The 110,251-nt window shown below is 38.9% G+C and overlaps 2 protein-coding genes across 3 annotated transcripts; both read left to right on the top strand.

The window, feature by feature from the left end:
- Window positions 1-30,584: 30,584 nt before the first annotated feature.
- Window positions 30,585-84,737, top strand: map2k5 (mitogen-activated protein kinase kinase 5). Of its 2 annotated transcripts, XM_061739863.1 has the most exons (22): window positions 30,585-30,991; window positions 31,089-31,137; window positions 34,251-34,318; window positions 39,616-39,685; window positions 40,339-40,379; window positions 41,729-41,796; window positions 42,349-42,397; window positions 44,145-44,209; window positions 48,996-49,035; window positions 49,159-49,227; window positions 50,801-50,882; window positions 51,731-51,792; window positions 54,393-54,441; window positions 54,570-54,643; window positions 55,659-55,709; window positions 55,827-55,898; window positions 57,258-57,287; window positions 63,287-63,313; window positions 66,075-66,107; window positions 70,990-71,051; window positions 71,891-71,936; window positions 83,770-84,737. In XM_061739863.1, exons 1-22 carry the CDS (start codon window positions 30,869-30,871, stop codon window positions 83,869-83,871), a joined length of 1,332 nt encoding a protein of 443 aa, XP_061595847.1. In that variant the 5' UTR covers window positions 30,585-30,868; the 3' UTR covers window positions 83,872-84,737. The 2 variants fall into 2 exon arrangements, with proteins under 2 accessions (XP_061595847.1, XP_061595855.1); XM_061739871.1 differs by lacking the exon at window positions 63,287-63,313.
- A 13,511-nt stretch (window positions 84,738-98,248) lies between these two features.
- Window positions 98,249-109,006, top strand: skor1a (SKI family transcriptional corepressor 1a). Its single transcript, XM_061734819.1, has 8 exons — window positions 98,249-98,457; window positions 99,652-101,422; window positions 101,870-101,909; window positions 102,003-102,074; window positions 102,228-102,290; window positions 103,448-103,522; window positions 103,699-103,773; window positions 107,810-109,006. Exons 2-8 carry the CDS (start codon window positions 99,662-99,664, stop codon window positions 107,905-107,907), a joined length of 2,184 nt encoding a protein of 727 aa, XP_061590803.1. The 5' UTR covers window positions 98,249-98,457; window positions 99,652-99,661; the 3' UTR covers window positions 107,908-109,006.
- The last annotated feature ends 1,245 nt before the right edge of the window (window positions 109,007-110,251 follow it).

Raw genomic sequence — 110,251 nt, 5'->3', positions numbered from 1 at the left:
CAAAGAGGCTTCACCTTGTTCAGGGGCAGCGTCGACATCTCTGAACTCGAAGGCATCTGAGACCGAGCAGAAAAAATGCACCATGTGATCAGAGGCGATTCTAGGGTCTGTTGGGGCCCTAGGCAAAATTTCTAGGGGGCCCCTCAAACCAGCGTTCATCGCCGTTATGTTATAATAAACTGACACCAACGAAAACTATGACATTTTGACCAGGATTCATTGCGAACAGAGCATGCGCAGAAAACAAAGTTTTCTTCTTTGCGTTTTTTGGCGGATTGCATACCGCCACCTACTGAACCGGAGTATGTAGGACAGGATCTAGTTTTCTATAGCTTTACATTAAATCATCTAATATAATAATACTAATGAAAAGAGAAAAACTCGAACAAACAAATAAAACAAATACACCAAACAAGACTGCTATATACTCACTATATCCTGTAAAATAGAAAACAAATTAATGTTCCGTTTGATGGGGATATTCCGTTTGGCGTTTACATGACTGATAGCTTTTCATAGCTTAACATTAAAAGTGCGTTTCCATTACACAGAACAGCTCTACTCTACTCTGCTCTACTTACCAAAAACGTCAATAAACTTAACACTGGTCTGACGCTAGTTTTGCTGTTTAACGGTAGTTATCTGCTCCACTTACCACTGTCTTGCTTTCTTCTGTCTTTGTCCTCCTTTTTTTTCTTCCTCTTTTCACTGTCGGACAGATAACTACTTCTCTTCATTTTTCTTCACCTTCGGCTGAGCCGAATCGGCTCCATTTAAAACTTCCTAAATGAACGTTAAATTCTGTGCACACGACACTGTGTGTAGTTTTTTATTTTTTTATTTTGAGACTGCGTACAGGTGGATGATCCGTGATCTTGGGAATGACAACATGGGGCCCCTTAAGGGAGGTTTCTTACTGGCTACTGAGATGTCATTGATAATTGCCTTATGTTTGTTTAAGGAGGGAGGTGTGGTCATTACGGTTACCACATTTTGAGATCTGTAGAGTAAAAACAGCCTTCAATACTTTTTTAGTCCTCAATACCCCTGTCAGGAAACACCTTTGTTTATACTAAAAAAAAAAAAACACCCCGAACAACTCTGGGCCCCAAGCAGTTGCCTGCCTTGCCTGTTCACAAGCTGCGCCCCTGCATGTGATATAAGATGAGGAAGTAGCCACAAGTAACAGTTTAAAGCTTGAAGACATGACTGCAGCTGACAGTCTACTATATCTAAAACTGAGGGGGAACAACACAGAGAGAGCAACTACTCTGCAGTGGATAAAATAAAATGATGTAGCAGGTGTTCAGAGCGCCTTGAGAAGCTGCACCACTAAAGGAAATCATCCCAATGGAGAAGTACGGCAGAGGAAGCATCATGGTTTGGGCTTGCTTTGCTGCCTCCGGGCCTGGACCGCCTGCATTACAAAGAGGAACATTCATTCCTGAAGCTGACCAAAATATCCTGGAGAAAAATATCAGGCTGGCTGTCCAGCAGCTGAAACTTAGTAGAAGAAACGCAGTAGGACAATGGCTGAGCATCAAGGTAGATGACCCACACGATGATTTGAGAAAAAGAAAACCCACCTTTTTGGAGTGGCTCAGTCAGAGTGCAGGCCCGGACTTCATAGAGATGCTTTAAAATCACCTCAAGAAAGCTGTTCATTCTCGACACCCCATATAAGCATCTGAGCTGAAGCAGCTCTGTGAAGAAGTACGGTCAGAGATTCCTCTCCAGCGTTGAATCGGTCTGATCCAGACCTGCTCATTCAGTGTCAGCGTCCCAAAGAAGGTTCAACTAGCTTTTCTCCTTTTTTTTTTTTTTTTTTTTCAAAAATCAGACTTTGATTGGAGAGATGAGAGCTGTCAGCTCCCTTTTCCGTGTGAATGTCACTCTGGACCAGTAGGTTTTGACAGAGAGGACATTTGTGAGTAGACAAATCCATCTTTGCAAAGGGCAACATTTGTTTCTCTCTCAGTTTTTACTCACTCCGCCATCTTTCTTGTTCTCTGTTTACATCTTTGGCACTTCCCTTAGAAGCGCCTCACTGTTGTCTCCCAGGCAGAGAACGGCGCAGGCTGCGGCGTGATCAGCATTCAGTAGCTACCAAGCTGATTGCATGGCCGCGGGTGGCTACGTTACAGCTGTCTCTGGACAGCAGCGGCTCCACAAACTCGCATGCCAACCAAGATGGGCACAAACTTTCTCCAACTGGCTTGCTGTTGGCCCTCTGCCTGCACGCTGCCCTCTCACATGCAAAGCATCTTCTGTGCTAGCCAGCTCCCATCCACCCGTCAGCTGCACCAACCATGCACGAGAGGAAAAGTCACAGATGTTTCCTTGTGGTAGATGCTTTTTTTTTTTCAATATGTTAATAAAAACAAGCATTGCAGTCCAAATTGTCTGTCCCTCTCTATCTTCTATGCCTTTACTGTTGATTGTTTTGCATTATTGAATGAAGATCATAGAGTAGGTCAACAGTATACCTCCAAGAACAGAGGGACAGAACCATAATGGAAGTGGGGAAAAAAGCCAGTGAGGGAAACATATTTACTGACATCCATGGGCTGTCACCACTCTGATTAATGGCTGCTGGAATCCCTGCGTGGTGAAAAGGTGTTGTTGGGGTGTAGAGAAAGCCCAGGCACCGACCCAGAACTAATAGCATTCGACTTGAACAAGCTGTCCAACCTGAGAGGGGGAGTCTGTGATGCTGCCAGTGCTGGACCGGGCTGGAGAGAAGGCAAGATATGAAAAGTTAAGGACAGAAAACCAGGATCAAACTGCAATCTTTGAGCGTTCCGGTGGCTGCGTCAATAGCAGAATGTGTTAAATGTGGGAATAAGGCGAGCAATAAATTACCATCAGGTGATGAGAAGCAAAGACACATGAGGCCTGTTGCATTTTTTTAACAAGTTGCATGTATAAAAACTTAATTAAAGTTGTCTTTTAGTCTTTGGTAACATATTTAGTTCATCGTCTTCAAAGTCTCAGACCTTCAGTCAGTCAGTGGTTATTATGAGGCCACAACAATCTTACATTCTGGCATGTATGTGTTCACTGTGGGAATATTCCCCCCCCCCCTATAATAACCAGTAAGGGTCTGCATCAGCTATTGCTTCCCTTTTCCAACAAAACAAAAAAAGAAAAAAAAAAGGTTTTGCTTCAAATCATCTGTAGCGTGCTTTGCCAGGAACATCATCCTGCCGAAGTTGTTTTTGCTGAGGGCAACAGAAAGCCCAACAGCTGGGACATAATGAAGCTTTCAGGCACTCGTTCTCCCATCATGTAGCGCCAGCCCCTGTCTGCTTCCACCAGATGTTCCATGTGTTGCCTCCAAAACGGTGACGGCAGCGAGCAATGCGGGAACCAGCAAACTCCACGGTGGATTCATGATTGTAGGGTGATAGCCGGGTTAATTGCTTGCTTCATGTTTAGTGGGCGTGGCCTTGTCATATTTTTGGTTGTCATATTTGTGTCGTCGGAAGTCGGATGGACACAAACATGGTCTGAGGTAATGCAGCTGCACGAACAGGAGCTTATTGATTTATTTCTAAAGGTCACGTGTCTTCCACGTTATACCCTGAATCTGGACGTCTACTCATGTTATTTTGAACGTTTGGTCCATTCGCTGAACTCAGGCCCAATGTTTAAACTTGAACTCCGTCCTTAACACCTTTCTGTAGTCTTTAAAAGTGACCAATTTATCAGACATTTTAATATTACTGCAGTATCACTACTGGGGTCATTTACTGTGCCCGTTCCTGCTTATTATGTCCGTTCTTGTAAAGTACTTAACTAAAATTAAATTAAAATTCTTTTAGAAGTAAAAATGGTTTATTATTATCATTGTTATACCACATTAGGCAACACGCAGTTATATTAGTCAGGCCTAAACCTTTGACCTTAACCTCTCCAGACAGCAAACACAGTTAAGTGTTTGTCTCCTTTGCGTCGTTTGAGTTGCACATTGAGCCTTTGAGATGTGCCGCAATGTTTGCTTGGTTTTATCTTTCAAGCCTGTTCCCTTTTCAGCATGATTTCCTCATTTTCAAGCCACGTGAACTATAACTTTTTTCTGTTTTTTTACTGTTAAATGCCAAGTCAAAGTCATTGGCAGGACAGCTGTAGCTAAGAATATTATATCAGCCAACTATTGATTGGAAAATTACTGGTTTTATTCCCAAGTCCTCAAGTCTGAATGTTAAAGTATCCATGAGCCAAATACTGGACTCCACCTTGCTCCCTTCCCCGTTCCTGTCTCGTAAGTTGTTTCAGACAGAAAGAGTCTGGTGAATTCATTTAAATGTGATGGAATAATTCACAATAAAAGCCCAAGGTTTAAACTCTTCACTGGCTTTTTTTCATACGGTTAACTCCTTCAGATGCTTATAAATAAATGTCTCAAGGTGAATAGTGACGTTTTACAGAAACAATTCAGGCTATTGAGTATTTTCAAACAAAGTAATGGGTCTGAATGTTAAAAAATACGTAAAATGTTGTAGCGAAAGAGAAAAAATGTTTTATTGTCAGTCCTCAGGAGAAGAAAACCCTAAAAATCACATCAGCATGTAGAACAAGTCCCCTTTTCAGGAGGTTCTAAGTTTAATCAGTTTCAAAATCAGTTTTCTACCATTTCTCACTTTATGCATTCTATATATCTAAATTTTAGTAGCTGATGTTGAATCTGTGCCAGGACAGATAATTTCCATGAAGATATTTTCAATCCATTTGTCAAAGCTGTTTTCTTGAGAAAAAAAAAGAAAAGGGATGAGGACCAATCAACACTGATGCAAACATGAACGCATGGCTTGTATCAGGAGGAAACATGTATATGATCCTGTCTACAGTATAAACTTAGATTTCCTTTTCTTGCCCACTGTGGATTATTTGTATCTCATTCAGTTGATCGCATTGATAGTTTAAACTAAATTATTTGGCTCTAATGTTGCAGGAATAGTGAAAAAACAGTTCAGCAGCTCTCTGTCAGCCGCATGTTGTAAAGCGTGAGAAAAATATTGTGAGACTAAGAAAAACTATACAAATAAATAAAGAATAAAAAATAAAATGCTGTGGGATGAAAAAGGGAGGTGAGTGACTGAGCCACATTTAAACTGGAAGCCAATAACAAAGGTTTTTAGAGGCTGTAATAAAAATAAATAAATGAATAAACAAAATAAAACAGTAGATCTTTTCTGATGGAGATTTTATTCTTTCCTTTTAAAATTTTTATTTTCTTCACACCTTATGCTTGCCTAGGATGAGGGGTTCACTAAAGTGGATAAATAATTACAACCCACAAGGTTTCTCAGCTGGGCTGTTTTCTGATGAATCGGCTTCATATACATTTAGAGTTGGGATTTAGTTGGAGTTAATCGAATCATGCCTAATTTACGATGAACTGAACTGAATTGAATTTGCCCGTGTTGTCATGTCTTTGAAATGTTTGCTTTTTGTGTGGATGCATTTGTTGTGATTTGGTAAAATACAAGTAAGGTAGAGTAATGAAGTCATCATGTGACGTTTAGGACTTGTATCCAAAGTAACAAATCTGGGAATACATTCAATCTGTAGTATGAAAAGAGACCTCGTAGCAGATGTGGATTCCCAAGACAACAGAAGGGAGTAGTGAGGGAGAAAATAAAGTGAAACGTAATAAGGTGAAGGTGAGGGATGTCCGTGAGTTAGACGAGAGGAGAGGGGCTCACCAACTCTTCAGGCCTTTGGTAATACTAATAATAATAATAATGGATTAGATTTATATCGCTGGTATTCTGCCATTGCAGAACCGCCAGAACTGAGGAACACAGGAATCGATTAGGAGCCATTAAGTTTTAGTTCAAGTAGATACAAGCAGGACTGGAAAACATTGTTCTCTTCACTTCCTCTTTCCTTTCAGTTTCTCTTCTTGGCATCAGAGCAACTTGCTAATGTGCGGGGAAATGACATGGTTTAGTTTACAAACATACCCTTTCACAGTTTCAGTCCTGTGCATTTGACATCATGTCATAAACACAGTCTCACTGCTTATGCATCACGTAAAAAAACGGACTCTAAACTCCTTCTGAACTGATCTGCAGGGTCATGAAAAAATGTGAGACTGTGACACCACTGGAGTGAGACTGGAGCTTCAGAGCAGACTTCCAAACAGACGAGGGTGGGGATGCTGCCGGCCTCAGGCGGAGGGGCCAAGCAGAGTATTGTGTGTCTAACTATTAGCGTGTTCATGTTACTGTCACCGTGTGTGTGTGCGTGCATGCGCTATGTTGTGATGAATTTTCTGTTAATTACATCCTCTAATCTGCCCCTTGCCTGTGGAATCATGTTGCAGGCTAACTGAATTAATAGAGATGAGATGTTTTTACATGTAATTAATTAACATCATATCATTTATGCTTCGCTCACTTCCCACTAAACTGGTAGAAGTTGAACCTCGCTTTCTGTGGGGCAAATGAAGAAAATCTCGATGGGCCAGCCTGTCACTGATCAATGCACTTTTAGGTGTTTAACATCTGGCATGCCACTGGAAATTGGCTTCTATAGCAACGCTGCGTTGCCATCGTCCTCCCATCATTAGTTTTCACCGTTGCCCCAGGGTTCATAATGTCGTTAGCTTACGCAGAGATGCTGTAAAGTGGTGTTACATGACGTTTCTTAGCTCCTTTTATTGAAGTAGCCTGCTATGCAGCCTGCTCATCCTATTTCATGGACACCACAGGGATATGAGACATGATGAGAACACACGCTTGATGACAGGAGCTTCAGAAATTCTTGCCTTGAAGATAATTTAATTAAGAAACTTTGCTAATGAAAAGCATCATACAATCTTTACAATGGGCTATAAAAGATTTGATGCTGTCCAAATAGACCTAAGCATTTATCCTTTTTTTCTATAATAATCAGTACTAACACCCATTTTTGGCACAAAAGGTTTAACAGAATTTCTACCATCACTCCACAAGTTTTAATCAGATACGCACTCAAAATGATAAGCCGCAATGACTGAAATTATTTAGTTGTAATTACAAACAGATGGGGGGCTTTATTCGCACTTAAGGCGATGGTGCGCATGGGAAATGCAGTGTGAACAAGAATAATTAAGAAGTTAAAGTCCTGTTTTTTTTTCCAAGTGCTGTTTAAATAATCAAAACTGGGATGTGCATTAGTTTCAAATTAACAATTCTTTCACAAGAGCAGTGACGATGTCCAAGTCCTGAATTTTACTTTGTCAATGAACATAGAGGTTGTGGCTGGTTTTCTAGAGGGAAGCAGTATGAAAGCTGCAGCACCTCATGCTGAGAGCTTTCATAATACCCCAGGGCACATTTGGGGAGGCTGTAAATCATCAAATGCTGTCTGTTTCAGTGCAGCTTTCTTTTTAGTATACATACAGGAAAAAAACACATCCTTTATCTAACTACCTGTTATTAATAAATGTGCAAAGTTTAATCCTTATTTTGCTCATTTCTGCAATATTACATTTCTTCTGTACTCCTTGGCTTTCTCCCTGCTTAAAAGATCTGACAGTAGTTCGTTTGTTGTCCAGTCGTTTGATAAGACGTAGAGGATAGTACGACCTCGAGGGGAAGCTACAAACTTCCAACTGGAGTCTTCATCTTGTTAAGAAAAATGTATTTTCATGCATTTTCAAAAAACTAAAAATAAGCAAAGACTTTAATTTTTGATGCTCCATACATGTGAAGTGGGGATCAGAAGCTGGTATTTTTAGCTGGTATTTTTTGGAGAAACGTTGAGTGACATGCATGTCCAGCAAGGGCGTAGGTTTGCATAGGGACGGTAGGGACATAACACTACCAACTTTTCAGGAGGCTCAAATTGTCCCCACCAACTTTTAAGCAACCTTATTTGAAACTTATTTGAGTTCAGATATATAGATCATTTAGATTGTCTTCCCAAATGTTGTAAGGATAAAATTGACCCTACAGTTATTAAGTTAACTATTTTAAAGCAATGTATGTGGTGAAGGACAATGTAAGCCAACATGTAGTTCCATATATAGGTTAAGTAGTAGTTAAGAGATTATTAATAAATTTGTATTTATTGTGTATGTTAAAATAATTTAAGTTATGTTCAAATATTGCAATTTAAATTGCATCCTGGAATATTCTGGAAGTTTTCAAAATGTTTCTTTAGTAGTTTTTGAAAACAAAGGTTTGAATGGAACCGTGTATCAGGTGAACCAATACACATGAAAGTTAATATAAGTCAATACAGATTTATTTTGCATTGATCATTTAGCCTATCAATTAATTAGGTTCATATTTGTGACAAATGTAGCCCCGACCCCTGTTCACCCAATCTGTTTGGTCTTATTAATGTCCCGTCCCCAGCAAAAAGTACATGCAGGTTATGCTGGTATATCGTCCCTACCAATGTTGAGACCAAACCTACGCCCTTGATGTCCAGTAATATTCAGAATACTCTTTTGAGCCTGCAGCTTCCCACCTCGGAGTTCCCGTCATTCCTGGACCGCTTGCAGTTCCCTCGGTGTCCGACAGAGGTCACTAGAAGTCGCTCTTTCGCGAAGGTGACGCTCCCTCTCCATCAGAGCTGATGCCTCCCGTTGAGTTTCCAAAATAAGCTCCAGTTGTGAAAGTCTTTCTTTAAGCATCCGTTAACAAACAATTTATGTCTTATTTCTACCCCCTGTCTTGAGTCAGCACACCTGGATATTGTGGAGCTTTATTTATGCTGCTGGGATTTTACACATGACAGTTTTGCTGAGGGGAAAAACATTTTCTCCTTCCATGTTTCCCCTATTGATTCTGGCACAGCTTTGATGTGAATCTGCACCCGCAGTGTCACTTAGATAAATCACAGTTAGTCGGAGCTGGTGCAGCTCAGCGCCGGTGACAGAAGGCAGAATTCCACACGGATCAAATAAATACAGATGTGAAGTAATTAGTTGCATTCCCAAGGAAGCTATTCCGGACATGTTAAAGATGCTGGGGATCAGTTGGCTTTCCCACAAGCAGCTTTTTTTCCCCAAAAAATTCTTTATCAGTTTTAACGGAAACAAAAGCCAAGTGGGTTACAGCCCGGGTGGCCTTTGGTGAGCCATGTGTCCAAGATCTTAGGCACGCTGAGTTAACTGCTGTTTGAACAACTACAGGCATTTTGTGATTAACAAAAGACTGACAGTGTTGTAAGTTTTCCACGAAGCGTTTACTGAGGATCTTAAAAAGTGAAGCATCAATAGCAACTATTAAACAGGCTTCATAAGGCAAGGCTTGCTCCGTCGCTCTCTCGTTTTCTCTTCCATCATGTCTTTTTTGAGTCTCTTAGTCACCTCTGCTTTGATGTCCACTGTAACAGCTGGAACTTCTGGATGGAAGGTGAAACATCTTAAGGAGCCAAGAAAAGGGAGCTGCCATCACAGAAGTGTGAATGACCTCAGCAAAGGACCCTGGCACGACCCCATGCCATCACTGGCCTCTGCACTTGATGCTGTCAACAGTCTGGATGGATGGATATTTTCATCCTTTCATCAGTAGTCATTCCTCCCAAAAAGGGTCTGAAATGCTGATTTGTAAGACAGCGGATATTTCCACTTTGTAATAGTCCATCCTGCTTGGTCTGAGGTCAGGAGGTTTCTTTTTTCTTTTCAGTAACATTTGAAGTAAATCTGTGAACTGCTGTATAGTAAAGTACTTTTTTAAAGGTCTCCAACAACCCTGCATCAGCTCATAATGGATGACAGTTCTTGATGAAGTCAAATCCCTTCCCTATTTTCTTTGAGGAACATTGTTTTTACACATTTAAATTGACTTTCTCACACATCTGTTGACAAAGTAGAGATCATATTTGCTCCTGAAGGACTTTGACTTTTCATGGATACTTCTTTTGTACAAAATAATCGTCACGTCAAATAGAGGTCACTCGTTTGAAATAAAATAGATTTTTTCCTTTCACCTTGTTACTAACGCTCAAATGATCCAATGGCATATGTAATTGGAAAAAAATAAAGAAAAAAAAACATGATACAGAGTGGAAAAAGAAATAAAAGTTAAAAGGTAATTTAAGAATTGCAGTATTGTTTTTTTTATTTTTTTTATTTTGCATTGTTCACATCATCCTTGCTTTGCCTGATTTGTGCTGTACACACCACAATTAGCATGCTGCGAAAACCTCCCTCTGAAATGTATTAAGGTACTTTGAAAGTTGTGCTGAGTGTAATTTGAATTTTGCACAATTTATGAAATCTGCACAAAATAAAAAGGTCTTCATTTGGTGCTTATTTCACAATTTACCATGAGGCCATGCTGTGTAAAACTGACTTTGATCATCACTCCAGAATTGCATTTGAGAAAATCCCAGCTTATAAGTGCATCATCATATAACAAAAGAAGCCTATACTCGGCTCATAAATGCTGCCATTACGATTAATGCCACTTCATTGTGATACTGAAACCACTTTTTTGCTCCTGCAATTATAGGCCCCTTCAGCAGGGATGCATTTATGTCCAGCAGTTAGCAATGCATTGATTTAATATGTCTCTAATCAGGACGTACAGCTTCAGGGCCTGAAATGTTAATTTTTCCTGCTGCTTACAAAGTAGCCTTTGATTTTCTGTCATGGCACTAATTACAGTGTTTGCCACTAGATAGGCAGAGAGCTTTGTCTTGTCTAATTATGAGGAAATCATTGCCGAAGAGCTGGCATGTTGTCCTCACCTTTTTGTTAATACCATTTAGATTTTATTTCCACGGATTTTGGCTATTACCTTTTCTTCCAGCTCCCGCTGTGACACACTTAACGCTGCATGCGTGCGAGTCTCTTCTGCGTGTTTCTGGAGGGTTGCAGCCTGGTGACTGTAATTGTTGTGGTATGGGGGCTGTTAATTACTGGAGTAAATGGCTGAATTGCGGCCAGGGCCTTTTGTGGTTTTCACAGTGGCAGGCAGCAGAGGAGGACTGCAAATTGTTTGTTTTGTTGTTTGTTTTTTTCCTTCCTTTTTTTTTTTAACCGTCTGGGGGCCTTGAGAGAGAAAAGGGGAGGCAGAAAGGAGAAAGGGGGAACAGCAGCAGACAGAAAAGCCCAATTGGTGCTTGGAGCCTGAGGGTTCTGGGGTCCATATGGAAGGCAACACTTTACCTTGAGCTTTATTGCACACCTTGCTGTTTTAATCAATGGCAAGCCTGTTCACAGAGTGCAGAGCAGCAGTGGTTGTCTCTCATCATCTCGCTGCTACTTCAACGTTTGCTGCTCCACTACACTTCGGCACTTCTTACCAAATCTCTGAAGAGCTGCGCTGCACTTTCAGGTCTCTCTGGAAGCCATGGAAATGTTTGCTCCGTGGTAAAAGCTCCTCTTTTGGTCCTGATGACTTGATGCGCTTTTGGTTCCTGCCTGTGCTTTTTCTAATTTCGCAGCAAAGCAGGATGAGTGTCGACACCTGCTGTGTTTGAAGTCGTCTCTTAAAAATGGAGGACGCCATTCCATTCAGCCTGAATTCCATTTGAGTGCTGAAAGCAGGGAATTCAGGCGACAAAAGGCACGGGTGACAGTGGGACATGTGTTAATAACACCGTAAAAGTGAAAGTCAGCAGTGGTCTTTCTCCCTTGTAACCCCATCCTGGTTTGGAGGCAGTTCTGGTAATCACCCCCCTCAGATGCAGCACATGTTGAGGAGTGAGGGATGAAAAGCCTCGTCTTAGTTGGAGGCTGAGTGTTTCATTTTGTCTTGCAACTTGTGCAGCGACATCAATGTTTTATTAGATAAGATCCATTTTTATAAGGCGTACACTAAACGGGTAAAAAAGGAAAACATTTTGTTTGAAATAAAGCACTTGCTGTAAATGCAGGTGGAAAGACTGGAGTGTGTCTTCATGATGACTTCTTGATATTTAAAGTTCAAAGCTGAACTAATATCAGACAACAAAATCCAAGCATCTTCAACTGATCAGTAACTTTATCTAGCAAAAAATATTAACAAAAAAACCCACATTTACACGAAAAACGGATGTTTGATACCTCTGAAGGATCAACTCACAGAAATCCCTCTTCTCTTTAGATCGGGTTTTAAACTCGTTAACATTTCTACTATACTTAATATTTAAGGATCAATCAGAAGAATGACCTGCAGTTTGTAACATTACTTTGTTTCGTTTTTGTTTTGTTTCCTTTTTGTTTTTACATCATATTCTACATGTTTCACCTTTTTTTAAAAAAAGAAAAAAGTCTGTATTCTTTTGCTTTTGAAGCATTAACATCGACAGATCAAAATATAGTTCTAAAATGAATGAATTTCCTACACCTGCTCCACATCCTGGTCTGAGTCTTTGGAAAGCTGGAATTTATCCCTGCTATGATGAGTCAGGAGGAGAGGTAGACCCAGGTCACCAGTCCATCACTGTCTTAGTTACTAAGACAGATAAATCATGCATGCTCTAATTCACTACAGTTAGTTTAGAATCGCAGAACAGCCTAACATGCATGTTTTTGAACCGTGTGAGTATCTGCAGACCATGCAAACTCCAGACAGACAAGGGTGAAGCAGGCCTTCTACACATCAGAACAGACCAAAATAACCCTCATCAATCATTAAAACACTGAATGCTATGCAACTACATGTCCGCCTGATATCTGCATGAGTAAATAAGCAACCTGCTCCACAGAAACAGTATCATGCGTTATATCTTCTCTCCAGAGGTCAAACTGCAACTGCGGCTGCATTGTCTCCCCTCCACAAAAGACTGACCATGGCTGACTTCGTTTGTTACATCCTCTGCCAAAGATTCGATTTGTGTTTAAATTTACCAAAACGCTGCAGATAGCCGAATTGTCTCGCAACTCTCAATTACTGTCTAGGGATGGTACCTGGGAAAGCTTAACACAGCAATTAACAACTTAATTAAGTGCCACAGCCATCGTGCCATTTCAGGGCCGAGCAACGAGGGCTGCATTGATTGTAAGGGATTGCCAGTGGGTCCCCGATTGATCGAGCAATTGATTGGCTTGGATAGGCATTCCTCGATGACTCAGGGAAGGAGTTGGTGTGTGTTGTGTGTTTAGTCTCAGAGGAAGTAGCCGTCATGCCACTGTGTGACACACTGATAATGACCTGCCAGACTGGCTGCGTGGTCTCTAGCGATCCCCCACGGGTGTGACGAACGTGTCTGCTGTCAATCACTCACTTACTCACTCAATGTCTCTCTTTGTCACACTGAAACAGGTACACACACAAACTGAAGCCCCGGGACTCGGGTTGAATCCTAAGCAGCATCTGGAGTTTAATGACTCTGAATGCACACAGTTATGAGGAATATAATAAATACACTATAAGTACTTGCTACACAGGTATCACCTGATACTTGAATAAAAAACAAACATGCAATCCACTTAAATTTCAATTAGATCACTTTTAACGTGGATTCTTTATTCGGGATATGATTACTAGCATTTATATAAAGGGGTAAATTGGTTATAGACAGTCACATGGGGGAAAATAAACCTACAGATATATACACGCAAGAAAAAAAACAAGGATACCCTAAGCTGCCTCCACACATACACACACACACTGATCTAGTGCTCCCTGGGGAGCAGTTAGGATGCAGGGCAGGTCTGGATATAGGAGTGGAGCAAAGTGGTGGTAAGATGTCAAATAAAATGTCATCTCTTATTGTGTCAATGAAGTAATTCCCTTTTAAAGGCTTGACCCTTCACCCTGGACGAGCTCGGCCAATTGCACAGTGCAGCCATGAGGTGATAACAAATGACTTGAACGATGGGGCGGTCGGGGATGGGGGTGGGGGCGTGGATGCTGTTCTGGACTTACGCTGGATCAGTTACTCCAGGTTAAAGATGTGTTCAAATCAATAACACATAGCCCACACTCAGAATCAATGACTTCAGGGCAAAATTTTACTTACAATATAACTTGAATTATTTATTTGTGGTCTAAATAATACATCATTCATAAACATTATTTTTATGACTTTAACGTGAAATCCTAATAAACAATATACTGAAGCTTGTTCTATCATCTGCTTTAGTTTCTCCTTTTACCACCATGGGGCAGTATTACGTATATGAACAGGCTTTAAAGTGGCTTTAAAGAGGCTCTGGGGCTTTTCTGCCAACTAAAAATCGGTGCTGGTGCTAGTCAGGTGCTAGAGCCAGTTCCAAACAGGTTCTACAAAGAACACAAAAGCTAAAACTTCCAAATATCACAAAAACCCTATTTATGCTTTCGTGAGATGGTGTTATGCCTATAGACATGTTGATTATCCAGTTCAGCATAAACGTGTAATGGAAACATAATTTCCACAGTTGCATGTCAGCGCTGGATGTGACATAGCTAGTCTAAAGTAATCCTTGTCAGTAACATTGCAGATTGGCTGCACTCAGCTTTAGATGCAGTGGCTCCTTTGATAAAGAGGGTCTCTAACCACAGGAGCTTAACTCCCTGGTATAATTCAGATATCTGTATGCTGAGACAAAAAGCGTGTAAAATGGAAAGGAAGCGGTACTCTTGTAAGTCTGTAAACTCTTATCATGAATGGAAAGATAGTCTAATAGTATATGAAAAAGCCATTCACAAATCTAGAACAGCTTATTATTCGTCCTTGATAGAGGATAATAAAAATAACCCGTTTTCTGTTCAGCACTGTAGCCAGGCTGACAAAGAGTCACAACTCTATTGAGCTGTGCATTCCTGCAGCTCTCAGTAGTGAAAACTTTATGAGCTTCTTTGACAGTAAAATCATCAGAAGTAGAGGAGAAATCAACCAGGCCCCTCCGGCGGCTGTGGACATTTCTTCAGCTTTAGCGACTTCCTTAGGCTCTGACTTGACTCTAGCTTATTTCGATCCTGTAGACCTCCCCGAGCTGACGTCACTCGTCAATACAGCTAAATCATCCATGTGACTGTTAGACCCCACCGCGACTTGGCTACTCAAAAAAAAAAAAAATCTGTTATTGGTACAACAATACTGGACCAGATCAACTTATCCCTAAACTTAGGATATGTCCCACAGGTTTTTAAAGATGCATTAATTAAACCTTTATTTAAAAAACTTTCTTCCGACTGGGACATTTTAGCTAATTGTAGAACAATTTCCAACCTTTCATTTGTATCTAAAATTCTGGAAAAGGTAGTTGCAAGCCAGTTGTGACCATTTGTATAGAAATGATCTATTTGAAGACTTTCAGTCAGGGTTCAGAACTTATCATAGCACAGAGACAGCACTGGTTCGAGTCACGAATGACCTTCTTATGGCCTCAGATAAGGGATTAGTGTCCATACTGGTTCTACTGGACCTCAGTGCTGCTTTTGACACTGTAGATCAGCATTTTACTGCACAGGTTAGAGCATGTTATTGGGATTAAAAGGACAGCTCTACGTTGGTTTAAATCATATCTATCTGACAGGTTCCAGTTTGTGCGCCTGCTATGGTGTTCCGCAGAGTTCAGTGCTAGGCCCAATCTTGTTCAGTTTATACATGCAGCCCTTGGAAAGTATAATCCAGAATCACCGGATGAATTTTCATCTCTATGCTGATGATATGAAGCCAGATGAAACAGAACCGTTAGCTAAACTTCAGGCATGTCTTAGAGACATCAAGGACTGGATGTCCGCATTTTTTTGCTTCTAAATTCTGATAAAACAGAGGTTATTATTTTTGGTACAAAGCATTTTGGGAAGGGATTAGATGGTGTTGTGATGGCGTCCAGTGCTACTGTGCAAAACCTTGATGAGTTTTTTTTCAATCAGGATTTATTGTTTAAACAGCATATTAATCAGGTTTGTAAAACAGCCTTTTCCCATATATCGCAAAGATTGGGAACATCCTCTCCCAGAGTGAAAAACTAATTGACTTGTTTGTATCTTCTAGACTAGATTATTGTAATGTATTATTTGCAGGATGTACAAGTAATTCCCTGAATATGCTCCAGCTGATCAAAATGCAGCAGTGCTAACAGGAATCAACAAGAGAGACCATGTCTCTCCCTGTAAAATTAAGAATCCAATTCATAAATCCAAAATGCCCCTCATGTTCCTAATAGAGCTCTCCGTTTTCAGGGTGCAGGTTTACTCGTAGTTCCTAGAGTATTCAAATGTAGATTTGCAGGGCGGGCGTTCTGCTATCAGGCACCATTACTATGGAACCAACTTCCAATCTGGGTTAGGGAGGCTGACACCACCTCCACCTTTAAAACTAAACTTACAACATTTGTGTTTAGTAAAGGCTAAAGTCAGTGTAAACTATAGTGTGTTAGAGTCAGTAGTCATAGCTGCAGCTATAGAACAAGATTATAATAGTTTGTTTCAAACCAGCTTTGTTGTATATATGCTGCTGTAGACCTACGCTGCAGGGGGGCACCAACATGATCCACTGAGCGGTGCCCATCACCCTTCTTCTCTTTCCTTTCTTCAGATCCACCCTCAGTTATAAATTGGAGGTATCTCATAACCATAATTGTTCTCCATTGTTCTTGTTGGTGGTTTGTTGTGCTGGTCCGCCCCCTTCTTTACTATTCTGTGCATGTTTGCAGGCCAGAGCTTCAGGAGCTGCATGCTGCCCTGCAGTTCCGACCTCTGATCATCCCACTGCTTGCTTCCACCTGTCTTTATGGATGTCTGTTGGATGCCTGTTGATATACTGGACTGTGGTCCCGCCTCCAACCACCTCCGTTTCTGCTCTCTACATCTGTTTATATAGTCACCCCTGTAGTGCACCAGTTAGCCATTGTGTCTGTGTCTCTCTTTTCTCTGTTTTTCACTCTCTCTGTCTTTTCTCTCTTTTCCTGCTCGGCCCAGCTTCCCTTCGACAGGAGGGTCCCCCCTTATGATCCAGGTCCTGTTCAAGGTTTCTTATCTCCTAAAGGGGAGGTTTTTCTTTGCCATGGTTTTGCTTAAGGTTTTTCTCCCACAAGGGAATTTTTACCTGCCATTGTTCATGTTTATGTTTATGTTTATATTTATGTATTAATTGCTCGAGGCTCATGTTCTGGGTCTCTGAAAAGTGCCTAGATACAACTTCTGTTGTAAAAGACGCTATATAAATAAAATGTAATTGAATTGAATGACTAAAAATGACGTTTCTAGCTGTTCTTTGCCTCATTAAAAACATGAAGTTGTACTATAACAATGCTTAATCATTATGCATTACTGCATTACATAAGGACAGATGATCATCTGCTGCCCTCATCTTTGATTGACTATTTTTGCGACAGCATAGCAGCAATCACAATAATTTGTCAAAGACTAAAGATGTTTTTGTACATCATCTTCAAAGTCAAGATCATCTTTTTCGTGGTTGCTTTATTTCGCTTTTCTTTTGTAAAAAAGTGTAATGGAAACGCAGCTAACTAATGTTGATTCTGGCCCGAAAAATCTAATTTGGAGTCGAAACTGATTTCATGCAAGTTACCTCCATCATCATCGACGGCGTTTACACTTCAGGACAAAAGATGTTCGCACATGTTTGCTGTATAGTATTTTTGATTGCATGATTGATGATCAGTAAGAATGCATCCAGAATTTCCCAGTATGATATCTGAATTAAACTCAAAAAGGCTTTCTGCTATGGCGGTTGAATAGATTGGGTTGGTTACAATCATCACGGTCTCTGCTGTGACGTTACACAACTGTCAGCCATCTAATTTCCGGGCTTCATGCAAATTAAGATTTGTTGCAGTTCACCGACTGCCTGCTAGAGGCTGGCTGCAAAAGCGACCACCAAATTAAAATGTCCACATTTAGAGCAGAAATAAAAATATTTACAGCCTGGTTAAAAAAAATAAATAATTTTTTACTTTGATTTCACATCCATGACAACCATAAGGGGGATTCTTTTGTACCACGCCAGGATAGTTTATATCAAGCAATACATTTATTTCTAATATGATTGATTACAGTTATCACTTCCTTAACATCATGCTAACATGCTTAGCGAAGCAACTGACCGTACACAACGGTAACCAGACCAGCGCGTGGAAGGATCACGTTATTCCGGCCAGATTCTCCCCACCCCATCTGGCGCCCCGGTTGGGGATAGCTACCACAGGGAACACGCAAACTCCACGCAAACTCCACGCAAAAAACCCCACCCAGGGTGTGGGTGCTGAAGTCGTTAACACGCACCCACAGCCACCCCAGCGAGAATTGAACCCAGGACCCTCTAGCTGTGAGGAGGCTGCACTACCAACTGCGCTACCCTGCCCCCCACAATGGTAATATTTGATTTCACCATCTAGTCAACATCCTAAACGGCATATCCCACTGTAAATGTCTGACAGCAAATATGCAGATATTTAGTCGGGGTTCAGCTGAAGGAACTGGAAGCAAAGCCAACTTTGATTGGCATGTGGCTGGCGTGTTCCCATCGACTTGGTGAGCAACATGGCTGCACCCCACACAAAGAAAAATAGGCCTCAAAACCAGTCTTCAGAAACCAATGGGTCACGTGACCCAATGCTTCGTCCATTGTCTTATACAGTCTATGATCTGGCACCATGGCACCACAAGGTTTTGGGGCCAGCGAAGGACCAGTTTTCTTGGCACCAAGTCGGCACGTAGTGGTTGAAAGGCAAATAACTGGTGCTACGTCTGGAACTAGCACTGAATTAAGACTGGGACCGCTTTGGTGGAAAAGCCCTAGTTGAAACAGTGTTATTAAATCACTTTATTATTAAATAACAATCAAATGTGCCTTTAGGTAAAAGATTTACAACTTTGTAACTGGCCATACAGTGAAGAGAGTAATTATCCACCAAAATTAGGCAAAAAAGAATATGATGTACTGTATATGTGTTTATGTGGACATGTAAGTGTGCAACTCAGAGTGTTTGACAGCTCCGCTCTCCTCCAGCCTGCTGTGGTTCTGAGGTGCTCAGCTTATGACCTGTAATTACATTGCTGCTTTGCTCTCAAATCTCACCAGAGCAGGTTGGTCACAAGCATTTCAATTACTTCACCTCAGTTACCTCTGCTGCTCTCACATGCCAAGCAAAAACCATAGTCATAACTGGGGAGTACTGTTTCACAGCTGTGCATTTCAGGAAAAAGAAGTGTTCACTAAACAGCAAGATCATATAACTCTAGTATGCAAAGTACGCATTATTCATGTACAAATTTTCATACTCTTTATGAGTCAAAGAAAAATAAAATAATAAATGAAAAAAAAAATTACTTGAACCATCGCAAAACCCAATTAGACATACTTATAAACTCTTGTACCTTCTAGTACGCAGAAATTTCAAGACTTAAACAAGGGGGTTCTTGTGAAAGCAGCACAAGGCCAACAACAAAGCCCGGCACAAATTCGTTAGAAATGGTCTGCATTAATTTGCATTCAGACTAGTTGTAAAATAGAGAGGAGTAAAAGATCTATCTATTGGGGCATTTTTGAAGGTTGGCTCCAGGTCGCATATGTTTGCCCTTGTATAGTTCTGTCACATTGTGGTGTAACAGAGCCACAGCTGCAGGACGGCAGTTTTTAATGAAAAAATGGGGGCCGCCGCATCCAGGTAAGACCCCTAGAGGTTGTGTTTCTAGGGCATTGTTATATCCCACAATGAGGCAGTGAGGACGTGCATGCATAAGCACACACACACACACACACACACACACACACACACACACACGCACACACACACACACACACACACACACACACACTCTTAACTCCTCAATCATCGCTACTGCAGTAGCTGATAAACACTTGTGATTTTCCTTGTTGGGAACGATTTTTGTATATAAATATATAAATCCTTGATAAGCTGAAAGACTCTTAATTATGTGATGAGATATCTAAGGTTATCCTGTTTTTGTAATTTTTTCTTAACATGGAAGAAAATTTGAGTTCATTTGGAACAATATAAAGTATTCGGACATTCTACGGTTCTTTGTGTCTCTGTTGCCGATCAGGCCAGACCAATTATTGCTGTTGGAAAAATGTCTTAAAACCTTGTAAAATGTTAGTTATTTATGTTTTAGCATTGCATATAATCAAACAATAAAATGCTCAATTTATTGATAGCAAATTTCATTTATATCTCTGAATTTTTATTTTTGTCAGCAACAATGAATGGTTTTATCATACAGAACATGAAAAAGACACCATTAAATAAACATTTAATAAGAAGCACCTTTGAATTTTCAGGGCACTCGTTAATAAATGAGCCCATACAAATGTTTGTTAAGCAGTTACCGGTAAGTATTTTTTTGCCTCATATACTGTACAAATTAAATGAATAACTGATGACTTCAAACAATGCTTAGAAAGTCCAAATCTGCAATTTATCACCATATGTAGTTTTGTGTTTGTCATGAAACTCAGATCTGTTCTCACATCTCGAGACCAGCTGCCAGCAGAAAACTCAAGCAGCATTTTTCAAAGCTATAAACGGAATTTTCTTCGCCTTAAAAGAAATGAGAATGTACCCTCGCACCAGGACTGGACAAAGCAAACTAGCACAACATTTTGTGGCATGGTCTTGATTTTGACACTTGATTAATGCTGGACAGATTATCTCTGACTGTTTTATCAAAGCTCTAAAACAACTCAACCCCCCAGATATCACAGATTTGGATACAGTTCAGAGAGAAATTAGGAGTTGATGAGGCTGAGAAAGCTTGTGTGAGTGAAGCCTAAACATAATAAATTCATAGTTTATTGAAGTAGTTTGAAGATTTGGTAGTTGCATTAACTCAATAGAAGACTTTATAACTTTGCATGAAAAACTTTATTATTGTGTGGCCATAACCTCAAAACTTGTTTCCCTCTCTTAACTTGCAACCATGGCTTGTTGAAAGTTATGCCTGCAAGTGCTAACTGGCTAACTGGTTAATAAATTCATACATAACATAATTAAGCAAATAACTAAATAAATGAAGGCAACAAAAATCTAAATACAGTAGATGTTGCACCGACCAACAACTTTACCTCTCTCTCTCTCTCTCTCTCTCTCTCTCTCTCTCTCTCTCTCTCTCTCTCTCGAATATTGATTATAGATTGCTGGACTGAAACCTGTAATATTCTAGACTTTGAAAAATGAGAAGCAACAGATTTGTTCTTCCACCATGCACTTCACCATATAGTGAACTTCAGTCCAACAGCATTTCACTGCAGCTGCATCTATTCTAGAGCACATTTGGTGTAAAACACACTCTCAGACTAAAACCCATCAGGACTAGTGTTTAAGCTCCATGCTGGAAAAGAGCTCCCTGCCACATTACACCACCAGATCACACAGATATCCATGCCCACTGACCCACGAGTGAAAACACATGTTGTTGTTTACAAAGTTGTTAAGGTGCATTTGTGATATCTTCGTCTTTGCTTTAATTAGCGAGTAACAACCTGCTGAATGGTGCAAGCTGCCAGCTGCAGGATTGTGTGTTAGCTTCCCCTGAAGGCTCACGTAAATCAATAACACAACTTGGGAGAGCAAGTTATGAGGCAAATTGTTGCAATCGGATCGTTTTGTGTCCAAATGTTTGCTTTTTTTTACATTCACATAACACTGCAACAGTTGCATTTGCAAACTTGAACGGGGTCTGCAGCAGACTAAAATTTGCTGCATAACTAAACTAAGTAATAAAGCAAACAAACAAACAAACAAACAAGAATGTGTTATTTGAAATGAAAATGTATTAATGTGGCTGTAGTCTATAACGACTGAATAGGGACTCTGCAGTATGAATGGTTGCTGGAATTCAATTGGTTAAAATACAACATCACGACTACATTATGGTACAATGACTTGTATTATCTGCTCTTAGTTTAGTGTCAAAGATACAGCAAAAAAACAAGTCGGCAAACTCAAGTTTGACTCTCGCTGGCCCATTTATAATAAGCAGAAAGCTACCATTCTGTCTTCAGAAAATGCTAATAGCAAAATTCAACACAGTCTGCTTCCATACAAAGGGGGAACTGCAATTCCTGAAGCTCTAGGAAGATAACGCTTTAACAAAAGAACGGAGTAAAGTTGAAGGATTCTGCTGTCAATTTACAATTTGTCACTGTTACTGTTAAAATGGGAGAAATGTGCATAATTGTGTTGTTGATCAAATCAAGGTGTTCATTTTTTTAGTTGAGCCTTTAAGAAATTTCATTTTAGTTCATATTGTGCTTCTAGTAAAAAAAAAAATAGAAAACTCTGTTGAGCTCTGTACAGTGGGTAAAAGTTTGATGAGGTTTGTTATTTGTGCATCTCTTTGTTAACAAGTTTACTCTAAATGTCACAGACAAATCTTCCCGAGATGGAACGGGGTGCATTTACATGTGGAAGTGTAACACTTCAAAACACTTTGCATAACTCATAAATATTACAACAGGATGTGAATTTTTAAGTCTAAAATAATAGGTTCATCACTTGGTGTTAATTGGGAAAAAAAAAAAGAGGAATTATTTGTTGTACCTCAGCAGTTTTTTGAATGAGGAGCAATGCTTCCCGGTCACCACTGATTGTTGTTAACAGGTAGAAGGCTAAACAGTTTAAAAGTCTTAGCTGGCAGGAGAGATCAGCACACACCAGCCCCACCACAACTTTCCACTGACTCATCATAGTATTGGGTACATTGTGTGCCATAAAATTAAAAGCTAAGCGCACATGCGTAATAATGGCCTACTTCATGAACCAGGAAATGCAAGTAACCTGACCTCCACAACAGACTCATTACAATGCCATCATTTTGTTCTGTACCGGTTCAGGTCTCCTCTCAGCTGCAGTTCAGTGTCAAATTGCAATGATTTAATACATTCCAACAGCCTGGAAACACTGATACACTCAAAGCAACGGTACCATAAATATGTTGTTGAATCTAGATACTAACTTACATTCATTCATTTATTGATTCAGTCCAGACATGTGAAAACCATTGTATATAGCATAACAACATTAACCCTTATAAATCTTTACCCAATGTGCACACATCTATATACATGCCTATACACATGCACACGCATAACAATAAACATTACATATACATCCTGTTTGACATGTCTGAAAAGGGGTAGGAAGAAGTAAAACTTATTTAATCCCACCCCTTCTCCAGTAGTCCATAATTACACTTTACATTCATCTGGTATTCTGAGTCTTGGGAATTTATGAAAAAAAAAAACCCAAACAAACATATATACATATAAAGTAATCCAGAGAGTAAATCTAATACTAGATTATATATATATAGACTTTCACTGTCTGGTCTATTATTGCTGTCCAATATAACATATATACATCACAAAACGAATTACCTTATCCTGTATCAATAATTGAAATGCTGATGCCAGCTGAAAAGCAAGGCAGACTTTTGGCTGATGTGTTTGATGAATATTTCAGCTGACAAACAGGCCACTCATGCATGCATGACTGTGCACACTTACAGTATGGTTGTTTCTGTGCTTTTCTAATTGCTTCTACTCACTGTACTTTCCCTGTGAGCCATGTGTCCTGTTTGTTTTAATGTATTCTTATATCTACTCTGCTCATTTAGAAGGGATGAGTTGTACCTCGGTAATGAGTATAATACTTTTTTCTGGTAATGTTTTGAGGTGTGGAGGACCTAAACACAGGAGATGATGGGGACAGGAGTAATTTAAAAGTACTTTAATTTTAAATCAAAAGGTGCAGCTCTCCAGGAAATCCAAAAGAGAAAACATCCATAAGGGCACGCACTACTGAATAGAACTAAAACAACTAAAACCATTTATTTGCATTTTGTGTGTGATCAGAATTGAAACAATGTGAGTCAGTTACACCGTTATTTCCATTTATTTGTATAAGTTTGTGCATGAAAGGGTTAGTGTAACTGTGTTTTGATCCAGCTCCTCCTCATCTGTCCTCTGACATTAAAGAAAACACAAAACTATAAATGTTGAAGTGGTAGCACCAGCCATAAACCATGTTTGGAACATCGTTAGTGATGGTCTATTTTCTTTTTCACTTCGTATTTTCGTCAATCGTCTGTTCTCACCTTCTATAAATGTTTTACTCTCACTGTCAACAAATAAAAATCACTTTGCTACTACAGATCATCTTCCTGCAGATCGGAGTTTCTGCTGCTGCTCCCTGTCTCCCCTTTGTTTCTATTTACCAGGATGAGTTACATACATGATTTATACTGATTATCGGTGTCTTATATTTCTATCTGAATCCTGCAATTTGGCAAAAAAATTGAAATATCTACAGTAGGTCACATAAAGCTATTGAAAAAAATACTGATAATCAGTAACAAACATCTTTTACCCATTTAGAAAAAAATTGAAAAGAGTCCTCAAATACAATACAAAAAGTCTTTTTTTGATTAATTTAATACAGCAGCTCAGCACATAAAACCATAAAACTAACTTCACCGCAGTATTAACCGAGTAGTTTCAAACACGTCTACCAAAATTTTAGACCGAGCCCCTAAAAAGAATAAGCAAGAACTGTCCTGTATCTTGCCAGTGATTATGAAAATCTTGGCATTGCTGTGGGCTATGTCAGCAGACTCAGCAGCAGAAACTAAGACCTACTGTAGGCTCAGGTGCCAGAGTCTCAAGTGATGAAGGCATGGGTTTAGATACCTGAGATGACATGCACTTGGCAGAGGCTCCGACGAAGACCTGAGCTAGGTTTCAAGTTCATTGCAGCGTTGGCCGCGAAGACAACAGCAGTGACATGGACCTTGGTAGAGGTCGCGGCAAGGACCTGTATTTGGCTTAGGTATAGGTGGTGGTTGGTGCACATGAGGACGACCTCCTTGGATACATAGTGAGGAGTTCCCCAGACCCCGGAAAGACACGATAAGTTGGCTAGGGGACGACTGGAGTCACCACCAGGACAGGCTGCGTGGACACTGAGGAATGTCACATGGACACGTGGAGAATCAAACAGTACGGACCAGCAAGGGAAAGACAAGAAAAGATATACACAGAAGGGTTGACAAGACACCAGTGCAGATGGGAACAAGGGAAGTCAAGTTTCAAAATAAAACAGGAACTAAATAACAAAACTGTGACAAAGACAATAGCTGTGTCCCAATTCAGGGGCTGCATCCTTCGAGGGCTGGATTTGAAGGCCGATTACGTCACAGCGGCGCGCCGAAGGCTGTCCCATTTCGAAGGCTCCTTCAAATGCAGCCCACAAATGCAGCCTTCTTTTCCCGCTGTTTGAAGGATCCATCGGTTGTATCCTCCGCGGCCCACCATATCCCAAGATTCATTGCGCACAGTCAGAAAAATATTTATTTCCAGAAAAATATTTTCAGATTCAAATTTTTTCAGAAAAATATATTATTTCCGCCGGCGCCGGCGGACACGCCTCTCTTCCTCCTCCAACAAAATGAAAAACAAAAAAAACAAAAACAAAACTTCTGGCTCCATTTCTTTTTTCTTTTTTGGTTCTTTCTTTCTTTCTTTTCTATCGTGTTTTCTTTCTTTCTGTCTATCTTGCTGTCTGTCTATCTTTCTTTCTTTCTACTTTGTTTAGTGACGTAGGACAAGGGCGGGAACAGCTGGTGACGCAACCAGGAAATCCCCCACAGGCTAGACCGTCTCATTTCACTAGCGTCCGTCCAGCCTTCGGTATGGCCTTCGCGGTCTTCGAAGGCGTGGCCTACGAAGACCGCGTCCTCAGAAGGACGCAGCCCCTGAATTGGGACACAGCTAATATGTACTCCCAGAGGTTGTTGAGACACAGGTGTGAACAATCAAGAAAGATGGGAACCGGGAAAGTTAAACCAGAACTAACCACACAAAGAAAAAGACTTTCAAAATCAAACAAAACGTAGCTCTAAACACAAAGCAGGAGTCAAACCATCAAAGGAGCACAAGTAAACCACAGCTGAAACTTACACTAAACAACACTAAGACGAGATTCAAATATAAAAACCAAGACCACGACAGAGAAAGATAATTTAGAAATAAAAACTAACACAAAGTCACAAGACTTTTTCTTTTGCGTCTTCACACTTGCAGATTTCAGTGCCCGCCATGGCAAGAATATGCCTTGATTTCTCAGTAAATAAAATAACTTGGTTGTGAGTGTAAGCGCAAAGCCCAGTGAAAGAATCTGCCAGATTAATTTAAATGAGTCCTCTCATGAAAATGTTGACTTTTCTTTAAATACCTTCAATGATAACAGCGCCAAGATATGTGTGTTTTTCTCTGACAGATGGGAACAATGACAGTGACACAACAGCCATTTGATGGTCAGTAGTCAATCAGGATAGGTCCGCAGCGCTGCTGATTCTAAATTCCACTGCAGGCCGTAAAATCCCAAAAACGTGAAAGAAGATACGCGAAGATGTCAAGACAATTCCACGCGAAGTGATTGAACAATAATCACATGCCGAAGCGACTGTTTTTTATGGCTTTGAATATATTCAATAGATTAGATTAGATTAGATGGTCCTTTATTCATCCCTCAGTGGGGAAATTCACTTTGTGCAGCAGCAGTACACACAACACACACACATGCAGCGAAAGAAGGATGAAAAAAGGAATAAATATATAATTACAAAATATAAACAGCATAAACAGTGGAATAAAAATAAAAGTAAGAAAGAAAGAAAGAAAGAAAGAAAGAAAGAAAGAAAGAAAGAAAGAAAGAAAGAAAGAAAGAAAGAAAGAAAGAAAGAAAGAAAGAAAGAAAGAAAGAAAGAAAGAAAGAAAGAAAGAAAGAAAGAAAGAAAGGTAACTGTTAAATCTCACATTTAAGAAGTCACTTGACCAAAGCATGAGAGCAATAGAGGTCAGGTGATCTAGTGATGTGATATTTATGACGGGCTTTGTTCAAAAGCAGCCTGTGTGGAGGGGACATACCTCATAAATTTTTCTATGGTCCCTATGAGCGGGTCAGAAAGGCACCAATATTTCCTCTTTATTGGAACCAACATGCACTCATAAAGGGGACCTCTGAGGTGAATTTGAAACGCTGGAAACGAGAGGGAAAGGCTGCTGCTCACAGAGCTGAGAGTTAGTCACACAATCCATTTCTTACCAACCAACTCATCCGTAAATTGCTACATTTATTCATAACTCTCACGTCAGCGACTCACAAACTCTTCGTGCTTTATCACAGGTCAACTTTGAGATGAACTTAGAAGGAGGATATATAACAAATTATTGTGGCTTCTCGAGCAATTCATGTCTGCTGAAGTGCCATAACCCTCTACACATCCTGACCTCTATTTAGAGCCTGTGTGTTGAAGGTCCATCTGAGGGAGATGGTATCGATCTGAGCTGGGACTCTGGCAGCACCAATAAACAACGGGCTTCAGGCTTCAAGGCTGATGAGGCATGTCTCTATTTCAGCTGGAGGGTTTGCATCTGGAAACATGAGTTGAGACATGGCTCCGGACAGATGGTGGGACACTTTTCTTTTCCTTTTCTTTTTTTTCTGAACTCACTACAGTCACTAACCAAGCTGTGAGACCATATCACTGATATTTGTGCTACATTAAAAAATGAAAACCTCAATGGCATACTTGGAAACTGACAAAAGAAATAAATAATAGCTTACTGAACATTAAAAAATGAAAATCAGACGTTGCTTTTGAATAGTGGTTCAACATTTGAAAATAAATAATAACTATAATAATATGCATGCATGCAATAATAATAACTAATAATAATTAAACTGGTATGAAAAAAAGACAGCTACACAACTTAATATTTTATTGTGCAACCTTTTGAGGTAATCACTGTAAGCAAGTAATTTCTGTAACTCTCAATGAAACTTCTGCACCTGTGGACGGGTATTTTGGTCCACTTCATGAACAATTTGCTCCGGATGTTTTAAGTGTGACGGGTTTCTTTTCCAGAGTGGATGTTCCAGCTTAAATTGGCAGACTGACTGACCAAAGCTTGGAGTACCAAAAAATGTGTCCGTATGTGTGTGTCCCGAAAGTAAAGCTCATCTTAAATATTTACCATTATTGTTAAAGAGAATAGTAAATACTAAGTAGCGATTGTCATGTGCGGAAGATGAGGAACATGATGAAGGGTGAGAAAGAGGAAGAAAAGTGAACTCAGCCACATTTGTTAAACGTTAACAGCCAAAAGTAAAAATAAAAGGGAAGCAAAAGTGACAATCGTTCTGGACAAAATTATTGCTGTCTTTTTCACTCGCTTCTCCCTCTTTGCTGAGAAAGTTAAATAAGTGTGCCTCATATATTTAGAGTCAAACTGAGCTCGCTTTGTGCTAAGCAGCTTGTCAATAACAAGAAAAAAGGTATGGAGCAAGAGAGGAGGTCTGATAAAATGGCTCTTAATTACCAGACAGTGAAACCCGGCCTTCCTTTTCTACTTTCTTCCCCCAGCTAAGTCAGGAGTTTGATTTCTGATACTGTGGATTGCTGACTGGGCTGCAACCTGCTTGCCCCTAAAGCAGAATGACCTAACATCAAGTCCTGGGAGAGTATGTTTGACAAAGTGCCATATAGATTCCCTGCTTTTCATCAGAGGCCAGTGCTGGTGGAGGCATTAATCAGACCGCTTGGTCACCCTGTTTTGTTTCCCCTTTACTCTCCTGTAACAATTAGGAAAAGTAATAATTTCAGGCATTACATGGAAATCAATGGGTCTTTAACCTATCTGTTGGTATAGGTGCAAGCGTTTGAATCACTTCTAAAAGGGTCGATGCAATGAACTTGTAATCTTTGTGCGTGTCTGTTTAAAACTGACGGGTACATAGTTCATTTAAATTCCTCTTTTTAAATGTCTCCCTTGCTGCCAAAATTAGATGGAAACAACTCAGAAAAGTTCATCCTCAGGTCAACCAGGGGTGGAAATGATTGTTTTGCAAGCCACTGAAACCGAGTCGACTGCAGTGACGAGCCGGATCAGCACACACACTACGGATATTAATTTCAGGTTCAATGTGTCTCCCTGATCTGAGTCATTGCAAATGAAGCAAACTTTAACAAGTCCTTATCCTTGCACATCACTCTGGTTAACAGAATGTATGCTATAAACTAACTGGTAGGAGGCTTCACTTTGCCTGGAAATCAATGCCTTGTACTTAGAAGTGCAATTAGAGCTGTGTAGGGCAGAGAGACTGACGTGGCTCCTCAATCATAAGGCCGTAATCAACAACAGTTTTAAGTGCTCCTTTGTTTTACACTCAATTATACACTAGTGACTAAGGCCAGGTGGAAACCTTTAAATACTAATGCTGTGTTAATGTCAGGTGAAAGGGATCGAAAGCTTTTTGAAACACTGTAATAGTGTTTTTATTTAACAGCTTTTTGTTTTGATGAGAATGCAGACTATTCCTACGCCATCTAAATTTTGATCTTTCATTACATTAGGTTTCTAAGCTAATCCTGTTAAAACAATATTTACTGTTTAATTCCTCGTTCACTATACTCTTAGAAAGATTACATTTTTTTTCAATGTTATTTCATTCAGTTTATCAGACTTAAGATATCTGATGTTGTACAATAGAAGTCATGCAGTCGTCCCGCTTCAGCACACAAATCTTTTCACCCAGTGTTTTGTTTTCATGCTTTGTCCATCCCGCATCATTTGCTTAAACCACAATAAAAGTTATTTAAGTGTAACTCAAAAAATTTTAAATATAAAGTTTTCATTTTTGTCTCAACAAAATAATTTATTCCTATAGGGGAGAATAATGTTTTTGTAGAGTTGGTTGTCTTCCAATGGGAAGGCTGCTGGAGCAATTTCCACATTCTTTTCTCCTTTTTTTCCTTTTTGTTTTACAGGATTGTCTTTTAATTCACGCATTGCAGGCTTATAATGTTGCCTTTATTCACCCCTGTAGTATTTTCATGTCAGGATTATCATTGCGTCCTCTCCTACAGCAACAAACTGAGGATGGATTGATATGGAGGTAGATTTGTGTCTTAATTATTCAATCAAAAAAAAAGATTACTTCAATAAAAAAAAAAAGATTTCAATAAAAGAAAAAAAGTGTAAAAGTGTAAAAAATATTTGAGACTCAAAAAAATGCATTTGAACACTGTTTTTCTTTGATTGGAAATGTTCTCTTGATAGAAGTGAAGTTTTTTTTGTTTGAAGCAACTTTTTTGATTCAAGTAGTGTTTTTTTGTGTTTGGGCTATATTATGGGTAGGACATTTGTATCTTTATCATTTAATCAAAAAAGAAGTTGCTTCAAAAAGAAAAAAATATTTTCAATAAAAAAAATCACTTTTCACAAAAACGTTTTCAATCAAAGAAAAAAAGTGTTTGAATGCAAAAAAATATTTGAGAGCCAAAAAATTGCATTTGAACACTTTTTTTTTGATTGAAAGTGGTGAATATTTTTTCACTACTTTTTTCACTACTAAAGATTACACTACTTCAATCAAAAAAGTTGCTTCATACAAAAAAACTTATACTTATACTTATATAAGTATATAATACTATACTATACTACTATATAACTTATACTATATAATATATATATATATTGTTATAATATTATTTATTTCTATTTATTTCTATTTTTTTTTTCTATTTTTTTTAATTTATTTCTATTCCAATTTCCAGAAATTGGAATTCGATGGAATTAGATGAATAGGAAGATGACGCTGAAGCATTTTGGCTTTCAGAGAAAGTATTTTATTTTGAAATTCCTAAAGCGGATGTTGATGATTCCTTGTAGTTTCCATATAACCAGCTATATGGCTACATTTCTTCTATTTGAAGCAGCTTAAACTTTGTTTCGTCGACAATACGAAAGCACATTTATGGTTGAGTCTCGAGTATTCAGTTGATTATGGCGTGACATCCCAGACGGCGGTGTCTGCAGTCAGTATTTGAGGTTTTTCCATGTTCGCATCACTTAGATGAGAGTCTGAGCTGAGCAGCATGCTAGCATGCTCCGTTAGCACAACATCACAGGAAATTAGCCTTCCCACTAGTATGAGGCGAACGTTTCCTTATTTATGCTTATTATAAACATAGTTGAAATGGACTCGGAGGCGATAGTGATCCGAATCAAGACGCCGTCGGGAGACATGGACTCGTCCGTGGACTACCCGTCCCTGCTGAACTTCAGTGACCTGCTGGTGAGGTGGACCGCTACAGCTGCACTTACACCACAAATACTGTTTAAAACATACACATCTGCAGCATGGTTGTGATTAAATCTGTCAAACATCTCAGGTTGCAATCAGAGATGTGATGCCCGAAGCCACTGTGACAGCCTTTGAATGTAAGTTTACACTTGATGAGCAGTCTGTTTGTTATTGTTGGGAACAACTGGTTTTTAACATAGTGGACAACTATTAAAACATCAGTCCGACTTATTACAACTTATTTACTACAACAAATTATTCCTTTCTGCACTTAAAGAGCCTCTGAGTTACTGTTTCATAAGTTTCACCCTTACTGAAGATATAGATTAATGTAAAGAAGGGAGTGGATCACGTGTCATTTGGCAACATTAAAGGAGACCTATTATGAAAAACACGTTTCTTCTTGCTTTAACAAATATAAAGTGGTCTCCCCTCAGCCTGCCAACTCAGAGAAGGAGGAAAGTAACCAAATTCTACAGTGTCTGTACAGCCGCCCGGATGAGCCATCCAGTCTGATGTAGCTTCTACGAGCTGTTCAGATTATGTTCATTTTCGTTACGTAACCAAAATGCAAACCACGCTCACAACTATAAAATCGTGTAACTGCATGCGAGCGTCCGACTATCGCATCGCACTGCGTGACATTGGACGCTCTCTGTCCATCTCCCTCCAGCAGCTGCCACTTTATTGAGGTTTTTGTAGTGAAATGAGGAGGAATCATAGAGATAACTTCTCATTTCAACTAACTGGATCAGCCGTTCCTTATCCATGACCGTTTCCTACAGCGCTTTCAACCGGCTTTCAACGCGAGCGACAGGAAGAAAATAGAAGCAGGGCGTCCGACAAATGTTCAGCTGAAAACGGCGCGGCACAGCGCTGCGTCACTGCAGCGCTACGTCGCTGCGGCCAGTTAGGACAGTCCAATAGAAAATAAAGCAAATGGATGGATGGAATTGATTTTGTCACTGACGCTTGCTCGCATCGCATGCAGTTATGACACGGTGTAAAGGCTGATTTATGGTTCCGCGTTACACCAACACCAACGTGTACCCTACGGCGTAGGCTCTGCGTCGATTTAACGCGGAACCATAATTTAGGCTTTACTCCGCCAGGCGGAGCTTCCGCCATTTTTTTCATACCGGTGTATCGCGTCATTCAGGCAGCCAATCAGCACAGTGCCTCATTATCATAGCCTCCCCGCCCAGAATCCAGCATAGATAATGAGGTTAGAGAATGGGAAGATAAAGACATGGTTTAGAGGCTGAATTTCTAATTTATGTAGCGAAAACAATCAAAAGCTTGTTTTTAAGACATTCAAGGCCTGTTTAAAATAGGGATTAGACGCCATGATAGGTCCCCTTTGCAGTTTTTTTATTTGCAGAATGTACAATGTTTATTTATAGGTGGCACCAAGGCTAAATATTGTTTAATGATACTGATGATCATTCATGTCATGAAAAATATGTTGTCTGATTTTTTTGTTTTTTAAACAACCCCTCTAAAAACCCTAGTAATTTTGATGTTTTGTTTTTTTAAGTATTATCTTACTGTATTTTTTTTAATTTTTTTTATCAATCGTCATATACCTATTCATATAAACACACTCACACTACAGTGCCTCTGTTAAATATACACTCAGTCTGTAGCAGCGTAATGTTTCAGTCATAGACCGATGAGCATATCATGCCCCCAGGACACCTACACACTTGGTGGGGCTGGGAATTGAACCACCAGCATTCAGGTTGAAGGATGACCTATCCACTGTCCCACAGCTGGTTTATTTTTTTTAAGCAACCCTAGTTGTTCAAACTTGCTTCTGAAGCCACGTCTACAAAGTGTTCAATGCCTGTTCTCTTTAAAAAAAAAAGAGATTTTGACAGACATGTAAACAGTTAAGTGTCTTTGCTTGGATCACAGGAAATGATTGAATGATGTTCTTTCACTTTCACGGGTTGTATAATAAGGGCCAGTCCCAATACACCCCCTAGCCCTACTTTTCAGCACTACCTCTAAATTTTGCGCATTCCCGTGAGGTGGTAGTAGTAGTGGTGTCCCAATTCCTCTTTGCATGTAGGGGTAGTGTACATAATGATGGGTAGGGGGTATGAATCTAGCCCTACAGAGTGAGGGTTTTCAGATGCACACTAGCTGACCGAGGGCTAGGAAAATTTCCCAGAATGCTTTACGTCATCATTTGCAGACTGAATCAAACAAAAAAACATGGCAGACATTTTCTCATTTTTAGTGAATAAAATCAATATTTTGAGTTAGTTTCTGCATAAAAATGCGTTTTGATTACATTTCTAGCGAGAAATATATATTTTACTTTCATAATATTTACTCAGTGAATGTACATAATCACGACTCGCTTTCTCGTTGTTGCATTGTATCTTCAGATCTCGCCAGAATAAAGGCTGATTTATGGTTCCGTGTTACACCAATGCAGAGCCTACGGCGTAGGTTACGCGGCGACGCGTGCCGTACGGTGCGCGTCGCCGCGTAACCTACGCCGTAGGCTCTGCGTCAATTTAACGCGGAACGATAAATCGCTGGCAGCTCTTCTCATCCCCGAAAACATCGGAGCAAATTTCTTAACAGGCGTTATTTGGATAAACTGAGCCCAGGTTGGGAATTTTAACGGTTACTTTTACGCCTGAAAAAATATTAAAACTTAATAAAGTGGCATATTAACAGCGCTACAGCGGAAATTAAAACAGCTTTTAGCTCTCGGCTTCCTGATATGGTGTGACATGTGCAAACGTAACTACGCAGTCGCTTACGTACCCGAACGTAAACCACGCAGTGACGCAAGTGGTGTCCCAATCCTTAGGGAAGATTACAAGGGCCCTACCACTTGTGGCTTAATTTTTAGGGTGAAGTGGTAGTGGGTGAGGGCTATTGGTAGAAAGTAGGGTGAACATTGGGATTGGCCCTAATTTGTTTTGCTGTGAGAGCATTTAATTAATATTTTGCCTTTTATTTGTGAAGAGACAACATTGCTTCTCTTACCTTACCTTTAATGTGGACTGAGATGGTTTGGCAAAAGTTTGTTTTTGTTTCATTAATTACAGAAATTATTAATTTACCTCCAAGTGTAATATGATATAGTGATACATTCATTTGATCTTTGTATTTCTGTTTATGTATCTGTAAAAGAGAAATGTATTTGACCTTTTCTGTGATTGTTTTACTGCTTTACAAATCACACTTTTATGACTTTTCTATGCTTTGCTTTTATTTATTTTTCAAGATGAAGATGAAGTGGGAGATAGAATCACTGTAAGAAGTGATGATGAACTGAAAGCCATGTTGTCCTATGTGAGTACATGAATTAATAATATATATGTATATAAATATATATGTTGTATTTCTGCCATAATTGTAAATTAAATCTATGTTAAAACATATTTTTTTGTTAATATTCTGCAGAACACATTTCCATACACACAAAAACATGTACTGTATACAGTTCCCATTACTGCTTCAACTCCACCACTGAGTGCAGTGTGTCTTCATATTCTACCGTAGTTACTGATCATACCATGGACAGTAAGAGTAATGACGTGTAATGAGTTTCTGTATGAGGTACACTGAAAGCTAAATGAACTGTCAATTTTTATTATTTATTATTCAGTACTTAAAGTTTTGCCTCATTAAAGAACAGCCCCCCTGGGCTGCAGAATTGTTCAAAATCTACTTTCATCTGTGGATGTCTTTTACCCCCCATCAGCTCACAATGATGCTACTAGTGCCACAGGCATAATTTACACTCTCTCTTTTTGTCCATTTTTATCACTTGTGGTTGCTTTTTAATCATTAAGTAGAAGAGGGTAGCAGGGTGATTAAGCAAAATGGGGCATATGTTGTGCTGAAGAGTGTTGTGAATCGGAGATGGAAAAATCATTGACCTCGGTCACTTTTTAGTTTTCATTGATGCATCCTGCATATATTGGGTTATTTGTCATTTTGCCTTGCTATGCAGTTTATTCTATTTAAATGGGAGTATCTTATGTACCTGCAGCTACAAAAATGTCCTGTCCATCATGTCATAGTATAATAATTTTTGAACAGCTTTCCAGGCAAACATATCCCTATTATTGTTGAGTTTATAATCACATGAAACATTTAAATACACAGGTCAGAAAAACATTTTTTAGTCCTGTTTGCAGTCAATTATTATCCAATTTCCATCCAGGTCTCATAAAGTACTTGCTTAAAATGACAATAATTATAATAACTTGTCTTTATTCAGTACACGCAAGACACCTAATCATTCACATTGCTGGAAGCAAAAGTAAGGGAGACCTTGGAGTTAATAGGTGATTAAAATGTCTGTGTCTTCAAGCAAGTGTTTTCAGTAGCGCTGGTTCAGATCTACACAACGTTCCAGAGGAATTTCTGATAAATCCTTGTTACACCTCATCTTCAACTCATGCACATTTGTAAAATGTCTGGTGTGAGCATCTCATCTCCATGAGGTGAAGGTATGACCTGGGCTGGTCCCGACTGGGCTGCTCCATAAGGTGGAGTTCCTTTTTTTGGAGGCTATTTTGTAGTGGGGTTTACTTCATCAAACTTCTAACTTCTCTCTGTACCAAGCTTCAGCGAGTATGCAGCCACTCTGACACTACCCTGTAGGAGTGGACTAAATTTGAACCGGATTGTTCCTATACCATTGTGGAGAGCAGCCACTTCATCTGTGCTGCTTCACCACGGACACTGTGGTCTGATGGATGCCTGAGCACTTGGAGATGACCTTGTATCCATCTCCAGGCTCTTCATCGTATGTCCTCAGATATTTTCTCTTTACAAGCTGTTTTCACGTCAGCAAATTATCGTTTTTAATTTAGAAAAATAATTAAAATATACCAGTGTCTTTTATTGGTCAAAGTAGTTCTTGAAAGCTACTTTGCTCTTCGCACTTTGCTTCGCTCTGTATGTACATGGTGATTAGGGGTGGGTATTGGGAAGGACCTCACGATACGCATCACGATACTTGAGCCACGATACGATACAATATGCGATATCCCGATTATGCGATATATCACGATATTCTACATAGTTCACGGAAAAATTTAAAAATGCATTACACATCTTAAAATCCAAGTTGTATATATGTACATCAGATGATAGTGATAATTCATTGGACAGACTGAGTCAAAACAATGTAATTCAAACTTTCCATTTTAATATGCAACATATTTGCATGAAAAAACACACTGAAACACAATAAAACGTGCAGTGTGCATTATTCTTAGATACAAAATACTCAAAATAAAATACAGTGTCTCACCCACACTGAAATTGAAATCACAAAAATACAATACAGCTAGGGGTGGGCAAACATATTAATACGGCAATATATCGCGATACATACATTGAATATCGATATCGTATCGGGAGACTATGTATCGCGATATATTGCCGTATCAATATTTTTGCCCACCCCTAATGGTGATGTTTCGAGAGGTTGGGAGCTTTTCCGCTGGTTGGTTGGAGGTGTGAGTGCAGGGTAAGAAGACCAAGACGGGGTTTGCTTTATTCAACTTAAATTGTATTCAGTCTTTACAAAAACAGGTCAACGTCGGTTGACTTCTTTCTCGCCTCCCCAAACTCTCTCTGCTCTCTTCTGCTGTCTGCACTCACAGCATCAGCTCAGTGCCCTGCCTGCCCTGCTGCCTAGGGGTTGTGTAGTCTTTGCCACAGCATATATATATATATACATATATTTAGGTACATTTAATTTGTCTATTGTGATTTAGATGAGGCCTTATAGTGAATTAATCCAAAGGGGGGTAAAAAAGTTGGGTGCATGACTTGTGCTGCATTGAAATAAGAAAGCAGAGGATTTGGTGGCTAAAAGTAAGTTTCTGGATGACATATCCAGGATGAATTAGACTCATTCTGCTATTGTGTTTAGAGTCCTTTACAAATCTACACGTCCTTTTACCCAAGACTGCTGAATGTACAGGCTTTGGCTCCAATGAAGTCTCACCTGCATTCTTGGTAATACAATGTACCGATACTTAAAGTGGTTTAATAAGAGTCCCCTTTTTTATACTTTTTTTTTCTTTCTTTTTTGACATTATCGTATGGTTTTTCAGTCTACTCAGTATTGTAAATGATTGCCAACAGGCCTCAAGGGCAAAGTGATAGCTTTTATTTCCCAGATACATCAGCACAGTTACAGGAATATCTTATTCATGGCTATATGGTATAACCATTTTTTGTCTACTTTGTATTTAATTGACGTTGAAATATTAAACAGCCTCATACGGTTGCAAGCTAATGTGTATCAGCTGATGTCGCAGTGCTGCTTCAGCTTTGGCCTTTCACCCTGTCAGGAAAGGTATAAATATACAACATAAAGTGGCTTACGGGTTTTTAAAGACAACTAAAGGAAAAGATTTATCATTAAGATGTAAACTTTGCTCAACACTGTGAGACAGTACTTGTACTTTTAGTAGCTGGAGCTGCTGGTGGCCCTCTTCTTATCTATTTAAATACATTGATGATGCTGCTTTTTTAAAGAACTGTGTAGTTCAAAAATACCCCAACACTTTTTTTTTGTTTTGTTTCTTTTTTTTTCTAGGTGATGTGACATGTATAAGGTGCATATTCAATTCTGACCCTGACATGCACTGCTTTGAGCCCAACACAAATGTCTAGTATCCACACTGCACTTATTTGCTCACAGTTTTATAAAGCCATTTGTTCTTAAATTGTGGGCAAATAAATCCTTGAGTGCTGTAATGGCTTTCTACTCATGGGACAGCCAAGAGTACAAAAAGCTGCTGATCACCTGGAAAATACTGAAGTCGCTGGAATATAATTTAAACTAGTGCTCTAGACTATTTTAAATGCATTCCTTTTTTTCCCGTATGTGGTTGTTTGCTGTAGTTGTCATTCGGCCTCCATAGAGACCCCAGTGGGTTTTGGCTTCAGTGTTATAAATTCCAGGTGAGCGGACAGCCATTATGTGAAATTAATAGGAATTAAGGGAAACATCATGTTAGGTGAAAGGTGGGTTAATTCATTTAATCTGTCACTTTGTGTGCACTGGGGTTTCTTTGTGCGCATGTGTTTGTTTCTGGTAACAAATTTATAATCATGCTGGCGCTATATATAAATTTGCTGTCAGTACTTGGACTTTTCTTTTTCAATATTTTTGCTTTAACATTTCCTAGCCGGAGAAGAAAAAACACACTTCCAATTGTTGGACAAAATTAATGCTCGACTGCAACACTTAATTAACATTGGTGTGCTGAAGGCATTTTTTGTAAATGTCTTCCCATCACTGAGAACATTGATTGCTTCTTGCTGCTGTGAGACCCGCTAGACTTCCATCTCTAATCATTGTTCGCCACCTTGAAAGACAGACGCCCCTGTTTAAAGTTAAAGACCACTCCATGTCAGGTGCTTAAAAAAACATGTGACCTCATCCGTTCCTCACCCGGCTCCCCCTGGAGGTAGCTGCTCTGATTCCAACATTCCTACTCCCATTTCCCCTTAGTCTGCTAATAATGATTAGACCCATGCTCTCTTCTCCCGTACGTCCCTTAAGGCTGAGCGATGCTATTTGGGATCGGACACTGTTTAGTTATTGGCCAACAATGGAAAATGTCTTTTAATAACACACCTACTACAGATTAGGTGGTAATTGTGGCAGTAATCAATAAGCCAGTTGAGCGGAAAATTAAAGGTACGCGAAGCCCAAAACCATTCGCAACCTCAACAGGCAGAGCATGTTTTTTTGTGATTTTTTTTTTTTTTTTTTTTTTTTTTTGGTATTAGGCCCATTGTTCAGATGTGGCCTAGTGAAAGTGCCGGAGGGTAAAAACACAAGCCTGGGAGCGAGAAGGGGATCTGACAGTGATAAATAGGCCTTTTAATAACAGCTGTGCCACTTGGGTAGCCATTCTGATCAATTCCCGTCCAAGTCTGTTCCATTGTCCTCCCTCCCTCCTCCACAGCAGAGTACATTTACATAATGCTGTGATGACTGTGTAGTTCACACTAGATAGTAAATTAATTGCAATCAACTAATTTAAGTGCGCACTATGTAAAGTTATCATCTGGAAGACCTTTTTATTAGTTTTTTTGTAAATCCTTCAGAAGTAGAGGGTGTTTAAAAACACACACACTCAAACATACGCATGCATCCTCACAGATGGCTTGGTTAACGGAAACATCAATTATTGCATTGCCTTGGCAAGCAGCGGAGAGGCTCCAGACTGTGTTTATACCCGTGTTAGTCCTGTAGGATACGAGTGTTTGGTGAGCTGTTGACCTGGGGGAGAAAAGGGTTAATGCTACAGTCCCTGAGAACAAACCCACAGGGCATTTGCTCTCATCAGCAACAGATTTCAGCACAGCAGGCTCATATTTTTCTGAATGCCACAAATTTATACTGACTTTAATAAAATCAACATTTTTGCTTGTGATGAAAATATGCTAATTGCAAAATCTACCAAGGCCTTTTTTTTCATGTGTCATATCTTAAATAAAGATTATTGCACTTGTTTTTTATATGTGAAACAGTTTGCATCGTTTTCTTTAAGTGTGTTTAAATTCCAGATTGAGTACTTACCGTTTCTACTTGTTTTTCTCTTTAGTACTGCAACACACTGAATGAACAGCGCATGAATGGACTGCTGCCAGACCCTCTGCAGATTTTTCCAAGAGGTACAGAGTTTCACTTTACAAATTACCATGGATTACTTGTGTTTTATAATCCCAGGAAAGATTTAAATATATAAAAAATATTCCTACTCTTGTAAATTAATCTGGAGCATGATATTCAGTGGCCTCTTCTATTAGTGTTTGGTGACATTAACAAATCTACATTTCTTTTGCACTGTGGATATTAAAAGTGCGCGCTTGCGCTCAGGCTAAGTCTTGCGTTGTGTAGTTAAAGTGGTTTAATATGAGTGCTTTTTTCAATACATACTTTTTTTTAATGCCCTCTTATGGTTTCCAGTCCTCTCAATGTTGGACATGATTGCTTGCAGGCCTCAAGGGCAAAGTGATCAAATATAATTTATTTCCCTTTTACTCTTTTTGAGTTTGTTGTTCTTTTATACTTCCATATCCTTTACTTTTTACAAACTTTGACTGAATTTTTTTTTTCTCTCTCTCCTGTCCACCTATCACTAACTGTCTCAAGAGCCCAACATCTCAATCACTTTCATGTCCACAACTAATTTCTGAGTAACCCTCATTTCATCTCATCTTTTTTTTCATATTTATTTATTTATTTATAAAGAACTGATTCCTTTCCACTGCATTTGTAAATGGTTCAGTGATGTGTTCTACAATCTAGTCAATTACTGTTTCAGCGGGCAAGACTCCAGGGATCCGGAACATACATGGCCTGAAGGTAACTATCTCAATAATTGTTTCAGCTGCCTTACGCAGAGAGTGAAGGGAGGGGACGGTGGGAAGTTGAGTCAAATGGATTGGCAACGCTGTGTTCCACTTATTGAAATGTCAATTGAAGTCAAAGCTCTCCTTTTCTTTCACTCATTCTCTTGTTCCCTGCGTTCATGATTATGTATGGGGGGAGGATGTGTGTGTGTGTGTGTGTGTGTGTGGGTGGCTGGCTGGCTGTGTCTGTCGCAGGGCTTGTCTCTCTCCTTCTCAGTCTCCTTGTGTTGGTTTTCATGCTAGGATAGTTGTTTTAGTTGACGACATTTGCGTGAAGCCCTGATTCCCCTCCAGAGTGTTCGGATTCTCTCATTTCCTGCGTTAGAATGTCAGAAATTTGGTTATAGCAAACATGTGCAATAAGAGGATGTCATTGCTCAACCATGAAATTGTCATTACAAGCTCCCAAATGGCCTTTCCACAGAACCTTCCCACTTTATGTTAGGCATATGTTGCTATTGAAAGTCGTTGCTAATTATGATGGGTTAAATGATTTGACACCTCTTCCATCTCTCCTGATGATCTATAGCCATCTTCATTTCAATAACAAAGTCAACCCCCACAAAGATACAGAAAGTGCTTTATTTAAAGTATCCTCAGAGGAACCTTTGGTTACAGCTACTCAACCATCATCCCGTTCCTTTTTATATATATATATATATATATATATATATATATATATATATATATATATATATATATATATGTATATATTTTTTTTTCCATTTATTTTCATGATAAAGGCTCTGTTTTGGGAAGATGGTGTTCTTCAAAAAACTTTAGTCCTTTGGTAATTTTCCCCTCCTTTCTGCTGGCTTAATGTAAAAGTAATTGGCCGAGGAGAGCCTTGTGTGCCATTTAAATGAGGTTTTACTGGGCACTAATTAAAGACAGCATTCCTGTGCTTTTTTGGACACTACACATCATCCTTTTGCCTTTATTTAGTTATTTTTAGTATCTTCTTTACAGGGTCTAATGTTTTTATTTGTGTCAAACATTTGGTATGAGTTTAAACTTCAGAATGAAATAATTATAGAAAATAAACAGTTTATAAAGGACAACAAAGACACTTGTGTTGCTTCAAATTTTCATCTTTAACTTATAGCTCCTGTGAAACTTTAGCTGCTGTAATTTTGTGCAAATAACATCCTTTCTCTCCTTCATTTCCTGGCCTGCCATCTAATGGATGCCAGTTAACTTCAAGCTTTATGGAGATTTGGGGTTTTGTTGTTTTTTGTCAGGGGATCCGTCTTGCTGTCTTTTGGCCGTGACCACTGTGCATTTGTGTTTTCTCACCTTCAGGTTAATACAAGACCTAATCCAGCCAATGACTGCACTCACGCTGCCACAGAGTCAATAGCCAACAACAGGTGAGTGTGTTGGCACGCAAGGATCGCATTATAGAGCATAACTAAACTGTGGTTGGGACAACGATCAATTTGTGATATATGGGTTGAAACATATGCGGTTTGCTGAGTTTTTTGTTGTTGTTGTTTGTTTGTTTTTAAGGGGTGGAAATCAAGTGTTATCACAATTACATTGATTGACTAGATAACCATAAAATGATTGTCAATATCACAGGTTCTGCTATGATGCTATTTGCAGTCGATATGATTCAGGTGCTAGCGATCAATAGGAGACCGTGTCGCATCTCAATGAAACAATCATTTCCATTCATTTCAAAGCGTAGCACCAGAATAGGATTTCAGAATTGTATTTCTAGATAGTTAAATAACAAACGATCTGTTCCGTTAATGAAATGCAACACTTGGACTACAAAAGGCCGAGTGGTAACGTATTGATGATGATTACATGTATCGATATTTTCATGTTGCATCAATGCCATCGGATTGTTCTTCATTACAGGCCTGGCCTTTATCAGTGTAACTTTATTGTGTTTTTTTTTTTCTTCTTTTTTACAGTCTTAAAAAATCATCAGCTGAGCTCAAGAAGATTTTAACAAATGGGCAGGTGAGTTTGGTTGTTTTGAGTCCTCACTGTAGCACATTCACAGCAGCCGAGCTGTTTAGTTTCCAGGGAAATAAAAACACACACACACACACACACACACACACACACACACACACACACACACACACACACACACACACACACACACACACACACACAGTGGCCAGGATGACAATTAAGCCAGCAGTCCGTCAGGTTTCTATTGTAACACAGTGAACAAAGGGAGTTGTTCTCTTTTCATTTCCATTCTCTTTACCTCCTTTCCCTCAAATGACTTAAATCCTTAAATCTGGAGGAAAGCGCTGCACATGTACATCAAAGATGCTTAAAACTATACTGTGAAACCTAACTTTTCTGTTTGTATACGATTTAAACTTCAGCCTTGACAGCCCTAGATTGATATCGCCTCAAAACTTCACTGGAGATTTTCCAAATAAACTTGCTTTTGATAACTGTTCACTTGCAGCCACAAATGGGCTGCAATCCATCATGAACTTTTACAGTGAAATGTTTTTTTTTGTCCTCTGTAGTCATGTATAAAAGGGGATACATTTGAAAAGAATTGTGGTTTGTACTTTCCTGCTTTTAAATTCAAGATCATTACAAAAAGCACATATTTATATACAGCAATTATAAGACATTAATGAGTAATTGCCCTTCAGTAGATAATCAAAACATAACAATGAAATAGCAGAACAACTTCAAAGCTCAAACACTCGTAAAAACAATTTGCTGTCGATGAAGACTTTGAAGACAGAGTTCTCTCACCCAGAAAAAATGACAATTTTTGTCTGCTCAACAATATTTCTAAACATGACAGATGAACCCAGGCGTGACAGAACCTGGCTCGGTGCAAACTGACACAGAATTCAGCCAGCGTGGGAAGCTCCAGTAGCTAGAGTGGTGAATTCTGCCGTGATGTCTTGCATATAAAGATTTTTATATATTTTTATTTATATATGTATTATATATATTTTTTTTATATTTCTCCCCAACTCCATGACAGTGAGGCGTTTTTTGATCTACATTCTGTCTCATTATAAATCAAAGGTGTATTAAAAAAAAAAAATAAATAAATAAAAAAAAAAAAAAAATATATATATATATATATATATATATATATATATATATTCTCTAAATGCTGTGTTTTCCACAATTAATTAATTAAAATTATAAGATTAAGAACACATTACCAGCTCTATTTCTAGGACTTTTTACCACTTTAATACCATATTTAAGATCTGTTCACACGTGTTCTGATTAAACCAGAACCCAATGAATCAGTAAGTTATTTTATCAGCCTGTGTAGAGGTTTTACTTTTACTGGAAGATACATTTTTACCAGTAATTTCAAAATGGGCAAAAAAGACAGTTAATCCAGTCTATATTATATTGTGACAGCTTTTTTTTTCTTTATCAATACAGGATGTAATGATGACAAACCAATCACCTTTAAACTCTTCATCAATCATTGCCCCACTCACCTAAACGCATCCTTTTATAAATTGAATACCAAGATTTGTATTGATCCCCATCTTCTGCTCTTTTATTTTTTTTCCGTCTCCATGCCGCTGAACTTGGGGTGACCTGATGCCTGGCTTGTTTATTGCTTTCCATAACAGTGCACCCCTTTTCTCATACATGTGCATTCTCTTTTAACTGTTTAGCTACACATATAATCCAGTGGTTGCATGATTTAGTGTGTTATGATGTCTCTGACTCATCATTGTATGTGTGTGTCCTGTAGATAAATGCTCAAGATATCTACTATCAAGAGCAACTTGGCCATGGAAATGGAGGAACTGTTTACAAGTAAGTTTGTTTGATCTCATAGTCAGGCTCCAAAATCACAAGACCTGATGTGATGCTGCTTAATACTGTGACAAAGCTGAAGTGATATATTCAATTTGGTCAAGCAAGTGAAATTATCAAATGATCTTCGCCGGACCTCCACTGTTCCTTTGTCTGTTCATTCATCTCTCAATGTTTGGTATGACATCTATCAGGCAGGTTTCTGTCTGTACCTACATTTATTTATTCTCGTTTGAAGGTTGCAGACATATATGATATTGATTTGGGGCTGTAAGGTGTGACGCCCATTAACTTAATCGGTCTGTAGTGCAGCAGTTTACCTGCCACCATGAAGCGCTCCATCCTCTAGACAAATGTATTACTGACCTGCTAACGTTATGACAAGGTTGGCATTTGTGTTGCTCCTTCTATCTTTCTTTCCCCACCTTGTGTTTCCCTTTCCATCAATTCCCAGCTATTGAGCTGTTTTATTGAGACAGAGGTATTGATCACTGCTCAGACTAACCTTGACTTGACAGAATGGTTTGCCTCAGACAAACCCCAGTAAAACTATTAAATGTCTTATCTAGCAAATCCACTAGACTATATTTTATTTTTATTTCCACCCCTTTCTCTTTCCACCTTACTGTTTTATGATTTGGGGATTGTTACATTAAGCGCCAGTCTTTCATTGCAGTACAAGCTGCTATATCCTGCACGTATTAGGAGAGTGAGAGGCAGCAGAAATGGTTACACTGCACTGAAGAAAACCGATATTGCAAGTTCAACAACTTTTCAGTCAATTTCTCCCAGCAAAAAAAACAATCAATATGCATCAGTGTTAAAAATTTAATGGTCGAAAAGTTAAAGAAAAGCAAATAAGAAGAGTCATAAGACTAAAAAAAAAGGGTCTGTTTAATGCTGTTTGTTTTAGTCAAGAATATTTTATGTCCATTGTTTCTAACTAAGTCTTATTTACCTTTTTACGTTGTATACAGGAAAAGAAAGGGTACTTTTAAGTACCGGTAAGTGCATCTCAGAAAGTCAGTAGTTTGCATCATTAAGGCTGTCAATCATGAACAAATCCCCCAGATACTTAAACTCTACTTGAGGCAGCGATTCCCCTCAGAGAAGACATTCCACCTTTTTAGATTTTTCTTTTTAAAGTAAAGGTGTGTTATCTTTATCAGAAATATTTATATTTTAGCAATTATGCTCAATGTGCTGATGTGGGAAAAGCTTTTTTGAGAAAAAGATCTTTTAAAGATCTTTTTAAATTTGATGTGACCGTTTCTCTTCACCAAGCCAGCCAACTGTCAATTTTTGTCTGCAGGATACTAACCGCTGTCGATCAGTATTGATGATGGTGGCCAATTCTTGCTGATACTTAGTTTTGTAGACTTTATAATCTTATTTTTATTTAGTTTTGGAGGGAGGCGGGCAGTATGTTTAAAGAGTAGAATACTGAGACTTTTTCCAGAAGAAAGCACGGTAACACAGCCACTGGAGAGCGTGCTGTGGACATTTCTTTGCTGCGAGTCCAGGATAACAAAATAATTGATACAGACTGTAACACAACATTTGAAACAGCATCCCCCTGCTGCATAAACAGCAAGAGAGTAAAAACAAAGCTCACTGGGCCGACAGCCTGCAGTCTGTTGTCTTTCATTGTTGATAAAGTTGGTATTTGCAGTTGAGTCTCGCTATAAGAAGAACAATTGAAATCAGACAAAATCGGCTTTTGGCAGGTCAGATCGTGAAGATCGGACAAAGAAAATAGCAGTTGGTGCATTTCTACATAAAACTATATGTATGTAACACTTTGACAATGACTGAGTATAACTGTCATTATGTAATGAAACACAATGCTAATGTCTCCCCCAAATGTACAACACCTTGAATAGCACATCTTGGTTATTAGAGTAATAGAGAATAATGAAACATCTCACAGGATCTCTCCCAGACGGCAGTTGAGTAGATCAGAGTGAGCTGTAATATTGGCCTCTATCACAAGGGAGCTGCTCTAAAACGCTAAGTCCGCAGAAGGATTAAGCAAAATCACCCTCCCCATGTCTTTCTGTGTAAAATGTGGTGGATAATTGTCTCTGAACATCTGTTATGACCAATTGTGAAAGTATCAGGTGAGAGCGTCAGGGAGAGGGAAAGGCAACATATCATACATGTATATCGATGCTAGCCCTGATCCAGGAGGCCGGTTTCTGTAACCTACAGCCCTGACCAGACATTGAGAGAGCCTCTATGAATACTGCATGATGGAGCTTTTATTACAGAGCGAGCTGGAGTGTAAATAAGATCCAGGCAATGGGGCACGTTTACTGGGGTCAGGTCAGGGGGAAGTGGCGGGTGGGGAGGCTATGTAACCTTGTCCCCAAGTTTCCCGCTGTCACAAGCCTGTCACCGTAACTCATACAGGGATGGTCAGGCCGGAGGTGGTCAAGGACAGGCGGAGAATAAGGCTTTAACTAGCCAGTCGTCATACCTCACTTCTAACCATAAAACGCTCCCTCAAAGGCTTCAGTTCAAACTATGTTTTATATTAAATTTGTATTTATATATAATTTGTTTCTGATATAATTAACATTGGAGAATGAAGAGTACCTAACACGGCTATCCTTTTAGATTTTTCATTAGTTTACATCCTTGTCTTAATTAAGACGTTGATTGTAGCTTACAGGAAAGACTGAGGCATCAACAGGAAAAGGAGACCATGGGCCTTATGGGAAAAACTTCAAGACAGTTGACCCAGTTACAAGTACATGGCTTATAGTAATGATTTAAAAGTATACCTTTTTGTTTAGCTTTTGTGTTCTTTTGGTCAGAGCTACCTGATGGTAACCAACCAAATTTCTGTCATTTGTTTTAGGAGTCAATAGCCAGACTCTTCTCAAAGATGTAATGATACTGTCAAACAGTGTTTGTGCTAGGAGTGTAAGTACCTAACACGGTCCAAAAAGGTGTCTTTTAGTTAAAGGCTTGGCCCAGTTTAGATTCAGCTGACTGAAGAGCAATTTGATACAGCAAAGTAAGACACATTAAACACACTTTGCATTGTGTATCGCATTCTCTTTCTCTGGATGACCTCAGGACAAATGAGTCAGGTATCACATCTACTAATCCTGCTTGGGAGCTAATTACCGGCCTGTGTGACGTACGCTGAACCCACCTCATCCCAATCACCTGGCAGCTGTTGGACAGTATTCGTCCTTGAGGATATGTATGTTAGGAGGACTTGGCGTATTGTCACCGCTACCGTGAACTAACCTTCCAGGATGGTAACTAAAGCCAACGCATGGCATTAGGGCTAATTAAATCATTATGGGGCCGCTAGGTGACTCCTACTTTACCTGCAACTTTAAACTCAGTCTGGAACAACATGAGATGGAGCTGACTGCGTCAGGTTTTTGGTCATGATCTAAACTCTCCGAATATGAGCTTTCACTGGGGCTGGGGGTATGAGTTTCAATTGGAGTTAGGCACATTCTTCAGGGATTTCAACGTCATTTAAGCACGGGTAACTTTTCAAAGAATCCAAGTAGGGACAAAAGAGACAACTTGAACATATCTGCAGAGAAAAGTGCTTTGAATGTCCCACATAAACATTAAACACAATCTTATCTGATTGTGAAAAGGGATCACAAGTTTGCGAAAAGCAAGGTTTCAAATTACTGATTTTCTTTCCAAAGTTATCTTTTCTTGGAGTCCATATATCCAACTTCACTGACAGCTTCTGATTGGATCTCCCCATCACCTCCTCTAAATTACAGCCCTTTGAAACTGGAACAACAAAGACGACATCAATAAATGTATTGATGTCCTGTAAAATCACAAATATATCATTACTAAGTATATTGCTATTCAGACATGGGCATGCCCTATGAACATGCTCAGATTCAGATTAAAGGCACACAAACTGAAGCTTGTAATCCATGCACAGATTTTATTCTGAAACACTCTCTGGAAAGAAGGCTGAAAAATGTCACGGTAAACAGCAGAAGAAGTGAACATTGTGAAAATTGCTCGGGTCTTTGGCCAAATCAAAATTAAATTAAAATTATGGTTTTGATACTATTTGACATGAAGGATATATGTATGATTTACAGGGTATTCCAACAGCCTTAGCTTATTTTTTGTTTACATCAGCAAAGCTGCAACATACAGCTCAACAAAGTTTAGATATTGATATATTCCCTTTTTAATATAAAATAAACATTGCAACATTCTAATTTAACATTGATTCCCTTTGGTTAAGCCTCACATTCACCAACTAAGCTACGTTATAGACTAAATACTGAAATGATGTGATTAAAATAACATTGTTATTCAGTTGAACTCGATAATTAAAATCCCCATTAAAGTACCTTGGCCAACTTTTAAGATGATGACTGACTTGTGGATTTTTCTGACAGTTGTGTGACAAACTTATCTTTATTCTACATACTGTAAGTCAAGCTTTTTATTTGATTACAGTGTCAGTGTAAATGGATTTATTTTACATAGATTCACTTCTGCCTGAATATATTTACGGGTTGCTTCAATCTCATGTGGTTATCTGGGATATCGCTGAGAAAGCTTTTTACTGGCTGTTTGCTCCACAACCTCAGCGTAAATGTGCTGGAGTTGGTTATTTTTAAACTTTGATACTATTTGTTACCAGGTTGAGAAAAGAGCTGTTAAACCATTCATCTAGCTCGGAGGAGAAATATGCACGGCTTCGTTTCACTGATGACATTCGCGTTCACATTGATTTTGCTTCTTTTTCACATGGTCCTTTGTTTTGTCTCTTTAGAGCATATCATGTTCTTGGCAAGCGGGTTTTAGCTGTCAAGGTGAGAATTCCTTCATTAAAGTGATAGTAGTAGTAATCACTGATTTATTTTACTGTTTTTAATTGAAATGTTAACAAAAACAAACAAAATAATGAATACTTTTTCCCCAATGTTTGATGTCAGGTTATTCCTCTGGATATCACAGTGGAACTACAAAAGCAAATCATGTCAGAATTGGAAATTCTGTACAAGGTTAGTATATACTGGTTTGATTTGCTCTTCTTCATCAAAACATTTTGTTTTATTCCTCTTAATCTTGGTGTTCTACTGCACCTGCATTAATTATTCATGTGTCTAAGTAATTAAATGCAATTAATCACCTCTGATCTTACCTTGGAATAAGTGATGCTTGCAAACACATGGTCAGTGCCTGTCGGTTTACTCTTCAGTCTGTTATTCAATTCACACTTTATTAGAGACACATCTCGAGAAGAGGTCCATAGTACCATAAAAAAATTATACATATAACATACACGATATAAAAGACAACAAAAACCACAATACAGAAGACTTAAAAACAACAGTGACACAAAAAGAAAACAGTGTCAGGCGCAAGTGTAGAGACATGAACGCCAGTGGTTCCACAACATAGATGTGAACCTGACTGTGCAGGATTCATTAAGCAGGTAATAATGCTATTTAAAGAGTTAGATACTCTACATATAAATGTATATATCAAATTCAGTAGCACAGCAGCACAGGTTGGTACTCCAACACTAACAAACAGATGACTGGCACTACAGCTCCTTGGGACTTTAAGAAGCAGCCTCATACAGTCATTATAAGCCACAGTGAGCCTCTGCATGCTGCTTTTCTTGTAGCGACACCACAAGTGGCCAGTGTATAGGGATGTACAATATGTTTTAAACAAAGACATTTTAACATCCACCGAGCACATGCTGAATTTGCGCAGCAGCATATTAGCTTGGGCATACATCCTTCGACACTGTCTATAAATATCTCTGTCATCAGAGAGATCATTAGTCATAAAATGACCGAGGTATTTCACCTCGTCACACTCGGTGAGAGCAGAGTCTGCCAGAAAGAAGTCAGGAAAAGCAAACTTTCTATCTCCCCGGCTATGGAAAATCATCACATTAGTCTTCTTTGTGTTATATTTAATGTCATATTCAGACCCGTACTGAGAACATGTCCTCAGAAGCTGCTGGAGGCCAGCACTATATGGACTGAAAATAACCAGATCATCCGCGTACATTAAGTGGCTGACAAGTACATCACCTATCATGCAACCTGTTCCACACTTATTCAACTGCACAGAAAGGTCCTCCATATAAATATTAAACAGGACCGGTGACAAAATCCCTCCCTGCCGAGCACCATTGGTAACATGGAATGGAGCAGATACAGAGCTTCCCCACTGAACTCTCATAGTCTGCTGTGCATACCAGTACACCAGAATTCACCAGGAACACCTCTCACACTCAATTTGCTGAATAACTTTTCATGGTTAACACGGTCAAACGCTTTTGAGGCGTCGATAAAACACATAAAAATAGTGTTAGAATTTACACACTTACTTATGACCGATACTTGAGTCCAAATTATAATCACAAAGGTTTGCAAGCTCTACACTGTTAGTATTGTACTGTATTTATAGCTGCTGCAGCCTTGCATTCATATTCCTGGTGTTTTTTTTGGTTTGTTTTTTTTTAAATCCCATTACGAGGTTAATGTTTAAAAGAAGGTGTTGTCCCAGAAAAATGTTGTTGGATGCTTTTTAGTAAACAGTCTGCTTTTATTGCAGTGTGATTCGCCCTACATCATCACTTTCTTCAGTGCCTTTTTTGTAGAGAACAGGATATCTATCTGCACAGAATTTATGGATGGTGAGTTTGTCTCCAGCACTTCTCTTTGCGAGTTGTGGTTGTGTAAAAACCACTTTGACCAGTCCTGTCCCTGTCTTTCTCTCTACTGAGTATCCATTTACACTTCTCCAAACAAGAAAATGTCTGCAGTCGCTGTGAGCTGCTTGGCATGCTTGTGTGCTAAAAGCTACATGGGTGTGATAATTCTTGACTGAAGTGCATTTGTTGGTGTATTTGTATATGTGTGCCTCAACTGGTGTGAGATGAGCGACCGTGTGTTTTTAGGTCTGTGAGCATGTTTGTCCAAGTGTGTGTTAATGCAGCAGTTCCCCAGTTTAACACATGTGCTGCTGTGTCAGCAGAGTCTGATAACTTCTGAGTACCACTACTTTATTGAACTTTTATTTTACTTGTACATGATTACTGGAAACTACAAAATACAGTATTGATGAATAAAATAAAGTATGTTTTGTAATTAAGTTGAAATATAACAATTTCACGTTAACTGACATTTATTTTGAAACATATTTTGGCACTTTGTTCCCTTCTTCTAAATTATATTAAATATAAGACCAGTGTTGGATTGGAAGTCCTAGTTTTGCCGTTATGTTTTATTGAATATTGATTATTTGGAGCATTTTAGCAAAAATTTATATTTTTTTCTTTCTTTGCCAGTTCAGTTTACAAAGCACTGGTTCAGATAATATAAAAGCGTAGTCGCGACATCAGAATAGTAGTTTTACAATAGTTTACAGTTTTCCTGTTTGATGTGCTAGAAATGCTATTGAAAACAGTGCAAATCCCAAGCTCCATGCCATATTCTCTACATTAGAAATTACCTGGATGAAAGATAAACTTGTGTTGTGCAGGTGGATCTTTGGATGTCTACAAAAGAATTCCAGAGCACGTCCTGGGAAGGATTGCAGTTGCAGTAAGTATTTTAAAACTGTTCGTTAAGCAATCAAACTGAAAACCTTTTCAAATGACTGTATAGTTAAATCCTAACATTTTTGGACAATGATGCAGTCCTTGTTATTTCACCTTTTAACAAAAGCATATCAAAGGTAAAGTTACATAATACATGTACTTGAAGGGGAAAGGGTGAGTGTGTGCTGTTACTATTCATCCATCTATCCTTCCATGCTTCCATCTATCCCCTCTTATTACTTACTCTACGTTCACGGGGATCTGCTGGAGCCTATCCCAGCTTTCTTCAGGTTAAAGCCGGGTGCACCCTGGACAGGTTGCTAGTGCCTTGCACGCTGAACAATTTGTCAAATTTAATATCAATATGTATAAATAATGCAGTTTGTAAATGTCGAAGGCTTGAGTTTTACTGTACATTATCCAGCAGTCCAAGAAACGCATAAAACACAGTCACCAATGAGAAGTGTCATTCTCTTTGCAAACTAGCCATATCAACCAACCAAAAGTGGCTCAAGTTTAGACACACAGAAGGAGGGGAAACATAACATTTTACTGAGAAATGGTCATGGTTCAGCAACAGTCCTGTTGAAAAGAGACCGTCTGTTGAATGAAATTGGTTTGCGTTAATTTGATGAGGCAGATTAACAGCAGAAAAGGATGCTGCGTAAACGCAATCCAGTTGCCACGACAACAGGCAATACCAACCTCTTGGTAAAGGATGTGCTGTCTATATCAATTTAGTCACTAAATATGACTTTAAAAACTTGATCAGATGTCTTACTAAATGTAATTCCTAATATATTAATCAAATTACCATTACAAAATTTTAAACGGAATGTAAGAATTAGTTGAAACAGAGCTGAGGATGATTGAGTGTCCAGTGGGTGCCGCGCTTGTACCAAACTATTCATTTTATTGACGATGATTTAGTCAAAGAGTCTCTGCCTACAAAATCCTTACTTTGTTTACCACAATGCTGGGTTTGGTGATACTTCAACACATTAATGATCCAATGCATCTGACTATTGAATGTGAGCTTGATGATTGCTAATTGAATCCTTGTAGAAATGTTCGTCAAAAAAAGACATTTTACAAAATTAGATATTGTCCATATATCAATCAGCCCTACTTTCACACATCATGATTTATTCCTTTTTTGCATGTTGTACAGGTCTCACTCAGAAAATCATTCAGTTTGCTCATAAAAATTAAAAAGGGCCGCAGGTGTGTTTAGTGGGCTATGGTTTGGTGTAGTGATGGACAAAGCGACTGTTGTTTTTACCTCATATGCTCCCCTTTCTCCCTGGTTTTCTAGTCACAGTTAAAACTAGCTTTTTGATTGAAATGGCCTTGATGTTGATTAATGTGTCTTTTTTTCCCCCACATTCATTACCATCCTCTTGTCTCCAGCTCTTGTTTTGCTCTCTTTTGACTTTGTCCATAATCAAACAATGACAGCTATTTAGTTGGTGCTAATTCTAATTAGCACCACCTAAATAGAAAGGAGTCTTCTCTCCTTTCTACTTTCACAATTGTTAATTATCACTGAAGGTAAAGCACCCAAGAGGGTACAAGTGAGGCTGCACATGCCAGTTGTTGCACTCAAACCAGAACCTTTCAAGGCAGAGGGACTTTAGAGAGCTTTTGTGTTTTCTTAATTCATCTCAGTATGTTGTTTATTAGTGTTGGATGACAGGAGCCTTGAGGCTATAATCAGCCCTCACGTCACAGAAATAGGCAGATCACCTAAAGACAGCATAATATCTTTTAGTCTGAAATTATTAATACCAAAATATATACTACCTTCTTTTTTCACTTATCCAACTCACTGAATTTAATTCAGTTGAAAGGAGTAAAGTAATGCCTCAAAATCAGTCTCCTCTCTGATTATTTAGCTCCTCAACTGTGACAATTATGGTTTTCTGAGATGTTTTCTTCTTATGAAACATTTCCTTGGCTGACTTTAATTGTAGTCCCTTAATGCAGCGAATTTGCAAAGTTTCAAATTTGAATAATGGGTGCCCATGAGAGCTTTAATTTACAGAGTAGCTCTTCCTCTCTGACAATTTGACAGAAAAGCTGCATTTGTGTGCCAGTTCTGAAACCTTGTAAATCTCATGGCCTTGTGTTCCTTTTATTTAGGATTGAAATATGACTGAATTTTTATAATTATGAATAGGATTATCTCTAGAATGCATTTAATGAAAACAGCATGCATAAATGATAGGAAAAATATAGGCTTAGGGTCACTAAAATGGACATTTCGTTGTACAGTATTAACTATTTTACAATGATTAATTTATTCATACATCGATTGATATTCTGTAAAGACAGGTAACGGTGTTGGAATCCAAAGCTGTCGTTGTAGGTAATTGACCAGTATTGTTAACCAACACAGCTTCATCCTTCTATAGCACATTTTCTCTTAACAATGTCTACAGGAAAGTTTAAGAATCATGTTTTTATGCCTCGTTACATATTTAACATTTGCAGTTACGCTGGAGCTGTTTGTAACATGAATATAAAAAAAGTTATATACAGTAAATAAATAGTAAATGTCCTAAATACTTAATTTTTATATTTTTTCCATTTCCTGCTTCCTAGGTAGTCAAAGGCTTGACGTATCTGTGGAGCCTGAAGATACTTCACAGAGGTGAGTAAGGTTGCAGTGTTATTTAAAAAAAAAAAGAAGAAAAAAAAAAGATAAAATCAGCAGAGTTGATAAAAGACAAGCAACAGAGTGCTGATCTTGCAGTTCTATCAAGCGGTTTGTCTCCGCAGATGTCAAGCCTTCCAATATGCTGGTGAACACCCGAGGACAAGTCAAGCTGTGTGACTTTGGTGTCAGCACGCAGGTACACTGATTTGTTTGAGTGAGAGAGAGAACAAACCTGCAGGATGGAAGAGAGAGGAAGAAAAACGGCGATCTTAAACTTAATGGCCACAGCCCTGTGTAGTCAGTGTGGTTTTTTTTGCGGGCGCAGATCTGCACGCATATGGTCAGCTTGTCAATCACAGTATTAATTTTCTACCCAATACATCAGTGCTATCCCAGGGGTCTTCGTCTCACATTAACTCCCCCCTCTTCCTCTATTGTTCTGCAGCCTCAAAAAAAAATCCCTTGTTATAATTATGACCTACACACACACCAACCAAGCCTCATTGATATGTATTCAGTAGATTGAGGGAAAGCGTGGGTCACACACAATAGCCTTGTCATTGTGTGTGTTGGTGTGTCTTTGAGGGCATGCCGAAGTGTGTTTTGCAATGTAATCATCAGGGACAGACCTTCACCGTTCCCCCAAAACATCAACCCTGAAGAATCTGTGGCTTTTCAAAACCCACAGACACACAGCGCATCCCTCCTGTGGCACTTTTGTTATTCATTTACAGCTTCCACAGCAACTCCAATGTGAATTTTACGCTCTTGCAGTTTAACACATACAGTATAGCATTGGCCCGTCTTCTGACTTTTTTCTTTTTTTATTGTTTATCTGTGTTTTACACACACACACAAACACACACACACCGTGTCTCATATGCCTATAAAAGAAAACAGCCATGAGGGAGCAGACCCTCATTATGACAGTTCTGATGTACAGAGTCTGTACTCTCTCCTTGTCTGACCCTGTGTCCGTCTTCATGGGACGAGTCAAGCCCAAAATATCCACCTGACTTTTCTATGGATGTGGCCAAGCAAATAGTCTTGTTTATGTCTCGTTAGCGCTCTAATATGGGACAATAAATGTGATCATTCTCAAAACTCACTCATACAGTTTCTAAACATATTCATTTCATTTTGCTGTAGTTTCTATTTATGCCGATGTTCAAAATAATTGCTTCTTTAATGTCGTCTATTTGTATTTTCAGTTGGTAAACTCTATTGCCAAAACATATGTGGGAACCAATGCATACATGGCAGTGAGTTTCCTTTTGCTTTTATTCTGATGTCTAATCATTTTACCACTCAGTTCATGAAAATGTAACTTAATGTCTTGCATTGTAGTCACTTTTTTTTCCTCCAATTTGGTTCCACAGCCAGAGAGGATATCAGGAGAACAATATGGGATCCATGCTGATGTCTGGAGTGTGGGCATCTCTTTCATGGAGGTAAACAAGTGTAAAAATAGCCTCAAGCTTTACTCAAGGCATTTTATGTGGTTTTACATGTGGAGTGTGGCGTAGATGCTCAGTCTGCTGAAACTGGTCCATTTAATTACTTTATATTTACATACTCTGGTAAAATGTTGTAGAATGAATTGTTTATTTTAGGATTGCTTGTTGGCCAGTGATTAGTGCGTATGCATGAATATTTCTTTTACTCTGCACACTGTTGATAGTAAATGCTTAAGTGACACCCTGCTTTCGCAAATAAAATTTTAATTGCGGTATTACACTTCCCTGGTCTCCTACTGACACTATTGATTCTCCATCTGTTTTTGTTAGCAGCTCTACCTCTACAGTAAAACAAATGATTCAGGCTTGTCTCATCTTTGCCTGTCAATAACGTTTGATATCATTACAATTCTAACAATAATGGATGGTTCTACTGTGAAGCAGCCATGTCAAAATTATTGACAAAGTTGTTGAGAGATAATGGCAGTTTAATAGCAGAGGAACCTCTGGCCTTGCTTCTTTGGTTCCCTTTACAGACCCTTTACACCTAAGCCAAATGAAGTTTTTCGCAGTACCACTGAGTCCGGTAATTGTTCTGTTTATATCCAAGGAATGTGAGTAATTTGATGTTTGAATAGGTAAGTATTCTCCACAAGTGAATTGCCAGGCGTCAGGGAGAGCTGTTACTCCACCTACCAGTGAAAATGGCAGAAGTAGACACTTTACATAGAACCGCCCCGCTATGTCGTCCTCTTTATCCGTCTATGTTGATGCCAGCGGGTGGTAATTGAGGGGGGTTATTAACTAATAGCTGATGTTGTTTGATGAGGAAGTGTTATCAGCAGGTGGGCACTAAGCTTACCTCAAAGACTGAAAGTCTCAAGTGGTGCACGCTTCATCCGTTTCAGCCCCATCTTATCTTTATTTCGGAGTTCCATTCAGTTAATGTACTCACGAATGCATTAATGCATCTGCACATATACTGGTAAAAAAAAATTAAAAATAAGGGGACACTTAATGCACACATCTTTACTATTGTACCTTTTATAGTTTGTTGAAAACAAAATGGTCAATGATCAAAATATTGATTAAATAACTTTAATCAGATTAAATTTATGTCACACTATAAAGGTCGGGGACATAATACGGTTCTTTAATAGAGTCAAGGTGTTCAGGAGAAATTATTAAGTATATAATGTGTAATGCCTTAACATTGAATCTAGTTGTCAAAGTCACACAGTCGCACATACACACCTTCATAATTTGCAAGTGGAAGGTTTTTCTCTACCGTATTCATTTTTAGATGTTTTCAGATTTCCTAAATCATTAATTCTTACTTTCTGCTCCACACAGCTGGCACTCGGCATGTTCCCGTATCCAAAAGTAAGTATTTATCATTGCTGAATGTAACTTTTTTTCATGCAAGTCTCATTTTTATGAAATATGTCTAAAAGCAGAGGATCAGACTATTCAGGACGCATAAACCTCAAACTATTTCCTGCTTTTGGCTGATTTTGTCAAGAATCTTTGTACAACTACCTTTTTTTTGGGGAAGTCAAATTTTGAAAAGATGAATTAAGATAGTTGATCTCACCTGAGTGCAAACTTGTTTGCAGAGTTATTTAAATGTTCCCATCATATTGGCAGTTACTGGTATGTTTCTAAAGACACGGGTCATGACCCCTGTGTAACGCCAACATGTCGCCTCGCTCGGTAATTCTTGTTTTTCTCATCCACATTCATCTAGATTAGTTGTTTGCATGCAACCTGCAATGTAAAAGTCTACTGTCTGGGTCCATTTTTTTTCTCCCTCATTACACTAAATTAAAATCCTGCTCAAATGTAATTGCTGACTACAGAAGTGGCTTCTGAATCCCATCAAGTCTTAATTAATACTTTAAGATGGGTTTATCTAACTAATCCCTCACTCAGCAATCTGATTCTGGTCACCTCAGGTTACCTCCTGGCTGCTCGCCTGCTCAGAATGTCAAGCAGCAACTAAAAGTTTTCTCTAAAAATTAGTCTATTTTGCATGATTGTATTACGGAAAACTTTCACTTGTTTCAGTGTTCATGTGTCGGGGAGCTTTAAATCAGGTTCTTCTTTGAGTCAGGAATAAAAATGTCTCATGTTGACGCCTCATTCAGATTAGACTGATGGAGTCTGGCTCAATCAGAATTTATATTTAATCAGATGGAGGTAGGTGGTGTAAACCTTCAATAATCTCCTTTACAGGAATATGTAAAAAAATTTACACTCATTGGAGTGTAAAAGGAAAGGACAAGGATAACTGAGTGAGGACAACTCTGATGTGAATTGTGCTATAAAAATCCACTATTATGCTTAAAGTGTTTCAGAGAAAACAGGAAGAGTAAAAATAAAAATGTTCATGGTACAAAGAATGCCCTTGGTGTTTGTCTTCTCCTAAATGAGAACTAAGTAAAATCTGATCAATAAAATCTATAAGCTCTTTTCTTTTGTAACATTTTCCAGATTCATGGGTAAGGCTGCATTTCAAATGTCAAGAGCTTGATAATGGGCAAGACCTTTCTGTTGAATTAAAACAGCGTATGTTGTGAATACCGCTCTATCTGCCGGGGTTTACTTCTCTTAGATGTGTAAGAAAGCAAAGGAAGGAGAAACTGCTTGGTCTGGTTTTGTTCTTTTAACATACTTCTGTGGTTTGAAATTGTTTAACCAATATTGTCTCAATCAAAGCTTTCATAGAAGAATGTAAGTAAATTCAGTTTGTTCAGCCAGCCAGTGAGCGGCGTTTTTCACATATTGTTGAAATCATTAGAAAAGGGACACACTTTCACGTTGGCAGGTGGAGATATGGGTGGAGGCAGATGAGCACACTCATAGAAACCGGTTCACTAAATGAGGAAAAAGATACAGAGCCAAGCCATTTAAAGGCCATGGGGCTCCTTTTTTTTCACCTTATTTGTAAAAAGTTAGAAATCAGTATGAAAAACACAAAATCATTTTTAGGGAATTATTATTTGCTGGATTGAGACTTTTAATTAATCTCATCCAGCACCAGAAGCTCACGTGATTGGTAGATATTACTGAACTTATTTTTTAATAATAATAATGATCAAGTGTGACATGCTGATGAGGCCATTATTGTTGGTTGGCTCTTTATTGTTGTCAGTATTGATTAATTATTTTTAAGTCATGAGGAAAAGAAAACTCAAGTTGTTTCATTCATCAGGGTTTGAGTATGATCTTCCGTATGTGTGTGTTTGTGACTTCACCTGTGGTTTGTCTAATGTTGGTGTTTTATTCTTCCTACCCGATTAAGTTGTATTTTTAAGTTTAGTTTCAATTGGTTAAACAAAGAGTGGACAAACTATTGGTGTCATCTCTCAACTGTTAAAGCGTTCCTGTGCTATGCAGTTTTCCTTATCCCAGTGTGAGTTTTTCCATATGGCACTGCAGACAGTTCACCTGCAGGCTGTAGCGGAGCTGTGTGGCGCAAGTGCTTGGATCCAGCTCGTCAAGCGCAGGCAGCCAAAGTCCTCGGGCTTAAGCTGTCATTTTCCTCTTTTTTTTTTTTCCTTTTCAGACGCTTGCACAGCTGTCTGTGAAAACCCCCCTGCTACTCTTCGCAGAGAACATTTCAATGCAGGCTGATGAAGTTGGAAAGAAAAAAGAGAGAGATACAGATGAATCTCTGACATCAGAACTGGTTGTATAGTTGGGCTAGTTCTTTAAACTGAAATTAGATTTGAGGATTTTATAATTTGTGCTCTTGAATAAAAGCCGACATTAGCAGTGTTGGGGATATATTGTTCATATTTTCTGATTCCAAGGAGGCATGTGCTTCTCACCTGCTTTTGTTCGTCGTTTTCGTTGCATTGATCCTTGATCTCCTATTCATTTGTGTGTGTGTGAGGGAGAGAGAGAGTGTGTGCGGCCATGCTTATAGTCATCACCTCATGTTTGTCATGATTAGAGATGGTCTCTTTAATTCCACTTCACCACATGTTGGGATTCATTTGCATTCTTTGCCACGAGTTAATGGAGTTTTGCGCGGTTCGCTCCGAAAGTCTTTGAAGACACGAGACCTGATGTGATGTGCATACAGCCGCCAGCACTTTTGTCTTCAAGTGATTTGTTGTCTTTTCAGTTTGTTCTATTGTTGTTTTTGTTTCTCTCCGTTTTGTCATATTTCTCATATTTGATTGTATTTCTGGATGAAATACCGTGTCAGTCTTTTTTTTTTTTTGCATTTGCATTACACATCGCTGCATCCATCACGGAGAGGAGATGCTTTTTCATGTGTTACTTTGTTTCATTTTTTTTCACCCTCTCAAATGACATGGAAGGGAAACATCATAAATTTCTACTCCGGGTTACTAGTGTTGTAAACAAAGTTTGCAAAGTTTTTCGGCACCCATCAACATCCTCATACTCACCATTTTCGGCTGATCTCGTTTGATTGTGTGATAAATGTATATTTTAGAGGTTTGCTAATTTGGGATTTTCCATGTGGTGATGCTGAAGCAGCTGGATGCCTATATATATATATATATATATATATATATATATATATATATATATATATATATATATATATATATATATATATATATATATATAATATATATTATTTTTTCTTCTTTCCATGGTCAACACTTTGGGCCAATTTTCAGTTTTTCCTTTCATGGTTCATCTTAATACAATAACAACAAAATGCGCAACTTAACTTGTAATGAACATTTATTTAACTAAATTAAATAACATTTATTAGGGTGTACCGCACCGCTCACCTGGTTAAGCAGGTGCCTCATGTATGGGGACTATAGTGCTCTTTGCATGTCTTCCCCCCCCTCTCAACTCCCATTTACTGCACAAGAGTCAAAAAACTATTAAAGAAAAAAAAAGAAATACACACACACACACATTTCTTACATGACAAGGGGCAGAGTCGCATGTTCAGTATCACAGTGGTGCCTACAGATGCACCTGCCTGTTAGTTAGATATTAACTAGATATTCCCAAGTGTTGTTAGTTACCAATTATTAAAATATGAACATTTTTGCTAACCAATTATTCAGCCAACTGATTGTTTGGTTTACATTATCAGCCAATACAATATTTACCTGACTTGGTTTAATTTTAGGCTAACTTAAGTCAAAATGGCACTGCCTTTTGACCATCTTGGACTGCTCCCTCCACAGTTGTATTTTTAACAGAAGTCTGATGGACACATTGACCGTCCCCGGTGTTTGTACAGAGTGTAGTGCTATTGTGCTCCTTCAGACTGGAACAGTCTACAGAACAGCTTAAACGTCAAGAATTTGTCTCTTCTTCTCATCTTGAAAAACTATTTTGAACAACGTGGAGATGCAATCGCTGTCTTGTCCTGGCATTTAGTTGCTTTTTTCGTATTGGCTGAATTCTCAGTTTGTCTGTTTTTATTTCAACTCTGTTTATGTATTTTTTTTAACTCAACCATCTCTTTTCTGTGGATGTGTTGCTACCTGCTTCATGGCCCACACTCTTTTGAAAAAGAGATCTGTGAATTCAACAGGACCTTCCTCGTTAAAGAATGAGTTTAATAATTGAAACTGTCACAGAGATATTTTGAATGTCTTTGTGGCTTTGTTTGGCTTCCTTATGCTGCTGACAAATCAGACATCGTTTTAAGATGTCTTATTTTGTCACAGTCAAGCATTATCTAATCTCGTGCTTGTGGTTGAAAGCTTGCCAGTTTGACGGAGGTCAAATAAACGCAGCAGTTGTTGTGATTGTGGAGAATCTGTGATTTAAGGGTAGTGCATCTTACATACTGTTGTCCCAGATTCCTGTTGTAATATAGTGAGGGTGTTTTTACACATTATCATGTGTCAGCATGTGTCAATTTTTAAAGTGGTTAAGTGCTGCCCTCTCTTTTAATTTGAATTTGATATCTTTGAAGAAATATTGTTGAAAACCTTCAGGATGGAAATGGCCTTCTGTTTTCACGCTAATCCCACTGTGGTATTGTCAGGTAATGAGAGAAGCTGCAGATCTTCAGATGATCTTCAAACAGAAGAAGCTGATGTTCTACACAGCTGCTTCTGTCATTTAGCGTATCTGCACTGATGAAGTGTGCCTCAGATATGGTACATGTACATCATGCAGTAAGGTGGGAAAAATGAAGAAATGTTGTACTGGAACATCTTTATTAAGTTTGATTATCACATCAAGCAGTGCTGATGAACAAGCAAATAATGATGTATTAAACCAGATAATCAAAGGGCAACAACTAGATTCTGTGAGGATTAAGTGATATTGAAACCTTCTTATTGATACACAGTCAGTACAAGAAGAGTAAGTCCTCAATTATGTTTGAATAAGTTATCCTCCCACTATTCCCTTTCAGCCCCTGAAGCAGCATGCAATTTTGTACTAGTAATTATTTCTGAACAAATTAGTTTTCCATAGTTGCTTTTAATGTGTCTGAATCAGGCAAAACTGGATATGGAGGCAGTTTAGGAGTCTCTAGGTATTTACAGACTCTGAAAACCTGTATTTAATTGACTGAATCAATAAATGCTCTAATACACATTCAAAGGAGCAGGCAAAATGAGCAATCTATTGAGCTGAGTCTAGTTTCTTTTCTTTTTTTAATAAAGATATCATTTAGTCTGGGACATGAAGTTATACATTTGGACTTTTAGAAATTAAAATAGGTTGTATAAATGAATTCAGCTCCAAGGAGTTTTGAAAGGGAAACTAGATGCTTTGTGCTGTTCCACTGCAGTGTCATGCATTTTAAGTGAAAGGCTGTATCCAGATATATAAAAAAAAAAAGCTCTTTGATTTGTTTGTAATTTTATTTCTAAAACATCATGCTCGCATTGATTTTGAATTTGAAAATAGTCGAAAGTCAGATGACTAAGTATGAACGTATTTTTCTGTTTTGTTCCAGTGCTAGTTATGTGGCATTGTTTCCTCCTCACCTTTTGAAGATCTGCTAACGTTCCACTTTTACTTTTTTCCCAGTATAAGTGATGGCTTTTGTTATGTTTTGGCTGAGCTAATCGCACCGTTGAGCATGAGCATGCTCATTGCAAAGCATCTTCAGTAGTCTTTTACAGTTATTCTACATCTCAGCACATCTAGATAACCTGGGGGGGCAAACATAAAGTGCTGCTCTGGAATTAGCATCAGTGAATCTTTTACCCCATTCCCCACAAATGAAAGCAGGGCCATTAACATTTGTGTGTTTTCATTATGTAAATTGGGTTAGTACATAGTCTCAAACTGCCAACAGGAAAGCAGTAATTTTCTCCTAGTGATCATAATGTGTCCAAGTAGATCATCTTGATTATGACACGCTAATTACTTACTGCCTCGTCTCTTTTTTGTTCCTCTGTCTTGCCCTACAGATTCAGAAAAATCAAGGATCTTTAATGGTAAGTTTTATTGCAGTGAAATAAGAGAAAATCTGGCAGATATGTCTTGGTTCACTGTCTCATTTGAGGTTTTAAAAAAAAAAGTAAATTAAAGTAAAGTAAATTAAATCATGCTTAAGCTGTTGGCATTACATTGGGTAGAAATATAGAATTATAATAACATTTGGAATCTAAAAGCTGGCTTTGCCTGAACTTGCTGCAGCTGGTTTAATGTGAAAAGGGCCTTTCAGTTCAAAGGTTTAAAGGATCTGCACATAATGAAAACTCATATAGTCCTCACCAGGTCTTGACATGAAATGAAGAAAAACTGACCATTTATGTCATGTCAGTGTTGAACAAAATATAAGAAAAAATGCTTCAGTAGTTTTATGGAAGAATATGTACACCATATGAGTCAGTAACTAGTACAATGACCTTAAAAGGCAATAACTTGAAGTAATAGTTTTTGATTGACCTCATCAGTCTCTAACATCATTTATGAGGAACTGATATAAGAATGACAACACAGGTCAAAAATATTTACATTTTTACTGTTGAAATATCCCTATTTGATTTAATCTTGTTCAGATGAAGCACTGTTTTCTTATTTGAAGGGGTGCATAATGTTGGTGTTGTTTTTTTTTCTCCTTTTTTCCTATGATTTTTGCACTTTTGTTGCAAATATTCAATTTTAAAGCAACAGCATCCCCCCTTTTGATATTATAATTATAGGAATTAATCTTATGTTGTAATTTGAAAGCGCGGATCGGTGCATCTTTAGTTGCTTCACGTAATTGAAGTTTTTGAGCACTTGTTTTTGTCTTGTTTTTTAATCAGGTTGAGGTCTGACTGTCATTGCAACTTCTTACACCTCTTAAAATCTTTTGTTTTTCTATCTATGCTGTTTTAGGTTGCTAATGTGCTTGGAACAATGACATGAGCCAGTTTAGACCAGGCTTTAGCTGTCACACAGATTGCCTCAGATTTGCCAGAATATTCTTGTACATGAGCACGCTCTTGGTAAACTTGGTTACTGGAAGTTTCTTGGGTCCTGTGGTCACAAAACAAACTCAAATCATCACTCCTCCACTACTGTGCTTAACAGTTTGTGCTGATATGTGGTTTTGGTGTTCACCAAATCTGGAGATGTGCTTCATGGTCAAACATCGCAACTTTGCCCTTGTCTCAACTCAATACTTTAGATCAGCAAACTGGAAAAACTTCTGTTTTTAAAGAGGTGGTCAGACCGAAGACAAGGGCATTCCCTTAGCACCTGCGTCCAATACACTGTGTCAAAACATACTTGGGGAACAGGAAGTACCTTGTCTCAATAGGTAACTTTACATCTGAGCAGACAAGAATCACATGTGGAGTTCTCCAAGGTTCCATCCTGGGACCTCTTCTGTTTAACATCTACATGCTTCCACTGGCACTGATTATAAAGAGCAACAAAATAAACTACCAAAGCTATGCAGATCACATGCAGATATATATTACAATGTCACCGTGGCTCTGTACAGACTCTTGGTAAATGCGTTGAGGAGAATAATGACTGGATGTACCACAACTTTCTCCAGCTAAACAAAAACAAAACAGAGGTCATTGTTTTTGGAGCAAAAAAGAAACGATTACAGGTCACCACAGAACTTCAATCTGTAAATCTAAAAACAACCAACCGGGTCAGAAATCTGGGTGTAGCGATGGTCATAACACCTTATCACCTTAAGAATATATCAAGGTTAAAAGATCTGATGTCTCAAAAGGACCTGGAAAAACTTGTCCATGCACTCATCTTTAGTAGCTTGATTATTGTAACAGCATCTTTACAGGTCTACCTAAAAAAAAAAGTCAGTTAGACAACTGCAGCTCATCCAGAACTCTGCTGCTTGAGTCCTCAATAAGACCAAAAAAGTGGACCACATCAGTCCAGCTCTGAGGTCTTAACACTGGCTGCCTGTCCATCAGAGGATAGACTATATAGTTCTGATGCTGATCCATAAAGCTCTGAATGTATAGGACCAAAATACATCACTGACCTTCTGACCCCGTATGAACCTTTCGGACCCCTCAGGTCATCTGGACCTTTTTTATTAGTTCCCAGAGAAGGAACAAGCTGCATTCAACTTCTATGCCCCACATGTCTGGAACAAACTCCCCGAAAGCCTCAGATCAGCTGAAACACTCAGTTTATTTAGATCCAAGTTGAAGACTCACCTGTTTTCAGCTATCTTTGAATAAAGCTCTAAATCTGTACTGGTACTTTTATAAACTTAATCATATTTTAACAACTGATTTTATCTTATTATATCTATTGTTCTTATTTATTTCTTTTTGGTTTGAATTTAAAATGATGCTTTTTATTTTTGTGTTAATGCCTTTGTAAAGCACTTTGAATCACCTTGTTGTTGAATTGTGCTATAGAAATAAACTTGCGTTGCTTTAGTACTTCTTAATTCCTGTGAAAGCAGTAAGAGTGAACTTAACTTTGCACACATTACATCTGCATTTGTAATTAGCTTGTATTAAATGATTAAATAGTGATTTGTTGTTCATTTAAGGTTGTACTCTATTACTTAATTGTAAGGCCTGGTAAGAACAATATAATTTTTGTGTCCCTACACATAAAACCATAGAATTGCAAGAGAGTATTATTTTCTTTTTCTATGTGAACAAAAGTTGATGTATTTTTTTTGTTTATTTTTTGTCACATAACTACTGTATTTCCAAGAAATTCCACTTAGAATAACTCCCCCACCCCATATCTCCCTCTGCTCCTCCTCAGCCTCTCCAGTTACTGCAATGCATCGTTGATGAGGTGAGTCGTCGTCTTATGTGCTTTTGCATCTAAAGTCAGTGTTAATGGCCCGGAAAGCTTATATTTTGTTTCCTAATGAAGCAAACCACTCAGGCGGCTTTGCTCCCCATTCACTCAACCCTTTGCCCTATGCAACTGCCTCAGGCAGCACACATATGCACATTACTGCTGCGTCTGGTTCTGTCATGAGTGACACACGTATACAAAACACAAATCTGAACACTGAAGATGTTACAGCAGACGAAATGTGTTTAACCAGGATTCACTTTATTTTTGAAATAAAAATGCAACTCTAAAGAGGCTGATAAAATATTAAAATTAAGAACTTCATCCAGCAGATCTAGTCAATCTATGTTCTCTTTCTTTCTTGTATTCAAAGTCTTCTGTGCATCATCCTCTTTCCAGTCTCATTAGTAGCAGTCACACTGCAGCAGGAAAACTGGTGAACTGATATACACCTTCATCTTCACCTTCATTATAAGTTTAGATTGAAATTTTTTCTGAAATGCTGTGTTCTTCCCTGTTTTCACACAATGTTATTGATAAATAAAGCAAAGATGTGAATGAAACCACCATTTGCTTTTTCTGGAGGTTATATCGGATGAAAACATAAACTCAGAAAACCTAAGTTTTCATCATAACCAGCTACTGCAAACCTTTACCCCCCCCCCCCCCCCCCCCCCCCCAACACACACACACACACACACACACACACACACACACACACACACACACACACACACACACACACAGTTCTGGGGTGACATTCACTTATAGCCAAAATGGCTCAACGACAGTGTCTCCATGCCCCCATCACCAGCCATAACACACATTAAATATACACTGTCACTTGTCCTTAACTGCCTATAGATTGGCCGTAATTAATAATTAAATGCTTTTGGTTGTAATGGATTGACCTGAGTTGAACTGTTCATTAGTCAGCTAGACGTAGCCATCACTCAAACTATTTTTCCTTTGCCCTTTGCTGTCTCCCCTTGAGGCAACATGCAGTGTTGTCCCTGGTGAGGCAGCATAGCGTTAGTGTCCCGGCTAATTCACTGCTTTGAAAAAAACGGAAGGACAGTCTCCGTCTGCAAAGATAAAGTTTCTTTGAGAGAATTCAAACATCGGTACATAAGTGATTAGAGTTATCTCCATCGTGTAAAATATTTCTGAATTTCTGTATAATATTTCTGTAAGAGATCTGTAAGTACCCATCAATAATGGTTATGGCAAGGTGTATGTATGTGAAGACTTTTTCTTTCAATCAAAAATAAATACACCATAAAAATATTAGCCATAATTAGTGTAATAGTAGGTTTAACAGTTTGATGGATTAGATCAATAGGTATAGAATACAATAGGTATGAAAATCTGTCCTTAAATGAGTTCGGGGATCAAAATGTTCATCAGTTCACTATCAGTTTTAAAAATCAATATCAGTCATGATTCAAACTTACCTCATCTGAATAGTAGATTTGCAAGAGGTGCAATGCACAATACTTTTTTTTTTGTATTGTTTCTCTATATATTTTGAGTTTGTCTCTAAAACATTTCACTATCTATGCCCCCAAACGTTAACAATTCTCATTAATATAAATGAAGAAAAATAAAGTGTTGTCTGATCTGACACAGTAGGATCACACTGAAAATAAACGTACGGCTTTGAGCTGAAATCACGAATGGACACTGCAAATACTAAACATTTGGGTTACTTTATGCAATAATTTAACAACATTGTTAAATTGTGGAACTCAAACTTTGATGTGCAGCCATAATGTGAGCGTGCTAGTGGAAGAGGGAGGGTGTCAGTTCAGTGTGATAAACTGGCAGTGGTGCATCCATTATTAGCAGCTTTATAAAACTACAAAGTTCAAATTGATAGTAATTTTGATAGTCTCTGCTTTTTCATTAAATAAATCTTTCCAATTGTCAGTTGTTCAATTTTCAGAACTCAGTGTTGTGGCAATGGTTCTTCACAAAAACAATCCATTCAGGGTTAATCACACTGTGGTTTACTCCGGTAACTGCACATGTGCTATCTTAACCGCAGAATGAGATCATTACCTTGGCCACTCAAAGCGCCTAGAATAAAACTGATTCTCTAGACTGGTTTGTAGCCCTCCCAACATCTGCAGAGCAGTAAACAAAACATCACTGTTAACTGTAAACAAAATGATTCAAGTTCCTCGTCTCATTATTCCTCATTAGTTCATGTAGACAACATTTTACACATTCTGGCGACCAGGGAAGATGCTTTTTTGCAGTGTTGGTTAATTTGTTAAAGATACACATATAGATGGCATAAGTAACTGGTTATTTTAAATTAACTTATAACATTACAGTGTGGGTGTTTTTCTTTTGCTCAAATGATAAATCAAGAAGCCCCAAGAAGCCCTGATTTCTGACCCTAAAAATTCTAAACCAAATAATTTCGGAAATATGTGTTGAACAGTCTAAATCCATAACATGGTAAAACATAGTTTTAGGAAACCGTGGGGTACTTCTTTTAATGTTTCATGCAGATCTTAAAATTTTCTTTACATGGGCTTTAATGTTCCTCTTAGATCAACTGGTGGGTGTCTGATTTGGCAATAAAACCAGAAAACCAAAATAGATGTAGCCAAAATCAAAAGTGAAACTCTTCAGGCAGCTCGTGGATCTCTTTAAATCACAACCCGAACAAAGTCACCAGTTGTCCCCGTCATCATCTTCGTGCAAGGTTCTCTAGCTTATGAACACACTTCATTCAGAGGAGAACAATCACAATGTTGGCTCACCAATAAAGCTGGCAAGTATAAAAGTTTGCAGATATGAAAACGGTTGAACGGATCCAGATAAGCTGCAACAAAATAAAACACGCCAGCTCAGATAATGACACACGCAGAAGCAGAGCACTGCTGTATTAACCTTTAATTTATATTTAGAGTGGTATGTTTGATTTAGCTAAATTACACACCCTCCATTTACATTGTTGGTTGGTATTAGTATATCCCTAAGAACCACGTTCAGCCGGGCTCTTAAATTAGAAGTTCTCTGCAGTTGTTCCAGCCATCTGCCCACTGTCATCCCTCATTAATGTGCTCTCTTCTCCATTTGTTGAATAACAATTGGCTCCACTAATAAAGAACTTCCACTTTATTTTCAAGCCTGTAATTACTGATCTAATTTTGCCAAATAATTGCTTCATGGCAATGACATGTATATTTACCCGTACCCTTGTACCCTTGTAGTGTGCGTGCTGTCTCTTAGTGAAGCACATCGAACACCAGAGGAATAATTTAAACAGACTCACCACTTTCATCAGCTTGCTCGTCTTTTGTACCATCACCTACTACCACATCAAAGCAGCAGTGCTGCACTGAGCTGCAAACATGAATACATGCATATTGTGTGTGATGTGGCTAGTTTCTGCTGGAAGGTGCATGGGGATATTTGAGGAAAATACACACTTTGTATCAGGTTCATCCTACTTGACAGATAGATTGTGCAGTCAACAGTTTGAATAGGTCTAAATATGTGCACCATAAAAAAGTGGTTCATAATAATAAAGTGGTTTGAAAATGATTTTTTTTCTCCTTCCAAACAAAGCATATAACAGAGGCTTGTTTTGTGCAGCTCAAGGGTGTTTGTTTGTAGATGCAGGTTTGTGTACATGTTATGATATATTGCTCATCCAAGTGGTGGCATGTCTGTGAAGTACAGTGAGATTAGAAAGAAACTGTTCCTTTGTTAATTTAAATGGGCTCATGCATCATGCTTTGCGTGAGTCTGCCAATCTGAGCATTAAGGAATGGCGAACACTGCCCAGAGGTGTTTTTACTGGCGCAGCAGGGCTTCAGTTGCAAAGAGGTTTTAATTCTGGGCATTTGAATAAATTGCTCAATACCCAGGCTGTGTGGTTTTTGTGCACGTCTGAGTAATTTCAGTATTTTTCTTTCTTTTCTTTTTTTTGAGCATAGCTAGACTTGATTGATCCTCATGTATCTGATCATTCATGCATACATAAAAAATCCAGAGGGGTGAAAAAAGATAAACCTGTCATAAACTCATCCTTATCTCCTTGATTGGGTGTATTAGCAATTTTACAAAGAATGAGAACGCACCTTTTGTTTATTTTATTAATTGAGCTTACTTGAAATTACACTTAGAGATCCCAACTATCATTTTTTTATTATAATTCTTCCAGTTGTGGAGAGGATGCCTTCGTCCACTTAAGTGAACATTATGAATTGCCTTTAACTCCATAATTTAGTACATTGTTAATCTTTTAATATTGTTTTTAAACATGTATGTTATGTCAGGATTCAAATTTTTGAATTGGATTTACTCTCTTTAATTACTTTATAACCACACATTTTATTTCTTTGGAAAATCTGACCACTGTCTTCAGCTTGAAAAGCTGCATGTTTTCATCTGTGTCAGAGTGATTTCCCCCAGTATTTATCATATTGCATGTTTCGTTCAAGTAAATATTCACAAAGATCCATGAAAACGATTGTTATGACTATACACAACTAGAATTACACATCAGGTCCTTAATCTGGGTTTGAGTTTGGTCTTAGCTAAACCTGTCTTTACAAAACAGTGTAACTGCTTTTGTAAAGACATGTTGGGTGATAAAAGAGCTGTGAAAGTCAAGGTTTTGTCCCTCCGGATGGGTCCGTTCATCCTTATTTATGAAAGCTGCCAAAGATTTGAAAGGCATCTCAAATCTGGATCCAACATGGATCTTTGCATTAGTTTTTGTTACCAAATTACTAAATTTTTTCCAGGCAAATTTTATTCATGTTTTGTTTCGTCAGGATTCTTGTTTTTAATTCGTAGTTGCCCCATATGGAAGTGTCCAACGACATCTGAAGGTGTCTGTTCCCCTCCACAGGATCCTCCAGACCTTCCCGTCGGACAGTTCAGCGAGAAGTTTGTTCACTTCATCACTCAATGGTAAGCCAGTTAGCTGGTACTGGTTCAGCTGGTTTTCATTTCAAGGAAGCCCCTCTGACAGTTCTGTGAAGCTCGGCAAAATACTTCTCCATTGTGGCAGACAGAACAATAACAAAAGCCACAAACTACATGTGATATTGGTGAAGCAGAACGTTGTAGGTGATTCACAGGTATAATGGGATTAAAGTGCATGTGCCAGTCTGCATTAATGCATTGCTTTTGTATCAGCTACCATTTGCAGTCTTGCTTGTGTTGAATAAAGAACCTTTTTTTTTTTTTTTCTTTCAAAGCCTGATTGGCTTGTCTAATGCATCGGGACAAATACAGTGTTTACCCTGTGTTAAAGTCTGATTCATTAGCCACTTATAACCTTTACATCGGGGCAAACGTCTACATGCAAACCCAAACCGCATGCAAGCACTGCGTGTTTGTGTTCAGCAGTCACTAGTGGAACATGCCAGCTGTTGTTTATCCCCCACGGCTGCTGTATTTACTCAAATAGGGCACCTTTCTCCCAGGACTGACTGAGGCACAGGTGCTTTGGTGCAAGGTTACTCCACTTGTCTCTGATTATTCTTACAGTCATGGCCATTTCATTGTCAACCACATTCATGACTAACATCACACAATCTTCAGTGTAGTTTGTCAGATCACACATCCATACATACTGTATTACTGAAAGCACACACACAAATACTCTGCCTGACTTTATAATAAGTATATTCAACATATTATATTCTTTTTCAGTTCTGTGTCTAACATTTCCAACAAAAAATGTGCAGTTAAAGAAATGATTTGAGACAGGTTGCCTGTTTCTTTTTTTCTTTTTTTCTTTCCAGTATGCGGCGGAGCCCTAAGGAGAGACCTGCACCTAATAACCTCATGGTAAGTTAGAGCAAGCTCAGATCAAACAGAACCACCAAATATATGCTTTGAATAAATGTGTTATGGCAATGTGCATTTCAAAAAGAATTCAATGAAACATCTTTTTTTTTTTTTTACTTCAGTGACTTTTGGAACATTATTTTGTATTTTACGCACTGATTGAGCTATTTTGGGTCAAGGACCTTCTAATCTGGCATTGCTGACAGTAATGAACTTTTTGTTAGCAATAAAAGACATTTAACAGGGCAGCAAGAGACCTTTACATAGATTTGAGGCCCTCTTCAGGGGTGTTTTATTCAATTCACTGTTTTAGAGCCAAACCAAATGAACCACGCCTAGCTGTACAAGAGTCAACTCACTCTGCTTTACAAAATTAAGTTTCATAACCTTGTGTAATTTGACTAACTGACAAAAGGAAGTGATTATAGTAAATCAAATTAAGTATGATCTTGTGCGTGCGTGCGTGCGTGCGTGCGTGCGTGCGTGCGTGCGTGCGTGCGTGCGTGCGTGCGTGCGTGCGTTTGTGTGTGGACCTTGTTTGGCACAGCAGTCCTTGTGTAGGTCAGAACTCAGTTCTAATCAGGCAGATTGTCATTTCAATGAAAGCTCCTAATATGGATAGCAATTATAGCCATTTATCATTTCAGGGTGTGTCTACAGGTTGGCTGTAAGTCCATGTCTCATTTGTAATGATCAATATGTCCCAAAAAAAATAATAGTCTATAGCATAAACTCGCATTTAAGATGTGAGGACTGAACCCCTGACAACTTGTGCATTTTAAAAAAGCATAAAGGATTTTTTGTTTGTTAACAAGAGAAATGACTTCAAGTTCCAGCTCTTTCTGTGGTTTTGCAGTTCAGCCACAGGTACTGTACACACTACTGTATATGCAACTGAGTCCATGGTGACCAGAGGACAGCATTATCTCAAGAGATTTGGTACATTTTCAACAAAGTCAATGCATGGCTCATCTATTACACATGAATAAGGGTTTATGATACTGATGTGACTTAATCAGTCAGTGGAAGTTTCAGTGGTAGCTGGAGGAGCAAGGGATTGGCAGACTGCAAAGTTTATAGAAAGCCGGTTTATTTTTGGATAGTTGGATACACTGTGATGGGCAGGGCCAGTTTAGACTATATTGCATTGGGGCTTGGTGGTTACCCGTTAGGCTCTTCCATATGTGAATTTCTCACTTCTGGCATTAGTACACAAGACCAACCGTTTACATACGCTGGCTTTTAAGAGTTGCAACACACTCAGGCCGCTGTGTTAGGACCGAGGACAGCAGCATCTAGGTCCGCAGAGAGATGAAGAGTGAAGGTTTGCGTCGTGGGGACGGAGGGCTGGAGGGTGTAAATGCAGAGCTGCTAACAGATTGCATGTTCTCAGTCTCACACCAGAAAGGAGGAGTAAAGGAGAAAGTGGCTGAACAGGGATTTCATGTCTCCAGACAAAATAGAAGAACACTTTGTGATGTTTTCAATGTTCTGTTCATCTTTATTTGAACACAGCTTCCACATTTTGAATTGACTTTCACTTCTGATGTGTCCAAAGTCTTCTCCAATAAATGTAAGTTTTGGCGGATGTTGCTTTGAGTTTAAAATACTTACATCACGCATATCTTGGTCTTTTTTTTTTTGTTCATAAAATGAAGAACAATAAATATTTAGTGAGTTGATTTCCCTGTATATCTGTTTTTATTTCCTTTCCCCAAGTTTTTAATGTCTCCACATAAGTGAAAGCTCAGCCTAACTCTCTCGTCAGATGTAGTGGCACAAGTGCCGTATTCACACACCAAGTCATGTCACCTCCACCACCGTGCTTAGCAGTTGCTATCGTTTGCGCTGATATTGATGGCGTTTGGTTTTCACCCAGCGTGGCTCTGTGTATTATGACAGAACATCTTTAGTTTGATCGTGACTTCACAAAGTGGGCGTGCTGTTTGTTCAAGTTATAACTTTGCCAATTTATGAGCTTTCATAATTAACAACATTTTTGTGACCAACATTGAATACCAAAAGAATTTTGCTTATAAGACATTTTCAAAAGGCACATTTTAAAGTAAATTTCACAATGGAACAAATAAAATAAAATAATAAACACATGAATAGGAAATGTAGATAAAAGGATGACTTGGAAGCCCAGGCCTTAAGGTGTTATGAAACAAGTCATAATCAGATTAGCTATTTTACCAGAAACAAACTAGGGGTGTAACAATATATCGTGCCACGAAATTTCGCGATACAAAAACGTCACGAAACGTGTCGTGGAGTGTATCGCGATATTGGGTTATTAATATTAATCTATTGTGTTGACTAGAAACGCGCATCCGAGCACGCGTGCCGACCGCGGCTCGATCCGCGGACCAAAATCTTCATCCGCTCAGAAGAAATTAGTTCCGTTTTGCGGCCCCGATCACGGACTTTTAGGGTTTTGAGCTCTGAACCTTTAAGTCTGGTGTAGAGTTAAGCCTTACCTTATTAAATTAAACTTTTTTCGGTCGAACTTCAGAGTTCGAGAGTACTTTACTGTCCGCTCAACAGTGTAGGATTTTAGAACGTCAACACAGCAGCTAGTGCCGTACTGTGGCGTATCACTCCGCCCAATCTAAAACAGACTAGCACTACAGATAAACTGATTATAGTCCCTGATTTACATCAGAATATAAAGAATATATTTATAAAATAATGAACCCTGAATTACCAAAATAACCTTAACAAAAATAAATCTCCTCTTACACTTATAAGGTGAGCATGAATCAATCTTTTTTATTATGTAAAATTGTATGTATTTATTTACTTAATTTTAGTTGTTACATTTCTGGAAAAGAAAAAAGTAAAATCATACATGAGAGAAACTACTCAGTTTGTGGCAAAATATTTGTACTTGTATGAAACTGAAGATGCATAATGCAAACCTGACATTTAGTTTTAGTTCAGTTTGTGGAAAATGGTTGGCCTGGCTTTCTCTTTAAAACTTAAACAGTTATAAAGCATTACAATCTGTAACAATAGTGCAAACACACAGTATTGTTTTGTATTTTGTGTCTTTCAAATAAAAAAACATTTTTTCCAGTCATATGTTCCTCATTCAAGGTTGTTAAAAAGATACTGCTATAATATTGTATCGTTATCGTGACCTCAATATAGTGTATCGTACCGTATCGTGAGATTAGTGTATTGTTACACCCCTAAAACAAACACGTTTGCAACTAGAAACAATATCTATTATTTAAACAGGACTGTTTTTCTCACCCACTGCTATATATATATATATATATATATATATATATATATATATATATATATATATATATATATATATATATATATATATATATATATATATTGAAAAACATAAAAATTAGTACAGCTTTGATATTCTGGCATCAGTATTTGTATTAAAGTTTATTTGATGCTTCAGGTTGGGTCATTGAAGCTCTTATGATGACATGCTCATCTCAGTTCTTGTAGATGTTTCTTGTTTCCTCAACTTGGCTCCATCGTCACGCTTGGTGCCATTTCTTTTTTTTTTTTATAGTCACTGTTGTTCCATGGGCATTTTTTATTTTTCACGGCATCGTCCTGTTTTTGATCATCTCCTTCCACCCTGCTCATCTCTCTTCTACCCATATTTTTTTCTCCTGTAGGCCTCTTATTTTTTGCCTTTTTTCCTGTGCATGATGAACTGAGATGCAAGGTCATGGATGCCTGCCTTTGTGACACCAGTCTGTTGATTGTCTTTCTCTCCATCTTCATTGCCTCTTTTCTTCCCACCTCCCACTCTACCTCTCCATTCCCCCAGCTTCCCGACGACATTAAAACTCTTTACCTATTCTATCTGTATGTTAATGCATCCAGCCACCCCACCCCCCTCCCTCCTCTTCCCGTTTCTCTACCACGCAGAAAATGCAACCATTTTATTCTCCTTTTATTTTGTGTGGAAAGTAAGGCGGAAAATTTCATAATGTGGACCCTGAGTAAATGATGTCTATTGATTGTACATAATCTACTTGTAACTCCAGTTTGCTCTTTTGATTTCAGCGTGTGGTTTCATTAATCAAACAGAAGAGCTTTTTTTCACATTGGTGTTGTCGGTGTGATTTTATCATCTTAAATGTTCTCAAAAAGGTTACAGTTTCTCCTCATTAGGCTTGTTGCTGTCATGTACAGTGCAGCTGTATGCTTGTCCAGGGCTCTGAATACTTTTGTCGTATTCAGTTCCTCTGTATAATTGGGCTCAGCTAAGACACATAATAAAAGAAATAGGTATTTATTGGGTTCATTCATGCTGTGTACCAAATATTGATAAAGGAAAGGAGACCGGTGGTAGTATCCAGGAAAAAAGCCACATAAGTCACCACACTGGATGTCTTTTACACTTAGAATCAAGTTCAGATACAGAGTATATATCAGCAATAGATGATGGATGGATGGTTGAAGATTAAATGTTTTCTCACCATTTCAAATTATGTGCATTTTTTTAAGCATTTATTTTCTTATATGTCTTCTTAATTATACTTGATCTGTAAAGGAGGAGTAATAGTTGGTTGTGTGTGTTTTTCAGCTTCAGTTTGTGGTCTGTTTTTAGCACAAGTCACATTGAGCTGTCACGTTCGAGCCGGCTTTGATTGCATTCGCGAAACTGGTGCACAAAAGCTGCCACAAGCTTCCCTGATGGTTTTTGTGAAATCAAACAAACCAAATACCATATCCTTTATTCCATGTCTCTCAATGACAGCACTGGTTCCTTTAGGATGCTTTCCAGTGGCCTGGTCCGGTATGTTGGCTGCAGACACATTGGTGATGGACCTTTCCTGTCCAAGCTTTTTTGATTTGGTTCTGAGAAGGCCCTTCTAATCCTCTTTTAGGCTGTGCATCACCTGCTGCCTTATTTTATTTTAAAGCTTAAGGCCTTCTCTTTATTTCTGCAGACAAATACAACATTATTACATGTATTTGTGTACTTCCCTCAACCGTTGTGTTGTTTGTGATTTGATAGACACGTAATTTCTCCCACCCCCCTCCCCTTCCTCATTGTCCATCACTCCCCAGCCAGCAGCTTTCACACAGCCTTTTAGCACCCTTGTCACTGCAAATCTCCTATTCTGCTTGTCTATTCATAGGGGCGCACTATATGCACAAACACACACACAGACGCACACTCAAATTTCATAGCCCCTTTCAACCCCGGAGACACCAGATGAGCCCCTCGGTTTTTCACAAAGGAGCCCCCTGTTGTCTCTGACTCTACAAGTCTAGTTTTGGCTCACAAAATCACACACTGATGAAAACTGAGATGCATCAAATTTTCATAAATTATTGGATCAATTTAAAAAAAACTGTTTGCTGCATGTGTGTTTAAGTGACTTGGCATAGTTAATTTAAATGCATAGTATATTTTCTGTCAAAACACAACATTATAAAATGATGACTTTATCAAAATATTTTATCTTTTACTGCACATGTGGGCATGAAATAGTCCACAGAGTTCTCATATTTACAACATATCGACTGAGGTTTTATCTCAAGAAACCCAAGAATGCTGAAGTAAAATGTGTCATCTGGACTTTTTTCGTGGGTGGTTTTCATGCATGAGTTTTTAGTTACGTCTCTTAAAACTTTGGAAGATGTTTTACTGTATGAGGAATACACAGCTTAATGTTTACACAGATACATGTGTGAAAAGGATTTTATATGTGCATGTTTATTTTTCATTGTACCTCTGAAGTTTTCTGTCAGCACCTTCTGCTGTGAAATGTTTTCACATTTCCCCCCAGAGTCCACAATGATGTAAATCCCATTCACACCCATTAGTACCACTGTGTCATTTTTGAGGATGGCTGAAGTCAAAATTACACATAAATCAATTTTAGCTCTTGTATAATAACAAAAAAAAAGGAACACGCAAATTTGCTATTTAATTAGCATTTTTACAACAGTGATGTTGTGTTTTCAGATGAGGTCTAATCTGTTCTGATCAGATCCACAGACCTTAACAGGCATTAAGAATACATAAGAATAGTGGTGATGTCCTGACCTACAGGACTGTCTCAGAAAATTAGAATTACAAAAACAAAAATGTCATACATTCTGGATTCATTACAAATCAACTGAAATATTGCAAGCCTTTTATTATTTTGATATTGCTGATCATCCTATCTCAAAAAATTTGAATATTCTGGGAATCTTAATCTTAAACTGTAAGCCATAATCAGCAATATTAAAATAATAAAAGGCTTGCAATATTCCAGTTGATTTGTAATGAATCCAGAATGTATGACATTTTTGTTTTTTTTAATTGCATTACAGAAAATAAAGAACTTTATCACAATATTCTAATTTTCTGAGAGAGTCCTGTAATCACGTGATCAGAAATGGGGGCCAATCATGTGATTTCTGGATGATCAGGAAGTTACAGTATTTTATTAGTAATTATATACATTATTAACTAATTTATTGTATATCTATAAGTTTCACTGTTAACAAATACAGTTTGTTAGGCATATATATATATATATATATATATATATATATATATATATATATATATATATATATATATATATATATATAATGCCGTGTGCGCAATTATTAACCTCCTAAAACCTGGTAAATACGTATGTGGACATCATGCGTTTTGTTAACAATGTTTGTAAATTAGTTTAATACAGCTTTGGATGAACAAGTTTGCATGTGTTATTTAACAATAACGCATAAAAAAATCACACGGCCATTGTTTCAGGAAAGACCAAGCAGAAATGAAGAAGCAGTTGTGATTTTCCCTGACCCTGCTGTTTCCTTGTGGCTTGTTAACAATGACCAGTTACACAAAAGGCAGTGGACTTGTGCTTACTGCTAATTATCCTCCGATATCACAACAGAAGATCATGACACTTTTTTTTTTTGGGGGGGGGGGTATTCTAACTGTCTTAAAAGAAGTTTCTCTACATTCCCTGTGCACCAGGGTTGGTCTGAGTTTAGTTTTCACACGTATTTGGATATAGATGATGAGCATGTAAATCTGTAAATATGGGGTTATTCTCTCTGCCTTACACACCACGGCTCCTCTAACACCTTCTAATGAGGTGATCACCATTTCCTTTTTATAATTGCCTCAATCTACTTTACATTTTTTATGAGCATATTAATCATACATTGAGTTATTTAAAATTGCATGACTTAATGTTGGATTAAATGCGCCTTCAAGAGCTTCAAACTTAAAGTGTGAGGTAGAATTTCACCTGGGTTTCATCCATTTCTGTTTTAGCAGCACAGTTTCATGTCAGTTTGGCAAATTTAATAAGACTGGGATTGTCACTTTTAAATGAGTCGTCCTTCCTCCTCCCCTATGTCCATGCACTGGGACCTAATCCAAGGAATAATTATTCCCTCTGTTTATTAACCCTGTCATACTTAATTATCGGATGATTTGATAATGTGTGTGTGAGACCAAAACAAGATGTTTTCAAAGTTTAAAGCCGTTTGTTCTATCAGTAGGTTTCTGTTTAAAGACTTTAACAAAGTCTTTAAAAGTGCCACCGCCAATTTAATATATGTTCATCCTATTGCATAGCCTCATGTCTCTCTATATCAGTTATTAAGTCTAAATACAAATATAGATTATTTCAAGAATGTGTTAGTTTGTGCTCATGTTTTAGTATTTCTCATATGTGTGACGTGTTTCTTACTATTTCTGAAATGAATCCGACTGTGTAAAAATATACCAAAAGGCTTTGGTGTCAGGGTCCCATTTTAGATTTTAAACTAATTTTTATTCGTCTCATCACTGGTCTTTTTCCTCCTTGTCTGTCCGAACTGTCACTGTCCAATTACAACATGAACTGGCCAACAAATACCTTTTTTGTAAAAAGAGAAAACAAATCTGCACGTTTTTGAGAGCAGCCCTTCAAACATGCTCTATTGATGATAGTTTGCACTCCAACGAAATTACAACACCGACAATCTGTGAAGTTAATAAACTCCATTATTGCTGTGAGGTATCTACAATGAAATGACAGCAAGGAACAGAAAGTTTGACCTTTTTTAAATATTTTTTTTTAATCTATCACTGCAACTACTAACAGATCTTTTTTTTATAATAGAAGCTTAAATTCAAACATGCTTGAGTATTTAAACCAATTGAGGCCTCGTGTATTATATCACTGACCTAGTTCCTGTGTCTCTAGTACATCTCAGTTCTTAAATATGCTATGACTTGACTTATGTCTTATCTTTTAAGCCTAATGGAAATAAAGCATCAGCTGTAAAGATAAAATCATGACAGAGCTGTTTTAAGAGCACTTTTAGAAACGGTTCTGAAGCTTTTGATGATGACATGTTTCTATCACTTAATATATATAAATTGTGATGTTTAATGGCATATGTGGAGCGAGAAATTAGGCTACTTAATGTCTCAGCCCAGATAAGATCATTTTGTAAGAAAACTTAGGAATATGGCTGAATTAAACATCTCTGAAGTGTGAAGTTACCGTATACATCTGTGATGGGGAAGCAAACTGTATTTATATAGTGCTTTTTATCATTTAAGCGCAACAGTACAAGCCACACTTGTAAAAAATTCTCACACATAACCACACTTCTCCTTGAATGTGTTTTTATATATGCAGCTCTATAATTGATTAGCACTTGGTGGTTGAAAAGCTTGTCACATGGACTTGAAGTCGTAGACTGAACCACTGACCATCCTCCCCTCCAGAGTCTCAGCTATGACAATGATGAGCACTTTCATCCTGGTCAGACTCCTGCAGATGTCTCTGGCCAGTCAGGGTTAATTTCTGGAGCAGAGGTTGAAAAGCTTGATTTTAAAAACATCACTGAGGGCTTCCCACTTTGTTTCTGTATCACTCCTTCTATATTGAGGCAAAGAGCAGTGATTGATGAGATGCATGTCCAGCACTTAGAGGTACCCAGGTGAGCATCCACTCCTCCCGCCTCAAACTGGAAGACACACACACACACACACACACACACACACAGAGTTGTACTGATATCGTAGTAATTAACCTTAGGCTGCGATAACCCTTGCTGCCCATTAGAAGGACACCAGGATTGATGGGGCTCCCCCCAGTCTTTAGCAACCTCTATAGGTCGCGTACAACTAGAGCATATTGGAACGTGTCAGGACTTTCTTGAAAATATAAAAATGCTTTGGTGATTACATGTTCACTCAAAAGACACAAAAGAAAGAAAAGAAAGACAAAATAAAAGATAAAGGACTGCAGAATTTATATTAATACATTTTATAAAGACAAAAAAGGCATACATGGAGTTGCACCAGAGTCCTGTCTCTGTTGTATGAAGAGAGAGCCACAGACTGGTCAAATGTCAGAAAGGATTTGTAAAACAAAAAAAAGTCTAGTTTAAAGGGGATAAGAAAGTAAAACTACATGTTTCTCAAAAGCCACAAGCTTCATTTATTAATTATTCTTGTATCTAAGGGCTCTTTTGTATTAGAATAATGGAAAGTTGTTGAGTTGTCCTTTTGTATCATTCAGCAACATTGTATTTATGACATGTTTCAATTTATTAGTGTCCTGTCATGTCACATTTACATATGCACACATCACGCTGCAGTACTCGCATGAAAAGCACAACTGTCACTTTGACGGTAGCGTTTAAGGAAAAGTGCGTGAGTCTGCTTTTTTCTCTTGGAGACCACCAACATTTGTGCAAAATGTGACATCTGTCATGTGTGGAGATATTTTGTATGAACCAAAGTGGTGAACTGAGAGATGGACAGGCTGCTTGCATAAAACAAAACCATTCAGTAGTTTCTATTGCTGTGTGCGTGCGTGCGCGAGTGCTTGTGTGTATGTGTATATATATATATATATGTATATATATATATATATATATATGTATATATATATATATATATATGTATATATATATATATATATATATGTATATATGTATATGTATATGTATGTGTGTATGCTTTCAGCTAACGTGCACTGGGGTGTCCGAACGATTAATTGCTGGAGTTCTAATTTTAACAAAATGGCCCAGCAGGTTTCTGTGTCTTTTTTTGGCTGTGATTGATTTCCTGGCTCAGGTCTGAACTGTGCAGAGTGTACAACAGAGCCCGTGTCTTGTTGCTGAGATTAGTGTTGACAAGTTCATTTAAACTGCCCGGCCAGAGCGCCGTTCACCTAATTGGACAACTAGACACCTCAAATAAAATTCTTGGTTAGCCTGAGTGTATTGGTCTCGTTTGCAACCTTCTCCCCTCTCACCCCTGACCTCCGCGTGATCGCTGTGACACCCCGGCTCTGGTCTGGGACGTCAGTCAGATGAAGCTGGTGACTTGGACTGGGATCAGTTGCACGTCACATATGACATCTTGGTTTTAGTCGCGCAGCAGGAGAACGCTGCCAGCTTTTAGCAAACTTTGTGAGCTGCCAGTCAATAGACAGGAGGGAGATATTTAATGTATTGGTCCAGCTAATAAAGTGCAGTCAGGATCTGTTTTTTTTTTTTTTTTTTTAAACCATGGCGATAAAGTGCAGAATTACTGCTATATTTTATTACAGATCTCGTTTCACATTCTCTTATGACTCACGTAGATCAGTAAATGCTAGATATTCCTTTGAGATGCTCAAACAAGCCATCACTTTAAATCTGTTGAACGTTAATATTAACACAGGTTTTAATGAAATTCCTATTTTGTTCATTTTTATTTTATCACCGTTTTGTGGCTCGTGGTTGAAAACAAATGAAAAAGGGGTGCTCATCCACACACTTAACATAAAAGTCGAATAACTTTTGTGGCTTCAATCTGTTTGATAATAAAAATAATAATGTAAACTGGGAGAAAAGCTGTTTGAATTATCTGTTTTAATGAGGAAGGTCATTAGTTGTGGTTTTACAGCCAATTAAGTTCATTTTACCACATAAATTATGTTGAAGGAGTAAGATTTATGGGAGCAGATACAGTTGTGCTCAAAAGTTTGCTTATCTTTTACAAAAATACACCAACTTTCCAACCTTCCACCTGTGTTCTGATGAGTTAAGGTCATCATGAACATTAAAGGCCTCACAACACCAAAGTAACTGTGAAGTATGAAGATGGTAGAATCAGAATGTGGAATTGCTCTCTTGAAGGCTGGACTGATGCTTTTCACAAAATAGTCAGTATCCTGAAGAATGAGGATTTGGTGGATGTATTGAAGTAACTTCTTAAGACATCAGCTGGCAAGTTGGAGGTTCGTTCCAGATGTCCATAACCCGATAACCTCCGAGCTAGTTGCTCAAGAACAACGAGGTGGTTTTGATCGCTGAGAGGCGAGATGGCATTGGAGCAGTTTTAAAGTCAGTTCCACCAAATACTAACCCATGAGTGGTAAACCTTTGAACTTGGCTAAAAAATCATCAACAGAATTCAGTAAGTAAAAACATATCTGTTGTTATTCTGGGATTTTACTAATGAAATTAGGAGTCCTCACTGATGGAAAACAGGAAAGGTTTCTGTTTTGGGTCAGGATTTACTGTCAGACATTGAAGAAAGAAAGTACTTCTTTGTGAAGGCTGTGCAAATTGTTGAGCAGAAATTTTTTGGTGAAAAGGGGAATTTTGTAATTTCTGACAGCTGTTTAAAAGAGGTGATGATGTGTTTAAAACATGTTCACTAAGTTATTTTCTTTAGAACGTTAAAACACAAAAAATTAATTAAAAAAAGTTTGGGTTTTTTGTGAGTTCAAGTGAAACTTTTTAAATCTCCCATTTTGTTCTGAAGGACACAGTTCTTACACCGTCATCAGTTTTGTAAATGAAAGCCATTGACAGCTTGTCCCTCATTATTTTGCAGGATCATTCCTTCATCATCCAGTATAATGATGGAAATGCAGAGGTTGTGTCCATGTGGGTTTGTCGCTGTCTGGAGGAGAGACGAACTCAGCAGGATCAGTGATGACGCCCTCCAGCCGCCCACGAAGGACACGGACATTTCACGCCAAACCTTGATCACTTATGAAAGGCATCAGGGTCAAGTACGTCCATATGCACTGCACAAGTGACTTAATGTACATGGACAAAAATCACTAGTTGTTACAGACTTTATGTATGTAAGTATATCTTTATTTAACAAAAATTGTGCACCGTGACAATGAGAAGCTTGCATCCTTTTGAGTCTAAATCTCTGCAACCAAAAAGTGCGCAATCCAAGCTGTGCTTTTCTTTTTTTTTTCTTGGACTGCGGCTCCTGTAGTTGATGCTTCCTCAAATGTTTCTGGAGAAACCTGAAATGTGCTCTGTGCCGTAGTCTGAAGAAGGTAAATGGTCCTGGTTCAAAGATCAGAGACGATAAACAACTGACTGCAAAACTGCCAACGGTTGACAGAGTTTTACTCTGCTTTTGTGATGAAATCTCAATGACCGTCTGGGGCTTTACTTCTGCAGCTCTTTGGTGAATATCAAGGTTTTTCTTTCTGTGATTAACTGCCATCTTCTGTGCTTGTTGTTTGTTTTTTTTTGTCTTTCTTCAGTGGTCCAAATTATATCTTCAGCAAGTTAAATTTGTCATTATAATAGAGAGTTGCCCATCAAAAATACTGTTATCTTCTGCCCATGGTCCACAACAAAAGTATCCTACGAACCACTGAAGGCCCAAACACAGACGAGCCGATGGCTGTCGAGTGTCGGTTGGGACCAAAGCGTGAACATCTAACTTCACAGAAAAAAAAAAATAGGAAGATCCTGAACTCTCGTCTGTTTTATGGCATTTAAGCCAAAACGATTTTAAAGTAATGTTTGTGGGGTACTTGTAAGACCAATAGCGAGGATGGGCAGCAGGATGGGCTGAGTTTACCTCAGATTATGGAACTAACGAGCACCAGACCCAGTGTTATAACTTTAAATCTAGTGTTAGTGGCTACCAATAGAGTATCTTCAGATAACTTTAGATCAAGATAGATAATAGTAATGATATATCTGAAGTTCCGTAGAACTATAGCTTCAGAGATATGAAACTGTTTTGCACTTATGCCTTTTCAGATTAAACTAAATTTTAGATAAACCAAATTAAGCTGCGTTGACCCTGGATGTTTTCATCTGTGATAGTGACCACGATAAGATCAGACTTTTCCTGCTTTCACGCCGATTTGCAAACACCTCCAATTTAACCTTATTACCAACGGCATCTCTTTTCAGATTGTGGCTTATTTAGTTTCCATTTACATGCACCTCGATGAAAAGTGGTCATATTGGGTCCAAAATCTGTCCAGAACATCTTGGGACAAGGTTCTGAAATCCATGTATCCAAATAAACCAGCCTCAAGGATGGAGACAGTGAGTCAGAATCAGAGCACCAGGATGACAGAGGAGAAAGAAAACAGATTTTCTCTGAACTATCAAGCTCACCAAAGGGAACAAAAGTCGCTTCTATTATAAAGTTGCTTTTTATACCTTAAAGGGGGAACCAGTTTGTAATTTGGTTGCACACATTTTACTCCTCTTTGCACATACATGTCTCATAACATGAGATGTGAATCGATTATTATTGTAGTGAAGGATGTTGTCGTCCTACATTTGCCATTCTTCCTTTACTGTATCTTTTTTTTGTTGTTTTTTTATTTTTTTAAACCACTAAAAAACTATGGACCATATCGTCCACTTGATAAACCAATACTTTTAGAATAGTTTTAATTCTTAGTCTATTCAGAAACTATTCAGAAGCTCAAGTGGTCACATTACATTCGTTTCTCAGTCATCTCAGTTTAATCTCTGGCACCTCTAGAGTGACTTTGCATCCAACACAAATCCAAAAGTCTGAGCAGCAAAAAGATAAAAAAGCAGGTAGATTTGGCTCGTGTTTTTTAATTGGTTGATTTTTTCGAGGCTTACTGATGAACATGCGCAGCTGCTGTTTGCTATGATAACGACTGCCTGCTTTTGATTCATGTTGTTGATTAAATTGTCTTTCTGTCACTCTCTAAACTCTTTCCAGACCTGAGCATTCTCAGCACCTTTTGACCCTTGCATGGCACTAAGGCTCAGGTCAAAATGGCCCTCAGTTCCTCAGAGGGCTTGCCTATCCCTGAACGCCTTGCAAGGGTTAAAACCAAGTCTTCGAACCTCTATTCATGTCTAACAGTCATAGTTTAACCCTTTAAAACTGAATCTGATCCTGACTGAAGATGGAAGAAAAGTGTCCTAGTTAATATGGGCATGTACGCACAACTTCCAGCCATGTTAAACGAGCCAGACCCCTTTTTTTGCCACAGAGGGACAATGTTTTTCCACATTTTACCTGTTTAAAATAAGTTAAATGTGATCCAGCACAAAGCATCCACGATTCCTGCAGCTGCTGAAATATCCAATACACCTAGAATAGAAATAATTTAGAAGGTTTGTCACTATGCAAGCAGCATGTCTGTTTGGGAGAAGATGCTATAAAAGGTTTTGGTCAAAGTTAGAGCCATGAGCGAGAGATGCAATACAAATGCCGTGCCCCGTTAAGAAATTGTACTTTGATATGGATTATGGATATTAAAAAATGTCATTTTGTGTGTGTGTGCGTGTGCGCGACTTCACTTCAGTCTGGCGGTAAAAATAAGAGGTTCATCCGGTTATGTTGTTGGAGGAAAACTTCTCATCTCGTTGTGTAGAGAACTTGGATAACAAGGTTTCTCTTTTGAGATTTAATCCCATATTTGACCTTTTTATAAATAAATGTTTTTATTTTATTGTCAGTATGTAATAAGCACTGCCTTTTACTGTGTGATTCCTTGGCTGTAACTGCAGGCAGGTGGACGGTTCATTCAGACAGCTGCTCCACAGCCAGCAGAGGGGATGTTTGTCCTGATCCCTCCCACACAGACATGTTCAGTAGCGCCACTATTTGCCTCTAAAAGCTGCAAATAAATCCCATATTTTTACTTTATGCTCATAAATGTACCTTGATATTGAAAAAGAATGTTTGTGCAAGATGTTATTTCTTTTCATCGACGGTTAACATCACTAGATGGTGATAATCAAAATTTTACTTTGTACATTTAAAAAAAAAGTGTTTTGAATTGTTTTGCACTCTTAATACGTTTGTGGGACGTCGTTCTGACCTCACATTGGCCTTAAATGTAAAGGTTTAGATGCTCTGTCGTCTGGCAAAAGTAGAAACTATTATGGAGTGTTGGTTACTTGTGAGCAATATAGAGTATTATTGCAGCCCAAACGAAACCAACTGATATAATCAACAAGCTCAAAAACACCCTTTTGATTTACACTTGTTATAATCTTGGTTAATGACTGTTCCATGAAATGAAATATTTATTTTCTTTCATACTTTTCAGCCTGCTTGCCTCAGACATCACCTCACTGTGTGTTTTGTCCTTTTTATTTTCCTTTTTCTTGTTTAAACCACAAAACATTTAATAAGCGAAGAGATCCAGAGGAAACAGACGCCTTTTTCTGGGGCCTTTTCTGTAATTGTCTGTGTCGGCACAAATACGGACCATATTAAAGACATTTCTCTGGGTAATGTTGTTTGGCTTTGTTTGAGTTGTTTTTTTTCAGGGGGGGTGATCTTCAAATATGGAGGTTTAAAAAACGGCATCCTGCAGAGGTGTGTTAGGCGTTTTATTCTGATGTACCCACAGAAATAAACCTGCAAGTAGGTGTGACATCCGCGCGGGCAGCCCGATGGTGTTTTCCTCAGAACGACATCAGATTTTTCTGAGATCTTGGGGCACGACCTCGACTCTTCACATGGTCCCATGAGGACAGAAAATTGATGGTTTCTTCATTAATACTTTGGCATTTACACGATTGTTGTGGAATGGCCCAAACCTGTGAACACCTTGCTGTCCTGAGTTCAGTAATAATTTGCATTTCATAATTAATGTCAGTCAACCTTTAATTAACACCTGCTTTATTCTTGGTTATTAATTCGGTGCTTTAGCCTGTGAACAGCAGTCCAGAGTAAATGATGAATTAAATGGTCTTGTGTACAGCTTTTTAATCGTAGCTTGAACAAACTGTTTTTAGTGGGTTATTCGTTTAGCCCCGCACACGCTTGCACAGCGTCTCCTGTTATTTTATTTCTGTTGTACGAGACGTTGTTTTCTCTGCAGTTGAACACCGATGAGCGATGCCGGCACCCAGTGACTTTATCAAGGACACTTCCACACGCTAGAGTCCCCCCACTAAACTCGATTGCCCCAAAATATGGAGGTGAAGTCCAAAGAGTGATGTGGTTTCTGAAAAGTATGAAGGACATCCTGTGTTTTCTTCTTCCCTCAATTTTAAGAAACCTTGAATAGAGAAAATCTATTATAACTTATTTCATGATTCAGGACCAGATTGTCACCTTATGAAGTTGAACTTCATTAACTCTGAAATGGAAATTAAAAAAAAAAAGTGCACATGTCTGCAGATAGTTTATTGAAGAAACCAAGGCAAAACACGAGGTTACTCATAACAGAGATTTAACCTCAGACCCGCTGGCTTAACTAAATCCTCATTACCTCCTCATGAGCATCTGAATGAACTACAGAGATGAACCGAAAACTGTCTCCAGAATGCAAAATGAAAAATCCTGTATTTTAATAAATTCCACATTTGCAAACATGAGTCGTAACCACAGTTTACTCAAAAAGTATTTTAATATAGTGTTCGAAGTTGAAGACTTTTAATGAATTTGACCTTTTTTTAATCAGGAATGTGCCCTGACATCAAAGTCAGCCATTCACAAGCATAAAATAATTACAATTATTATAAAGTAACCTAGAACTTTAACAGATGTAATGTTGGTATCGTACTTGTATATTATTTATGTCCAATAGATATAGATATGGCATGAATAATTGTGTTTAGTGTGACTGGATGGAGAAGCATAAGCGTATAATGTAAAAATGTGCTTCTCCTCTTGACTTTAATTCCCTTTTGTCCAGACTATATTTTGCTGCTGAAAAGGTCTTGCAGTGAAATTTAAAGAGTTTAAGCATTCGTAATCACCAGATGAACCCTTTGACACCCATTTTTATTGTCATCTCATAAATCTCATGTGTGTTGATGACCCCACGTCAGTGTTGCGGTTTTTGCAGGTTTATTCTTTCACTTACTGAAAGTTATATTCCATTATCCAGTCAGAGAACTTGTATTATATGAATGTTTCTATCTGAATGTCACTCCCCGTCCACGGATGGGAAATCTGGTTCATTCATTGCAGATGTCGGCATCCCGTTGCAGTCTGAAAGGTGTTTCAGGGACCAGAGACACATTCAACAATTTGAAAGGACATTATGATTTCAAGGCTTATGTTTAATGCACACCTCAATGTATTTTTTTCCCATCAAAATGACCTAATGACTGAGGTTACTGGCACTAATCCTCATACACTGACAGAAACGTTATCATTTCCTCTGTAATATAAGTATCTATTCATCCTCTGAGAGACGCTCTGTACCGTATGAGCCTGTATGCTAACAATGTAGAAAAAATGAGGTGCTTGATGTTTAAGAAAGCTGATTTGAGCCTGAGTGCAGACTTGACTCATCTGTGCTCTTCCTTCACTCAGATTTGAGGCAGACAGAAAATCTTTTGTTTTGTTGGGGGGTTTCAAGCATATTTAAAAAGAGAACAACCTTGGACACTAACTGTTGGATTAATGTGTTGAATGTTGTAAAGTCGGCTGAAAACCAACATTCAAAGCTGCAGAGCTCCTTGTGAAGATTTATTCAGTTCACAAAAAGCTATAGTCAGGTTGTAAGCGACAAAAACTTTTTTAATGGTCATATTTTGGAAGATTTTTATTCCATGTAAGATGGAACAAAATGTGGATGAAATGTGGTGACGCCGGCGCGCTGCAGTGACTAACAGTCTGGTCTCTAAAAAAGTATGAAATAAGTTCATCATTCTTCATCAGATTACTAAATGGTGCATTTAAATACAACTAAGAGGTGATAAAACACACATTTTAAAATGAATTTCAATGTAATATTTTGTTAAACTGGCTATTTAAACCAAGGTTTTAGTTAATTCTGGTCAGACCCACGTGTTAGTAAAATATGAGTTATACGAATGAAAAACGGAGCACGACTTTGAATGCACATGATTTTGTCATAAGCATTTCCACCTGCAGTCATTAAACCAGGGGTCGCAACCCGCGGCTCTTTAGCGCCGCCCTAGTGGCTCCCTGGAGCTTCTTCAAAAATGTTTGACCTTTTTTTTTCTTCTTTTTTTCTTTTTTCTTCCTTTTTTCCTTGTTTTCTCTTTTTTTCTTCCTTTTCTTCCTTTGTCCTTTTTTTCCTCGACATTTCGACTTTTTTCTCAACATTCCACCTTTTTCTCGACATTTCGACTTTTTTCTCAAAATTGTACTTCAACATTAATCTCGACATTTCGACTTTTTTCTCGAAGTGCATAATCAAAAAAAAAGATCTTCCTCCTTTAAAATATTATTTAGATTTTTTCTCCTGCCTGGCCCTGATACTCTTCCATAGATTCGCGTAACAAAAAGAGTCATGTGGAAAGACATTAACATGCTACATTTGCAGCCCAGGACCCAGTTATAACAAATATAGGCTACATGCAGCATGTGTTTGCCTTCATTCCAGTGGCGTCAATTCAGTGGAAGCTAAGGTATGGCAAGGTTACGAATCACAGAACTTAACTAGAGTATCAATCAACACGTCCAGCAAATACTCATCACAGAAGTCTGCTATGGAGCTTATCTGTGTGGTCAAGAAAACTGGAACTTTTTCAAATGCAGTCTCGCTCACTGCAAAAACTCAAAATCTTACCAGGAATATTTGTCTTATTTCTAGTTAAAATGTCTCATTTTTAGTCAAAAAATCTCATTACACTTAAAACAAGAGCCATCACCAGAAAAATAACTTATTTGACCATTTTCACCTGTTTCAAGTAAATTTTCACTTGAAATAAGTAGAAAAATCTGCCAGTGGGACAAGATTTATCTTCTCATTACAAGCAAAACAATCTTGTTCCACTGGCAGATTTTTTCACTTATTTTAAGTGAAAATCTACTTGAAACAGGTGAAAAGGGTTGTTTTTGAGTCTTGTCTTAAATGTAATGAGATTTTTTTTGACATTTTAACTAGAAATAAGACAAATATTCTTGTTAAGATTTTCAGTTTTTGCAGTGTATAATAACTAGTGAAATCGATCATGTTCTGATTTGCATTTTTAGTTATTCTATATGTATTAAGTAATAGAATAATCAATACAAATAGACACAGAGTAATTCCATAAATGTATTTAAAAAACAAACATTTACATTTTCCCTTGAAGCCAAAGTGTGGCGGCTGCCGTACCTTCATACCCAATTGACGCCCCTGCTTCATTCTAAGGCTTATACAAGACTTTTCATTTTTTGCGGCTCCAGACATATTTGTTTTTTGTGTTTTTGGTCCAATATGGCTCTTGAAAACATTTTGGGCTAAACCATGTTTTGTGGACTGGTGTGCAGGTTTAAGGGACTGGTGTGCAGATGTGCGGCGGCTGCAGCTGCAGCTGCCCCGCTGCTGATCACGTCCTCTCTGTCTGTCACAAACGCTTTCCGTGACATGTAAATTGCGCCATCAGATGATGTATGGCTGCGCTTCGCGTGACCTATACTGATAATACGTCTGGCAGGTTCCCCCTCCTGGATATTGACCGCGCTTTGTTTGGAGATGCGTCTTCATTTCCAGCAGTCCGGGACCTTCATATTCCCAAACTCCCAGCGAGCGGGCGTCTCTGCTTTGTATCGGCCGGTGACCTTTTTTCCAGCGCAGTCCGACTTGATTAGCACACGAGGCGGGACAATGAGCGGCCGCCCTGTACACAGCCATTACCCACATCCCTTTATCAATGTCCTGTAATTAAAATGTCACCGTTTAATTTTCGAGGCATCGCTTTCCCTCTCGGCGGAATCTTTTCTCCAATAAAAAGTGCAATCGAAATGCTCTTTTCACTGGAAACAAAAAAGGATACAGAGAAAGCGTTTAAATGAACCGAGCGGCGATGGATCAATAGGCCCTTTAGTCCGAGAGGAGGATTGATTGGTCTCTAAAACTGGATTTATAGGGGTCATGGTTTTATAGGGTGCTGATACAACTGTTAATTATAAAACATTTGGCCTCAATTGCTGCTGTTATTAAACCTGTCCTGATTGAGCTGAAGCTTGATTTATCTTTCTCATATCACATGACAAAAATCAAATGTGCAGTGGATGAAAGAGAAAATTACTATACTACAGCAAAATAAGGAAAACTAGTGATGCAGAGGCATGCCTGGAGTTGGGGAGTTATTTCCCACAGTGAATGTGACATTATTTTGTTAACTGAGTCAGGGCAGCTATTAGATGTATTTGACTTGATCTTGAATAATGAATAAATTGATTTAAAAATGGATCAGACGTAAGCTCTATGTTAGAGCTGCCTAATCAGCAGACAAACTACATTAGTGTCACTTGTCTGTAAATGTATATATGATTTTTCTAAAACAGCACATTCAAAAGTGCAACAGGGTTCATCATCACCTCTCAGTTCAGCAAGAGAGGCCAAAAATAGTCTGAAGAAGTAAAAGTCCATCCATCCTCATCAGTTCCTCACAGAGGAGGGCCTTTAAAAGTAGCATCCTTCCAGCAGAAATAATTAAGACATTTACCTGTGAGTGCGTTCAAGTATCCACAAAAATGGTGTGCAAAACCCCCTTCATGCTCTCACATGAAGTGATGAATGAATGGGAGAAAAATAAAAGAAATAGATGGGCTGAAGACTAGAAAGAGGAGAAAGACTGAAAAAAAATCATGCGAGCAATCATAAGTACCCGTTTCCACAGGATTTAAGAGTGTAAGTTGCAGCCCAGTGCTTCCAATGACCCTCTCTGCACTAGGACGAGAGAGAAGTCATCTTCGCACTCTTCTGTCAATCATGCTCTGCTGATACTCTTATCTGAGCTTTAAAATGATTGTCATATTGATCTGATGAAATAAGATGATAAACATCAAAACAAAACAACCAGACTTACATCTTGGATTCAGAGTAATTAAGAGGTATGAAGCACAGCTTAGCTATAATATTTCTATAATACATTTCCATGTTTTCCGATTGTAGATATTTGTGACTAAATGTTCAGTCTAACAGGCAGAAATAAGCAAAGCTAAAATGTGTAAACTGCAAATCAAACAGTTATTTAAAGGAAAAAAAGAGCCCCATCTCACATTGTGGTAAATAATCCATCAGGTTCACCTGGTGAATTGGGATTTCTAATGACTTAAAGCTGAAGCGCATTAATATTTCAGGTTAAAGGTTTGTTGGAACAATTGAGCGCATATCAATGAGGCCTGGTAATTTGTATCCAACAGTAATAATAAAGAGCTCGCCTAAAATTACCGCTGAAATGTCTAATTAAAAACTCCTCGCTGCTGATCTGCAGACACGTCAGCTCACATTTCCCACAGAAATACGCAGCGACAAAGGCTCCATTCAGGTTGGCCGTCTAAATAATTAAAAGGAGAGGAATAATTACAGTATAAAATTGTGATTATTGGCGGGGAGGGGGTGCAGGGGGGGAAGCCTCTTGATGGTGAAAGATGAGAGGATGCGCTGAGGATCAAGTTCAGCATCAATATTGCAGGGAGGTAAAAGAGGCGAGCTCAGGCTGCACACACACTGATGATAAGTCATACACTCAGATCTGTCACTCATCATACGCTTCATGCACAAACACACCACTGAGAGCAGGAGATTAAAGCCCTTTTTATGTAGCTTCGTCTCAGCAGAAAATAGAAAACAACATAGTGTCATCGTTCAAAATGTGACGTTGTTGTGTGTGAGGATAGTGAACTCACACGAGTGATGCTTCAACAGACAAAACCACAGTACAGTCTGTCCTCCATGCTCCAAAACTGCAACATTATTATATTTTAAAGGCTCCAGAAACATATAATGTCTGTGCTTTCCTATGTAAAATTGTCATATTGGTTCTGTGTTTGGATAGAACTGCCTCAAAAGTGAAATATGTTAAAATAAAAATGCTCAGAAGGGGGTGGACAAGGTGGAAGGTGATGTTCCCTGTCATTTGTCACACCAGAGAAACAAGTTTGAACTTCATTCAAACTTTATCAAAGGAGTTGGTGCGGTAAATGTTGGTGCACAGTGTTCCTATTCATCGTTTTCAGTCACATGACAGTCTGGAGGGTTAGACACTAGTCCTAGATGGAGACTTGAACCAGATTTCCAAAAGAAGCAGGTCAGTTTCAGGCCACAGATATCTGGATCACTTCCCAACACATAAAAAACAATACAAGCTCAAACTAGACGTTTTGGGGACTTGCGATCCAAACACCGCACCTGCCATGGTGTTTTGGCTTGGGCAGGTCTCTTCCAGAGCTTGATGAAAGCATATTAAAATACTGATGGTTATGTCTATTTTCCATCTTAACAGCTTCCTGATGCTGTACCCTGGGAGGTGAAGACCAAACAAATGTTCACTGTAAAAACAAAAGTGAGTATTAGTTAATAAGGCTCATGTTAGCAATCCTAAGTACCCCCGTTTCCACAGGATTTAAGAGTGTAACACTAACAGTTATCAAGTTACTTAATTAAAATATCTAGAAGCTAAAATGAAACCATGGAAAAAGAAAACGTTGGTGACAGGAAACATTTGGGTACACATTGAATTTTTGAGTACAAATTTGAAGACAAAGACCTGGCTGTATCCTCGACGATTTGTGACACAACAGCTGTCTATCATTTTTGTGAATACAGAAGGACTGTCTTCCTGAGCTGGCGGACAGTTAGGACAGGGTGCGTTGCTCTTGTTATATGACATCACATGAAAACTGTGAATATGCAGTTATTATAATGTAAAATGGCAGGGAGAAAGAAAAAAGAACAAAAACTTAAAAAAAATCTTCATGGGAAATAAATCTATAAGTTCTCATGAGAATGTTACATTTTGCCGTGGGAGTCAGATGGTTTACAAGAACTTGTGAAGGATGGGTGTTGAGCTGGAGACTGGCAGGATGTTGCAGGACTGAAGGCCCTTTAAAGGTCTTTGTATACAGAGTAACTGCAGCTCTTTTGAGCTGTGGAAACATCTGTTACAACAGCTTCCTTCACTTGTGACGAAAGTAAATGCACAGCCACACAAGTAATATGGAAAACTAACTGCAATATTCAACCTAATTTGACCTTTGACGTAAAACTCTATGATGAATATAAACACAAGTCATCCATCAAAGCACGGAAGACAAAGAAGAAGAAAAGCGATCGGCCCTGTTCCCACTAGACCCCTGCCTGGGTTTGTGCTGCGTTTCGCAATGCAGACTGGCACATTTGGGCCACTATTCCTCTCTTTTTGCTCGGTAAAAGTGCAGAACCACATCATGAGCCACTGAAAGAGCCAAGGATCTACATGTAAATCCACCCACATCTTCAGACCATCATCAGTGCTGAAAGTAACATAAAACGTTGCGTTATGGATGGAGATGGATGCAAATGTGGGAAATGTTACTTGTTGACCTCATCATGTAACCAGAAGTTGAGATCTTAAAAACATTAGTTGTCAGCAGAACATCTACATTTAGTCCTGCTGTCCATACAAGCGTTTAGTGTAAATACTCTGCTTTCTTCTGCTGTTCACAAGCAAAGGTGAACAATCTGATAATACATGTTTAAATGATATTTCATGTGGCTGAGTGAGTGTGTTTGAGGTTTTGAAGTCACAATGTAACCCCTGTTTAGTTTAGGGAGCCTGAGTGTGAAAATATTTAATTCAGTGAGCCATTTACATTCGCATCTGTAAACTACATTCGCATCTGTAAACTAACGGACCAGAATACAGTTACCCAGAAGATTTTAACATCATGCTACATTTGCTGTATTTATAACACAAAATTATTATTTTTTTAATTACAGACTGCAGAGGAAAAAAGGTGGAGTCAGGTCAACTCCATCCCCTAAAACCTGCTGCTATGAAGTCTGAAGAAATGGTTGAAAAGGGAGCTTTTGTATCTCTGTGGTAGTTTTATCGAAGCACTCTCAAAGACATTCATTTAAAACCTTTAAGTAACATCTTGTAACATTTTTATGCTGTAGCTGCATGTCTGACACAACAGTAAATATTGCAATTTGTTCATAGAAATTAGTAGATTAATACTCATTTGAAGGCAGAATGTGAGATCATTGAGACGATCAACACTTTTGGACTCAAATGACTTTGGCAGCGGAAAACATAATGTGAATCACTTCATTGTGCCTTAATATTATCAGTTTTTATTTGTTGGAGACACATAAGTACTTTTTAATCTCTGGCTACTGGAGTGTAACTTTGAATAATGCACTTTAATTTGAGATCTGTGATGACTACAATGAAAGCTGTACATATTGATACTATGAAAGATGTTTCAAAAGGAATGAAATGGGGAAAATGTTCATCATGAACCCAGATATAGTTGCACTGTGCTGTTAAGTTGAAGAATTCATAATATTAGGGCTGTTTTTGCTTTCTTTTATACTTGTTTTGGTGACAAAAACCGTGTAATATATCATGAAATAATATTGTGTCTATGAATCCCTGATGTGTCTTTGTTATTATGTGTATTTATAGGACATTTTTGAGATGAAGGCTACACTTTCTTGAAGAACTAAATGACACTTGAGCTTCTTAAAATTTCTCCATAAATATTTTGTTGACTTGTAAATACTTAAAGAATAAGATTTATCATTTTTTCACTTTCATTGGCAATTGTGGCTGCTCTTCACAAACTGCATCATCATCTTTTAATCCTGCATCCATGGTACCCAAAGGAAGGTGAGTTCAGGCTTTAGTTTAAAAGCCACGTGATTTGGACATGAAGCGTCATTATTCCCATTTTATGTTTTGCTCTTATCATATCTGGTGTTAAATTACGCTCCAAGTGGTTCAGGTCTCGATGTCATTTCTGGAGAGATGCTATTATTGACATGCAAACAGCCCAGACACCTGCGTGTGCGCTGATTAAAGGCTGATTTACGGTCCCGCGTTACACCAACGCAGAACCTACGACGCACTACGCCGTAGACTCTGCGTCGATTTAACGCAGAACCACAATTTAGGCTTTAGCAGCCTGCTTCCCTTCCCTTCCCTGGCCGAGCCCGTCGTGGAAGCCGAGCAGATGGTGCTGTAACTTGATGAATGAGCGCGGGCCCTTTGTGGGCCCCGCTGCATGTCCTCCGCGGGGCCGCGGCTGCTGCAACTGCGGGGGAAATAAAACAACACGTGTGCACGGCTGCAAACTCTCATCCTTACACACACATCCGTGCACGCTCACTCGGACCCTGACCGACCCCCAGCGGGGGGTCTGGAGGAGAGAGAGGGGATGGACAAGAGACGGGGGAGACAAGGCAAGGCAAGGCACATTTATTTATAAAGCACATTTCACACGATGAGCATGGACCCAATGTGCTCAAATACATAAAAAACAAACAAATACAATTACAGGTTTACAATAACAGAAACAGACAAAAGTATGTCAAGAGAAAAACAACAATAATTCCATTTTGACAAAAGTGCGATCACCCTGCCAACCATAGTTTACTCAAACGCCTGTGCAAAAAGGTACGTTTTTAGCTTTTGAAAGAGGGCACTGTTGGAGCAGACCTTAGTTCCTGTGCAAGGAATTCCAGAAAATGGGACCGTACAGACTATTTATTATTTTTCTTTTTTTTTTTTTTATTCCACCTACGGTATCATGTAGATTGTTCATGCACTATGCACTTTGTCTTTTGTCTCTATATTTTTTTTAACTGCAATGATGAGCCTGCACAACCAAGATTTTTACCCATGTTACTTAGTAATATGATGTGACAATAAAGATTTAATCTTGAATCTTGAAAATCTCGTAGTGACCGAAAGCACCATGAGCAGATCTAGTGTGAATTCTAGGTATGAGAAGACTCTTATTTGATGATCTAAAGGATCTGTCCGGTATTCTGAGCATGTCAAGTAGGAGGGAGCTAAGCCTCACAATTGGTGCTTTTGTCATTTTATCCTTTTGGTGTCTTTTCATATATATATATTTTCAGAGTTGATTTATTTATGTATTAACATAATACGTAATTAATTAGAGCCGAAAGGTCTGCATTTTGGGGTCAGCAGGGGCCTAATTCCGGGTCTCCAGGTTTGTGCGTCTTGTATCCAGAGTGCCGTGCGTGTGTGTGAGTGTAAGGGAGGAGGGAGGACAGAGGAGAGCTATTACACACCAGCATGACAGCAGGGAGAGGGAGGGAGGAGGAGGTGGAGGGGAGAGAGGTGCCATGTGCTTCCTGTCTACACGCCACTCAGCTCTCCGAGCTCCGACAGGATGGAGGTCCTGCGCGCTGCTCTCCACACCAAAATCAACTGAAATAAAGATCCCACTTCAGAGGTAGTTTCTTCGTTAGATCGCATTGGTTTGTAGGTGCTGTCGTCCCTCTCTGGACACACGGGCCTCCAATTTGCATCTGAATCTTCAACTGTTTTGAATTTTCCCATTACACACCTCGCTCAAGAGTGTTTTCTTCTCAGGGGGAAGGTAAGTGTTGTTATCCGTGATTCGTCTCAAAGTTACAGGTTATTCAACTGTGTTTTCATTCCTGCATTTTATTTAGGCTAACTCGCGCACAGTTTGATTCTATGTTTTTTTTTCGGTTCATAAACAACTGTTAAACAGTCACCAGTGCATTCAGATTAAGCATGACAGAATCCACATGCTCTTTTCGTGTAAGCGGGCTGCATAAAGACAAAAGTAAGTATGCGCAGGTGAACGTGAGATAGGCATGCTTCAACCTAATTTTGAGCAACTGGCCGAGGCTAATCTGCGCGGAAGCTTTAATTATATATAGGGCTAGTCTTTTATTAACAATGCGAGGACGCACGCCTGCATCCGCGTAATTACGAGGAAAGCAGCTTAAGGTTGATCTTTTCCTCCGTGGTAAGCGCATTGGCGCAGCTCAGGCTGCGTTTTTCCTTCTGTCCTTGTGTATAAGGATCTTATGTGGCTCCTAAGTAGCTGCCCCGCAAGTGCTGAGCCGATTTGAAGATAAGAGGAGCGGAGAGAGACGGAATACAACCTGAGAGAAGAGATCAAATATATACACTATAGACAGAAGAAGACAATAGTAAACGAAGGCTCCAGTTGAATTCATTTTTAGATCTGTAACATCCTGAAACAACTAGGTTCGTTTATTATTATTATTATTATTATTATTATTATTATTATTATTATTATTATTATTATTATTATTATTATTATTATTATTATTATTGTTATCATTGTTATCATTATTATTATTATTATTATTATTATTATTATTATTATTTCCACTACTACTTTAAATATTTCATAAATTAATGTGTTTTGACATTTAATGATTTAACATTTTGGCACACATTTTTATTTTATTTATTTTTAATATAGCTACAATGTATTTATTTACATGACATGTTTTTACGTCATAATAAACATATATATATATATATATATATATATATATATATATATATATATATATATATATATATATATATATGTGTGTGTGTGTGTGTGTGTGTGTGTGTGTGTGTGTGTGTGTGTGTGTGTGTGTGTGTGTGTGTGTGTCCATATATTTATTTATTTATATGTGTGTGTGATACTATTTCAAATTGAAACGTGCCCAATTACACTATACCCTGCCTCTGCGTATTTTCCGAAGGCCCTCTAAACCAGGTTTCTCTCTCTGCCTGCCAGGCTTCCAGGGATGGAGTCCATGCCGGGACATCTCCGAGACGCGGGCCGAGACGCCAGCTCTTCCCCGAGCTCCAAGCGGGACGCGCAGAGCTTCCCCGGCCCCGGCAGCTCGCTCAAGCCCAACCAAGTGAGCGAGACCTCCCTGTACGGGGTGCCCATCGTCTGCCTGGTCATAGACGGCAAGGAGAGGCTCTGCTTGGCGCAGATCTCCAACACCCTGCTGAAGAACTACAGCTACAACGAGATCCACAACCGGCGGGTGGCCCTGGGCATCACCTGCGTGCAGTGCACGCCGGTGCAGCTGGAGCTGCTGCGGCGCGCCGGGGCCATGCCCATCTCCTCCCGGCGCTGCGGCATGATCACCAAGCGGGAGGCCGAGAGACTCTGCAAGTCCTTCCTGGGAGCGCACAGCCCTCCCAAACTGCCGGAAAACTTCGCGTTTGACGTGTGCCACGATTGCGCGTGGGGCTGCAGAGGCAGCTTCATCCCCGCCAGATACAACAGCTCCAGAGCCAAGTGCATCAAATGCAGCTTTTGCAACATGTATTTCTCCCCAAACAAATTTATTTTCCACTCCCATCGCACGCCAGAGTCCAAGTACCTGCAGCCGGACGCGGCCAACTTCAACTCGTGGAGACGGCACCTGAAACTGACGGAGAAGGGCTCGGCTGAGGACATTCACCACGCGTGGGAGGATGTAAAGGCCATGTTCAATGGGGGGAGCAGAAAGAGGACTCTACCCATGAGTGGCTCGGGAATGTCGTCTCTAAAATCCCAGGCCTCGTCCAGCCTGGCTCAAGCGAGTTCCCCCGAGATCCCTCACAAAACTTTACGGTGCGAGGAGGAGCAGGGGAGCACTAATCTGGGCTTGGCTGCGAGTGGCGCACGGAGCTACCCGGTGATCCCGGTTCCCAGCAAGAGCTTTGGCATGAAGATCCCCCCTCCTCTGTTCCCTCACCACCCCTATGCTTTCCCCACGTATGGCCTGTGTCAGAAAAAGGGCGACGGGGTGCCGGATCCGACCAAAACCGGCGTGTCCGGGGTGTTTTGGCCCGGCAAGGACGCGCTCTACCCGGCCTTCCCGGTGTTCTGGCCCGCGGCGGGCGGCCTGCCCATGCCGCCCTATCCGGGCTCCCCTAAACCCTACCCGGGCTCCCCCCCCAGACCCCTCCCGGAGCCCTCAGGCATCCGGCAGGGCGAGCACGGCTCACCCGAGCAGGGCGAGCGGGGCGCGCACACCCCCAAAGACGCGCACCCGGAGGAGCGCAGCCCCGGCCCCGGCTCCGGCCCCGGCTCCGGCTCCGGCTCCCAGGCCGACGAGGACCGGTCCGGGGACGAGTCCTCCTCCCAGAGGAGGACCAGCTACATCTCCGCCTTCAGGCCCGTGGTGAAGGACGCGGAGAGCATGGCCAAACTGTACGGGAACCGGGACTGCTATGGCGGGTCCCGGCCCGGATACCTGTCCCCGGATTTGATCAGCTCCAGCTCCAGCTACAGGTCCGTCTCCCCGGACAGAGACAGCGCCGGGGAGGACGAGGAGGACGAGGAGGACCCGGACGTGGACGTGGAGTCCAACCGGGGTCCGGATGAGGAGGAGCCGGTGCGGGTCTCCCCGGGCGGGGGTGTGCGGGACTCCCCCGGGGCCGAGCGGCTGCTCTCCCCCGGGGGAGAGCCGCCCTGCCCCGGGGCGGAGGACGCCTGCAGCCCGGCAGCAGCAGCAGCAGCATCACCGGAGGACACGCAGCTGCGGAGCGGCTCCCCTCTTCATGAAGTAAGATTAGATTAAATTAAACTTTAATTATCCCCACAGGGGGAGCTGAATTGTCGCAGTGGAAGTAAATATGATACAAGTTTATGAGGAGAGGGCTGGTAAGATTTAATCAAGATCAACTGGCCACGGATTTTTAAAAAAGCAGAGAAGGAAAGCAGTTGCATATTTGTTAATGGGCCTTTAGGCTATACATTTAAATCCATGCATTTTCTAGTGCAACAATGATTTATACTTACCTAATAATTCTCATGAAAATGCTTTTCGGTGTGCGTACAAACGGATGATTACGCACAGTCATGTTTAAAGAAAAACGCAATTTTCCTCAAAAAACATTTCAAGAGCTTGGGTCTTTGAAAAGAAGAATGCCCTCAATTATGTGAAGAATTGCAGCAAATGATGTATAATTGGTGTGTGTTATTAAACACGGCCGTGTGCTTGGTTTCACAGGTGTACACTCCCTCTTCCAAGCCATCGGGCAGATCCAACGGTAATAATTACTGATCCGATTCATGACGCGCTCATCGATGCAGATTTTCCACCGTCCTTTGACTGGAAATGTGTGTCTTCTGCTTCTGTCTAGGTGTTCTTCACGTGTCTGAAATGCAAAACCCACGCAACGCAGCGTCGTTTCAGGAGCTAAAGGACAGACAAGGTTTTTAATTATCCTCTTATTCGTTTTCATTTTTACCATATTAACTGCTTGGCTGATTTTCTGTACTTCTTTAGAACCCTTACGGCATAAGATAATAACGTGTTACTTTTTTGGTGGTGGATTAATTGTGGTGTTTGGTGGTTTTTTGTGCAGCTGATGGAGCTCTGCGCATTGACATCAGCGTGCATGAACGAAATTTGGAGAAGATGGCTAAAGGTAAGACGGGTTTTTTCAGGCTCACAGAGAGATAAATCAGAAAAAAGGGTGCAGTTTGGGATAATTATATGTATTTATTCATCTTTTTATTGTAATCTGAGTATTTATCTGTCTTGGTCGTGACATTTCAACTCTAATGCCAGATGATCACATTTGATACAAGAATTTCTTAGATCTTCTTCACCACACTAATTAAAAAAACATTTTACTAAAAAAAATATGTGCATATATATTTCATAGTGATTCCAAAACTATTATTTAGAAACTTCAAATAGAAAAAGTGGGAGTGTTTTTAATTTCAATATATAATAAAATAAAATTAATAGGCTTTTTAATGTACTATTTGTGCGTCAGGCATTAAAGGGTCAATTTCATATAATGATAATTTAGTTTTTTTTTATTTTGAAAATGTATTCTCTGATTAAGGGTAATTTCTGACTATTTACACAAATTTTACTCAACCTTTTAGGGGTTGTTTAGTTAGACTATTAAACACCTCAAAATATGGGAAAATATATTTACATAAAACACTTAGTTTCAACCTCATTTGAAATGGATCTAAATGCCCAGGGCCTGCTAATGATGACGTGCCAAAATCTGAATGTGAATTTGCATTTTATAGGCCTACAGTGTTTCCATAGTTGTTAACCACTTAATCACAACATGTAGGAGTTTTGACTTATTATTGTAAGGGGAAATCGTTTAGAGGCTATTAATATTTTAAGGAACAGAGCCATAACCTCGAGGCACGGCAGCTAATTATTTTACAACGCTTGGAAAAACCCTGGGACTCCATTATTATCGTCTCCACCTCCAGGCAATGCATGGCAATTACTGTGGCAGCCAGGGAACTAAAAGCAGCAAAATGGTTGTTTTCAAGGATGTAAACCCACCTGAAGTGGGTTTACTGGGCTCAAACCAATCCATATGTGCAGAAATTAAAAATATGATGTGAATTTGATGAGGGGGAAAGAGGAACTGTGAGTTTGTGTGTGTGTGTGTGTGTGTGTGTGTGTGTGTGTGTGTGTGTGTGTGTGTGTGTGTGTGTGTGTGTGTGTGTGTGTGTGTGTGTGTGTGTGTGTGTGTGTGTGTGTGATTTTCATTTTAAGATACCACATTGGTTATGTTTATAATAATTTATTTTTTTCCAATTCCAGAGGAGCTACAGAAGCAGCTTGTGGAACAAGTAGAGCTGCGGAAGAAGTTGGAGAGGGAATTTCAGCATTTAAAAGGTAAGAAAACAGTGAGTGTTTTTGCGCTTTAACGCAACAGACAGATGGATTGTGTGTCTTTGTTCAGATCTGAACGAGAGGGGTCCATTTTGTCTCTGGAATCATGCATATGCCTTTAAATTTATCCCCACAATGTCAGCGAGTTTCCATCTGATGTGGCCTTCCGTACTCTTCAGATAATTTTCAGGATCAAATGAAGCGTGAGCTGTCCTACAGAGAGGAAATGGTCCAGCAGCTGCAGATTGTTCGAGGTTGGTCTCTCTCTAGCTGCACTATTTTCCTTACATAAGCTCTGACTGTTAAGTGGATGTAGATCAATGTTTATGGAGGAAAGATTTATACCACATTCAAATAAAATAATAATTAAAAAAAGGTAAAATAACCAACTGGCTTCTAAAGAAAAATAGAGCGGAAAAGTGACACTTGCATATTGAAATATTGGTAATTTAAATCCAGGCGTCTTCCTGCAAACTCCACATTTCTTCTCCTGCAGTTGAGCAGATTAATAGATATCAAAAGGTGGAATTGAAACCACATTGTTTTGTTTGCAAAGGTTATTTTCTCCCAAATCATGCTCTGGAAAATTGAATAGACAGACCATTATGTTGTGCTGTATCGGTTACATGCAGTAGACAGCAACTAATGCCACCCGTTAAAGGATTGGTTTAACGTTACAGTAGTGTAAATACAGGGTTCAAGTACACAGAGGGGTCACTCTAAATACCACTGGGGCAAACAGCAAACATTACACTCCTGCACCTTAAATGGTATAGCTTTTTTTTGTTTTTGTTTCCATTTCAATTCTCTCTGATCATATGTTTTATTCTTAATTCATTTTATTTTTGAGTTGGACCAAGAGAGAAAGGCTTGTTATTCAATACAGCAGAAGCTAAAAGGTAATTTTATCTGGTCCAAAAGGGAACATCTACTTTTTACCACAATGATAAATATGCAAGTGCTACTTTTTTTTCCTTCCATTCAACATTTCCTGAGATCAGTGATCAGTGTTTACAACGAGACACCGCTGAAGTGTAGGTTCACATTTTTCAATTCTGTCTCAGGGCGATGATGACATGCACGTATGAGCATGAAGAGCACCATTGACCACATTATTTGTTCCTCCTGTTCACACTGATCGTGAAGCATTTTCAGGGAAAGTAACAAAAAAAGACAGTCACTGTTCTCAAGAAAACACTGAAACTCAACAAAAGGTAATCTGAATTAGTCCTATTAAGCCCTAGTATTGTGAAGGTAAAGGGTTTATTATGTGCAGTTTTCTTTCTGTTGCTCCGTGACAGCTCAGCACAAAAATCATATTTAATACTGCTTTTTCCAGACACATGTTGATGGAAAATAGACAAATTAGAGCAAAAAAAACAAACAAACAAACTCCCCAAATAAAATGTAGACAATGCCACGGACAAATATATATGAAGAAAGTCTGAGTTTTGACTTTGTTACAGTGATAAAAGGCTAATGTCTATATAAGCAGGATGGTCAATAAAATGACTGTTTATTTAGCAAATACACATTTGTAAAGAATGTGATTTAAATGACTACTGAGTCTGTAATAGAATATAAATACGTGTAGAGGATTTACTCAAACACTTAGGACATAAGAAATGTTGGATATATTCTTTGTTTAATTTAAGAAAAAGAAAAAACTCCCCACTCAGCCACACCTGCAGGGGTCTCTTCAGGCCAGCGTCCTGGAGCAGAGGCCTGGGAGCTTGAAGGATCTTCTCAGAGCTCCCAGGACAGCTGTCTTCTCAGCAGGACTCTCTGATGTTGTTCCTGGCATCTGCTCTCTCTTCTACTCTCTCCTTCAACCCTAGCTATTTCTCCAACTTCCTTTTCCTTTGTGGTGCTGTTGCTTGCGATTTCTGTTTCTATCACTGCTGCTTTTTTCTGGAATTTGTAGTACACTACAATGTCTGGTTAGTGAAGCCAACACTATAGTTTATTAGTCTGGTTTTGGATATATCGCAAGATCTTGACACTTTTATTCTCCATCGCCCTTGGCGGTACCTCCAGTCTCGATTCTGGGACCTCCAGTTCATACTCAGATGCACTCAGTTGTATCCCCGACCAGGAAAAGATTCTTGGTCCTGGCCTGCAGATTTCCCCCTGCTGTTGTGTGCTGGATTGTCTTGGGTCCATATTTGCACAGCCTGCATCTAGGATCTGGTCAGGGTTTGTTTTATTACAGCTGTGGTCAGTGTTATCTTTCAGACCAGCCTTTTCTAGCCCCCCCTAGGACTTCTTGATATCAGCCACTCATTCAGTCTGCTAGTGGTACATACCATCGGTTACTACTGCCGGAGACATACACTTAGTGGTTCATCATCTGCTGCATGAATCTCTGGATCTTCGTTGTGCTGAATGGTGGTTTTGATGCTCACTCGTCCCCGGTGTCCTGCCTTCTGCTGGATGTAGAGTAAAACCTTTCACCCACTGTGAGGAGAGAGTGTTTCATCTCCGCCTCGTGCCACGTTATCATTCCAGTGGGGTGTCTGTAAACCGGCAGGTCGTGCATGTTGATGGCTTGGACTTGTGGCTGACTTTCATGCAGCCTCAGTTGCAGTTTGCTTATGAACATCTTTTAGATCAGCTGCAGTCATTAGCATGTGTTTGAAACCCTTTGAGTGCATTTTTCTATGCTCACAATGACATATATGTTATCATGTGATTATGTTATCATGGTATGAAACTGACAGGAGGAACAAAGTGGTTCTTCAAAGTTTGTGAACCTTATCCAGACATTTTTTCTGCATAAATTTGACCAAAAATATCACCACAATGGTCCTTCAAAAGTCATTTGAAACACAAACTTTTAAAGGAATTTAAATCATAAGTTGCATGTGCAGTAAAATATCAGTTTAAATTCAAATGCTTTTGTAGCCTTTGAGCGTTAGATAACCCAGACCTTTATTAAGTTCGTATGAGGAATCTGAATGAGAGAACAGCCTACAGCGCATAAAATATAACTTGTATTAGTAAAAGTCACTGCAGTTGAGTAGAAAATGTATTAGACGTCTTCTCAGTGGATTTTACATGGAACTATGTGCATTCAGAAGCTTCTACATTGTAGATTCAAAGGACAGCAGAGGATTGTCCAGATATTCAAAATTAGCTTTATTTAGCCCAGGTAGTTGTATTTGTATATTTGTACATGTACATACTGTATGTAAATCAAATACGCTGCATTGCACCTTAGACATATTGTTAACAAGTTCCCAGTAACAGAAAAAAAGCTTCTCCAAACAGAAGTTTGAGCTGGTGTTTCCTTTGTCCAGTTTACATTTAAAGAAGCGGCCCAATCTTAGATATGAATGTGTCAGCCTGAAAACTGGCTCCTCTCTGACGCTGTTCAGGTCTGTTACTTTTTTTTAAAGTAAAATATAGGGACATCTGTTTGGGAACTGAACCACAACAGAAATGTGGTCTTGTAAGAGGAAAACGACCCTCACACATCATTCCTACAAAAAAATGCTTACAAACAAGGAGTGTTAGTGTTTTAGAAATCCTGAGCTTAAAGGAACATTGTAGCTTTAACAGGTGTTACTGATCTATTACTGCATTTTAAGGAGAGTTCGAGTTTGATGGAAAGACTTTCTGCGACATTCCTGGTGAACTTTATGATGAGATGGCAGCGACCACAAGGAGATGCCTGCAGAAACAGTCCTTTTAATACACTTTTTGTACACAAAGTTCCGTTTACCTCGGTTTTTCTGCTGAAACCCTATCCCTATTATCACTTCAGTGGAGTAACATTTTTGAGACTTGTGAGAGGCTTAAAATAACAATTTATTTTGACGTAGCTCAATTGCCTTAAGCCATAACATTAATTGTAATTGTGTTGCAAACACAAAAGCAATCCTCACTTAGACGTGCTTTGATCCCCATTATTCTGGTACCAAATGGAAGTGCTTTATCATTTGATAATAGATACGGTCAATGTAACTCCAGAATGTTCCTTTAATCCAATAGAGATGTTGTAGATGAATCTGAGGAAGATCCAAGAAAGGAAATCCCTCAAACATCCCAAAGTTGAAGGCTTTTTCATTTGTTTGTGGTTCTGGTGTTAAAATCTGTGTCAAATTCATGCAGAAATGTATATTGAAAATTCCACCTTACATGCAGGAATATGAGCATTTCTTTTTTTTATGTACAATATTGTGCTAAAAACAAACGGAAAAAGATTCTTGGTTACATCAGCTATAATTGTTTGGAGACGATGTGTGCATTTGTTTGCATGTTCTCACTGATGGACTTGTTCCTCCCCAGAAGCTCATGACGCCCTTCACCATTTTTCCTGCAAGATGCTCACGCCTCGTCAGTGCACCGGAGTCTGCACCTTCAAACCCCCGCTGCTGCCTCCCTAGAAACCGGACCCACCCTGCACCCAGCACAGCCAAAAAAAAGAGAAAAAAAAGAAGATTTAAAATGTATACACACAAAGATCTGTCTCGATATCTCTCAAGTGTTGACCTGTAACCCAAGGACCACCTACCTACCCTGCTGTACAGATACACTGCTGATTCTGGCACTCCAGCGGAGACGCGGAGGAGGACGGTTTTGGCAGCGTCCTCTCCCCCAAAAGAACTGACATCTCATGTTAAAGAGATCTGGATTCAGGTACACACGAAGTTGACTTAAAGCTGTGAATCACAGGATTATTTATCTAAAGCTGCAAAGCTCAAACCAAGGAGTCTCACCGAATCAAAGCTGTCTGCTCTTTTGCTCTTCTGAAAAGAAAAAAAAAGCTACACTATATACGTATATATATTTATCATGTGACAATGTGCAATTGCTTGTATAATTGTGATATTAAGTTTAAAATGAATGTTATGATTTAGATTTGGTTGCTTGTTTGAATATGTTGAATTTTTACATATTTATCTGTGTTTGGTTTCATTTCTTGTTTAGATCGTTTGTATCACTGTGTATGTTGTTAAGCACTTTAAATGGGCAACATTTCTAAATTTGACCAAATTCTTTTTATCAAAAGCGCTTTTGTTTTTTTAAATACAACACATTAAGACTATACGAGCACTTACTCCAGCAGCCTTTCAGGTTTGACACAAAACAATAAAAGATTTCTCTCTCGCAGAACGAAAGCTTGGGAGTCACAGTTTAACAGTAATCATTTGAAGATGTCATGTATGGTTCGCAATGAAAGCTTAAACACATCTTTTCTGTTTCAGTGGGTTTTGTATGGCTTCACTGGCATCTGTCATAGCAGACTGAACCAAAACTTATGCCATCTGGTGGTCCTTTTTTTAAGAAAAAGACTGAATCAAAGATATGTACTGTAAACAGAGAGAAGAGCACATTTTCTGTCAGTGGTTGAACTTAGTTTGTAATTTACACGAAAAAAAAACACACAAAGAGCAGTTCTGAGAAGAGTAAATACTTGACTCTGATTCAAATCATGCATCATTTTTCTCATTTCTGTATGTACTCATGTCAACATTAATAAAAGGTGAAAGCTGCTCTCCGCTTGTATATCTGACCCGAGCCTGACCCCTGCTGGCCGCCAGCGGAACTACAGCCTGCTGGGACGGATCACGTTTCCCTCTTTTGTGTTTGAGCTCAACATGATCTCTTTCACCGGGGGAGCCACACCAGTGCTCGGCAATGTCCAGTCATCTTATAATGTTTGACGTGGAGCCTGGGGAACAGGCTGATCCGATAGTGAAATCTAATTCTTCTGATGGGAGGACTAATAGATATTGATTACGCGCCTCGTGGTCCCTGGATGCCTCATTCTGAGACAGATACTCACATAATGTCAGCGATGCACGATGAATGTTAATTTTCAGTGAGCGTAATTGCCCTCTGTGGCAAAACATATTCCCTCTGAATCCTAACAAGGTCCGGAAGACGAGCACAAACCGAGCTGGAGTGGGATGATTGACTGCTTTGCTGCGTCTTTATTTGGTCATGTAATGACACGCACAACCTCATTGAGACTGATGTGTGCTGATGAGTACAGATCGATTATCCAACTTGTGCTTATATTGTGTCCTTGTGATTTTTTGTGTGTGTGTGATCTCTTAATAACCCTGTGCCTCCGTTTTTAATTTCTCTAATTTCTTATTGTTGTATTTTTTTGCTTTTTGGTGGTTGTTTTGATCATGATTACATGTCTGCAGTTATTAGGTGCACATCTGAACTCGTTTTGAGGTTTGTATCCGTAGTAACACTAAAACACTTTACAATTGCCTCATGGTCATTTTGCATGCATTTTTTTTTTTATTGTTACACATATTTTTCCATCTAGTGTTAAAAAAATCCTGTGTGTGTGTGTGTGTGTGTGTGTGTGTGTGTGTGTGTGTGTGTGTGTGTGTGTGTGGTTGTTGTGTGTCATCCCAGTGATCTCATGTCCTCTTGTCATCTGTCAGTGGATGTTGTGCTTGTCTCTGATCATTTTGAGCCCTTGTGTGGGGGGTTTTCTCCCTCTTTCTATGGCTGCTGCATTTCTATGTCACTTTGTTCATATTTTGTGTTGGTTCACATCTGTCTGTAGTTGTTTTGCATCTCTCAGTGTTTGTTTGTTTCAGTTTGAGGAGGTTTTGCATGTCTTTATTTGTCGTTGCGTGCCATTTCCTCTGACTTCCTGTGGTGCCTAATGGGAGCAGATTTCTCCTCAAAGGGTTTACTTCCCCCCTTTCTAAAACCATCCAAAACTAAGTGTGAATTGAGCCTCATATGAGTCTGAAGACA

This window comes from Cololabis saira, chromosome 2, assembly GCF_033807715.1.
Source record: "Cololabis saira isolate AMF1-May2022 chromosome 2, fColSai1.1, whole genome shotgun sequence".
NCBI classification, from domain to species: Eukaryota; Metazoa; Chordata; class Actinopteri; order Beloniformes; family Belonidae; genus Cololabis; species Cololabis saira.
The sequence above is the reverse complement of the archived record's forward strand: the minus strand, read 5'-3'. Positions and strand labels throughout refer to the sequence as shown.

Bases quoted from the DNA above. Each gene is read 5' to 3' on its own strand.
- map2k5 (XM_061739863.1), top strand. From the start codon at position 30,869: ATGCTTATTATAAACATAGTTGAAATGGACTCGGAGGCGATAGTGATC. The intron at 41,797-42,348 runs GTGAGTGTGTTG...TCTTTTTTACAG, and splicing joins GAGTCAATAGCCAACAACAG to TCTTAAAAAATCATCAGCTG. The intron at 55,710-55,826 runs GTGAGTTTCCTT...TTGGTTCCACAG, and splicing joins GAACCAATGCATACATGGCA to CCAGAGAGGATATCAGGAGA.
- skor1a (XM_061734819.1), top strand. From the start codon at position 99,662: ATGGAGTCCATGCCGGGACATCTCCGAGACGCGGGCCGAGACGCCAGC. The intron at 101,423-101,869 runs GTAAGATTAGAT...TTGGTTTCACAG, and splicing joins GCGGCTCCCCTCTTCATGAA to GTGTACACTCCCTCTTCCAA. The intron at 102,075-102,227 runs GTTTTTAATTAT...TTTTTTGTGCAG, and splicing joins GGAGCTAAAGGACAGACAAG to CTGATGGAGCTCTGCGCATT.